This window comes from Falco peregrinus, chromosome 5 (genome assembly GCF_023634155.1).
Source record: "Falco peregrinus isolate bFalPer1 chromosome 5, bFalPer1.pri, whole genome shotgun sequence".
NCBI lineage: Eukaryota > Metazoa > Chordata > Aves > Falconiformes > Falconidae > Falco > Falco peregrinus.
Genome location: NC_073725.1, coordinates 29,322,329 through 29,466,507, shown reverse-complemented (window position 1 = coordinate 29,466,507; position 144,179 = coordinate 29,322,329).

The window sequence follows — 144,179 nt, the reverse complement described above, 5'->3', positions numbered from 1 at the left end:
GGCTTTTCATGGAAACAAAGAGAACATTTGCAGGTAATGATCTATTGCCTCAAGTGCTGGCATTAAAACATGGGATGTGGTGGGATGAGAGAGGGAGAAAACACTGCTGGTGGTTCTTAAAACATGTTTTCATGTATTTCATGGTATTTCCCCCTACTCATCGTCTTAAAGCTGTGCCACGTTGGTGAGAAGCTTTCCCAAAGAATTGCTGGATACAAGCAGCCGGAGGCACATGCACAGCATGGAAAACTCTGACCTGAGGAGTTTGCAGCTGATAAAATCCTCAAACACTAGAAGCCAGGTAAAGGGAGACAAATCAGGCTGCCCTGTTAGCTAAGGCTAGGCTGTGCCACCCACATTATGCGCACCGATTATGCAGAGGACACCCATGACATGCTTGCTCTCAGAGTCTGACTGATGCTTTCCTGTTCGGTTATTCTCTGAAACAGAATTAAAATTCAGTCAGGCTGAAAGGAGCCTTTTACTGTGTGTATGAGGGGAAATAATAACAACTGTGCAATTCATAAAAACCTTCTAGCTTGTATATACACATGCATGCCTTCACTGATAAATCCAAAATGAAGGTAAACATAGAAGGTGCATGAAGTTGTCTTTTCCAGGAGGGAGAGAAATCTGCGTGACAAGTTTATTGAAGCATTTTGCAGAAATCCAGGATACTCTTCAGCGTACACAGTAAGTTCTTATTAAAGGCCACATTTCACCATAAACAGCAATTTTGGATGACAATGTTGTGCATTCGTCATCAAACATTATTGTCGTTTGCAAACACCAAGAGAGATCCATCTGTCACTATTTTTTACAATGATATAAATAAGAATATTTAAGTAGATACACATTTTGTATATAAAAACTGATCAGTTTGAAGAAGGTAAGCCAGAGAATAAAGATAAGGTGAAACAGAAATTTAAGCCAGAAAACATAACATTTGTAAGTGAAGTTTAGGGCAAACAATAAATTATTTTCTGAATAAAGTCAATTCTGATAACAAATTTAACATACTTGTCACTTACTAATAAAGTCAGGGAAAATATTCTGTGGAAATTGCTTTGAAGTAAAATATGAAAACACCTGCTTTCCGAAGGAGGCTTTGCCTAGAAGCAGAGCATCCAAACCCATAGCAGTTTGAATAAGCTGCCATTGTGCTACCGAGGAGTTTTAGTTCCACTGTTTCAGCCCCCGTTCTCTTCTGTGGAACATGTTCTCCAGCCCTGAGACCTTGGAAGAGGAGAGAGGATGATACATCATGGGAAATACCTGGGGAAGCTGGCTCCCAATGGAAGAGGACACAGGTTTCAAGGCGCAACTCCTCCAGAGCATCCTTGCAATATTTCAAGACTAGCTTTATTTTATTTTGTTGCTGAAGTTGGTGTTTTCTGTGAGAAAATCTCTGAAGAGTTTCCCACTCTTTTTGACACTTTCTTTGAGAAAAAAAAAAGCCATTTTCTGTCCTGCTCTTTAGTCTGCTCTCTAATCAGAAGGCTTGACACTAAAAGCAGCTGAGCACTTCCAAAGTCATGCAGAGATCTCTTTTGTGCAATCAGTGGAAATAAGTATTGTTCATGGATGGCTTTCTTGCAAAGATCAGTCAATATATCGTTAGCATATACATGTTGATAATAAAAGTTTGAGGTGACATGAAGAAATAAGTTCCTCTGTGTTAGTCTGCTGCTGAGGAGTACTGGGTGCTTAACATATAAGTTAAGGCTTCACAAAACAGCTACTTAACTGTTACCTGAGTGATGATTCAGCATTTTGAGCGATGCCCTGAAAGCAAGCTGGAGCTGGTAGATCCTTTCATAGCTTCTCTTTCTCAAGACAGCTACTGCACAGGTTCCTCAGCTTTACCCCATATTCTCTCCCATGAACAGAATACGGAATTATAATTAAGACAAAGCACAGTTTACTTGTACAAAACAAGTTCACCTGCTCCCAGAAGCACAACCATGCAAAGGTGAAAGTGAAAAAAAGGATATTTTCAAGGCAGTGAGGATGTACTCTGTGTTTATGTGCTTTGGGGCCTGTGTTACAGCAGCAGTTCATGCTCCAAGCATGAAAGGGGTTACAAATTTGCTTGCTAAAGCAGCATGTGTTTGCCAATTAACTTCATCTAACTGTTCCAGAAGAAATGTACTGCCAAAATATTCAAAAGATCTCTTGATTTAGCTTAAGGCCATGTTTCTTACTTTAGAGAAGACTGCAAAACCTGTAGTTTTCATTACAATTAATAACACATCAGCTTCCATATGCAAAAAAAGTAATGAAACCTGGTTGTACATATTATTCTATTGGGTTTCTAAGCCTTGTCCATTATCCAGCCTGTGTATTAGATCTTCCTCAGATGACAGTGGTATTTAGACACAAAGGCAAGTTCTTACGTTACTGGACAAGTATCCCATCGACTGTGTAAAAGAGTATATTATAGTGCAGCAGTATCTGTGAAGCCTGCCCTCTGCTACCACCTCTTTGCATTGCCAGAAATGTCAGAGTGTGGTTTCCCCCAGAGAAAGAGTTACAGCTAGAACTGAGTTTGCTATAAAGGACCCTACTATTCCCCCACTGGTAGTACAGAGCAAGAAATACTACAGAATTAAGGCCCTGAGACAAGTTGCTCCCCCAATAGCAGAAAGATTGCCGTTACCTCCAAAGTCTAAATCTGCCTCTATCTTGACATAAAATTCCATTTCTTCTACTCTATCCTCAGAAGCATCAACTGGCATATTCTACTTTTTATTTCTAATTTTAGATGAGAGCTGCAAGGAACAAGACTTAAGCAAGCCCACTTCTCTACAGTTCCTAAAAAAAATAAAGGATATTACAGATAGAGAAGACTTACTGTTAACCTAACTGCACCTTGTTCATTCCTTCGCCAAAGTAACACTGTTCTCCAAAATATATTCTGAAGTACTTGACTCAATCGGATTTTAAAATGTTTAAAGCAGTACTATGAGCTTTATCTGGGAGTTTCTCCCAAAGACACTAAGGCTTTTAACTGGAACTTTTCCTCAAGGTTTGATTTTTATACAGTCAAGAAAGGGATCTTTATTGACAGGTGAAAGATGCTGCCTTCAAGATACTGGTTTTCTTAGCACAAAACTCACAATACCCAGTTCAGGACAGTAGATTATGAGCCACAATGAACCTCCTTTTATCTAAGGGCAGGTAAGAACCTCTTCCAAAACTTAACTTTCAGTTCTAGCATGGCAACGTAGGATGTTTTTTAAAAAGTCCTTTCACCCAATTTCTAGTTGCACATGGAATAATTAGGCAGAAGTTCAGTCTTTTTTCTTTTGACAGCTCTTCAAAATTTGATATTCAATAGGTAGCACACAACACCCTTGTTATGTGAGCCAGTTTGTTTTCCTATATAGATGCACCGGTACCCCAGGAACTTCTTTCCAAGATGTCAAATATTCCCAGTTTATTTCATCCAGTCCAAAACCCTTGCCTGAAATTATAATTTGTTCTCTTTTGATCCAAAGGATGCTGCCATAGTGGCATGTGCTGTGCTGTGCTTACAAGAACAGCCACCATAGGCAGAGCCACCCATAGATCGAGTAGTGATACACAGAGGGAAGCAAAATGAAGTGCAGGCAAAGTCAAAATTGTCATTTTACTGAAAGAGGCACTTGACATATTCAGCCCTACACAATAAACATGCTTAGATCACCATATTTACAGGTAAGTGAACAGCATGAATATATAGAGATGACTCAGAGTCTGGCAGCAGGAACACAACTTTTTTTAAAGACTATCTGCAATCTTTAAGGAAACAAAAAGGTTACCCACAAACATACTAGCTCCTAGTTCTGCAAAAATGCACGATGAACAATGAAATGGAAAAATGAACCAGAAGACAGGATTTCTGTGCAAAGAAATTTCTACTAAATCATTAAGTTTTAATTCGTGTAACTTTTCTTAAGCCTGCAAGTGCCATTTATACCTGAATAAAAATGATCCATATCAGCTTTGTTTGACGTAGGAGAAAAAAAAAAAAAAAGGAGAAAATCGAACACACTCTAAAAATACCCAAGAAGCTCTTTTCCCAAAGTTAGAGCATGTGCACAGCTTCATTACCATGCAAATAATCTGCCTAAAGAGCACTGAAGTTGGCTAACTTAAGGAAAGAAAAGAAGCATCTCTTTAATCCCATGGTTTATTTGGGTTTCGTACTCTGCTATATTACCACCGTACCTCAAAACGAGCCGTTCAGGGCTTCCTTATTACTTCCCACAAAGTGTTCTTGCTGTATCCATTACCTGGATCATCCTGCATCCTAAATCAAACCACCTTTTACTTCCAAATCTGTTGTTCTCAGCAGAGATCTTTTTCTGACATGGAAACTATTGTCAATGGCACATCTCAGGGATCAGGGGAGATGAAGGCTTGCAGATTAAAGCTGTACTGCTCTTGACAACATAAATCAGCCATGTGAGACCATATATTGCACTTGCTCACTCACGTGTTAGTGTGTGATGTTTCTGGCAGTCAGTAAACACATGATGTTTTTAATGGAGTTCCCAGAATTCAGCATAAAATGTGCAAACTGGTGAAGGCCCAAATCTTTAAAATACTTTTCTATTTTCCCCCCAATAATCTCAACAGAGAAGCATTTGCAAGCCAAAAGCTGAGCCTCCAGCTCTTTCCTTCACTTCCTGAAAGCTGGAGGTTTTGGCTGCTAGCTTTGGGATTAAAGAACTGATTAGACATTTTTACCACTGAAAATATCCATGTGTCATCTCTTATCCTCTAAAATCTTCCTGCTGAGGTACTGAGTACGTTTGTCAAAATTTGTTCCTCCACTGCTTTTCGCAAGTTGCAAAGACAGTTGCAAATCAGCTTTTTTGTTTGTTTGTTTTTTTGTATAAAAAGTTGTTGTTCCAGGGCAATTCAGGCCAAAAGTGGTTTCACTCCTAAAGCACTCATCCTAGGCTCATTAACAGTGATGTCCTTCCTGGGCAAAAAAATGTTGGCAGCTTTCATTGCTGCAGCAGTTGCATCCTGTACTAGCTATGGACAGTTTGTACGTTTTACTTACAGCAACCACAGTATGATGGAAACTGCAACATAAGTGCAATCGACACGCAGCTCCTTCCCTCTTTGTCCTGTATCCCATGTCTTGATTTGTTTGACCTTTGAGCTCGTTATATGCTTGCACACTCATTCTTTACTCCTCATTGTGGTTAACTTCCAGAGGATGACATAAAGGTCCTGCAGCCCAGCCCTGCCACACAGCAAGGCCAACTGCCCAAACTACTCCAGATCCCACAGGAACACTTTGCTGCCGCCCCCTCCCAGCTTGAGGTCTGCCATGGTGAAGCCTGAACAAAACATGCTAGCTCTGTACTGAACATGCTTCAAATCGATCAAGAAGTAGTACAAAGCTGTCTGAAGGGATCTTTTCCTTTTCATTGCAAGGAGCCTAACAGTGGAAAGACAACAGGGAGTAGGAACAGGAGAATCCTAATTAAAGCAGGTGTAGAAAACTGAGCAAAAGGTAGACAGGAAAGCCTTTCAGTTGTATCTTCCGTGGGGATGGGACTGTCTTCTTTCGTAACATGTTTGTACAGCACTTGCCATGGAGGTGATCCACCTGATGATGTGCAGGTGCTATTGAGTATGCAGTATACATCCCTTACTGCCAGTTCATAGGTGATGCAGTCTTGCTTCAGTGCCCCTCCACAGCTTTGCCTCTTCAGACTGAGACAGGGTTTTTTTTCTTCAGCATTGACAGAGTTCAAACTGAAAAAGACAAGAAAAACTAGCCAGAAAGGGAAAAAGGAAAATGTACAAAGATCTTAAGTGGTGCATTTGGCACCAGCTGTGGTTTATTGTGGCCAGTTGAGTGAGGGGTGAGGAGAATGTAAGACTACTCTGTCCTTTAGGTTTTTTTAACAAGTTGCTAGTTTAGGTGTTATGGCTTTGATAAGCACAGTTACACAAGTGAAGGTACTCTTCAGATTGCAATGAGTATGCCAAGCAGTGCAATGGTAACTGAGTGAAGCTGGTCATTCCTAGTGATGTGGGCTTATCCCCAACTCATCTGAACTAGTATTAATACTAAACCATAAAAACAGCATCCCCATCAAAAAATAGGGGGGGAAGGGGCACAACACGGGATGACACACCAAAAGAAAGAGAGAAAAACATTGGCACAGCATGGTGATAGGTCTATCTTGAAAAGAAAATTACTTCTTAATTAGGTGGGCAGGTGTAGGTGAAAGGTGGTAGGACGTCACTGATTCCTGACAGAAAGGAGGGGCCAAAAAGACTTCAAAATATGGTAAGTTTATTTTCTTCTGCACACTTAATATCTGAATGATTTCTAGCTTGTGGAGACATGTCAGAGGAATCCCTTTGAACTCCAGAGAGGAACCATTTCTGACTTCTCAGTTGTGCAACCTTGCTGCCCTTATTGTAACACACTAGCTAATTTCCCTCTGTGGTACGCATTTGTTGTTCACCTAGGGGTCAAAAAGTTATTCTTCCACTTAGATTTTAGTGGGTTTATTTTCTTCAGGTGGTTTGTTCAGTCTGACCTCCGCACTGAAGGCAGGCCAAATGCTGCTGATGAAGCCACTACTGAGAGCATGCACACACTTGCTAGTTCTGCCCTCCCTCCGTTCTCTAACATCACTTGTTTCTTTTGCTGACCAGCATAAAAAGTAAAGAAAGATTTTTCCATGTTGTATTTCTTTAGCTGAAAAATGAAAATCTTAGCTGTAGCAGTGAGAAATAGTTGGTCCTTATTTAAAACGGAGACTTGTTTTTCATTATACAAGAGGAAAAATCAACCTTTAACTCCATTTTCTGCTAATATTTGTATGAAGTATGTTGTTAGAAACAGTCTAAGGGGTCTTAGACTACAAAGTACTAACTGGTACTACAAAGACCTAGGTAATAGAAGTAAAGACATTTTCATATTTTCTAGGCTATTCCTGCCCTACATAGGATTGTACCTTTCTCCTCCCACCCCATATTTCATATTTGTCTTTCACCTCTCAGAGTCTTCTGTAGATAAACCATATTTCAAATACAAGCCTGTGTTTGAAATGTTTTAATCTATGTAGTCTCATCTTCATTTTCTTACATTCTGACTAAATCATAAAGCAATGAAATATTCTTATGCACAAGTCACAGCTAAATTGCTAAATGCAAAATTAATCTGTTTTATAGACATACGTTTTAGGAGTGTCAAAGCAGAAGCCGTGGTGAAGAACAAGCTAACAGGCAAATCAAAGTTACCATAAGCGGGCTTAAAAAAGCATGGAAATAATTTTAACCATAGTCCTTGTTAATTAGTTCAACAGTACCTTTGTTAAACTCATGCATCCCAGCTAACAACTTTAAACCTTCAAAATACCAACAGACATCAACGATATCACCATTTTGCCTTTTTTTTATGCATCACCATCAGAGCTACAGGAACCAAGCAGTATCACTAAAGGAGCCTTCAATCTGAGGCATTAAAACCCAAGCCCACAAGTACAGAGTGATAAGAGTTCCTTGCAAGTCAACCTCTAAACATTCATTCCCGGCTTCCTGGGGGGTTTAGAACAGACACAGCAGCTTAGACTTTCTGAGACCTCCAGTGGGTTGCATAAATGTGGGATTTATATCCATGTCATCCATTTAAAAAACCTCTCAGGGGCATCAGGAGATGCTGTAGGATTAGGAGAGGTGTTTCAATATGGGGGTTTATATGCAAAATGTTGAGAAAGATACAGTACAATGAATATATACATAATAAAACCTACTGAAATAACAAACATGCAAACCTGAGAAAAGTACACTTCTTCACGACACAGAGAAAGTAGGAGACAAAGGGAAAAAAGTATAAGGAAGATGAATACCCTTAGACATTCAATATAGAAAAGATATTGTCCTCATATACATCCTTATTTATCTTCCCTCTCCTGCAGTCTGTGTATTACCTCCTTACATATGGCAGTTTCTTTCCGTCATGGAGGCAATTCATTCCTGTCCTGTCAGGCTCACTTTTTCTTTCCTAGTGCCTCAAGACACTAGTTGCTGTCAAAGCAGTAACAAAAATAACCCAAGAGATTTTCTTCTGACAGCTCCTGAAGTGTAGAATCGTCACATCAGATATATATTGGGGGTCAGAAAGCCCAGCTTCTGTTATACGACCTCATACAGCCAGAGCTTTCTCTAAACCCTTGTCAAAAACATGTTTATGATCCCCAGACAGCCAGAAGAAACACCATTTGTTCTCTCAAGACGAGCTAACTTGCTTTCGATTATCTCCTTATTAAAGAAAAAGATTGTGTTTCATAAAGCAGTCCTAGATGTTGCAGAATTACTGCTTGAAACACAGCAATGGGAACAACACATTTTTATTTCAGTATTGGTACCCTATGCCTTATGAGTCATTGTAATGATTCCCTGTTGCTTTCTGTATCGGCCTTAAATAGGTTAGACATTTTCAGAGCTCTTAACTAAATTCACGCTGGAATTAAAAACACTTCTGCAGAAAAGCACACAATATAGCTAAGGAAGACCCTTAGCTGGCCTATTCTAATCCCTCTTATACCACATTTTATCCTCCCACCCTGTCCTGTAAACACCCTTCCCAAAACAAGTTGCTTCCATTACTTCAGGAATTTTGCTTCTAAGAAAAAGGGGAGGAAATTACCTCCAGAGCAACAAACAGCTCTGCAACCATCGAGGGCTGTAGCAGCATTTCTGACCCAAGAGTCTTGCATTGTTAAATTAGTCCCCTTGCCTCTCTCCTTATTTTAAAATATATTTGTACCTTTGCTATTAAGACATACCAAGTTCCACTTGAACATTTCCATTGACCAGTGGACACAGAAGACCATGAATTCCAAGATCTGTGGGAAGGAGGTACCCCCACAACAAAACAAACAAAAAACCCCAAATGACCACACTTGTCTCTGTTTTCATTCACCATGTCTCAGCTCTGTGGGTTTTTATCCCAAGTGCTTTTTCCTTGCGCAGACACTGACTACATCTTTGCAGAAGGTAGCATTGGATGCAACAAGTATTTTTTTCCCCCTCAAACACAAGAGAATTTAAACTTAGAGAGTTCAAGCTATGTTAGATGGGGGTTTGTTGTTTAAAAAAACCCAAACACCCACAAATTAAGCCAAAAAAAGGTAAAGTCCACACATTACTCTGATGTGTAGATATTCATAAATGAACATCTGCAGTGAATCTGCTTTTGGAAACAGAACACCAGGGACCAACTCAAACCAACATAATTGGAACCAGACTGATTTCTGGCTACCTGTTACCCAAACTACATGCATGCACTTTGCAGTTTGTAAATAAAATTCACTGCAGTTGTAAAATAAATCAATCTGAAAATACATGCATACATACACAATACTGGTTTAATATTACCAGTGAGAAATCTAGATGTCTCAAAATACCTTAAAACTCTGAGCCAAGACTAATTCCAGCAGTTTCAATATTTGAAACTTACTCACATTCATTCAACAACTTCTCTCTAATAGCATTTGCCACTGTGTGCCTCTGTATCGCTCGCATGCATGCATAGGTACAGAAAAAATATATAGAAACATTTTTGGATATTTAACTTGTAAGACAAGCATGATTTGCATAAGATAGCAACACAGAATAAAAAAAAATACTTCACAGGTGATTGATTACCTCGCTAAAACTAGTTAACAACATTTTGAGGTATAAATGGACATATGCTTATTTATTCGATATATACTGCTTGGAACAGCAGCAAACGTGTGCCTTTTTATGGGAGCTCAGGCCTGCATGTGGTCTGAAAAGCTGGCATCTGTTTTTTTCCAGTTGGCATTTTTCAGGCCATACTGTCTGGCACATCCCTCATTGCAAGTTGCCAAGAGAATGGTGGAAGGATGAATGAGATGCCCTAGCACCATATATTTTCTAAAGCAATACAGAAGAATGGCCTTAGGGATTTACAAGTTGTTATTCCATCACACAGTGGGTTCTTGCCACATTTTACGTGTTAACCAGCTTACCTCCTCCAAATCTGCTTTGTTAGGTTCTACTCACAGTGTTGAAAATGGAACAATAAATAGACTGTACATTGTGCCAGTATTTATTAATGGATGTTTTTACAATTTATGTCAGAAAGTAAAAACGTTGTCCAGCAAGCTGCTTATGTACAGAGAGAAAGAACACTGCACATTGAAAAGAGGACTGCATTAAGGAATAGAGGGCTTATGTGAGAATTCCTCTATTCCAGATATGTGCCAAATCTGCAGGGAAGGCAATAATTGCAGACATTGTTTTTTGGCACTGTGTGCCAGCTGTACGGGGTGAACCATGCGCTGCCAGGCACATTTGCGTGCTGCAGCAGTTCAGCTGTCCCTGACAGAGCTGCTTACCGGGGAGAGGCCAAAGCACTCCCTGCAAACACAAAGCATCACAAAAGGGTGAAGAAGGGCACAAAACTTTCCGGGTTTGTTTAACACAGAGCTAAGCCTTGAGCCGCCTCTGCCTTTCACATCACCCCTCCTTGCAAACTTTCTGTGCCGTGTGTGTATCTGCTTCTGAGAAAGGCAACGCAAGGATTCAGGTTGAGTTTCTTCACAAACCACATCTACTGACTGCAGTACCTATCGGAGTTTCCTCTTGTCTTTTCAATTTTTTAACTTCACTAAAACCTCGACTGCAGCATGAGATAGAGAGCAGTGCTGCTGGGATTACAAACTGTATTCCAGATGTTGCACTCCTTCCTTTCCCAAGGACATTCACTTGCTGTCCATCAGATTCTCTACTCAGTAAATAATTTAGGTGAAATTATCAAGTGACTTTTCAAAACACTGTTCTAAGTATCAGATGATGATATAACCCACCCAAAATCTTATAGAAGCAAAACATTTCCATTGTGAAGATTAGCTTTGATTTGGAAAGCCCCACTTTTTGTTGTTGTTGTTTGGGGTTTTTTGTTGTTTTTTTGTTTTTGTTTTTGTTTTACATTACAGTTTATTTGACCAAGGATTTCAGAACTGAGCTGCTTTCTCAGAAGTCACATTGATGTCAAGTCTTACATTGACCTGAATCTGAGGCCAGTTCTAGGGAAATGAATTAAAAGGAAAATTTATTCCAATACAAATGCAGCTTATGGTTTTACATCACCACAACCTACAAACTCATCTTCTTCTGTCAATGCTTAAGATTTCATATTAGTCCTCTAGTCTTTAGTTACTAAAATGGCCTTGAGTATTTTAAGAAAGACTAAATGATTGAATAAATTTCTATGAGAGAAGTACAAATAGATTAGAAAGGCATTTTACATACAACAATTTTTTGCTGATGATGTCTCATCCATTATCTCATAAAGATGGGTAAGGTGTTAATAAATAGCCTTCTCCACAATATATTCCTGACATCTTTAATCTTTTGTATTGGATTGGATTTGCCTGGCAAGTTTTTGGTAGTGAGGGAGCTACAAGGGTGGCTTCTGTGAGAAGTTGCCCTCATGCCCCATGGAGCCCGTGCCCGCCGGCTCCCAGATAAACCTGCCGCTGGCCAAGGCCGAGCCAATCATCAACTGTGGTAGCACCTCAGGGATAACATATTTAAGAAGAAGGAATAAAACTGCAGAACAGCAGCTGGAAGAGAGGAGTGACAAAACGTGAGAGCAACAGCTCTGCAGACACCAAGGTCAGTGAAGAAGGAAAACGTGCTCCAGGCACCAGAGCACAGATGCCCCTATAGCCTGTGGTGAAGACCATGGTGAGGCAGGCTGTCCCTTGCAGCCCATGGAGATCTGTGGTGGTGCAGATGTCCCCTGCAGCCTGTGGGCGACCACACAATAGAGCATGGGATGTCCCAAGGGGGCTGTGACCTGTGGACAGCCTGTGCTGGGGCAGTTGCTGGCAGGACTGGGGGCCCTGCGGGGAAAGGGGCCTGGGCAGGGCTGGGGACCCCGGCTGTGCCCCGGGGGGCTGTGCCCAAGGGGGCCCCACGCTGGGGCAGCTCACGGGGAGCTGTGTCCCCTGGGAGGGACCCCAGGCTGGGGCTGGGGCAGAGCAGGGTGTGAGGAGGGAGCGGCAGGGAGAAGGTGTGATGGACTGGCCATAACCCCCATTCCCTGTCCCCTGCCCACTCAGGGGGAGGAGGGAGAGAAACTGGGGGTGAAGTTGAGCCTGGGGAGAAGGGAAGGGCAAGGGGAATGTGTTTCAAGGTTTGCTTTTATTTTGTCATTACCCTGTTCTGATTTTTTGATTGGTAATAAATCAATTTCCCCAAGACAAGTGTGTTTTGCTCATAGCAGTAATTGGTGAGCTATCTCCGTGCCTTTATCTTGACCCACAAGTCTTTCATTATATTTTCTCTCCCTTGTACACCTGAGAAGGAGGAGTGATAGAGCAGTTTCGTGGGCACCTGGCACCCAGCCAAGGTCAAACCCACCACATTTACTTTTTAAAAAGATCCTCTTACCTCCAGTCTATTTGCCAAAATGGAGGTTTATTCAGTGATGAGGCTTCCTACACTGACATCAACATTAGCTGTTCCTCCAAAGGGATTTGACTGCAGTGACTGTTCTGGACTCTTGGATTCACTCAGCCCAGAAGCCACAATAACTGCTCACGAGCTGGGAAAATTGAGCAGTCCCACAAGAACAAAGCAATATAAAATAAAATGGACTTTCTCTTTCCTGCTATTCACAACATCCAAAACTCTCTGCATTTCCTTGTCTTAGTCTTCCTGCACATGAGAGGAAAAATTAGAATAATCAGAAAGAAAACTGTGATGGGTCCAAAACTTTGAATTTAGACATGCTGATTCATGTCTTGAAGGTCTGCCAACAGCTACCTAAATTAAAGATCTTGAGTAATCAAGCAGAAGTGCTTCAACTATTTTCACTCGTTTCACTGAAGAGACAACTTTACCTTTTGTTACTTCATCTTATGAGTCAATATATTTTTGTGCATGTCTGTTGAAGTCTTACTTCCACAAAGTCTCTTTCACTGAAGAACGATTGAGTTTGAACCCTGATTTACTGTAAAATTCAACCTTCAGCTGAGGTTAGAGCTTTGGGAAAGCTCTTTCATTACCATGACACAAACAGGCATTTTGCCTGTATAAAGTAGCTTCCCTCAGCAAAGAATTAAAACGCAATACAGTGGTGATCAAGTGAAAGACAACAGACGACAATTTGATCACCAAATGTTCCATCTTTATCCACCTTAATAACAGCGTAATAGATTAACTCAGTAACACTATGCTCAACCTTCCTTACTAAAAAAAAAATAAAAATCTATAGATATACAAGAAATCAGTTTACTCTGCCAAATCGTAACACTGGTCATGAACTCTGAAAGTGTACACAACATCAGATGAGAGTTGTGCAAGCTACTTGGCTCTGCTTCCAAAAGAATATCCAGGTCCTCACACTGGGGAATTTCTTTATAAGATTTAGGGGAAGACTGGACACATTTCCCTCTGGTACTTATTAGTGTCAATCGCCAACGTTTTCTCTTCATCCCTCAAGAAACAGAGCTCAGGAGCATGATACTTTTAGGCAGGGAGAAAAAGACAGAGCTCTGACCCGAAAGCCAGACATCCTCAACTTGCCAGTAGGGTGTTGTGGCCTCAGTTAAGAGATTAAAAAGAAAAATAGCACTGGATGTAAACCCCCAAGCCCTTTCTCCATTGTAATGCAACACATTTTGCAGGTGTATGTAAGTGGTTTAGTAGCAGCAAGTTTCAAGTAAGTCTGTTGGAGTTTAGGATCTGCAATGCTTTGGGCTTGCTGGTCATCTGTTTGTGAGCGGTGCAGCCTGTGCCTTGCACCGCACAGCTCTATGTGTACAGCAGCTCCTGTCAGCAAGCAGATAAAGGACAGGCATCCTAGGGGATATAGCTTCCATGCATTGCTTTGCTTCAAGAAAATAGGTGGCCAAGCGGCAGGATTGCTGTTGGTGCCACACGGTTTATGACCCCGATGTAAATTCAAGTATGTGGACAGGCACAGCAGGTTGAAACCAGTATATAACTAAGGCTGAGACTCATTTATAAACGTGTTATTCACAGGGCAGCCGGGTATTATATTCAGTTTGAAACAGCTTGTTCTAGATAACAGTCAAGTCTACTTACAGAATAAAATTGGATATACACAACGAAATAGCAGTATCAATACGAAACTTTGGAAGACCTTTATCCCACTGGGTTGTTTTCTTACATAAAGGTTTTCCAGTTACCACACTCTGTATTTTATGAGATTATTTCCAGGAAAGCAATATGTTTTTCTTTATTGTCAATAGGCAAAGCAGTTTGGGCTGAGCATCAAAACTTTTTGCTGTTGATTTTATATTTCTAATCTAGGATTTTTAGAAAAGATGTTATAGATATTAAATGTCAGTGTAATTCCCTAATAGCCAGGCTGTGTGAATAGGAATAATGGAGCTATTAACGTTTTACAAAATGGCCACCCAGGTCTATTTTGATGGACCAGGGACTATGTATGACTTCTGGGTGAGCATGTCAGCTCTATTTCTTACTGTAAATGCAATAAAATGTCACTAATGTCATACCTCATGAACAAAAAATGTCCAGTTAACTGCAGAAGCATGGAAGAGAACAGGGAGGGAAAATGGATTTTCTGACCAGACACGAAAATAAAAAGGATGGTAAAGAAAGAGAGAAGTAAGCAAATAAAGGCCATCTAAAAAGGCTTCATACGGTCTTCATAAAAAAAAAAAAAAAGAGGAACACTGTAACTGGCTGCATCTTAAATCTGTATTATAGAACAGTTTTTTTCTTGTACAACCAAAAATGGTGTAGTGTATTTTTCAGTATGCTTTGCATACTTATTGTTACTAAATTACATGTGTGCTTTTCTGCATATTTCTGTATCTACTTTGAGTTGGAAAGAGCTGGATCATAACAATCCAGCTTGTATAGTGTTTCCTTTACCCATCCCACCCTCCCTCACTGCATTAGCAGTGCTGATACTAGCTCAATTTTAGTAGTAGTGTCACCTATTGCTTTATGCTTACCCACTGGGTTAAGAAAGAAGTTTTTACGCATAGCAAGGTGACAGCGGCTATGCTCACCTACGGGAAATGAGCTAGGTGTCTCCAGACCAGAAAATAATCATAAGAACTTCACCTGAGCAGTCTACATCAGAAGTTAGCTAGGCAAACAAGCATTAAAGGAACTTCAGATGAAGCAAGCCAACATGAAGAAAATAGTATGAAGCACCCATGTGTCTACCCAAGAAGAAAGTAATTTGCACACTGATAACAGTTTTGGCTACAAAAACAATAGTTCCTCTCTAAATCCATAAACATAATTTCATAAAGGTCAGTCTCTTTTTCTGAAAGTCACAGTTCTCCATGAAGTCACCCTTTATCCAAACCTCTTTGTTAACTTGTCTCACAAATATTTAATTTGTTTCCTCAGTTGTGCTGCTGGTAACATGAAACAGTGGAGTCCAACTTGAGATTAAAAAGAATTCCAAACTAACTATGTATTTTCAAAAATCTCATTGTTCTTGTTCTAAACATTACCCCTACAATACTTATAAAATATCTCAATCACCTGAAGCTGTTCTCGGATAGCACTGATGAAACACACAGCTACCTTCACCATTAGAGTAAGACTGGCCAAACCCAACCCTTCTTACTTCTGTTCAGACTTCGATAACAGCATGAAAAGGATTTTTCTGTTCTTGAAGAAAAAAAAGACATAGAAAGTTGGCATATGCTTAGCAGGCACCAAGGCGCTGAGGGGGAAGAAGTCAACAATTTGTATAAACAAAAGCCACATCATGCTGAAATACTGTAAAATAACATCAGGCTCGAGTAAAACATTCATATGGCTAGAGCTAATTTCTTTCTTTCAACATTACCTTTATAATCCTTCACTGAGAAGAATTTTTTTACGCATGACAAATATGCATTCTAATCACTTGAGTTAGATTAGTTTTTCTTTTTCTAAAGTTAGATTTTTCTCTCCCTGAACCTTCAACTGTGACTGCAATGAGTTTCTTCAGAGAAAGAGAGATTACAAGAGAAAGAGAGAGATTACAAAAGAGCGCTTGCCATCTTCCATTATTAAGTCATACAATGAAAGAAAAATACTCTTTCAAAAAATAAGCAAAATAAGAATCCTGGGAGAAAGCCATCCCCTGAGCTGATGGAAGAAGTGACAAGGCTTGTAAGACCTGATATATACTTAACAGATAATGCCATGCACTGAGGGGGACAAGGAACAATTTGGGTGAAAAGGAATCATTTTGAATAGTCGCAAGGGGATTCAGACAAGACAGGCTACTAACAATCAGGCTTAAAACCCCCACAGATGAATTTAAGGGTCAAAAACAACAATATGTACAAAGAATCCTGCGGGGAAGGATCTTGAAAAGACAGCTCACTAGGACAAATGACCTCAAGTGAACTGGCAGGTCTTTTAGGACAACCGCTTCCCAGCATAAGAGAAGTCCCTCTGACTTTAGAAAAAGTAGCAAACATAGGAGGAGATTGGCTTTATCAAATAGGGACTGAGCTCCAGCACAAACTGACTACATACAGTAGTCGGAACCAAGGGCAGGAAGCAAAGAAATGTAGAGATATCTCCTGGCCCTGCTGGGATGGTATTAGAAAACTCAAAGCTCAGCATGAATTGAAACCAATGAGCAACAGGGGCAACAAGAAGCATTTATAAATCTGTATTAATAGCAGAATAAATAAGGAAGACATTGCCCTATTGCTCAGTGGGGCAGGTGATTGCATGGCAGCAGCCCTTCTCTTTGTATCTGCTTTCAACAATATCTCCCAGGACTTCATGCCTAGAGACAGAGCTGAAGAAAGAGAGCTACTAGCAGTAGAAACTAATCAAGTTTGAAATCTTTTTTAGAAATTCTTGACCAATACGTGCTCCCCAGTACCAGAAAGACATTGATAAACTGGGGAGAGTGCTGGTGCTGACTGCAAAGGCAGTCCAAAGGCTGAATCATTTGCCCTGTGAGAAGCAGCTGAGGAAGTGGGACTTTTCTGGGGAGACCTGATCGCAGCCCCACCTTGCCTGTGGGGAGATTAAGATGGCAGATCCAACATCTTTACAGAGGTACTCTGTGGGACACGAGGAGACTGATCCTGAATTGAAATGGGGGAGGTTTCAATGAGATAAAAGGGAAAAAAACCCCAAAACTGAAAGCTGAACATTGGAGCAGGTGGCACGGAGAGGTTGTAGAGTCTTCCTTGGAATTTTTCCAAGACCCAACTGCACAAAGTCCTGAAAAGCCAGTCTGAAATGAGCACTGATCCTGCTTTGAGTGGGAAGTTGTGTGGGATGACCTCTAAGGGCCCCTGCCAACCTAAATTTTGCTATTTTTAAGACTTGGTCCCAGACATAGGTGAAGTATGAGGAAAGATACACCCTACCACTGAACTTACCATGTGTGTATACTGACAGCTAAGTCTTCTAAACTGTAAGGTAAGTTGTAGTTAACTGACTTTATATAGATATTTAGGCCCACAAAGACATTGTTTGATGTTCAGCAGTAAGTTGCTTTTGAAGTTCCAGATGTTGCCTAATGTACCTAATGTAAATAACCAGAATTATGCAATTTACAGTCGGTGCATTATATTTATATAATATTTTATTATAGTTATATGGATTAATTTATACATCTTCCTATAAGTACATAAAAATACTGTGAAGTAGGTAACCAATGCTCCTAATAGTGGTGTAAAATTGGTAGAGTAAAACACCAAATAACTAGATCGTATTTTTACCTTCCCTTTTAAGATTTCATTAAGCATACTGGCACTTGAATTTCTCAAGATGACCAAGGCTTTAAGAACTCAGAGTCTTATTTTAAACCCTTGGGTTTGAAGAGATTGATCCAAACTTATTGACATACCCAGGCAGATCACAGCATCTCTTTTCCAAACACATAATGAAAATATATGAATAAACTTTTTAAAAGTGCTATCCTGGAGATTCAGGCCCAGGAGGCTGCATCCTTGTGGAAAAATGACCAACCTGCCTCCAAGGTATGATCACCCTTCACTGAGCATGTACCTTATATTTTTCTCAACTATACCTTTAAAGGTAAAGCAAGAGAATTTTGTGCCAATCAGTAACAAAAGTACGACTAGAGTCACTCAAGCTCCACCTAGAAGTAAAGAAATAACATAAAATTAAGTTAGGAAGGGGAAAGTTAGGGAAGACTCCATCAAAACTGTTGGGACTGGCCAATGGGCCAGACCTGTCTTCTCCTCCATAGGGATGCCTATTGGGCAAGAACTATACTATATTCTGTGTGTGCTCAATGATTAACTCTAGCTGGCTTCCTTTTGTGATTAGATTTTGTGTGTGTACTATTTCACATTTGTTCTTGCAGTCAGGGTACTATCAAGGACAATCTCAAACCTTAATCTGTCATGAATTTGTACAATACAAAATTCTCAGCTGAGATGTGGTTTGTGTGAGTTTTCAGAAACTTGAATAATTGATTTAATTAGTGAATCTGTCACCGTGAGTCCCTGCATAGGATGGGCGAGTCCCCCTTCGATGTGGTGGGCTGTCCATAGAGTCTCTGTAGTGAGCTCTGACGGGCTGGACCTTCCCTGGGATGTTGATGACTAATTGAACGTAACGGGTTGGGGGAAACCCCCCCTTAATGTGACAATTCTCATTCTTAAGAAATAAAATGGAACTGATACAAAACCAAGCATCTTTAGACACAAATTGGAAGAAAACAAATATCAACACTGATGTTGTTTATTGGGATTTAGGCTACTTAAAGCCTCACTGAAATTGTAATTTGTTAACTATGACTAAACCATGTTATAAATCCAGGAGGAAAACATGTTTGCCAAGCACAGCACACACTGTCAAAAAAAACCTTCATAGAAGTAAACAAATGGAGCAACAGAGCATAAATCTAAACCAATTAGAATACCTGCAATTATTAATAATGTAAAGGTAGTGATGGACCAGGGACTGCATACTTTGTCACGATCTGTAACTAACTGCTGCAAAGAAGATCAAGGAGCATCTCAGGCAGGGATGTACATTTAGATGGTAGGAGCAGCCTGTAAGGGGACCAAAGCGGCTGGCAGGGAAGAAGGACCAGTTGAAGGTAAGGGTAAGCATTGTGTCTAGGTCCTATTGCCATTTTTGCTGAAGCCCTTTGCAAGAGATAAAGTGATATCTAATAACTTTATATCCTGCAGAACTGAAGGTCTAAGACAGATCACTGGTCTCAATTTAAGACATTGACCTTAACTTTGAAGTTCAAAGGCTAGTTTAAGCTTTGGGATTCAGTTTGCTACAGAGGTTCTGTCCCAAGGGCAGATGTGGAGGAAGGCTGTTTCATGAAAACTCCCTTAACTAGGATTTCTATAGTAAGCACAGTACATTACATTGCATTAAATTCTCCAGGGCTATGCAGAAAGGTTTTTCCAAAAGGAAAAATGAAACGCATGGTATTCAACACAGCTATTCTCACATAGCAATCTAAAAACGTGTGTGCATAACACAACTGGCATATGCAGTTTATATAGCCACCCTCACTATAAACCAAGCTGTACATGTCTGAGTCCCATTGCTTACTGCAATTTTATTATTTTTTTTTAGGAGCAATTGGTCTCCTTGTAGGTTTAAGCATCTTCTAGCCCCCTCATCACATCTTCTCAGTTAATCCAAGAATACTAGCATTTGCTCAGAATTACAAGTAATTTTCTGAAATGATGGAAATATTCAACATGTGTATTTTGCATTATCTTTAAGACAACCAAGAATTTTCATAAGTAATTTCTTTGAAAATATATCTAGTTCAGAAATGTTGATTTCACAGAACTTTAAGCAATTTGAATATTCCAAAACTAAAAAGGTGTTTTACTACATATGGAGTTTTAAACCTGCAAGGCTATGAACCAGAAAGCGCTATGTGTAACATTTTGAAAACTACATGGATGTTTAGGAGCCTAAGGCTTGTTTTCTGTGCTTTAAATTTATTGTATATTAGGACATGAACTCAAAGTGCCAGCTTCCCGCATAGCCAGACATAGCAGACTAAGAACGCTAATTTGCAAGTTAGTCAGTTCCCATTTTTATGACTATTTTGCTTGAATAAAAGCCTTCTGTGTCGGAATACTTTGGCACACACATGGAGGGGAAGAAACAGAGATGGACCATGATGGGAAGAGAACAGATTGTGGAGGACAACACTGGAATTCAGGAAAAAGGATTAAGAAGGAAAAGGTGGGAGAGAAACAGGGCAAATGAGGCTCAGCACAAGCAGCAGAAAGATGTGTACAGAGAAATAAAAAAGACAGATACCATTAATACGTACAGGGAAGAATAAGTGCAACGGGAACACCAAAATGCTGTGCTAAAGAGTCTAATAGAAAATTCAGATAAAGCGTGTCTGCAAATTCTGAAACACAAGCCAGTAAATCCAGCAAGCCCAGCTATAAAGCTATGTATTTTTAAGGCGTGGAGGCAGCCCTCTACATTTCATTAAGATAAGCTGATTGAGCATGTATTTTGATGGAGCCCAATACAGACCCAGGAGCCCAGACTGCATTTCCTCTGATGCACTGAGGTCCTTTCTCACGGGGGATTCAGCCATGAAGGCCCTGCTGGGAGCTTCAGTGCATCAGGCAGGGCAGGGAGCATATCCCAGCTGCACTTCAAACAGACTGCAGCAATGCAGCGCACCTGCCATGGATGGAGTGACACCCTTCAGTCACAAGAGAGGAGCAGCAATACGTTTATTGGGATAAAACAACTATTTAACAAAGTTTGACAGTAAATGCGACACTGGTTTAACAAGACTTGATGGCAAAGCACGCTTGCTTGTTTACTGCACAGAGGACAGGGTCAGACAAAGCCATCAGGGAGACCCCCCCACTGAGCCCTGAGGTTCAGAAAGGACCCCCTTGCATTCTAACCCCTTCTCAGAAGGCAGTTCAGGTGTGGCTCCATCCACACTTGTCTCAGACTCGGTCAACGGTTGATATCTAACGGTTTATGTGTGCACAGTCAGTCCTTTATACCGCTTGGCTAAGATTTCAAAGTTCAGTGTGCTGTTAATCACTTACTGAGAATCTGTTGCCGCAAGGATCTCTCAGCCCTGAGCAGTGACCTTGGAGACACCCTTCCCTGCTCATGGGGAGATCCTGACGTGCAGCCCACTGCCGTGCAGGGGAGCCCAGCAGGGCTGTCCCCTACTTATGGGGTGAGATAACTGACTTACAGGCATATTTGCATGTCAACTACGGAACTTAGCGTCTTTCAAACTTGGCTTAAGTTGGACCTTGACCACCACTGCTCGGTGGGTGCATTGTTCAAATTATCCCTTGGCTATCATGGTATCATCCATATCCCCCAAATCCACCTTGAGTCAGACAGAGCCATCATGACTATACACATCCATTACGTCACTTGAGCATTGCCATGGAAACAAAGGTCAGGATGGGGGGTGGTACACTGCCACAGAACTACTTACTAATAACACCACCACACACGTTATTATCAGACTGCCCTTAATGCAAATATCTTGCTTCAGCCTGCTACACTGGCATTTTCAAAACAAAGCTTCTCATGACGTTGAAAAGTTACGTTACCTTGAATTACCATCCCAGCATGGGAAGAACAACAAATATCTCAAACTCCTCTGGTACAGACACCGAGATCTCATCAGCAACTAGGGGACTGCACCGTTACCCAGCCTGACTGCATACGTGCTCTGCCAGCAGTTTACTCCCCAATTCCAGTAACAGTTGCTTTCTTTTCACCTCCCTAGATTTTTTGTTTGTTTGTTTCCCAAGTCTGCCACACACCTTGTTGTCTCTTATATTCCCCACCTTGTTTTATTTAATCCTCCTCTTTTCACCTCCTTGATGTTCTTCCCTGTCCTCTTGATACTCTGTGCCTCTTGGGGCTGCATTACCCAGCTCATGGCTGGCAGTGAGTCCCAGGTGGGCAGCCCCTTCCAGGCACAGGAGCCCACACTTATCTCACTTGTGGGCTGCTGCAAGCCTGGGCAGGAAGAGCTGATTTGGGAAAATACACATTTGCAACTCCTGAACAGGATTTATTGCAACATGCAAAGAATAAGCTTGCCAAGTATTTTGTCAGAGGTTACTGCCTCTAAGCTTTTGTAAAGGTCTTAGGGTTTATTGTGCTTTTAAAAAGTTCACTTCTCCCCCTGTCCAAGCAGTACCTTATCTTAATCAAGCTAATAGAAGCATTTTCAAGATTGTCGGTACTTGAACATATGTACATATATACAACTCCCTAAAAATCTAGAAGTACAGTTATAAAAGGGAGGGAGTTATATATTTAGAAAGCTTTATTGATCACATCTGCTGGGTGAACACACCACACATGCCAATAATGAACTCCTAAAATCTTGTCCCAACATAAAACTTCGAGGGTAGGCTCATTGTCATTATTTTTAACAGGACATCTTTTTTAGATTCCTCAGTGGGTTTCAATTGCTTTTCCACCTGCAGCTGAGAGAGAATGAATCTGTGCCATGAGAGGAATAAACGGATGCAAGATCTCAGTTACTGGGGAATTCTGCCCAGGTTTTTCCTTTGCTAAGTGAGCTTCTGGACCAAAAAGCTGCTGTTGGACTTCTGCACAGGCTACATAGTGCTGCTAGCTCTGCAAGTTGAAAATTCAGTGAAGGTGATCTGAATTTAAACAAATTGAAGAATGCAATCTATAACAAAATATATGTACTCTTGATAATGACAGAAAACTCAAAAAAATGGTCTGGGACTAGAAATGCAGCATTGTGTTTCTTTGCTAACTTTTTTGTACCATGTAAATCTGCACCAAAACACAAGTTCTGATATCCTGGAAGGGAACAGGCTCCAGCTGCCTAATGGTCTAGTATGAAATTTGACCAGGTGGTTTTATACCAGTAAGTATAAACGTATCCCAGGTGGCGGTGGCCTGTGTTAATTATGTCTAAGGAGAAAGCAGGGCATATACCTCATCAGCATCTTCAACTGCAAGCAAGCAGCAGGCCAAGTCTTCCTGTGAAGCTGCCCAGATCAGTAGATGCCCAGGCTGGATGTGGCCTATTTAAGAGTTGAGCTAGAAGGTCTACGTGATTCACCACAGTCCAGGTTCTTCCAGACAAAGCACCCTGCTCTTCTGGAGGGCCAAGACACGTGGCATAGGGCTTTTTCATCAGCAAGTTAATCAGGACAGCGTTGCAGGCAGAAGCAGCATCTCTGGGACAAAACTTTAGTCTCCTTGATGCCAATCCTTCCATCTCAGGTAGCTGTGCCCTTGTTTTCCCATCTTCATTCAATCTTGAGACCTACTTCAGCCAGGGTATGTGGTTTAATCATAGGGTGAGAATAAACCACTGCCAGACAGCTGTGGAAGAGGCAGACATGCCAGAGGCAGCTCTTAGCACTGTGAAAAGGCAATAGGAAGACATTATGGGATATATGGTTCTGGTCAGCTGCATCCACATTTGAGTTAGTGTTTGAGAGAGAGCAAAACCATCCACCAGGGATACAGATATTCTATTTTATACAAGAGAAGTATTTAAGTCAGAGATACTTGAAACTGAAGACTGGTACTGGCAAAAGAACAAATTATTACAGTCTAGCTTTGTTTGTGAATTAAGTTTTAACAGTGAGAGCAGTGAAGCTCTTGTACAAGCTCCTAACTAGTATAGTATGTATAGACAATATGAGCAATGGGAGAATGGAGGTTCACGTAGTTAGGAAAAGAATTTATGTACTGCCATTCACTGGCCCGACAGCTCCAGTGTAGCTGATTTTATGTGTTTTCCAAGTTCATCTGTTGGTCACTGCTGCCAAACTGTGTCATTGACCACCTCCTTCCACCACCACCCAGCCAGCTCACCTCTATCCACCCCCATCAATCTGACCCTGCCAACTTCAGCTCCACTGCGTTGATGAGGTGGCATCTGCTTTCAGTGCTCTTCCTCTTGTGAAGAGAGCTGTTCAATCTCCCCAAGGTTCGGTGTTTACTGATGGCAAGAGTAGTACCAGTTAATTTTTTTGACAACACCCTCTGTTGTGAAATCATCTTTCTCTATTCATAGCATACTGCAGCGTTTGAGGAAATCCCAGAAACAGGCTGCCTTACTCCATTATAAAAAACATCTTTTTAGAAAACATCTGCAATTTGCTCAACTTAACTGAATCCTAGATGCTGAATCCTTTTTGTACTTCTGGTTTATTTTTCTGTTCGTGTACCTCCCTACACAGAAAACTGACAAAATTGTCTTTACTTTCTTTTACCTCCCTTTCCCATTTCTCTCCTATAACACTTTCCCCCAAACCAAATATTTCTCATCTGCTCTCTTTCCTATTTTTTCCAGTTTTTAAAATGCCTTTTATCTGTTTTCTTCTCTTTCTTTCTCCGTTCAATCTTTCATTCTCTTCTGGTTTAATGCCACCCCACCATCAAACAGTAACTTAACAACTCATTTCTAGTTCCTCTCTACCATCTCTCCTGTGTCTCTGCCCATCTCTCACAAATAGTGTTGTATCAACTCATTCATTTTAATGAAATATACACTTTATTATCCCTCCCCTGATTCCAGGTTAGGCTCTCTGAAGCCTGCCTTCTATCTCTTGCCCGCCACTGAAACAGTCTGTGGCAAAGACTTCCATCAAACCTCAAGCTGCAAGAGGTATAATCTTTCTTATTCCACCGTTTATCAGCACTCTCAACACCACCTGTACTTCTTTTAAGTTGTGGGAAGTTTTTTGATTATTTTTTTTTAAACATTGGCTTCCACATCAGTAAGATTAATAAATAACAGCTAATAGAACATTTTCCTGGTAAAATGATTTAAAATTCATTTGGATTTTCTTAACTAGCTATCAGGGGTTATTTCTCCTTTCCCAGTTACACAACTAAATGCATTGTACTCGGGTGCGATCCTCTGAAGTGCACCTCCATCCCAGCCGCAGACAGAATATTGGTCTAAAAGAAGAAAAAAAAAAGTAGGGCTGATCTTTGCTTATATTCTTATCTCTGAGAGCCAAGGGATTAATTCATAATACTTTTACCTATTTATGAATTCTCCAAGCAGTATGAAGAATCCTCTTATCTATACTTCATTAAAAGTATTCTCAAATTGCTTCAGTAAATAATTTTGGGCTTGTACATACTTCCAGCCTTCTCTATTAAGATGAAGTACATATGCTGCAATATAATCTGTAACCTTCTAAATAAACTGGTAGAACTAGCACAACTTTTAAAGCACACTGGTCACCAATACGCACTATCAGTGATGTAAGTTCCATTAAGCATTCAAACAGGATCCAACAGTAATACCTTTTAAATTATATGACTGACCAAATGCAAGCCATTAAATAGAGATTCTTAATTTAAATGTGCAGTTATTAATTTTTCTATAACTACATGAGGACTTAAAATAAATGCTAGGATTTTCACGAGCATGCGCACAGGTAAGATTAGGTCTGGTTTTGAATAAGCTATAGAACAATACTCCTTGTCTGTTTAAACCCACGGCTCAGGCCCAGCACAATCTTTCTCCTTTTTTCTTTCTATTGTAAAACTCCAGATGTCAAGTGATTTAGAAAAATTTCACTGTCTGCAATAGAAGAAAAAACAATACAGTGTGCTGGCAAAGCAACCCCACTGTGCAAAGTGCTTTCTCGTGTGATCTGTGAGCACAGCCCTAGGAAACATTATTAACAAACCGGAGTTCAACTGCAGAAGACGTGTTGGTGTTTTTGGTTTAGCATGCCAGGGAGTGAAATGGGAGGAAGACCCTCATTTATCACTGGTGTACGACCATGCCCGATTTGCTTGAACTAAAAGAGAGGTAGAAGTATCATATTTAAACTCATTTATGTTTGTGACAATTTTAAAATTTAATCAGGAGCAACCTCACTATGATTTGGATGGGAACAGTTTTGAAACTGTTTTCTTCACTCATAGAATTATGACCATCCCATCCCATTCTGGAAGAACATAAAAAAGGATCCCTATTACCATCGTGCTGAGCAAGACTTCTGTCAAACTATCACATTTTTTCACAGGATAGCTTAGATCAGAAAGGACTTCTAACGGTGATCTAATCCTACTCTCTGCCCAAAAGCTGACTTCACAGCTGTGTGAGGCTACTCAGGGCCCTGTCCAGCCAAGCTCTGAAGGGCTCTAAAGCTTCTCAAGATTTCTTGTTCCTCTGTTTGACCACTGTCATTGTGACATTTTTTTCCTTCAGAACCCACAACTTTCCTTGCAGCAATTTGCAACACTATTGTCAGTTCACTGTGTACCTCAGAAAAGCCTGTCTTCCATCTTCCCTAACAAGACTCCTACAGGTAGCTGAAGATCCCCTCAAACACCTTCCCTTCTCCAGGCTAAACCACCCCAACGGCCTTCATATCTCTAGGCATGCCATGTCCTCCAGCCAGTTCACCACCTTGGCAGCCCTCCACTGGTCTGCTCCAGTCTGTTAGTCCCTTAGTCCCTTGTACTGTGGAGGGGGCAAAAGCAGGCATGGTACCTTCCACACCCAAGTGCTGGAGAGAAGGTAACAGTCCCTTCCCCTCAGCCCCATGGCTACATCTTGGCTAATGCAGTCCCCTGCGCATTTAACACTGAATGAAGCGAGAGCATGCAGCAACTTCTCCTCCTCCAGATACATGCACGCAGACACCTGTGCTGTTGTACATATGGAATTATTCCCTCCCAGGCAGGTGCAGGACTTCCCACTTGCTTTTGCTGGGATTTCTGCCCCTCGCTCCCCCCCCCCCCCCCCCCCCGCCCCCCAGTCCTGTTGAGGTCCCTGTGGGTGGCAGCCCTCTGCAGGTCCCATAAGGATGCATTTTTCCCTGCTATTCATTAATCACTTGGGACATTTTTGCATTTAGCACGATTATACTGCATTATAACTTTGTACAGAAGTCAGAACAAAACAATTTTTCCATACCTAAAAAAGTTCTTGTTATTAATCATCTTGACAAAGCTATTAAGAATGTTTTTAATATTACTGGAAATCAGCATTCTCTGACAAAATCATTGTGACAGAAAAACATCAGCTCTTCTTTGGACTGAGTTAACACTATGTGCATAAGGAGGTATGCCCTGGTCTGGTCAAGCAGTAGTCCAAGTCCTTGGCAGGATTTGGAATAGAGACAAGCACCTGTCAGGGAACGGGTACATATTAGAAGGGCAACTGTGAAGCCTGGAGAAGTTTCCGAAGTAGCTCTGCTGGAGGATCTAGTGCTTACTTCTCCCTGTATTAACTGCAGATTCCTCTTGCCCACTCCTTTACCAGCAGGACTAGAGAAGGTGTTACAGCTCCCCTAGAACTGCTGAAATAGGACAGAGTAAGACAAGCCTAAAGAGGACAAGCCTTCTCTACTAAGTGCCCAATGATACTTTCCATGTATCTTGAAAGCGAGCTTCTTTCACATTTGTTGGTACACTAGAATAAAGTTATCAAAGATAAGCCTAATTTTTACAAGCTTTTTCAGTTTAAGCGAACATCTTCCATTTTATCTGGAAACTGCAAATGAGAGATCTTCGATTTTGTTTTGAAAGCAGTCAATTATACAGGTATGACCTAGGTGAAATAAGCTTTCCTTCAAGGTAAGTTCAGTGGGATTTAACCTGTGCTGATCTCATAAATACCATTACCTTCCCATAAACGAGCTGCAGCTACACATTTGCCAAAGTAGATAAGATTGGGTCTATACTGCCTCTCACAGAATGGAGGGAACTGCTTTTTTAGATGTAAAATAATTTTCCTATTTAGTTTGATAGGTACAGACAATAACTGGTATTCTCCAGTTTTTTTTCAAGCTTCCATACTCTCCGAGTAAGGTGCTACCTGCTCCACACCCACAGCTTTCTAAAGCCCTGCATACGTTACACAGCAGCAGAGATGGGGCCCCTGGAGAACATTTGCTTTTATCAAAATGCTCTGTTCTCTGCAAGGCTGATGAGGAGGGTGGGATCTGCATCAGCACTCTGCTATAGCAAGGATCTGTCACAAGCTTCAGATGTGGATCCAAATATCCCAAAACACAGAAGCACATTGTCCTCCTTTTGAGGCATTGGGGCTGCACTCCAACGATAAGGAGCTGTCATTCAAGCAGCGATCAATAAAATGCCTGATGTGTTTAATAGTTACTAACTTTTCTACCAGGCTAAACTACCAGCAGCACATTTCTTGCCAGTTAGAGGTCTAAAATAAGAAAACAAAACATCCAAATTGCCAGGCAACTTTCAACTAAAATAAAGGACTTCTCACATATATTCTCACTTGACAGACCATAAAAGAGAAAATAGGCCCACTAAAAAGTGATCGTAGGGAATTGGCGGCAAGGGTAAAGATGGCAGATTTGTTATTTTGCTCCAAACTTTCCAGAGGACAAAGAAGATGGAGCTTTGTTTTCTAGTCACAGAACATACTCCAGAGGACTGGAAGACAGGAAACCTGCAACTGCTATTGAATGAAAAAAGCTACAAAACTTATTGTGGCAAACAAATTATAGCCTGGTTAGTGTAGTTAAGGGAGGAGGGGGATAGGTGAAAAAAGGTTTTGAAGGACATCTTATGAAAACCTTCATGTGAATAATTTGATTCTAAATACCCAATATGGACCTGCAAGAGTCCTGCTTAAACTAACTGGCTTTCATTCTTCAGAGATAATACTACTGCAGCAGGAGCAGGGGAACTGCAGAGTTTCATACACTTACATTTTCAAAGAGTAATAAGGTTCCACACTGAAGATAATTGAATAAGGCAGAGAGTTATGGTACATAGGTTAAAATAATAGCTTTTGGATAGAAGATTATCTCAAAAATAGGAAACAGTGAAGAGGTAATAAGAGTTGTCGAAGAAAAGAGTTTACTAGTGAGGTACCTCAGAGGTCAGGTAGCTTTTAACTAATGCATGCAAACAATTTAGATAAGAGGAAATTTCACCTCTTCTGTGCCTGCCACAGTTGTTTTATCCACAGGGACTGAACAAGCACAGAATATACAATGGAGACCTGGGACATACAGAGAAGAGGTGAAGGCTGGTCTTAGTCTATTGACTAAAAATAGTAAATACCACACAACCTTGATTATACAAAGGTATACAAGGATGCCATGTGGTTCCAGACAACTGGGAGCACAGATAACCAGAGAGCTGAGCAGTCTGTGCTTGCGAGCCTTCAGTAAGCAGCTGGATGCTGGATTCCTTCCCTCTACTTTAACTTGCTAATTTAAAGCAGAAGCCTGAGGATTTCTTTAGGCAAGGCACAGAAAAATCTGAACTACACTTAAGCTCTTTTGCAGAGTTTTAAAAACGGGGAGCAAGTAATTCAGTGTCTCAGCAATGCAGATTTGACACTTGGACAAGGACAAGGATTCTGACCTGCATCCGAGAAGTGGAAGCAAGAGGAAAGGCTTCAGCACGTACATAAAGCTGACCGAGCTGTGTAAGCAGGTATTTTACAGCTGAAATTTGTACCAGGTAGTTACAGAAGAGAGACTACATACAATGATTTATTAGAGAAGCATTCATGCCTTCAGTTTCCTCCCTCACCAATCAAGGGATTGATTGAACCTGTCCACTCTGCCTACTAGCTCAGAGCTGGAGCATCTTCACACTCAGAATACCCCAGCCTGTGTATTAAAGTCCTTATTCAACAGACACCTGCTGGCTTCCATGGAAAGCTGGTCTAGGCAAGAACAACAATTTTCACAGAATATGGTCCTTCATATGAAGTACTTTAAGATTTTATTCAGTGTCAGACTTCAGTAGATTAATGTAATTGGCTTTTCTATAAAAAGAAAATAACAAACAAGTTCTATTTCCAAGTGTGACAGGTAAGATTATCATCTTTTATTTAGCTGTGGAAGGCCACATAGTACTTTTTTTTGAGAAGAACCATAAAAATACAGCCCTCTTGCTTAGTCTGTTCTTCAAGAAGTCAAGCAGTGACCTACCTCCTACACTTCAATAATTTCCTCATTTAGTGCCAATGAGGTTTTTGATGACTTTGATGAAAGGTTCCTTGGTTTAACAGGAAGTGGCACTTACTCTTTTCAAGCATTATGGATTCAAACTAATGTTCAAACTAATTAAAAACATTGTTTTATCCTCAGAATCTGTTCTAATAAATTGTCAGAAGAGGAGTTAGAAATAATTACTATGCTTAGGCAAAATTTGAAAGGCGTTATAAGTCAAAGTGACAGAAAGAGCAGCAGTTTCATAGCACTATGGGATTAAGGAAGATAAATAAAAATATCTTAACATAACTAAATCTACCATAGCTTCTTATGCTAGAAATAGCATAGTGGAGAGAAAATGTCTTCTCCAAATTGGAGAGTAATTGCAGGTATGAATTAGAATACTTTTCCATCAAGTCATGTTTAATTGATTTCCTCTAACAGAAACAAGGATATTTGAATATTTTTTCGAGTTTTTGTGAACTCTTCCAAACAAGAAAGAGTGTCAGTAAATCATTGGCAAGATCCTTAATAGAAGGACCATTCTCTAACAACTGCTGCCTCCTTAGAATGGGAATGCTTGGTTCAAAAAAATTAGGTTTATATCAATCAAGAACCACAGCAATGAGATGAAACCAGACAGCTGGCATCCCTTGTCCTCTCTAACACAAGGTATCTTGGCTACAGCATTCACAACGTGCATTTTGGCGATTTTGTATGTCATATATAGCAGTGTGACTCAACAAAAATCTATGAGAAAATGAGTGGGTAGAAGCAGTTTACTCATGGATTTTGTAAGCCAATATTACAATTTGCCTCAGAGGCAGTTCTGAAGGAACTTCTTCACTGAACACAGTTACAGCTGGAACAGGCTTCCCAGAGGTATGGAGTCTTCCTCACTGAAGATATTTAGAACACAGCTTGATGGGGCTCTGGATGAAATTATCTAAGACCCTGGATTTAAGAGAGGGTTGAACTGCACAGTCTCTATAGATGGCCTCCAACCTAGACTTTATGATTCTTATTTCATATGAACTCATTTTGAATCTTGTTACACAAGTTTCAAAATGTGTTCAGATTGTTTTAGCCAAATGCCACGCACCTCATATCGGATAAAATGCCTGAAATTAGTTAGAAGAATGAAATACAGGTTCATTTTGGGATGGGAGTTTTTATGAAGTATTGGATCCTGTTGAAGAACATGGGTTTGTTCTGAAGAATGCATAGGTTTATTGGAATAGCAAGGAAAACTGTTAGTTTAAGTCTGAGTCAGATTCAGGAGTATACTCTGATTCCACCTCACAGATTTAGTGTAAGCAGTGGCCTCACAGATCTGGCCACACGGAAAACCCTCACAGGCCCTGCATCTTCACTAGAAGACTCCTGTGTACTTCAGTATATCTTATCCGATGCCTTTTCTGAGCACAGAAAGATGAAAAGCAAAACAGACAAAAGATAACTGACAGCAAAACATTCATGCAAGGGTGATCATGTTGTCAGTGGTGTCACAGGAGAAGTTAAAGACTCTGCACGGCTAGAGCTCCTCTTTGCACTGATTACAAGCAGCCAGAGAAAGAAGTACAATCATCAATGTAAAACCATGATGATTCAGATAAAGAAAAACACATTCTCTGGGCTCACTCTTATTCTCAGAAACAAACTTGTTTCTATTTATTTTCCCTTCCCCATCCTTTCCTATTAATGTCTAAAAATAAGTATTTTTAAAATGCAACCAAATGAAGGACTCCTAGGGATAAGAAGTCTAGCTACAAACCCTGCAAATGCCAATTTTCCACATGAATCATATTTAAAAATTACTTCAGAAAAGATTGCACACTTCTCAAAAGGAATAACTATCACCCCATGCTATGTTCTGTAAACAGCACAAATGACATTATACATAATTATGCCTGTCAGGAAATTCTATGCAAGCCCACTCCACCAGAGCTTTTCAGACAGAAGGTGCAGTAGCCTCACTGTGATGTGCCAGAGCTCCTGAAGATATGGCTTCTAATTGCACAAGAGCGACACAGGCACAATTCTCATTTACCCTGGTGCAATCCAGCAAGGGGGCTAGGAGAACTAGGGCTACCACGTATGAAAAGTTTAACGGCTATGACACGTCCATCACCTCCCGAGTAAGCTGCCACAAAACCGTGATGGGCGAGTCCCCATAACACAAAGGCTGTTTGTACCAAGAAGCCAGCAAAAACCAGCCCTAGAGCCAGCAGTGCTGATCCACGATCAAGTTGAATAAATTTGTAGAAAACATCATCACATGGAGGGTATGTTAAGTTCCCTCTGTGAAGGTCCCTCTGTTCTGCAGCCAACATAGGTTATGAGGTGGCCTCTCATACAACCTGTAGGTCCTGAATCTCAATCAGGGGCTCTTTGGGCATAGCAACAGCCAGTGATATATTGGGCATCATACATGGTACAGATAGTAGCAGGTGCCTGATGACTTCCATGCACACACATAGGTCATGCCGCCATCATGGGTACCAAAACCAGGCAAGACAGTTGTACTACTCACACGAAGGTTGCTGTTTGCATCTGCTTCCAGGATTAGCCTGGCCACAAAGGCCGGCATTTTTGCCTCCTGCTCCTTTGAGCATTAAAGACTAGTTTGCACAGGAACATAAAAAGAGGCATGAACATGTTCAGATGAAATGTGTTCAAAGCTTTGAATAAATCTGTCAACAGCACAGTGCTGCATTCTGTAGAGACACCTGCACTAACTCTGAAGGAACGTCATGTTATTGTAGCCCTACTCTTACAGAAAAATACTTCCAACTTGCAATGCTGTCCAAGACATAACTAGAAAGCACTTTCAAACTGTCCCAGGATTGTCTTCAATCATCCTTAGTTCACTCTTGTAGTGTGGAAGGCTAATCTTGTTACTCTGTAGAATCTGGGCCTTAAAATAAGATGCCACAACGAAATAAAAAATCGAAAGAGGTCAAAACTGCAATATCTCAACATGACTAAAGCATATTGCAAACACTTCAAAGGAAAAATAAAGCAAACCTCATCATCTGTAACAGATCAGAAGAGTATTGGGCTCTGCCCCTTTCTTTTCAGCCCTTATACAGAATTAATCTATTTTACACATACAAAAACATACTTTCTAAAACACCAGAATTAACTTTCTACGTTTCATAGAGGAGCCTGTCATTTAAACTTGCCTGTACTTCTTCGTGTGCTATAAGAATCCCCTTGAACATAGAATAATTAGGTGCAATCCTTTCTGCTAATCTTGCACACCATTCAAAAACAAATTTGTGTGAGGGACATACATATGCACATAGGAACAAAGCCAGTTTCAGTTACAGCTTGCTGTATAAATCCTGTCTATCAGATATTTTCCCCGCCCCCCCCCATCAGAAGTAGCACCAGCAAAGTTTTCAGCGCTCAAGACAAAGGATTAAGGCAGACATTCTAGAACTGGGGATCTGCCATGGCATCTTTATATCTAATTGTTTCTCCAATAACTGTTCTTACATACAAATTGCCAATCTCCAGCTATTTTATTTGGCTAGTGTCATCACACAGCAGTATAATGGCTGACCTCCTCTATTTCCATAACAAGTTTGTAACTACAACACATAAATAAAAATAAAGAGGACCAAACCCCCTTCCTTTAACTGTTTAACAAGAGTCTGGGCTTAAATCTAGATATTTAACTATCGAAGTTACTCAGGTAGTCTTCAGGTACCTACAAACATTCCTACATACAGTCTTTGAACATACAAGATGTACTACGTTTTATTAGTGGTAAGCTCCACCAGTTGTCTTTTCACTGTTTCTGCATGGGACAGCACAAAATATCTGATCAAGGTCATGGCTGTTGTGTTTCTTTATTGTTTATTTGCAGTGGCATCACTTGGATTTGGCTAGAAAAATGTTACTGCATAGCAGCTCAGACCAGTGCCTTCAAATACTTCAGAAGATTGCAGTGAAATTTCTGAAAAGATGATCCAGTTTTATGTTCATTTAAATCAAGTTGCTCCAGTCTGTGGGTACCAGTAGCCCAGAAACTGAAGCAGTGACTGGGACGTAGCTGTTTGGATCAACAGAAAGGTGAGGAAAGGACTGATGAGAACAGGGTCTCCAATTGGATCTGCCATGCCTTGAACCTGTGCTAGAGCCTCATACCAGGCTTCAGAATGCCAGCAGACACCAGAAGTTCCACAGGATTTTGAACAGAGGCCAACACTTCGCACACTCCCGGGGATTCTGTGAGCTCTGCATGGCTTCACGCCCAACAGATGAGCTTTGCATAGGCTCCTGCTGTTACTGCACTCGAGCCACACTGCGTTTCTCACTCTTACAGGGATCACAGGAGATTTGTGGCCCTAATGTTGATACTGAGAGCACTGAACCACTCATAAATCCTACTCAGAGTAAAGGTGAGGTTATGCGGAGGTTTATAACATACTGTTGTTTTATAGGGAGGCAAAGTATATTCCTTTCAAAATCTGCTGTCCGTTAAGGTATTACAGAAACTAGAGGCTACTTTGTGCTAACTGCACCAGGTTAGGAAAACCCAGGGGCTTTTCCCAGAGGCGGGGGGTGGGGATGCAGAGTGAGAAGCAGAGGAGACCTCAATGCTGGGCAAACACTTTCCAGCAATACGTGGGACAGTGTTAGCAGCACTGTTTTGCTCACAAATCTGAAATTACTATTTCAAATTCAAGCCCCCAAACCTTTCTTTATGTAGCTGAGAACTTGTTTGTCATATAGTCAAACACAAGTCTGAGGTCTTGAGCCAGGTGCCCATTCTGCCACCTCACACTGCAGCCACAGGAGAGAATAGCAGCTGGAAAAAGCTATATTTTACCATCCTGCCTGTTATTTCTGCTTCACCTTGCTCCCCACCAGAAAGTGGCAGGATGCAGCACTTGTTGGTTTGTTTTTCCCACCTTTCTACCCTCATTTTAAGAGCTGAAAACTCTTCATGCAAAGTGCATTCATCAGTGGAAAAAGCACTGTGCAAGCCTCAGCAAGAAGCTCACCATACCCTGAAACTTCCACTTCACATAAAGTTATTTTGTACGAGTATCGAGAAGATCAATGCAGGAAAATGCAAGAACATCACCAGATCTTGCATCCAGCCCTGATGGCAACCAGCCATGGGATGATAACAGGTTTGGGGATCACTGACTCCTAATCATCTCTTTAAAGTGGGCTGCGCTATGGCCCACAGGTACAGACTTGTGGTGCTGCGCAGTCTGATGCTCAGGTAAGAATGAATTAAGTTTTGCAAGTATGATGCTTTATAGGCTGCAAATTTATCATCATCTTGTAGTTATTTCCTTTACCTTTAAGAAAAATTATTCTCAGTGATTTAATGGATATTAAAGCCAATTCTCTCCTTCCCCAAGTACCCATGTAATACCTGATATCTTTCACCTGACACACACCTGCAGCTGGTATTGCCCACACTCTAAGGTCTCCAACCTGACAGCCAGTATTTCCTTTCTGTCTGAATGGCCCCAGACTTGGCCTATCCTTAGGGAATAGTCTCACTTTGGACTAGCATTCAGCATTGCCTTTCAAACAGATAGCACCTGAGACCAGACACCTGTGTCTTGTACCAGCAGAGAAGAGGAATGCCACTGCAGGAAAGACCAGGTCAGTCTGAAGGCCAGAAGATCAGGACAGTACAGAGTATCTGTAGTTCTAAAAAAGATTTTAACTTATTTTCATAGTCAAAGTAACAGTTGTCTCAACTGATTCTAATCTTCCCCCTTGCTTTAAAGCCTGGTTTTTGTCAGTCATCCACGCATCAGTGACAGAAATACACCAATTCACTTGGCAATAGGGAACTGATGATTGATTGCTGTACAAACTGTGCTGATTTACATGATTTTACCATTGAGACTAAAGGTAATTTATTTTAGGTGGCTGGGAGGACGTGAGGTCCTTGTATCACACACTGAAGTTTGCTTTACCTGTCCTAAAAAGAGATTGAAATTATTCCATTTACATCGTTACTTTAAAATTGGGCCTCAGTTAGTTAAACCTTTCATTCTGACAAATTACTAAGCGATTTCTGAAAACTGGTCATTTTGATGACATACTATTCTTTCAGTCCACCCTGTACAGTGGCTTTTTCTGAACTAGAGATTTATATTTTCTACTTTAAGATAGGAAATACAAAAAAGGTAATTAAAATTAATTTCTTCAAGAAACATCTTTAAAAGTGTATGGAATCTACTTTACTGTCTTCAGTTTCCAGTTAAAACTGACTAGATTCTACAAAGGCTATGTTTACAAATGTGACAGATTTGAGTGAGAAGGGCAGGTTGCACACAAGTGAGATTAACCAAAACTCATAATAATACAGACTGAATGCTGCCTTGCTTAATATTTTCCTGCTGTGTTCTTTATGAACTTTCCATTCTGTTTGAAAGGATTCTTTTGGGATATAGGATTAGACGATTACAGGCATTCTTACAGAGGTTACCTAAACGTTACAGATAGACCCAAGACATAAGAGTAACCTCTGAGAGCCCATCAGGTTATGCCACGTTTTAGGGTACTGTCACCTGGACCTTGTTTTCCAGTTCATTCCTAAAGTGTTCAGACCTAGAAACCAGGAAGAACTCCCAAATGCAGCAAAATAACATCATATGGACACGTGCTACGCAAGTCATTTTTGCTGTGAAGCACACTACACCCAAAAGACAGCCTAGTCTTGTCAGAGTTGGAGAGATTAAAGGGCAGAGAACTGGGTACAGGACAGGTGTTATCAATGGGAGCAGGACAGCAGGTCTCTGCAGCTCATAGTCTGCCTGTCCCAGGCAGACAACTCCAAAGAAGAGAGAGCACCTGTGCCCAGCAAGATCCTGCTTCCAGACATTCCGAGCTAGCTGTCTGTTGTTTTACCAAGTCCAGAGCCAGGAAAAATGGGTCCCCTGGACCAGCAGCAAGGACAGACGAACATCAAAACCAGCAGAATTGCAGCAGCCTGCCTCACCTCAGGAACAGGGAACTAAGTGACACAGAATTACCAAAACCTCAAGAAGAAAAAGAGGAAAGGGAATATGGAATGCACTGAGCATAAACTGCAGTGAAAGGTGCTGCTATTTGAGTGAGTTTGTAAGCACAACACTACCCTTCAACTTTACATGCCTGCTGCTGTTCTCTGGAGTCAATTAGTCCTGACCCAGTGGCACAACATGACAAGGCATCTCACACGTATTTAAGTTTAAGAACAGAAATGGTTGTGACAATGAAGCTGCATTCTGTCTGGACAAATTGCCACAGTCATCATTCCACACTCGTCACTGTCTAATGTTTAATTACAACAGAGATCCTGCACATTTAATAGAAGTTCATAAAATCTTTTACATTTGGAATATTTTTCCCCTCAGTGATGTGGGCAAAGTCAGGGAAGAGACCTTGAGTGGCTTTTAGCAGCAGTCACACAGCAGCGCTGCATTCCCTGGCCGCTCAGTTAAGCACAGGCTACTGGGGCTGCCCAGGCGATGCAGCCAGCGTGGGTACCCCAGCGTGGGCAAGAGGGCAAAAGGGGCAAGTGCAGAGTTAATAGCAGGAGGGGAGCAGGCTGGGGGACCAAACACCAGCAGCTGGAGGTGCAGCTGCAGCTCTCACCTCCCAGAATAGGAACACTTCCAGGAAACCTTCCCACCCCCTGCTTTCACTCATGCAAAGGGAAACCCAGGGCAGCGACACAGCATCACAGGCTGTTCAGCCAGACACACTGGCAAGGGCAGGTGTGACAAGCTAACTGGCAAACACGCCTGCAGAAAGCCACACACTGCTCCAGGCTTTACACAGTTCCAGCTCTGAATAAGCTGGAGTCATACTCCCAAGGAGTGCAAACCTTCTCAAGTACAGTCCCACTGCTCACACTCACCTCCCACCTTCCCAGAGTTAGAGCAGCTGGAGGGGTGGCAGCTTTTAAACCTCACTGAGCTGGCTTTGACTGTCAGCATTTTCACATTTTCTGAAAGACTAACTCTGCTATTGCATTCCTGTTTATTGAAATTATATAGTGCTATTTAATTTTAAGACCAACTGCAAGCCTCTTGTCTTCGCTCAGTGCTCTCAGACTTCAAGCTTAGATATGAAACTTAGGGTGAAAGCATTTTGTTTTTAAAAGAACCAGGCTTTCTACCATGCAGTCACCAAGACTAATACAAAAGCAACCTCTCCTACCCTTGTGTGCACTTACCATGGGTGGCATGCCTAGCTCCCCAAAGCTCTGCAGGCTGCTCTCCTGCAACATGTTCTAGAAAGCCAGCTCGGTATCAAAGTGCAAAGCTGTCATTTTTATCCTTGGAGGCCCAGCACAGCTCTGTGGGTCCGTCTTGTACCTTCCACCTCTGGACTAGCACAGCTTCCTCCGCCTCCCTGTGAAGGGGCACGTCCATGGTACACAGGAACCACCAATAACTACTAGTGGCATGCCAATCATGCCAGCAAAACCAGCCACCACGGGCGGGGTCAGACCTCAATACAAACATAGGACCACTGCTAGCTACAACATAAGTCTAGAGTACCGCCAGAAAAGCCAGGCAGTAAGCCAGGACAGCAGAGAAGAGACCCAGCCATAAGTAAATTTATAGCACAGCTCAGAAAAAGGCTGAGCTCCCAGGTCTGACTGGGGGCCACAGGGCCCATGGGCAGGTGTGGGTGGTGGTTCCATGTGAAGCCTGGTGGGGCAATTAAGGCTTATTAGTACCCTCAGAGTTCTGTCAGCAGATTTGCTGATGTTTGTTCCTTCTGAAGAGCTCCACAATAAACACCAAAGAGAGTTTAACCACAGGAAAGCCTGCCTTGAGAAAGCTAGTGCTGGCAGTGCTGCTGGGGGCTGGCTCCCCTACATGCCTGTAAGCAGGTCCTTTCTGCAGGACTCATTTCAGTCCACTCAGTAGTTTCTGGAGTTGCTGCAAACCTTGCATAACCCCCCCTTGGGCCAAAGCTACTCTGAAATGAGCCTGTTTACTCCCTGCTTTCCACCCAGCAATCCTGTGCTCTTCCCACAAGCACTTTGCTGCTTGTCCTGCTGCACCCTGTTGACCCTTCAGCTTCAAGGGATAATTCTTTTTTTTTTTATTATTTGCTCCCCAGTTAAACAGATTTGCACCTTTCCCTTTTTCTGTGAGCCTCTGAGAAGCTTTACCTAAGCACTTTCTGCCTGCATTTCTGCAAAGATCCTCCCGGCTCCCTGTGTTGGGCTTTTTTGCCTTTTTTGGGTTTTTTTTTTGTTTGTTTGTTTGTTTTGTTTTGTTTTGTTTGCTTCCTGCAGGGATTCTGTTCTTTGGACTCCACAAAAATCTTGAATCATCTTTTCTGTCTTTTTTTCTCTGTGTCATTTTGGGAAAGTCGGCTCACATGTCATCTCTGCTAGTTCTGTCCTGGCTGTTTCCATCTGGATCAAGACTCCCCAGCCTTTGGCTAAATGCCATGCTTGCGGAAAGAGAAACGTTCGCGTGCCTTGTTTCCCTCTGGGGAGCGGCACAGCCCATACTCCATCACCCACTTGGCTGCCTCAGGCACAGTGACAGGGTGGCTGCCCCCTACTTACAGTTTTACTGTTTACAGTTTTACTGCCAAAGGTTAATGAACACATTGTTGTTCCAGGTCTAGAAAATACATGACTCCTGCAGTTTCAGCCCTTTCTCCCTTAAACAATTTCCCCAGGAATTCCAAAACCAGTAGCTGCTTGACAGGTGCTATCCTCTTTCATTTTTGTTTGCCTGTATCTTGGGCTACGATACTCCAGCATTATTTCAGCTTGTACAGCAAGGCTTTCTTTGCTACACTATAAACATCAAAGTTCTGTAAAATGTGTTGTAACCAACTTGTAGAGACTTTCTCTGCGGTAGATGGTGGGTACTTAGCCTTTTCCTACTCCTCAGCTCCATGCGTCAGCCAAAACTTTTTGCTAGCATTAAAAAAAGGTATTGCTACATGGTTTTCCTTAATACTTTGGAATACAGATTGCAGCATCCACCCTGGTGTTCAGGACCCTTGCATGAATGCTTGTTGCACCTCGAGGCCAGCAAACTGACCCTGAGGGCAGGCTGCTGCTCACAACCCTGGTGAGGCTCACTGTGAGTGCTGGCAGCAGGGTCACAGCACTGCCATAAAGCTGGCATACATTAGTAATGGTATATGCTGCAGGAGGGGGCAAGGCACAGAGGCTTTCAGGAGGCTGTGGAATGCTGTGTACTTTCTGCTGAAGAAGGCGGCTGGCCATTGGTGCACTCTGTAAGATAGACCTGACCAAGAGTTATCCTGTGTAGTCAACTATTGCTACTAAAAACAGTGTGGATCTAGCCATGGAAAAGCAGCACTGGGAGAACAACAGCCTTTTACTACTAGGAATGACTAAGCCTGAACTACTATTGGTATCCAAACATGCCCGATGACTGGGCTCTGCCCTAACAACAAACTTCCCTTTCTTTACTGGGAGATGTTCTTGTATGAACAGGTAACACAGAGAGTAGGAACAAGATCTTCCTCCTCTCAAATATGAGAACTACAGTTCCAGTTTTATGTTGAAACCTACTGCTGTTAAGCTTGGCCTTTCTTCAACCCCAACAGCATTTTGGTGATCTTCACGCTGTCCTGGATAGGATGTCAAATTTAATATGATTCCAGTCAGTATTTTAGGGACGTACACACAAGTCATACATAAGAAGACGCCAAGCTGCTGAGCTCAGCTTAGTCCAGCCAAAAGCCTGCTGTATCTGGACATATATAGAAGAGAGTATTAGGAACCTAAGTAACTGCTGCTAAAAATAGGTGACTGCTTGTGGTGATGTTAGATCAATATCGGAGATTAGTGCCACCTTCAGCTGGAAATGATTGTCTCTTCAACAGAAAGCAGCTGATGGTTGACATGGTCTTCACCTCTGTGGACTAATGAAGTTCACCTGAAAACTTTTCCGGGTTTATTTTACATTGTAATAGAAAAGGGGCTGTTGTTATGTCTCAGCTGGGAGCAGGTGCCTTCCATTAAGTGTGTAACAAGTTGTATATGTGCTCTTGTCTAAGAGGTCAGGAAAATGGTCAGACATTTGATGACTTAAAAGTGGTGTGGATTGTTTGCTTTTGGACTGAGAAATGTAAATTCCACTTCTCTTGAGAGTTAGGCACCAAAGTATGGGCTTTTTTTTTTATTTTTTTTTTAGTCTGGTCCTTGTTCCATAGCCCAGATATCAGAATCCCGCTGGGGAAAGGAGGCAGGTTTGAAAGACACAAGACTCCAATGTCCTTTCATTGCATTTCTTTGCAGGAGGTATTAATCAGACTTACATACTGCCAAAGTTGCTATTCAGCCTGAACTGAAAAGGACACTACATATGCTTTATTTATCCTGTTTCCCAGGGAGTAGTTTTATTCATAAACTTATATTATTTGTATATATATAATGTGCATAAGGTATTTGATTTCATGAGTTATATTCACTTTCATCCCTCCTAATAACTTCTGATTAAGAGACACTTTTGAAGCCAAAGAACTGAGCTGACTTTTTAAAAAAATATTCTCTCTCTAAAGACTAGGTGCTGCATGAACTTGGAGGCATATCTAATGATCACATGCAAGCAGGTGCAAGTAAGCTCACCCATGTTTTTAAACAAGTAGGAGTGAGGCAATAGGCAATCTTGTCAGACAGCAGTGAGTGGGAGGTAATATGTTGCAAGCTGGTTTGCTTGGTCTCAGCACTACACTGCCCATAACCATACTACTCCCAACTGGAAGCTCTGAGCACAATCTGAGCTTATGGCCATATAGAAAATATTGAAACAGCATGTAAAAAAGTCTCCCAAAGTGACTGTACAATAGAAATGTCGGAACTGGTTCCAGACAGGAGGATAATATGAAAGTTTCAATTTATTGCAGTAGACACAATTGATAAAGGCAGATCAACATTTATTACATCAAAGAAATGGGATGCAGTGAAAGCCATCTGTAAAAGGGAAGGGGGCCAGCTAAGACTATCCATTCCAGAAGACTAGCCCAGAGTCACAGCTAGTACTTCTAAACTGACAGGAGTGCCCAAAAGTGTATTCCACAGTCACATCCACATAAAAGAGCTCTCCAGGTTCTTCTGTAGTGACCCTGACATATCTCCCATGATATGGTATTGGGATTTCCAGATTATCGCATGCTCCTTTGCATTTGTGACTGTGCCATATTTAAGCAGCAAGTGTTGCCTTGAACTCATCTGCTTGAGACACAGCCCAGTATGATCCAAATGATGGACATCACCTCCTACAGACCTCCAGTCTCCTCTCTGGACTTGCTGCATTGTTGTGTTGCTGTTCACTGTTTCCACCAGTGAGCTACATAAAGTCCACAGCATGAAATCCGTGAGCAATGCACATGCTCTGAGGGATGTCCTATCCAAACCAGGAGGTGGTGAAAAGAGTACTCTGTGACCTCCACACAGGAAGGAGTAAGGCAAAGGAGGGTGGTGACTATCCTAGGGTGGAGACTGCTTCCTTCCCAGTTGGTTCCTCCTCTATCACAAGCCATCCTTGCCTTTGCAATCAATGTCTGAGCTAATCACAGGCCAGGGAGGAGGTAAGCAGTCAATTTCTGGAGTCATGTGCACTGGGAAACCTCTAGTGCCCCTAAAGACAAAGCTTTTCTTTCCTAAAGACATTCCCAGGTGAATAGTCAGCATCCTGTGTGCAGGTCTCTGCACCTGCTACTCAGATATACCTCTGATCCTGTGTTGTCTCTGTGATGGCGATTCATTTGCTCTTTTCCCTTTGCACAGCTATGGGCCAGCAGCAGAACTGAAGTATCACAAAGCCAGTGCTGTTCATTGACCTGCTATCAGTTGCACCTCACCTGCAGAGGCAAGGGCACTGTCTCAGCCAGAACTGTCTCACTGCATTGCCCACGGAAGCAAAGGCATAGACCATACTTGACAGGATGTATGGGCATGCCACACACGGGAACAAAACAGCACACATACAAAGTGAGGAGACGTGTAGGTTAAGCAACACAAAGAATAGAACCCAAACATAATTAAAACTATATTTGGAGGCCACACTGTTCCCTCCCTGAACGCTTCCATGAACATCATTCCTGGTCATCCGTTCTGCTGCATCTTTTCCCCTCCTCTTGGCAGCAAAATGCTGCCAGCTGCAGCATCAAAGCTGGCAACCTTAAGTGATGGTTTCCAAAAGAGGTCCACCTTTTTCCAGGAAGGGTTGATGTGTCTTTCTTTGCTTTTCCGGGGAACCATCAAAGTCGGCAGGAATGCTGTGCCTGTGTGGCTATAGCACTAGTGTCACCCCTTTGTCAAAGGAGTTCCCATTCCTGGAGCCTTTGGTTGTGGAAAGTGACTTGAAGTCTAGAGCCTGCAACAGAGTCTACCAGCACCTCCAAGGGGCAAGGGCTATAGGGGATCAGGGACTGTGGAAAGGAATCACTTTTTCAGCTCTCTGGCTTTTCACCAGTGGGACAGCAAATGTCCTTCAGTGAGCAGTGTGAGAGTTGTTTGGCTCAATCACAAAGTTTGCTACAGCTGCAGACAGCCTGCTTCTCACAGCTGTTGCTCACACGAATCTTGTCTTGGAATCCTGCTCTCAAACTTAACTGTTCAGTGGCTAGTATATCTGCAGATGGCTGCGTCATGCAGGTCTATGTATTGCTTCTCTGGTGCCCTTTACATTGTTGATAATTAGGTTCATTTAACAAGTGCAAAATTCATGAAACACCCAGAAAGAACTATTTGTGTGGTGAGGAAAGATAAAAAGGGACCTTCATTTCACATAAATATTGTTAAATCCTGCTTATATGTCCATGAACATCTTTCTCTTCATATTTAAACTTTATAGTGGAGTACAAGGTACAGGGTTTCTTTTCATATTCAAAGTTTACAGCAGAGCTTCAAATACATATTAATGTAGAAACTGTAATGTATTCTGAGTTAAGCTGTCATAAAATCTAGGGCTTTTCACATCATCACTTTTGAAGGTCGGTGCCACAGAGAAAAAGAAGCATCTGTATTGGATCACCATGAAGGTTTGTAATACATTGCAATAAATACTGCAATGTATTTCATTTTTATACGTTTTTGATGAAGAGGCAAAAGTGCATCTTCAACAGTTGCTTTTCAAAAATTGCTCATCTGTTTGGAACGGCTGTAAAAGAGATTGAAGCTAAATATTATTCATGGATACATTACGGCTCCTCACTGAGACCACAGCTGAAATGAGAAGAGGTTTCCAATGATATTTCATTTGGAGTATTGATTTTTCTGAGCTCGTCCCACAAAGCTATTGCATGCATGTTCCAGGCAAGTATGAGAAGATGTAGATTATCCTAGCCAGCTTTCTTTCCTGAGTTTGTTTTTCTTCCCCAGCTTGGTTATAAGCATTTTGCTAATGTTGTGCTTTGATTCTCCTAGAACCCCCAACAAGGGTGAAGACTGCTCCTTTGCAGACTGTTGAAAACAAAACTAACACTTGTTGTTCAGAGAGTGCCTACATCAATTCTGTGGTGGCGTGGCATACTTTTGCCCCTCACTGCACAACAACGAAATGTAGCGGTTATTTAACTGTGAAACAACACTTTGTCAACAACTGAGATTGCTGGGTGCAGAAACCTGGAAGAGTCCAATCCAAAGCATGAGCGGAAGAAATGGCTGCAGTTCCCTGCCTCTACCTGCAGCCTCATACAGGCTGAACAGTCACTGAAGAATCGTAGAATTATAGAGTCATTTAGGTTGCCTTTACATTAGATTTATTTGGGCACCTTGGAGCCTACTTAGTATTGAGTGATGCTTGAAGTCAATGCCCTGGGGCGTGTGCTGGCACAAAGCACAGACTACCATGGGCAACATCCTTGAAGGACTGAAGAGCAGGGAAGAGGTTGTAGACATGGTAGTAGAGTACTCCATCTGGGCAAATTTGGTCTGTCAAGAAGTCTGGCCCTGATTTTTTATTTGCAACAGATTCTTCAGGAGTTAAGCTACTGAAACTACTTTAGAGTTACCTGAGGACTGGACTGTGTCCGAAACTCCCCTATCATCTCCTCAAATGATCTCATCATGTCACCACAAGGCACAGCTACAAAGGAGCAAGGGCTTGTATTGCAGTTACTGCTCATGAGGAACCGAAGCCAGTCTGACTCCTGGCAGTGTAGTCAGCTCCTGGGGTGATGGAAATTCCTGTTTATTCTGCATTCCCATGTGCCCAGTGGCTGCTGGTAAGAAGATAACTGCAGTTTTTCAGTAGTTTCTAAAATGAAAAAGCCCGGGAAAGGAAGAAGAAGAAGTGGCAGTGGCTTCAAGTTACTCCTGTCTGCTGGGCACCAGGGTACTTGGAGGCCAGTGTGGGCACTGGCGTGTTGGTGGGCATCTTCCATGGGCTGTTACCCATCTGGGTGCAGCTCAGTATATACTGCCAATGAGGACCAAGGGATTCCCCGCGGACTTGTGCCACCCCACTCTGTCTTGCCTTACGAGGGTTTGCACAGAACTGTCGATGGCCTACAGGCTGCATTCATGATGCAGGACACCAGCACGTGAAGCCTCAATCAGAAAGCGAATGGTCTTTATGGGGAAATTCTCTTTCACTGCTGCAAACCTGACACAAGAAACAGCATGCAACAGTCCTTTTCCTTTTTGGATAAGCAGACCAGAATCAGTTGAGCTTTCCCCTATCAGAAATACTGTTTTTTCCATTCCATGATGACTTATTTATGCCACTGTACGTTGAATCCTGCTGGAATGGCCTATTAACTACAGAATATCAATACATTGCACATATTCCAGAAGAAACTGCATTAACAATAACATAAAGTAGTTAGGAGTTTATGAGCTCATGGATCTGTATGATCCTTTATTAAAATGTTGCAGGTGAACATGAAGGATGTTATATTTGGATCTACCTTAGCTGAATGAAGTGAAAACAGCAAAAAGGCAGGGTTGGTATAGTTCGGTGAAGTACTGGGGTGGTTTCTTAAAGATTTCACATTATGATGTGAAAAACACACGAACACCCACCCCCCCAAATACTAATTAAACTTTGCATTTCTACGTTTGTTTTGATCCACACTTCAGGATTTTCCAAAAAAAGTCTCATATTGTGAATGCATAGATAGTGACCAAGCTCTGCAAGTATCTCAAATTTTGTGTGCTTGTATCACTATTAAAACAGTTGGATATGATTTTTTTTTTTCTTTTCAAATCCAACAGAAAAAAGGTTTTGTGAAGAAATTCTTTGTGGAAACAGGGGAGTTTTAGTTAACTTCTCTGGCCCAAACTGACCACTTGCATGATGCCCTTGCTTGCCAAAATGGAGTGGACAAGAGTGCCAAAACAGCTCACTGAACCAAAATTTATTATTTGGAAATAGCATATTATTTGTGATGAGTAAGACCAAGGTTTGAGCCTTGATGATTTCATATCTGAGCTTACTACATTTAAGGTATGTCAGCCACCAAATTAATATCTTGCCTTCTGTGGCTTTCCACAAAACCTTTGAAAGACATAGGCTTGATCCCATGTAAAAAGTAAAAAACCTTTTTAAATCCAACCAACAAAATGTCAGAAACCAGATGGTTTTTTTCACTCCATATCTACTTCATTCAAATTTTAGGGGGGTGGGGGCGTGGGGGGTGTAAAAGGGGCACTTCCAGCCAAAAAAAAGAAAAGAAAAGAAATGAAGGAAAAAAAACCAAAACACTCTTTGTTAGCTACCCTAACAGAAGGAGCTCCTAAATCGTCATTCAGTTATAAAGGATAACTAAGAGCAATTTTTCTGTTTTGTTTTCAGTAAAGTTTTGTTTAAAATTGTATAGAAAGCAGAGGCAGAAGCTGAGACAATCAGCAGGTAAATATTGAGCAAATTTATCTGAAAGTCTGTATCTTCTCCCATTGATAGCAGCCATAAAGCTTTCAGTAGTGTAAAAGTCTAGAAAAACATTCCCTGAAACTATGGCCAAATGGATCTATTTTTCAGTCAAACTGTATACCATATGGGGGCCATAAACTGCCACAGGGTCACATTTAACAGGGGAACCAAGCTAAATAAAATAAGAACCAAGCATGTAACTTTGTCTCCAACTTTTCCCACCCTAATATGAATCTTAGTGATTTGAAAACTGAGTTGCTTTTGCTTTATATATAAATAAATCACTGGCTTTGACACTCAGTGATTTTAGCTGGAGGCAAAATGAAATCTTTTGAATACTGTTTGTTGTTGCACTCTTTCTGACAGAAGCCCAAAGTTCAGCAATGATGGAGTTTAAGAGAGACGCTTTCTTCAGAGATCTATAACGAACAAACAGGTAGAACATATTTTGAGTTCAAAGAAAACGTTCAAACCCATACAGACAGGGTAGGTGTTAGGTGGGAGCTTTTAATCTGTTAATGTCCGTTGGCACATTCCCATTGCGGTGACACAGCTTCTGGGTGGGCTTGCCACTTGTGTCGCTAAGATAGGTGTTGTTTTTTCCATGTGGTGATCACAGATGACTAATGACTTTTTATATTAGATTCATTAATATTTTGCACTTTCTTATGTTACTGTGTTTGGACAGAAGAAACAGAGTACCCTCAGGTTTTGTGTTTGTTTTTTCCTTTCAGCTTGACAGCCTTACTATTGAAAAATAATAATAGTTTTCTTCAAGACCAAGAAAAAGGCTTCTGTGGTGCCTTAAATTAAATTCAAGGCATCATTTATCTAGTTTTACTGAGCACATCTTTCTAAGGCTTATGGTGCACATTTGGTGCAACAATTTAATGCAAGTTTTAGGAAAAAATGAAACTCTGGACTCACAGTTTTTTACATGCCCACACATCTGTGAGGTCTGTAATTATTGGCTGACCTGCTTCAAAGTGGCAAATTCTAGTGGTGGGTGTTTCATTCTGAAAAGTCTTTGACTGGCAAATCCTTCAGTTCTCTTACTGCTTTGTCAACCCTCCCAGCTGCTCAAAATCATGATCTGAAGTGATCACAAATAATCAAACCCTTGTTCTCTCTTAAGAAACTAGAACGATCCTGTCCCTTCACATTGCTTGAAAAAATAAGCCAAAAATCTTGTGAAACATAGAAGACTCACCAAACTTCATTGCCCAGTAAATGGTGATGGTTATTGTAGCATCTTGTGTTCCTCATCTAAATAGGTTTATCGTAATTGTTGCACAGTACTAGCATCAGTACCAACACAGTCTGAATACCGATGTTTCTGCAGAGGCTGTTAGTCAAAAAGACATTAAAATTTACTAGGAGCAGTGCAACCATTTCTTTCTCTTTCTTATGAAATATTTCAAATCCATTTTCACATCATCCTGAAGATTTTTCTTAGATGAAACTCCCAGTAAAAGCTGTAATTTCCTTTCAGGAGAATTCAAGAACCACAGACAGGCCCAGAACAATAATCATTGCTGCAATGTGGATGGAGAGCAGAAAAAAAGGCAGCTCATGCCAGGTATAGATGATACTTTTCTTTGAGAAGGCTTTCTGTGGAAAAGGGAAGTATACTAGATCCAATTTGCCCGGATTACAGTAAAGTGTTTGGGGGAATTGCTGGAGTAGAGGAGTTGGGTATAACGGGAGATGACTGGCACTGTGGTAAATAAGGAACCTTCAAACCAAAGGGAAGCTGTTAGGACAACATCTCAGGTCTTAGGATGTGCTGTGTTCAGCTTTTCTTTAATGACCTTTACACAAAGAAAAGACTTTTAACTCTACTAATAAAACGTGCAGATGTTGCAGCCCTGGAAGACGCTACCAAGTAGAGAGAACCAAATGACCATTGGGAGCATAGTGAGAAATGAGACAACACAGCAGTACCCGCAGCTGTAACACTGTACAATGCTATCAAAGAAAATCCTCTTATGTGCTGGAAGTTAATCAGCTGGAATTAATATAGAAAGAGGAAAATCTCCTTGCAGATAGCCAGCTTGGAAAAAAAAGAGACACCAATCCAATGTGGTCATTAAAGAAACAACTAATATTTATCAGGCAAAGATAGAGGGCATTAGTGCTTCCCTATAAAACCCTGTTAAGAGTTTATCTAGAATTCAAAACAACTCTAATCACAAAGGCTCAGGAGAGATGAATTCAGAAGGAAGATCTACACAGTGGCTACTAGGAGGGCAAGGGGAGTGAAGTACCTGTCCAGCAGAGTGAGAACAGAGGTTTCTGCCTTGCCAATGGAACATAAATCTGCATTGAAAAGGAATAGTTTGGGTACCCAAGTTTTGAAAGCTTGGGCTACTCAGCCTTTCTGTTTCAGATGGATGTACATTGCCTTTTTTTCCTCCAGGGTGGTCCTATATTACTCTCTGAAAAAAAATCTTTAAAAAAAAAAATCAAACCAAAACCTAATCAACTCCTCCTTATGATTTTGTGAAGCGCAAGCAAGAACATCATCCTGTGTGGTTAGTACTTCAGTGAGCATTTCAGTCAGGCTGAGCTGTAAAGCCCATTTTACAGAGTGCATATGTGTTCACAGTGCAGCACCTCATGGTACAGACTTGCTACAAGCAGAATGCATTAGAAAAATACTCATAAATATTTCATATGTTCCTTAATCAATGTTTTTCCTACCTTTTCAAATTCAAGGAAATGTCACTTCTTTGCAGCTTGTTGTCCAACACTGTTGTGACACAAGTTCTCATTAACTGATTCCTTTTTACAGTAGGAATACCTTGAAGTCTTCGTCCATTTAGTTCCTAAACTTGGAAAAAGCAAGTTTTCTTCTTAATGAGCACAAAAGCTTTCCAATTCCTTAATTACTGAGTTATGTCTAAGGAAAATGTCTTTTTTCTACCACTAGAATCCAACCACTCTGACAGCATAACTCTGACAGCATATATCCAATAACATTTTTAACTTCATTTGCTGCAAAATTGACCTGATAATATATCAGAAAACCAAAACAGTTTTCATCCCTCGCTTCAGAAAAAGTTGTACGTTTAAAGATGTACATGTTCAAATACAACAGTATAGAAGAGGATGGTGAAAGTATTTCTTAAAAAAAAATAACTCCTGTCCCTGTTTCTCTCTTCCACGGCATATATGCACATTTTCCTACACCTCATTTCTTACCTTTAATCTGCAGGGTTGTAGATACTTTGCATAAAAAGAACCAAGAATGGTCTTCCTGATCTTAATTTCTTGTACCCACTGTATCTTGAAAAAAATTTCCTTCCTTTGTGTCTGCAAAGACAAGCTTCCAAAGCAGCCTCACAGAGTACCAAACGACAATGATGCGTGGCAAACATTCCCCAAGATTAATTATAGACTGATGGAAATGAAGGGAGAAAAGTAGAAGCCATTAAATCAATAGAATGCCTTTGAAAGAATCAATGGAATGAATACACCTGCTTGCGAGACAGCTCAATGCATCATCTTGCCTTCTGATAATATGCAAGACCATTTTCATCCCCCAGTCTTGAATTTTCTTAATGAGTTAACAAGGAGCTCTGTTAAATTAGATCCTATTATACAAGATAAAGACCTTAACAAGATTTGGTTTTAAATGATTCACTATCCATCATCTTACTAGTCAAAATTCAGCCTCAGAAAACATCATAGGTAACATCCCTCAAAAAGGAAAACTCGCAGTGCCTGCCTTGCTTTTCCCATCACCCTTCTAACATGGCTTGCAGTCCGTTGACCAAGCGCAATGCATTCAGACACAATGGTGATGACTAACTGAATGCTGAATTATCCATTCCTTTTGCTTGGTCTAGTCCCACACCATGTTTATTCCTAAAACACGGAGGAAGATCAAATGGCCTCTGGCAGGCTTAGTTCTAGGTCCTCTGGACCTACAGACAATAGCAGCTCATTTTAACTGGCTGCAGGTTTATATCTAACACCGTATCAAACTCTAGTAAATAAAGGAGATTTGTCCTCATGTGGGAAAGACACACATCGTAATTAAGACCTTAGAAAATGCATCTTAATTTCTTACATCGTAGAGTCATGCAGCACTCTTAAAGAAATAAATGATGCTATAATGGAAGGTACTGAATTAGTCCTTACGTGACCTCATGTTATTATAAGCTTTTGTATGACCCCAACAAATGGTTTACCTCTCTGTGCCTGTTTTGTAAAACAGGAATAAAAATGCTTCCCCCTACTCACCTTTTGTCTGTCTTCCCTGGAGTGTGAGTTAGTAGGGTATGAATTTTCTCCTTTGAGTATATACAGGGCCTGGCACAGCAGGACCCTTCTGCACTGTGCTATCTGAATAAAATGCTTGATAACATTTCATGAACACTAACGTTTTCAGGATATCCTTGATACTTTGAAAAGGCTCCTGCTACATTCTCATTCCTAAGCAATAACATGAGCCCAGTCATTCTAACGCTTAAAACTACTCCTGGAGAGGATGTGCAAAATTAAAGCTTATGAAAAAATACCTCCAGACTCACATACACTTATGTATGCCTTACATATGTAACATGTCACTCTTGTGTATCTCCCTTAGTTACTGGTTAGTACAGTAGCCCTGGGAACCCACCAAGAGGGCAAACTTTACTGGGACCCTGGCATTATAGGGTGCCATAATTAGAAAAATCCACTTAGGAGAAACCTTTCCTCTCAAAAAAATATTCCAAGACCTGAGAGGTCCTAAGTTAGAGCTACATCCATTAGTTGCAGGATGGGGTACCAGGTATTTCTGAACTTGTGGCCCAAAAAGCTGTGCATGTTTGCATCAAAATTAAGTCTCTAAAGGCATGGGTAGGAGGATTAGTTCTTTCCCTGACTGATAAAGGTGTCATCAGCCTCAGATCTGGCATGGCCACAGAGCTGTTGGTGTTTTGTTCTCCTCCTGTGGCAAATGAAGCAGCTGATATAATGTAAGGTTTTGGGATAGGCAGTTTTGTTTTGTTCTATAGTCTTGCAGAGCCCAACCTGAGTCATTCCAAGTAAATGGAGGGACTCCCAGTGGCATCCTGCTGGCTCTGTCTTCTGCCCATGCTGCCTTGAGAGGCACTGGAAGGAGTGGTTGAGCTTGATTTTGCTCTCAGCCTAGATGGGTGTTCCATCGGCAAGGTCCAGGGATCTGCTTCCTCCTCCTTACTGCAAGGATTAAATCACAGCTTGGGTTTTCCAACCCACAGTGCATTTCACCAAAAAGCTCAGTCTTTGTTAGTCCTGCAGGAAAGCTCCCCAAGGCTGAAGTGGGCTGCTGGGAGCACGTGGGACCCCGCATATTAGAGTGCATCTGATAGACCCATACTCTGCATGTTCCCCTCAAGGCTCCTATCTGGAAATGAGGCAACAGCACACAGATGAATTCTTAGCTTTGCAAAATCTCTGTGGGAGCAGGAACAGATGCAAAGTAAGACTCTAATGCATCCAAGTTCATGAACATGCACTTACCACTACCAACCATTACTTTTGGGGAAGCGCTGAGTAATGTGTTCTGTTGTCTGTGTGATCTTGAGGGAGCTTCAACGTAATGCTAAAATCTGACGTATGATTTACTAAATGGGAACTTAGGAAATTAGATAGGGAGGAGAGAGAGGAAAAAGAATGAGCTGTGTTTCTGTATCTGCGTTTTTCTATCTGTTGATCTTTCATTTCAGTGGAGAACTTAGAAACTCATTTCCCAGGAAATATTCTGACTCTCATTTTCATTTCACATTTCATTTTTGCACTGGCCATCCCACTAGGTTCTCCATCCCAAATGTACTTGCAGACTCTTGCTACTGCAAGGGGAGCTACCACCTCCCCTGTACTACAGGGAGCTTTTACACCAGGCCGTCGGCCAGAGCAGGGCTGCTATGCCTAACTCATTCCTGACAGGCATTTGTGTAACCTCTCCTTAAGCTTGTCTAGCCATGGAGGCTCCCAGCACCCTTTAACAATTATTCCATTGTTTCATTTGCTGTTGGCTCAGCCATGAAAGCCACTGATAACCTGACACTTGTCTGTGTGGTTGCAGCTTGCCCCAAATATCACTGTTCCTTTCTTCTTGAGGGATACGCTCAAAGCTATGTACATGTTCTGTACTATCTGTCCCTTCTTGCTGCCTATATTGTAGGGAACCTTCAGCAACTGTCTGTTGCAAAAAGTCCTTTTGTATCCTTCCTCTGGTCTCCTGAAGGAACCTCTGCAATTCTTCCCTTCTTCAGCTCTTCAACTACTACAATAGTGGGACTTCTTTTACCAACCTCTCTGCACCTGCTTCTGTTTCTACACTTAAATTTTCAGAATTCACCCCTTACTCCTTCAGTTTCTTTCTGAAGAGGAGTAGTTATCTCCATTTTCTCCTGTATATTCAATAACAATCTCTTTGGAACAACTTCACTAAAGATTAATGTCTTGTTTTCTCATGTTTGTCCATCATGTATATTGTCTTGCAGATGTATAGGCTGTATGATAGTTTCCACTCCCCAAGTAGACTTTCTGTTTATTTTTTTCTTTTTCTAACTTACCTTAACTCTAAGTTAAAAGAAGAGCTTATACAATCAAGTGATGTGGCTCTAAGCTGTCTGTCAAACCATTTTTCAGCTGATGACAAACCAAACTTAGAAGACTCTGCCCTGAAATTCAGGAATGTCAGACAAGAATGTGATTTTTCAGCTTTTTTAAGCATTCTTGTGCCACTTTAGACAGCCCTTTCCATAACACCATTGAGCTTGGACATCCTGGACCTGAAGTAGCATACTTATGTTCATAATCCTCTGAAAACCATTTAAACTTGTAACAATTGAATTGTGGTCTTTTACCCATCATAACAACTTTTAATGTGTCCCATTTAGTAAACACAGACATTAGCACTGAGATTTCATCTCCAAAAGCCATAGTTTTCTACTGATGCTGCTTCTAGATAGCAAAAAAATTGTTTAAAAACCTATCAATCTTGTTTCATCAAACAAACTTTTGATACAGGTTGGGGTTTTTTTTAAACCTTGCTTCATACATATTTCTACCAGGAATTACTCTCTTGCTCTCTTCTTCAAACATTCCTTCTTTTACCACAATTAGATTTTCTCCAAAGCCTTTGTTGCTGCTTGCTAGCATACAAGTTGCACACCAGGGTTCACTTTATAAATTATAAAGATTTCACCAGTTTTTAAGCTGATGTTCCAGTTCTCACATGTAAGTCTTTGGATCAATGTCACAAAAAGCCCTCCTGTTCCTTGTTGTCCAAGACTGCATCATTAATTTAGTTTTAGATGCATTCAGTCTTTCTCTACTGTCTTTTCTAGAAGATGGGCTGGCTTCTTCCAAATATCTGTCTAAACACCGGACATTGTTTAAAACTGATTTTTTTCCTTATCCTGCACAATTTTTCTTCCTGCTTCTTCTAAGGAAACTCCAATTCATTATTTAGACTTTCCTTTGAGTGTGTGGTCTTGTTCCATTTCTGTATGCTCACAGGAGTTTTACTGCTGGCTTATCCAACACATTAACATTTCTTCTTCCCTCCCCTCAAAACATATGGACTGTTTTGGTTGGCTTCCTTAGTCTGCCACATCTGCATTTGTTTTTTATGTACAAAAAAAGTCTTTCTGAGAATCCTTTTCTCAGGCTGGGACCCTGATTTCTTTATCATTTGATCTGATATTAGAAACTGCACAAGATGTCTGGTCTTGCATGTTTGACATCCTTTTCCAATGTGTTAGGATGCATAATAAGTTTTCCCTCTTTTTCTGGTTTCCTCTGTCAAATAGGTATCATTCAGAATTTTTCAATCACAATTTCAGATAAATTTTCATTCTTTCCTAGGACTGTATATGCTTTACCTCCCCTTAGCACACTGCAGTAATTACTCTGCTCCTGACATCCTACTCAAGTTACCCACTGCTGTCACTGCTCCGGACTGCCTGACTCATTTCCACTTTACTGATTTCTTCTTACTTTTTGGTTTAAATAGCACAATTTAGCACTTTGTAATCAAAGACAACGCTAAGTCCAGAAGTCTATAAATATGAGGCATCCCTAAATAAATAACATATAAACCAACTTATCAATGAAACAATCCATTGCAAGGAAGGGACAGTGTGTGCCACCATCAGTTGTATTAAGCCACTATTAGCAGCAATTCTCCTATTAGAGGAGGTCTATTAGAGGGCCAGGATAAAAAATGAAAGCAACAATAGGGACCATACACACAGTGTTAAATTTCTTTCAGTGTTAATAACCTGCGCTGTCATAAAATTTTAAACTGGATTTTAAAGGGTATAGTTCATTCTGTAAACTAGACTGCCCTTCTAGCATTTTACCTTTAAACCACCAAACTAAAATACTCCTAGAAAAGACAGTTCTTTGAAGAAAGAACTATTATTCATTGTAATGCATAATCAAGGTTATTTTCTCTAAAAATTAAGTACTGGTCACCAAATTTTAAATACTTTAAATGGAGACCTGTAAAGAGCTCATATATTTAAACATCTGTGTTTTCACGGGTCCATTAAATACTAGTTAAACTGAAATAAAAGCATTTAGCTTCCACTTATGAGCAGGGTTAGAAACAGCAATTAAAAGAAGAAAATCTCGGGAGGTGGGGGGGTAAGAAAAAGAAAAAGAAGTTGCATTGATAGCTCTGACACAAACAACACCAAAACCAAGCATGTATTTTCTGAAAGACTATTTCTGGAAGGTTTCTCCCATGTTTTCCAAGTGTTTCTAGTTTTAAACTTTTCCTTCAGCCAGGCTGCAGCCAGAATTTGGATAGCTAGAAAATAACATAGGTTAGATTGTCAGCCGTGTATTTCATTCATGTAAAATTTGGAGTGCATACCAAGCTGCTGTACACAGCAGGAGTCTCTGCTTGCACGGAGTAAATGGACAGTCTTTCTAAAGGAGTTTAGCAGGAAAATAAAATGTCGCAGTCTTCACATTATTTTCCTTCCATTCTTGAGACCTGTGCCTTCATTGCACCTTCTATTCTTTTAAATTTCTGTGTCGAATAGAATCTGGATCACAGCCTGTGAATTGTGTTGGGTCTTTTGTCTTTCCATTCAAGGTGAATCAAGCTCCATCCAGATTGGTCATGGAAACAATCTAGGCCTGTCTATTAATCTGCTTCAAATACGTGGCCTGGAAATAGTGCTGGGGAAAGTGATCTATTAATTGTATTGATCCTCTTTTGGCCCAGATGGGTACTGTTTGCTCTACAGGTTTTGTTAGCACAAAGTCCTACATGCCAGCATTAGACTTTAGGATGGAGGTTCCACAGCATTCACATTTTGTGCTTCACATCCATCCCTTGTTCAGGCAGAAATTGTGTTTGGCTTTCCCCAAAAGCAGTTGCAGTTCAAAATCTCTCATGCTTATTCATAAAGTCCAAACCTAAAGACAGTGTATGTGCCATGGCTTTATGCCTAGTAGCTATCAACATTTCAATACCACTCTCAGCTGTGCCTTGCATTTCCCACACAGATGCTTCTCCTCGGTGACTTCTAGCAAAACTTAATTGTCTTTCTTGACAAGAGTTTAACTGTGATGTTCCCTAGCTGGGTAACCCCCCCGGGAGAACGCAGGCATACACAGTCACCTGCTTTATCCTAGATGTTTATCATTCACCCCATGTATGTGGTCTGAAGTCCCAGGTACAACGGTATGGAAATGCTGTGGACTCTTCACAGGTAGGAAAGCAGCCATTCCCCAGAGGGTTCAGGATCTTACCGCTCAGCTGGGCTGCAACACATCCAAAAGTCTGTCAACTGATTAAATATCATTTTTCTGGACATATGAAGAGGACGCAGGTGGGAAAAATTAGATAGCCCTAGAGTTCCCCCCTTCCTCTCCTCAGATGGTGATGACTTTCACTAAAATACTCTTTTATACATATATGCACTTCAAAGAGAAAATAAAAGAATGGATTCTTCCTTGCACCCTCCACAAGCAAACTGGAAAAGAGAACCTAAGCAAGTTTTGTGTCTAAAAGCAGCTAAGTCATCGCATAGAAACACCCGTCCAGGCAGCCTGGGAGCATCCCCAAGAGACCAGTTTTCAAGGCATCTCCTTTTAAATGCAGAAGGGAAAGGAAAGGAGAAATAATGAAAAGGAAGAGGTAAACACAACATGCACTTGAAAGTCATTGTACAAAGTGCTAAGAAAGGAAGTCAATGAAGGTGCCTTGATGAGCAACAAGGACAAGAGTGAAGGGCAAGTATCGAGATTCCGAGGCCTCATGTGACCCAAAGGCTGTAGGTGCCTTATTAGCCCCAGAGGGGCAGTAACTCCTCTTCTGGGGCATCAGAGACACTTTCCAACAACACAAGTCTCTGCTCTGAGGTTCCGTTGTGTTAGGGCAGAGTAAGCTTTTGCAGTGTTAAAATCTATTGGTTTTCATATCACTAACATCATAGATTATGAAAAACTGGGCTAGGAACAACCTACAGAAGATTTGCCTATCTCCCAGTATACAGTTACACTACATAGCACATAAATTATTCTCTGATTCATCACAACTTTGGAAAATATAAGCTGCTTATCTGTGCAATAAGCTTGATTCCGGCCATTTTAATCATATAATTGCTTTTCTCCTTCACCAAGGAAAGCATGGTTCTGAAATATATCACAGTTTGTTGTATTTTATATTAATCCCACTAGGATAATTTGCAGTTCACAGAGAGCAAATACACATACCTGCACTGTGTCATACACAGCTTGATTCTGTCCCTTAAGCACACTGGCTTCACCGACTTCAGTGGAGAGAACAGAATCAAGCTCAATTTATACATATATAAATAAGCATATGTAAACACACACTATATATATATAATTTATTTTAACTGCAAAACTACTTGTTGTTGTTGGTGGTGGTGGTCTTTTTTTAACTATAAAGTAGAGAGAAATCTGCATCACCTACATTTTGTATCACAGTGAAAATGTTTTCTGAGTATAGAAGTGTGTAGTAAGGGACATTAAAACATAATAACACAGTAGGCCAACTTACACCAATTGCTTCACAGCTGGACTATTGTCATTCAAGTACAAGTACTAAGTTAAAGGGCAATAAATAGTATATTAGGTCTATTACTGCAGGCACTTTAGTTACAGTAATATCTACTGGGATTACTTGCATTGTTATTAAAACAGACGACAGTAACAGTGTGCAAAGCAGGAACATGAACAGTTTACTTCTGAATGAAGCATTTTTCCACATCTTTTACTCACTAGGATTTCAGATGAGTGCGCAAATAAGAAGGCAGAGAAAACGTTGAAGAACCAGAGATGAGAGGTCACAGAGGCTCCACAATGATTATCACAAAATGCAACCCCAGGACACAGCAGCTGCTGCTGGAGGGCAGGTAGGAAAGAGACAGGGGGGATAAACACTTAGAGACAGAGGTGGAAAGATGAAAGAACACTAACACCTTTTGCAAAAGAATTTTGCAATCAAATTGTGAATTTTCAGATGTGATGAAGGTCCTTCAGAGTATCCCCTAGGAAACGCCAACCTTGATAATGGCACGGTAGCCATTGGTGGTTTTGATAAGTGTATCAAAGATGATATTTAATTTTTATTTGATTTTGAAACATATGAGAGGGGACATACAGGAAGAGAGGGTCAAGCCTGCCTGCAGCTTCTGAAGAAGGGGACTCCTCACAGAGCATGGAGCTGGTTAAATCCAGTGCTGTCATTTCTGTACAAGTCTCTTGCTGTTTTTTAACAGTACTTGTGACCACAATGGCATACAGATATTCTTTAGCAGTCTCTTTTCAAAAGCAGTAAGAGAAACAAACCCAAAGGCTAGATCTTAGCTTTTGGGCTTGCCAGCATCACAGCTACAACAGACAGAAAGCTTCTGTAAGTGAGGGAGGCCCGAAGTTTCAGTTAGCTGAACTTTATTTGTTGCTAGTAACCTGTGGCTATAATATTATGCATGGATTACAACTTAAATTTTCATTTGTCTATCTGCAAAAGATTGATGAAAGTTGTCATCGATAAAGAAGAAAAATTGTTCTCATTCCAGATAAGTGTACAGCAAATCTTGAGATTTCCTGAGAAATGTTATCATTTTATCACCATTTAAGATTATATATGTATATAAACTGAAGAAATAGGCTATGGAATATGGTAGAATCTCAAGCTGAAGCACAAGGAAAATAATTGGAATTTGCTCGATGACCCAGAACAACTGGTCAAATAGCATTGAAAATCACATATTTGAGTTTTATCTTTTTTTAAAAAAGATGGCAATACACAATAGCCAAGAAGGATTTAAAGAAATACTGACCTACCTTGTGCTTAGAAAAGCAAATTTTAGACCAAGTCCAAACTACAGCTAACATAAATTTTGTAACAAAATAAAAGCACAGCTACCATATCTGTGCAGAAGCCACAAAATTTACTGTCTCTCCTCACCCAGACATTTGTCACCAGAGACATCCCTCACTCCACATTGTTATCATCCCCAGGGAACCTATGCGCTGAGAAAGCAAGGATCTGTGGTGTCTCTTCCTTGCAGCGGGGCACGTGTTGTCACCAGCATCTGACAAGCCTGCAGATGATTACCAGGAATGAGAAGGTACATCTGGAGAATAAAATCCCCAGCAGACAAGAGACCGTCACCCTAAGCCGCAGGGCGAGCAGCGCTCAGCACAGCTCTGTGAGGATGGAGGGGCTGCTTCAGCCACGCTGCCGAGAGTGGCAGCCGGTGCTACTGAACAGCACATGGAGCGGGCTGGTGCTTATGGTCCGCAATAGGTTGTGGGCATTTCAAGACTGCCTTTCATCCATCCTCAGCATAAACGCTTACCTCTGAAGTCGCAGTCAAGTAGAAATTCTGGAGGGAGTAAACAATAGAAAACAACAGGAAGCACTTCCAGCAGTAAAACAACTTCATTGAAGTGTTTTATATTTGTGAGTGCAGACTGGGTTTTAGAGGTCTTTACAACTCATCCTATGATATAAAAAGCAAAAGGAGCATCCCGTCCTCCTTGACTTGAACAATATTTCGGTTCTGTTTTATTCTCTCAGTAAACAGCTGCTTAATCCAATCAGCCCTGGCTGATTAAATCCACTTCTATAGGGCAAAAATTTTCACAAATCTAAAAATAACCTTCACCTGACACTTACAGGCTCAGTAGTGTGTCTTAGGATATTCTGTTTTCAAGGAAGGTATTCGGCATTAGATTAATCCGTTATTAACCCATAACTGTCTGCTGTGTAGAAACATACATGCTTTAACCAGCAATGTCTGTAATACAGCTATAGGGAAAATTCCACATGTGCGAAATTCAATTTGTAACCCTTAACAGTAGGCTAAAATCAAAATGACTTGACTTTTTTTTTTTCCCAAGCTAAAATATATCAGCTGGCCGCATGAGAAAGTGATTGAAAAGATGAGGGAAATACTGAAAAATAAAGCAGTAAGAATAAAGTTCCCAGTATCTGAAGATAGTTGGTCTTTATATATGATGTCATGGATGAGGCATCTGTTTTCTTTTAAGCATTGGGAAACTGTTTATCAGCCACTTGCAGGGATTCCTTGCTGTTATGAAATGGCTTTTGTAAGTCCAAATATTAGAAACAGTAACCAACAGGGCTATGGCAGTCTGCAATCTTGCTTTATATGCTGCCTTCAAGCTGGGATCCTAAGAAGCCACTGACCTTCGCAGGCCACAGGCAGAAAGCTCAGATGTTCAGCTCACACGCTACAAAGCAAGCAGCACAGGGAAACAAGCTCTCAGAGTTTCCTACAAAACAAAGAACACACTTCAAGGGTGGATTTTTAGTGCTCTGAGGTCAGCTCACCGGAGGTTTCGTGATGAGAGCATAAGATAGAACCATAGAAAGGTTTGGGTTAGAAGGGACCTTAAAGATCAGCTAGTTCCAACCCCCCTGCCACGGGCAGGGACACCTCCCACCAGCCCAGGCTGCTCCCAGCCCCGTCCAGCCTGGCCTTGGGCACTGCTGGGGACGGGGCATCCACCCTCCCTGGACAACTTATTCAAGTGCCTCACCACCCTCACAGGAGAGAATTTCTTCCTTGTATCTACTCTAAAACTCCCCTCTTTCAGTTTAAAGCCATCCCCCCTGTCCTATCACTACAGGTGCTTGTAAAAAGCCCCTCTCCAGGTTTCTTGTCGGCCCCTTTAGGTACTGGCAGGCTGCTGTAAGGTCTCCCCGGAGCCTTCTCTTCCCCAGGCTGAACAGCCCCAACCCTCTCAGCCTGTCCCCACAGCAGAGGGGCTCCAGCCCTCTGAGCATCTGTGTGCCCCTCCTCCGGGCTCGCTCAAACAGGCCCGTGTCCTTCTTATGCTGGGGGCCACAGAGCTGGACACAGCACCACAGGGGGGTCTCACGAGAGCAGAGGGGAAGAATCGCCTCCCTCAACCTGCTGGTCGTGCTGCTTTTGTTGCGGCCCAGGATAAGGTTGGGCTTTCTGGGCTACAAGGGCACTTTGCCAGGTCATGTTTAGCTTCTTGTCCACCAACACCCCCAAAGTCTTCCTTCTCAGGACTGCTCTCAATCCATCCTCCACCCAGCCTGTACTTGTGCTTGGGACTGCCCTGACCATGTGCAGGACCTTGCACTTGGCCTCGTTGAACTTCATGAGATTCACATGTGCCCACCTCAATCCTGAGAAGGTCAACAAAAGGTATATCAAACCAACAAAAGGTAGCTGATGAAATACTGTGACTTTCTTTCAACAGTGGCTTTTCAAATTAGGTTTCTAATGAGATGTGTAGATGGCAATGCATTCATCTCTTGTCAGAATGAGGCAACTTCTTCAGTTGCTGCTAATTGCTTCCAGCAGTAATGTCTAGCACAGTATTGCAAAAGCACAGAAAATCTGGGATTTTCAAGAAAAGGAACTATTTCCCTGCTTAAAATGAAAGGAGGTGTTAGTTTATATATAACCTTTTTGCATTAAAAAAAATAAAATCCAACAAATAATAGTCAGCAGGGGAAAAGATTATCTACTTACCTTGAGACTGTTATTACTGCTTACAACAAAAGACCAAGTCCCGAAACGTTTGTTCACTCTTTTTTTTCATCCTCGCTCAGACAAAGCTGCTTTTTAACACTAATGATCTGAAAGATCCTGTTACCTTTGCAGTGAATATTTCCCTTTCATAGCTCCTCATTTGCCCCTGTAATAGATCACGGAGTTAGCATCTTTGCCTATCTGCATGCATGGCTATGGATATGAAAAACCAGTGAGAGTGGAGACAGACAACTCACTTGTGTAGAGCAATGACAAGAACCACCATTTGCTGCTAATGGCAATGGGTAAATAATTACTTGACATAATCAGCAATTATTCACAATTCAAAGGGACCAGACTGAAATCAAGTGGAAGGGAGAGGTCTTTATAGAAGTGTCCGCAGCTAAATGGTTTGTTTATAGGAGACTTTAAATTGTTGGTGTCACAACATATTTGTTTTTTAAATGGAAAATACAGATGCTTGGAGATCATTATCACCGTATGAGAATGCATTGGTTTGTAATGAAATTATGTTTTATAAAAATGACATTTTGATTGAGTTGAGCCATTAGGCCTCAGATATCTGACTGTTCAAAATACCTTTTAAAAAGTATAACATTTAATAAGAGAACAATACTATTTTGATTAATTGAAATTCAACACTTCAATTTAAAAAGGCACTTTGTATCATTTTTTTTTTGTTCAAAATGTCTGAACTTCTGAACCAATATTCCCATTTTCTGCCAGTATTCCTTGTGAGAGAACAGCAACCACACGCATCACCTACCTGACTGATGTCAACAGAAGAAGACATTAGCACCTTCTAAAGTCAGGTGGGTCACTGATTCAGACTCCACTACGCTTATGGCTTAAGGACAAGCTTGAGTAATTTTATTCCTGCAAGTACACAAATGTGATTTTGCTTGACAATATGCAAGTCAGCTTGCTGCAATACTAATGAGTTTACATGTAACTATTTTCCTTGTAAAATTCTTCATGATGATGTATTAATTTGTTAAACATGTGAAGGGTACAAGACAAATGTGACAGTACTTTAGGCAACTTAAACCACGTTAGTTCAAAGCCCTGTGAATAATATTTTCATATGCTAGTTTAAAATTTGCCCTTTTTTATTATACATGGACAGCATTCTTCTTCCTATTTACAATTTCTTTGGCATAGGAAGCTAGATCGCAAGAGGGACACTAGAAAACTTTTTATTTGTTTGTGTTTTCTTTTTTTTAAAAAAAAAGCTAACTGGAGACAGGTTAGTTTTTACAGCCATATGAATGTAGAGCACTGATTTACAGGCGTCATCTACTGTACTCTATCTTTCAAATCAACTTTGTCACTTCCTTTAAATTTACACTTCAATTCATACTATTACCCACTTTGCTGAAGCCAATACGGCCTTGCAAAGTTGTTCCTGTTAAGATGAAAAATAGATTATAGAAGTCAGGTATATCATTTTGTGTAATTTTGTTTATTTACAGAAAATAAGCACAAAGTGCAGGTTCCTCAAGCAGAGTTGGAAAAACAAACAGCAGGCAGTTCAGCAGCTCAGATAAACCTACACCTGCCTCTCCAGCAAGCTCCATGGCTTGAGAAGACTCTTTCTCTGTTTCCCCTCAGGATTATTCCCTTGTTTCCTTCCTTGGTGGCCCCTGCCATGAGCACTGCTAGCATTCAAAGTGTCCTAGGTCTGCAAAGCCCTTGGTTTGCTGCAGTTTAGCTTTGTGAGAGGCAGCTGCTGCTCAGAATTCCTCAATTTATTATTCACTCATTTATTTTTCAGAAATTTTCAAAATCAAGAACGCGCTTGTCCTCCTTTTTGCTGGCTTGTAGGGCAAGGGGGATGGCATTTAAAACCTCTGTCGCTATTGATGTAGTGGTGTTTCTACTGTGGTGGGACCTGGTTCTGCTCTGCAGTTCCCTCCACAGCCTTTTCTGTCTTTTTTTGTAGTTCCTAGTTTGAAAATTGAAATTAAGGACTGTGACAGACATCTGCTCTATGTGGTCTTTATTCTAACCGATTAGCATTACTTCACAGGAAGTATTAACTACAGCAGCCTACCTCTAGAAAAATATTTCCACACAGCAGAAAACAAAACTTGAAAGGCTGGTAAAAACACCACCACCACCACAACCAAATGACCCAAACCACACCAAACCAAAACCAGACCCCAGCAACCTAACCCGAACCCAACCCCCTACACAACTTCTATTAATTCAAAGTGTTTATTTGATGCACCACAGGCAGAAAAAATGGCTAAAAGAAACTCAGAGACAAAGGTTCAGTAAAAGACAGATAAAGTGGGAGACAAGATGAAGTAGGCAGACAGGAGATGTGGAATTTAACCAAATAAGAGCTGCAGAAAACAGAGCTTTAGTGCAAAGATGTGCAGAAAGCCAGAGTACATGGACAAAGATCTGGAACTAGTAGTAAGAGAATTAAAAAAAAAGTCCAGCGATGAAGAGAGGAAAGAAGAAAGAGGATAGCAGCAGAAGTGTGATAAGGGAATGAAAACTTCTGAAAGCAATGGAAGAGATGCGCATGAACTGAAAGACTAAATAAGAATTGAACTTGTAAGAGAGGCAAAGGAATAAAAAACTCCAGGTAGCAAAAGCACAAAGCTTGCTGAAGTGGGAGAGGCGAGTACTTGACTATTGATGTGAGCTTATGAAACCAGGTAAGGAGAAAACATTGAAAGGTAGGTGAGAAAGCAAAAGCAACATAAACAAGGGTAAACAAAATGATAGAAGAAATGAATAGATTTGATGTTTTCTGGAATATGAGACATCCCTCAGCTTATCTCTAGACTGAAAGGCAATACACTTGTTTACTGTGAGTCACAAGGGCACTGCACAGATCCTACTGTGGGCAAAAAAAAGAAAAAAAGAGAAACCCTGCATGACTTTCTGTAAATGGTACTTGCATGCCTGATATCTGCAGCAGTTCCTCTGAGACTTATAGTATATACATAAGAAGTTATCAAAAAGAAGGAAAATTGAAATGATCCATACTGTTTAGAATAACTTTCCTTTCTAGACTAGAGAGATTGTCTCAGCCTTCCTTGTTATTTTATTATTTTACATAGTCTACTGCAGCGTTATTGCTGCTTTCCATGATCAAGAAAAAGAGAAAAACATGAAGGTGTAACTCACAGAAGCATTTACACAACTGAAACCTCCTGCAAGCTGTTCACAGAGTCAGTTTAGATATCATTTTGAATAAGTGAACACAATTTGCACAGGAAACATACCCCTTATAGACACGGGGGCTCTCGCACAACAGCCTGTCTGGAAAATCTGGGACTTCAGTTTGGTTTTATAGGAATATATTTTGCATCTCAAAGAGAAATAAACATTCCTGTAGTAAGGATTAAACGATTGTTCCTTTTTTAAAATGTTATTTGTATAAAAGACACTATTGTCTTTTACTACAAGAGATGATGATGCCCAGCCACCGGACACATTATGCCCTCTTTTACCCATAGCCTGCTCACAAGCCTGACAGAAGCAAAATGGAACAAAAATAAACCAAAAAAGAAACTCTGTCCTTACCAGAACCAACTCCAGTTGCTGAATGACTAAACATGAGGAGCAGTCTCAGCTGGAGAGAGCAAGTTAAATTAAGGAAAGCAAGCACAGGTGCTTTTCAGTAGGTGAGGAAAATTCTTCAGGTATGTAGCCCAAAGATGGTGTTAAATTTTGTTTCCAAAAAAAGAATGTTCCCAGACTGTGAATGGCTCTTAGGTGTAGCGAGATGCCTGGAGGAAATAAAAATGTTTTGCTTTAAAGTCCTTTCCTGAAGAGAAGCGTTTACCCTTAGCAATTAAGAATCAGCAGCAGACAACTATTCCTGTAATGTCTTTGGGTGGTTTTATAACACACCCTGGAGAAAGGCCTGGATATATTAAAATATAGAGATATGCAGTAATAGCAGTATGGCATCACTATTATTGCAGCCATAGAATAAAAACAATGAGAGTGATTCTCTTTCAATTTTTAGTTCCCATAGCTAGATCTATTGTTTTGCATTTATCCATGCTGGCAAACTGTTGGGAAGGTTCCTTCCTCAGGAAGCTGTGGGGCAAAGTGGGCTGAGCTTCGGGTGGGAATGGATGAGACCTCACCTGAAACCTGAGCCGGAGGAGCATGGACCAGGCTCTGCAGGATTCTGTTGTTAAAACAGTCTCCCAAAGAAGTAAAATGGGCATAACGTAATCTAAGAGCAGTAAATATGTTCTTACATGGCTCGACCCCAACAGCACGCAAGGGAGAAGAAAGCAGGTGAATGACACGGGTGAGATGCGCTGCATGCTTCTGTCCTGGTTTGCCTGCTTTGTACCAGCAAATGCAAAAAGTGACAGCACTCTGCTGGAAACCAGCACCAGCATTGCTGTGATTAGATTTTAATGGACTTTGATCTTAATTTCCGTAGAAAAACTATGCTGGTTTATTTAAACTAAAAAAAGAGAACAGCTACTGACTCTGAACTTGCCCTCGCTGAGCCAGCGCCCAGTGCAGTGTAAGAAGTTACGTTGCCCTGCTGCGAGGATCTGCAGTGCGGGTCCACAAGCAGAGCGCGTGCCCACCTCGTTGCTCGCAGTGCATTTTCCTGCGAAATGACACAAATTGGCAGTTTAAGCTGCACTGTGATTTGCAGAGGCCCAATCACAAGCACATGTTCCCTCCTGCTGGCTCTACTGTTGAGACAGGCATGGTTGGAATAGAGAAAGACAGGCACTGGGGATGGGGAAAGATCCTCATCCTCAGCAAGATAAGTAATTGATGGAAAGTCAGATCCCAGCAAACTCTGGGGCTTTCTTCCACAAAACCTGGGGGGAAAAAAAAACCAAACCAAACCGTACCAACAATCCTATGCTTACTTGGTTATGGATAGCTTCAGTTCTAGTTTCTTAGATGAGAAAACATCAGAGGCTTTCCTCTGCTTGCAAAAAGCTATTAGCCTTTTCCTGGCAGCTGCCGCCTCCAAGGTGGAGGAAAGCTCATGCTTTTTTATACATTGCAGGCTCCAGGTCCATAGTCTTTAAAGATTTCAAAGTCCCTGAAACTGAAGTGCAACAGTGCTATGACACAAGTAGCAGAAAAATGAGGTGGCAAAGTTTTAGATCTAACTTCTTTGTATTTGCAATGCGAGAAAACAAAAAAAAACCCTTCAGAAACCTAAAACCTGTTCTTCAGCAAAAATGATGCATTTGCTGTTCTCATACAGCAGGCAAAATGTTATCTGAAGTGCATGAAAGAGATCTGTTCCAAAGCACTCCAACCTCCTAGTAAAAAAACCCTGACTTTACACAGTGTCACTTCTTTCTTGTTTTGTTCTTTGCACAACTCTCAGAAAACATTTGATCTTTCGGATAAGCTGGATGTCCTGGTTCTCTATGAATGCTGGAAAGTGTGTTTATACCCAAATTTCTTATGTTCCTCAGCATGTTTTCCTGTGCCATGTGTTTTATGCTGACTTGTCTCCAAGTCTTTCTTCATTATTTGCATTCAGAGTGGTTACTTTGAGTCAAAGCTTAGCAGGGTAGTTTTGCATGGTTTATATTTCTCCATCACCCAAGCCTGTGTATAACACTTTTATTTGAAAAAAGCAAGGCAATAATTATTTAGCAAATTAGTCTGTGCAGCCCTGGCATCAGCAATTATGGCGAAACTGCCAGACACTAACAAAATAGTAAAAGAAGACATTTTCCTTCTAAAATTCCAAACCAAATTATAGTGTGCAGCAAGTAATCAAACCCCAGTTTATTTTATTAAAAAGCTTACTGTGACTTGGAAGTAAAATTAAATTATCATGTGCCTTTCTGGCAAGAAATAACGGTCTTTGAACTATCTGACTACAGATTATTTTCTGCAGCCTTTACGTTCCCTTTCTTCTTCTCTTTCCCCCTGAATGAAATCAAGTGATGTCTTACAGCAGTGGCAACGGCAGCTTTGGCTGTTTCTAAATTTGCAAGTTTCTAAATTTAACAATGTGTTCTGGATGGGATGGGCTATTACACTTCTGCATGTCTTACTAATAAAGATGAGTATTTTCTGAGCAATCTGTCTCTGTCTGTAAAGGATAAAGCTAAGCTTTCTCTTACTTGTTCTCCATGGACAACCAAGAATGAACAGACTGATGTTTAGGGAAGGTTGTTCTCAAGAAGCGAAAGCCCTCTGTTTCTCCCCAATTTATGTGGGTCCCCTGCTGACCTCTCTATTTTGCTGGCGCCACTGCATGAACCTGCCCTGTTCATTTACCTGCCGTGGGTGAGAAAGTTTTCCCTGAAATATTGCATGGTGGGATTGGTAGCTTCATCCTTTGTGTGAACAAGCAACACACTTTTGGCCTGAAAAGCTGCGGGTCAGTTGACCTGCTACACTCCCCAAGCTGTTCAGCCACACCTGCAGCAAATGCCTTCTGTCAGATGGTGTCAAACATGTCTCCTCCACCTGCCTTAGTTTTCTTACCCAAAAAAATGGTCAAATAAGACTACCAATCTTTGGAGACATGGAAAACAAAGGGAATTTTCTGGCCAGCTGGATTTTCTCCACACTGGCCTGGCTGTCTGGAACTGGGGTGGCCGAGAAGGATGTCTGTGCTGTGCCACTGTGGGAATGCTCTGACCGCCTTCCCAGAAATGGCTTCAAGCCCATACTTCTGGGCAAGGTTTAAGAGTTAGAAAACACTCTGGATTTCTGGTTTGAGTCTAGATGGATTATTGGTGAAAACACATGGTTGTTCAGGGATGGGGTGAAAGAATCGGAAAATCAGTTTATATTTGGCAGCTGGAGTTGCATCTGCCAGGGCTAAGGCACAGCCTCAGGCTGGCAGGTACTGAACTCCCAGCTCTGGAGCACATTTCTGAGTTCCATCTTTCTCAATTTAGATTTAACAAATTACTCGATACTTTGGCTACTGTGCAGCAGGAAGGGAGCTTAGATAAAGGATCTGAGAAAGTAGTTTTCTTCAGATTTTCAGATCAGCTTTCCAGGGTTCTCCCAACCACTGCCGTGTTGTCTGCAGTTTCTGCATGTTTCTTCTCAGAAATGCCCCCAGGAAAAGTACCAAATAAATGCACATAGCTTTTATATTGATTTATTGTGATTTTTTTAAAATTTATTTTTGTTCCCCAAAGAAATAACACTTCGCTGCCTGACATTCAGTCCTGTGCTTCTGAACATCAGAAGTTGTGCTTCAGCCTCCCAGCTTCAGCAGCTGAAAATAAAAACGGATGGGAAGGTGACTGCAGGTGCAGTAACAAAAATGTAGCTCCACTTTCTCCTCTGGCGATGTCTTATTTCTCTATCATTCTTTGTATTCCTTCTAATTCCTTTTTGCATTATTCTTTGCACATCTGAAAAAATAGGGGGAGAATTGTGATTGCTTAATGTCATCCCCAGGTTCTTAGCAGTAACTGCGAAATGCGGAACCCAGCAGCACCAGTTCTGGTGGTGCGTGAGCAGACCCCTCCTTGCTAAACCCACCTGTTTCAAGCAGCTTTCCCCCTCATCAGTTTTCTTGTTGCTTCTGGCCTAGATCCAGCGAGAGGCACACATGGAGCCAGACTAGTCATTCTGTCTTTTTCCAGGTGTGATGCTGAAAGGTCTCCTCAGTAAGAAACAGTCAGATTGTTGCTACTTAATTTGGAATAGCAGGGAAAAAGGGAAAAAAAGAAAAGAAAAAAAAAATGCTGAGGCGGGTACTTGTAGTGTAAAGCAACCCTGACCCCCAAAGACTTTCTACAAAAGCTGCTGCTGTGAAGTTTGCCTGACATGATTGTGGAGAAGACTGCAAATTTCCCTCTTTGAGAAACTTCCACATCATCCAAGAAACAGAACAGGTGAAAAACAAGCCATCCTCTTCCCTTCGGGCTACCAGTTGTCAGTCTTGAAGCTGTGACATAGCACTGAATAGATATTTTTTAGAAAGTTCTCAGTGCTCCTGAAAGTACTGTAGGATTTCTGCCACAGGGTACTTCTGTGTTTAGCTCACTGTCAGAAATTCCTGGTCACCAGCCCTCTGAAAACTGCAGCTTCCGGATGAACCTGTCAGGCAAAGGAAGGCTGATGGCTACCAGCGGGCATAGCTGCTGAAAGGCAAAGGAAGACCTTGAATATCTGAGAGGTTAATGGGTGTGCTAACCATCATAAAAAGCATTTTAACCTCGCACAGAGTAGGATAGGTGAAACAGCAGGAACATTATCCAGAGCTTTAGAGCAGGTTGAACAGAAGCTGAGCCACAGGATCCGTGGGTTTCTGGGGCTGGGGCTGCAATGCGGAAGCTTTGCTTTTGAGTTTTGTCTGTCGGGAGGAAACAAACAAGTGACACACCACTAGCAGGAAAAGCCAGGGAAACAAGGAGGAAATCTGAGATGCACTGGTACGATGGTGCTGAGAGGGAGCCAGAAAACTGAGCCAGCTTGAGTGCTGGAAAAAGAATTCTCCTCTTAATTATTTTTATCATGTTCAGGGAAACAAAAATTTGTCTATCTTCCCTAAAAAGAAGGATTGCATGTGAGCAGCACTTGACTACATCATGAGTTTCTCTTGCTAACAGAAACAGGTCAGCAAGACCCTGAATATTGGCTAATCATTCACCCTAAAGTGCAGGTTGTATTAATGAGGAAGGTGCTCTGTGAAATCTCATTGTGTTATGTTGTGTTACATTGTGTTTTCTATCCTAAAAGTTCCCAGGGAACACATTGACCCTATTATAATGAATTAATACACCCAATAATATGTCTGCTTTGCTTAGTGTTTGCAGACCCTTAGAGCCATCCATAGACTTTCTAAACATCTGTGATTGGGAGATAAAAGTAAAGAAGGTATGCTTGTGACCAGCAGCTAGCAAATATATTTCCAGGTGTATTTCAATAATACTTCCCAAAAACTTCTTAACTCACAAGCAGAGTGGCAGAGGTAGCTTTACCAGATATTTCAGGTTTTTGATATGTATGTTTGTGGTTTAGCACAGCACTTCCTTTTTATGCCATTACAGAAGCTTCTCAGGCAAGTCTTGCCCTACACTTTGGACACAAAGCATCAGAACACGTGTGAAGATGACTTCACATGGCTCAGAGAAGTTGACATCACCGCGTCCTTCCAAAAGCAAAGGCAACAAAAGTTAATGATATTTATCTCCTGCTTTCACACAGAAATATCCCAGCAGACTGCAGAGATTACATATAGAGGGACTATTTCACCCATCACTGAAATTCATTCACCTCTGTATCATCTCTGAGCTTTGCAATGCTCCCATTATGTGCATTAATGGACCAATAAAACATTCCTTGGTATGCTTTAACACTATGGAATATTTCTTCCTATGGTAGGTCTCAACTGAGTGAAATGATTCATCTTGCTATTTCTTTTGGATGTTTCAAGATGTTTATTTTTATTTTTGACACATTTCAGGGTAAGCTGCTCAGGCAGATATCTCGGCTTGTGAGCATCCTGAAGATAACAGCTTGGTTCTTTTATTCCATGAAATAGTCAGGTCACTAACAGCTGTGCATCCCAATGATCACAAAGAAAATGCTTTCTTACAAAGTATCTCTCAGAATATTTTAAAAATAACACTGAGATTACTCCACAATCCAGATATATTTGAACTTGGTTTGTTATACCATCTTTTTAGTCATCCCCTTGACAGAGGACTTAAACATTTAGTTGTATCAGTGGTCTCTGCAGAAAAGTAGGAAATCATATTGAGCTGATCCAGTTCCTGTAATGTACATGTTTTTAAGTTCAAGCAGATGAACAATTCTGCTTAAGTCAAAGAACCCACTCATGCTTAATTTTCAGCATGTGTTTTAGAAGCTTTGAGCGGGACTATAATCTTCAGACACTTTTTTTCACTGTCAGCTTTTCCCCTCTGGTGTTGAGTTATAAAGCAGCTAGGGGTTAGCTCTTTGTACCGAGGTTGGCTTCTGCTGCCCTTACAGACTCTGAGCAACACTTTGTCTGCTGAGGAATTCATAGAAATTGGTGAAGGCAAGGGACAGTCTACCTTGAAACTCTTCAATTATCAGTTTCAAAGCTTTCCAGGCTTGTAAACAGGCTGCTGAGAAAACACTAACCCTTGCGTGCAAGAATAAATTTTCTTTAGACAGAATTTTTGTATGGCATGGGCTGGGAATATGAACATAACCGCCTTCATAATTTTTAATGTCTCTTAAACCTACGTATTGAAAATACTGAGAGAATCTAGGAGGAATCCCTTCATTTTCAGTATCTGTCTTCTTGATACTTAATATAGCAAGTAGTGAGCTATAATGAAAGACAACTGCAAGTACTCAGTAACCTGAAGGTTTCAGGGCACTTGACAGGACCCAGCTGGTGTTAGGCTATGGATTAAGGCACATGTTGGCAGCTGTTACTTGCTTCTCTGTCCTTTGCTTGCGGTGCTGCCTGTGAGGTACACAGTGGATCACAGTGGATCTTCCTTTGCTTTCTCAGCGTTGTATCTACTTTGCATTCCTGAAACATTACAGCTCCTCTGTCCCTTTAAAGGCCCATTACTGAATCGCAGATTTCCATGTTCCTTTTGCTTTGGTTTCCTCTCTGACACATCTTGGATCTCCTTTACTTGCCCCAGTGATTTTAATTTACTCTTTTAATTAGTGTATTTGCTCTGCCATCCCTTACTTCTCTGTACAGAACATCAGCTAATCTAAATCAGCGTAGCTGTCCTGATCCCAAAATGCTTTTTCTGGAATATTGATGCCTGATAGGTGGCTGTGGACCATATACAGTGGTTCACATTGCTCTGGGAAAAGAGTGCAGCATCCAGTTTGTTCATGGAAGCTCGGCTTCCAGAAGCTGCTGTGACCAGTGTGACCAGAAACAGGCAGGACATAGCAGCCCTGAGGCTTTCTTTCAACCCCTCTCAGCCTTCCCCCGCCTTCTCTCAGTATTCTAACCTTCGTCTTTGTTGTCGTTTCTCGGTTTTGAGCACAGAATCGTAGGGCATGGGGCTGTTCAGGTCTGAAGGGGTCCCCTGCCCAAAGCAGGGACAGCTTCAGGCCAGATCAGGTCTCCCAGGGCTCTTTCCACTTTAGTCTTAAAAACCACCAAGGATGGAGCCCATGCAATACCTCTTGGCATCACCTTCCGCTGCTTAACTGACTTAATAACATCTTTCTAGATCATTTTTCTGGTGTGTTGTCAGGACGTTGGTGTGCTTTACTACCATTTTATTCCCTTGCTTGGTATTTACACGCCAACCTTTGTGTATCAGCTGAGGGATATATTCCAAGCAGTACTTGACTTCTGCTGGAATTGAAATCAAAGGAAAAATCAAAGGGGTTGAGGCTGCATCCATTGTAAAGAAAGGAAACACAGCCTGGACCTGAATCAGCTTCTGCTATTACCTAGATAGGTACCCAAAATATGTCTCAATTTGCTCTGCATAATTTGTTAGCCTGTTGGAATTGCTGGTGTTCCCTTTTCATTTAAAAACAATAAAACCCACAATTTGCAAACTGCACAGATTCAGTTTTAAGAAGACATTAATAAATATTTTTCTACATCTAGTGATGAATAAAAATATTCCTAAGCTTGGACCAGCATTTATTTAATTAAATATTTATTACCTTGTACTATTTCTAGTCTAGAGCAGAGAAGTGGAAAAAAGGGAGAGCATTTTATAGTCATGAGACTTGTCAACATTTCTTAAGGAACATTCTGATAAAAACTGAAACAAAAAGGAAACATCATATCAATAATGGCACGGATGACCTTAACTTTTTGGATGTTGAGGCTGCCTTCCATGAGGTAATATTTTTTCAGTGATCATCTGAATTTGCAAAGAGAAATAAAACAGTAAGGCTATGCAAGTTGGATAGAGGACAGATTTTTTTTGAAAGAGATCATGTTTTAACACTTTCAGCTGTGTACAACAGCTGACTGCCTCTGGAGTTATCTCACTGGATCTTAACGAGTAGTGGTGTAATGTACTATTGTATCAAAGTGATGAAGAAGCGTATCAGTCTCTCACTGGAAGTGTGTAACTTCACAGTACTCAAATTTATTTCAGTCTGACTGTAGGAAAACAAATGCTTCAGAATGTGGCTTCAGAAGGATTTTCTGAAATACAGTGAGACAGATTTTGCCACTTCTACTTACTTTAAGCAGTACCATGAATGAAGGTGGCAGGAAATACCCATGTAGTACAGCTGTATTAAGTAATTGTTTATCTGATTTCTGGCATTATTCTTCACATTCTCCTCTCCTCTCTCAGGCTTTTATAGTAAATGATTTTAAGTGATTTGCAAACATCCAACCTCATCTTCATGACTTTCAGAGTTGCTATCTCTTTGCTGTAGCTGTGGTAATTAATTGAACCTCTGAATTACAAGGCTGGATAGCAGTATTTCAGATCTCCTTTTAATTACCAATAGTCTGGCTGCTTCTGAAGGCATTTTATTGACAAAAAGTGGCATTCTAGCAGCTGATCATCTTATTGCCCCATTCCCCTCTTTTTGCCTACAGAGCTAAATGGAGTCCCTTTTGGATTCTAGGAGTCTAGTGAATTTTTAGATAAATAAATAAATAAATAAGTAAGTAAGTAAATAAATAAATAAATAAATAGCCCAGATTATTCCAGAGAAGTGCTGGTATTTTCATCCTGATAAAAAATCCTATTGAAATTTATTAGAACAAAGCTCTGTCTCTTATCCTGCAGCACATCTCTCTAATCTGACATGGTTTCTCATTCTGTGAGGTTGCAGGTACTCTTAAAATACCCTTGAGTTTTGTGCAAGCTGATTGTTTTATCAGTACTTGAGATAGTAGCCTTTTCTGTTTTCCTTCAGTGGGCTTTGCCTCAAGCCCTGGAACAAAGACCAATATTACCTCTATGCATTGCAAACACAGTGTCAGTTTACAAGGCCAAACACATTATTTGTAGTAAGTGTACAGGACAGCTAATTATTGGATCAGAAAAAAAATCCCCCCTTAAAAAGAAAATGCTTTGGAAAAAGATGGACATAGGCTGTGCACATGACTGTGGCAGGATTCCACGTGCCCCTTGTCAAGTCCTCGAGCTGTTCCAGCACAGGACCCCACATCCCACCTCCCCTTGCCACTGCTGAGGATCAGCAGCAGGGAGGGCAGCGAGTCCCTGTGACACCCATGGTACATGGACGCAAAATCAGGCCCTGGGGAGCGCAGCTTGCCTGTGCACATGCCTCATGGAAGGATCAGCTATGCCTGTGTCATTCCCAGCATGTCCTTCTAGCCTCTTCCTGAAGACCTCCAGGAGCAGCGACTCCAACATTTCTCCGCCAAATCTAATCCATTAGAAACTTCCTTTCTGATATCTAATGTAAATCTTCCTTGCAGCAGTGTAGGCATTACTATTTTGTCCCATTCATAAAGGGAGGTGAAGTCTACCTCCAAAGCTCAGTCCACAGAGGAAGATGAGATAATCTAAGGACAGCTCCCCTAAAGGGGTATCTAAGTGACTACAAATACACCATAACCTGTGTCCATCAGCTGCCCAGAGAAAGTTTCTGCTCCTTTGCACTCAGTCTCTTCCTGTTTAGTAGAGGTGAATGAGCTTCATTTACTTTTTCAAGGCTTCACAAGCCTTGGGTAAGCAAGTCTGAAATGTTAAAACTATATTCAGGAGGTAAACTCTCAGAAATATCAGATAGCACGTGGGATGAATAGTTCCTATATAGTTCTAAAGAATACAAAGGGACTGTCAGTGTACTAAGCTTTTAAAATAAATAATTACAAAAAATTAGGTCCAAATAAAAAGATATGTATGTGTGTGTGTGTGTATATATATATATATGCAATTTTTGATCTTGCAGTTGGAGGCAGCCATGTTTTACATAGCCCAGAAAGCTGCTGTCTGTGTCTTCTTGTGAGACTACGTATTAGTGATTTCCAAACTTGAAGCTGCATTCCTGTGAATGTACATAAATGCAGTTGCATGTAAGAAAGCTTGGAAAACCACTGTCACAAGAAAAAAGTCTGCATTAAAAGTATTCAAAAAGTGAATCTGACAAAGGCAGTATGTAAAACTAGGAACCCTTTTACTTACAACCTGTTTCATCCTTAAAGAATGAAGCATCACAGTAGAGAAGCTTTATGGGAAGCAGTTTTAAGTTGGCATTCATGTTTTACTATCTGGAAATCAATTTCAACCTTAGACAATGGAGCTTCCAGTTTTAGTGTCTGCTTCTGAGAGAGATATGGGATCCTGACACACGAGTTGGGCCTGCAGGGACTCATGCACCTGGTTAACTTCATGTTTTGCCATGATGCCCAACAGCATCAGTGAGATGGTACTTCGTGTACAAGTTCTAGAAAGGTTGGCACCATGCTGAACATCTCTTGTGAGGAGCTAAGCCTCTTCCAGCCCAAAATGAAGGGCGACCGGTTCACTGATCTCATTTTTTATATACATACATAGCTAAAGAACAAGTCTTGAGGCTTGCTGAGAAAGCATGGAGTTGGACAAGTTTATTGCTGTGGATTCATAGGCACAAGCTGAGTAGTTGAAATTTCCAGATTTGCTCAACAGTTCTGCTAAAACTACTTTATTCCCTAAAGCATGCAGCTTTTAGTCTGTTTTTTCAGCAAAGCACAACTATTGATTATGAGATAGCACATACACAAAAATACTACGAAAAAAACCACAACAAACCTGCAATAAAAAAAAAAAAAAAAAAAAAAGTCTGTCAGTTTAAGTTTACCAGAGGAATTCTGAAGCCCTCATTAGCTGAGCTCCACACACAGAGGTTAATTCAACTTGACCCATTGACTGACAGAGTGATAAATGGATTTAAGATTCAGTTCCGTTATGTGCTTTCTTCTGTGGTGAATCCGGCATAGGAAGCCTCTGCGCTCCCACCTTTGTCTCCTGTGGAAGTGACTTCTCCCTGTTTTTGGACTGCACGTCTCTGTCCCTTCAGCTGAATGACACCTGCCAGAGGGACCGCTAGATCACCGGGTTAGGAGTAACCCTGCAAATCATAGCTTTTACTCCACTTGCATCGTTGCACTGATGCCTCGGTGTGGAGCCTAGGTCTCCAGGCACCACAAAAGCCCATCTTCAGGGAGGGTGCAAAACAGCTCTGGAACCTTCAGACCTTCTTATGGCAGCTTCATGGGGGGAAATTGGAAGCATCCCCCTCTGCCACCCCCCCAGAGTGCCGTCAGACTGGACAGTTGATCCCATCCTGAAGTTTGACCCTTTGCAATAGTATAGTCCTGCTCCCCCCTCCTCCTATCCACCAGGATAGGTTCTTGCCTTCCCTACCCTGTCCTCCATCCCCAGATCCCACCGGCTGGATCCCAGCACCTTTGCTCTGACCATTTTCTCCCTGCCCAGCAGATCCATGCAGCCAACCAGCCTGGCAGGCTCATCCTCTGCTGGGCTGGATCTCGGCCACAGTGGGGATGGTGCCCTGAGGCTGTGCTTCCATGGACATTTGCCAGGGAAACACCCCTGGCTTCTGCATTTCTTTTGATAAGAGCAGGTTCCCTTCTCCTGTGTCTTGCATGATGTGCTGGGCCCTGCTGTGCGCTGGGCATCACAAGGAACATAACAACAAACAATCTAGAGAGAGAAACCCCCTCCATTTTCTTTACAGTTATTTTAGCCAGAGCACTTCACTGCTATTGCTCCTCTCACCATCCTGCAAACAGCTGAGCCATGGGACAGAAAATACCAAAGCCACCTAACAGCTGCTAAAGAGAAATGTCACAGGAGCCACAGCCTCAGACTGATGCTGAACAGTAGGTTGTGGTACGTTTTTTCTTAATTTTTTTTTTCTTTGTGTTATGACATCTCATTTTGGAAAACTTTTCTTTACTTAGAACTATCAAGGATTAGTCATCAATCTAATTGGGAAGAGCTGGGCGGTACCTTTTGATAAAGCTGTGACAATAAGACGACAATTGTGCCCTTGAGTTTTCTGTTAGTACCTATGCTGTGTTGGTTAATGAACTGTTTAAATCAGCCAGTGACTCTTATTCTTGCTCATTAGATGCCTTATGGGTTTATCAGCCTAACAGCTTTTTTTCTTCTCCCTTCAGGTTTTGAGAGTTCAGTCCTGACCTTTGACTAGATGACTGCTACAGGACGTATCCTACAGTCCTACCTTTTGTCATATTAACTGACAATTCAGCAGATAGCCCCATGCTATCATGAGTACAAATGATTTGGATGTGAGGTTCACAGAAAGGGAGCGAGGATGTGGGATTTAGGAGGAGACCTAACGTGCTGCCTCTTCTCTCACTAGCAAGCATCTTTCCCTGAACATAGTGCAAACAACATTGGCAGGATGGGGAAGACTATGTCTCTAACAATATTAATCATGACGTAGTATACTGTCCATCTTAAATTGTCATCATGGAATTGCAGCCAGATAATATGCAATTAGTCATTAGTGCTACAGAATACATTATCAGGGCTTCTCCATGCCTGCAAGTTAGGAAAATAACTGGCTGACCCTCAGAGAACGAGCAAACATTTCCCTGACACCTTTTTCTTCATTCCACATCTCCCCTCCCACTCGCTCTCATTTCTTCCCTCTGATTGCTCTGATGTCCTTTCTGGTGGGGTACCAGTAACAGCAAGGGTGCTAACCTACTTTCCTTCCAAATGTTAGTCACCGAGCATCGCCACGGTGCCAGGAGTTAAAGCAGAACGAGAGGGAGCACCTCGCAGATCCTCTGTGGTTTTGCTTTGCTCTTTTCATTTGTGCTCAGAGACAAGCGAAAACTAAGAGTAGGAAGGGGATGGAGGAGAAGAGATTATTCAGAGAAAACAGAAAAGAGCAACCAGCTGAAAATGTTGGCACAAACTGTTCAAACCTGGCACTGCTTTGTGTGTTGTGTGGATTACTCAGGGTGTTCCTGAGCACCTCTGAGGTGGACAGGATGCAGTGACAGCAAAGAGACTGGGGCCCAAACCCCAGCCCCAGTGAATGGATGAAAAATGGACTCTACAGCTACAAGCTCACATGACTGACACCTGACAGAGGGAATTATTCTTTTATAGCTATAGCTGTTGTTTTCTTCATTTAAGAATGTCCTTTAGGAAGCATAAAGCAGTAGAGATTGCAAGCTGCAAATAACCATGTCTTTATGTTAATGTCTAGCATTCCTTCTCATTTCTTTAAAAAGCAGAGAATACCTGTAGTCTATTTAGTGAAATTTGCTCGTTTAAAATGGAAAAATCAAAGGCTGTCTCTCTTTTGCATATTGTCACAAGGCAGCTATGTTTAGGAATATAAACCAAAAAAGTTTAAAAGAGGTCATTCGACAGAAATCAAACACTTCATATTGCTTTTAAATATGGGGGCTACACCAGCCAAGCTTTGGAATGAAATGTCCTTGTGACACAGGTCAGAGCTATCGGTCACTAAAACATTACCCTCCATCTGCATTTTTTTGACAATGTAAGGTACTATTTTAGATCTGATGTACCCAGTCCTCTTTTGCACTTGCACACGTGCAGAAGCTATTTTCTAGATAATTCTTACATTCCAGTTATCCTGTACTGAAAAGACGTCTGAAAAAATGACAAGTTGGCAGGTCTGTTTTGTGAGAATATGTGTTTCCTTCCTGTGGAGGTATGAATGGCCTACATCTAAAATAGCCAATATGGGAAGGAAAAAAAATATCCTTTCTCTTAACTTTAAGGTTTAGAAGAAATACTTATTCCTCTCCCTAAATTCAAAGAAAGGAATAGCTCCAGCCTTGCACTTTGGGCAGTCAGAGCATCCGCTTACCTTACTTTTTATTTTGTATATAGCAGAAAGGCCTGATCTGTTATTAAACCCAGCTGAATGCACGAGCTTTACTTCACATAATCCTTCACTGTCTTTCCTCTGTTGCGATTGCTGTGAGATAGGTTCTACAGCACTAGCCAAAAGGAGTGTTTTCTTAAGAAAAAGGCCGAGAACCACCTAATCTCTCTGAAAATTGTTCTGAGAACTCATTTATTTAGCTCAGGAATCTTCTGTCAGATGCCAATAACAGCCACAAAGACTTGAATCACATTATGTGAAAGGACTTTCTCTCAATAAAATTAAGGTTTGAGGCCCTCTCTGGTACGTTGTTCCTGCCTGCAGCTCTTTGAATTTTAAATACACTTTTGCTGGTTGCTTTTGGAGATGTCGTTTCCCTGGCACAGATCACAGAAGTCCTTGAGAATATGGGCTCACTACTATCTTTCTATTTAGGAAAACAGGAAGGGCACATTAAAAAAGAGACACGGAAACCAGGTGTATCTATTTATGCACAAGATTATTAAGAACACAGGATGGGCCCCTGGAGTTTACCCACTGCACAGCCACGGCTAAGCACCATCCACTTTACACAGGAGCAGGTTTCTAGTGCCTCAGTACAGCAGAAAACGGCATGGTGCAGAGCTGCTAACACTGACTTGTTCACGTTACCTATGATGGCACCATGCAGAGAAAATTGTTTGGTCCTTAGCACCTCTCAGAAGGGCTTGATAACTCTAGCAGCTTAAGAGCATCTGTTTCCACAGGCAATACGGACTTTGGTATCCAGGCTTCTCTGCGCTGAGAGGGACAGACCATGTGTTTAGCCTCTCTGCAAAGGCTGCCCCTCCTTCCCTATTTGATTAGCTCATTTGTGAAGAAGAACTGGTTTGTCAGGCCCTATATTGATGTTGAGCTAGTTGGTTTTGTACTGGGACATCAGCTCTGCTTCTGCTTTCTTAGAGGAGCCAGAGTCACCATCTGTCACATCTCTGCACAGTGAATTCTCCACTGCTAACAGCCTGGTTAATGCTGACTGTAAAGCTCACATCATTGATGTTTCGATAGACAACCCTCATCTTGGACCCCTGCCTGAGCAGGTGTAACCTGAATACTTCTTAGGACAGTATTTGTGCTCCAAAGAGCCAATCCACAGCTCCTGCTGATGTTGGAGCTTGACACCAAGCCTGAACCTGCCACTCATAACCTTCAAGTCACTTGCTCCATGGCATACTCTGCACACCTCCTCAGAGCCCCTTTTGAGTTCAGTATCAATGGTACTCTACCACCTTTACAACCTTTACACCTCCAAAACAAGTTTCACCTCCAGTGATGAAACCTAGCTGGTAGACTTATGATAGAAACAATATTGTCATCTGGATAAATGAAGCTGACCAGAGATGCTAATTTTCCATCTTCAGAGGGGATGGTGGCAGAAAATTCTCTCTCTTGGACTCTCTGATCTTGGGTTTCTATCACGACCTTCAAGCCAATCTCAGGATTTTTCAGTACCTCTGCTGGCTGCCCACACAGAGGAAACCCATCCTGTTCAGAAAGGAAGGCTCTATTAGGCTGCACGATGCAAGCAAAGGCCCAACAAGAACAGGAGCCATTGGATGGACTCATGTCCTTTTTCTAAAGAAAACATTTGTGTTGGCTGCTGTCCTAAGAACTGTCACAGTGATTGCTGCAGGAGCACACCATATGGGTTTATGGTCTACTTCTCTTCAAGTGGAAATACTGTGTGCACTCCTTTGAAAAGGTTTGGGAGTTGGTGTTTTGACAGAACACCTCGGAAAAACACTATGTCATGAAACATAGTGCAAAATAAAAACAATATACTAGTTAATGGTTCTTTTATTTTACATTTTCTTTCCTTCTTGAGAAGCAATGTAGTTTCAAAGTAACTTATGTATAAATCTCTTTAAAAAATCCCTGTTTGATAACACTCCATTTCCTCTCCTTTGCCTTTCTCTTGTTGCTTCCTGCACTCCTTTATGGGGTTTAGTGAGTGAGATGTGAGTTACATTGACAGAACAAACATGATAAATTCCTGCTACCCTATGAAATTTGTTCAGTAGAGCTCCTCTGCTGCTGCGAATCTTAATGCTGTTCTCAGGCAGCATTTTCAATCCATCAGATGCTGTACAGCTGCATATGTGCACCACAGCGGGAAGATTTATGCGTTCCTATTTTTAGGATTTCATGTTTTGGCACCTCCATGCTGTTCACTTGCCCAAAATGTATTCTGCTAATTAAACCTTAAGACCTAAATTATAATGTACTTAGGGATGTTCAGCCAATGAAGCAATGAGACTGTCTGAACATTTCTTGATTGCATGAATTTATATATGAAATAGCTTTCTTGTGAAGTAAAGATACTATAATGCCATATTTGTAATTTTGAAAGGAAAACATATATTGCTTTTTACCAATCTTTCAATACAGAGTTATGGTATGTTTTGTTATTTCAGTATTTTTAAAATACGTACACACTTGACTACAATGATAAAATAGTTTTTATCTTGAAAACACTCTGGATGAGGACTTTTGGAACAGTCACACCATCTTGGGGAACCTTCTTTGTAGAAGTTAAACAACAGCTGAAAATATGAATGTTAAAGGAAAGCAGCAGGTTTTACACCGAAATGGTATTGGCAACCACTGGCAACTGTTATGTCTGTAAGCAGAGCTCCAGCTTGCTTATGTTCAAATTCATCTCGCATTTTGGCACATTGGATATTTTGTAATTAGCCTTATTTAGCAGTCTGTCTTAGCACACGCAACCTTTAACTCTTTCGCCATCCCTAGCAAAGAGTGCTATCTACCTTAACATTGTACAAGAAAATCACTTAATAATCATCTCAGGCAGTCTCATTTCACATAGAAGCTGAGCTCTCTATTATTTAGTACACATTGATTAATAATATAACACAACATTGATTTTCATCCACAGTTGGCCACCAATTTTCTTGACTGAAAGTGTTAAGTCAACTGTTAAGTGAAAATGAAATTGTTTGAAAATGTTTAAAACTTTTACATTAAGGTGGTGCTATTACAAAGCTTGGGGGTTGTTTTTTTTGGTTTTTTGGGTTTTTTTTACTGGAGAATATCTTTAGGGCTCATGAAAAATTAAAATGAGAAATAGAGGAGAAATCCTTGATGAAGATGGAAAAAAACAGTGTTAGAAACTTCAGTAAAGCAGTGAGAAATGAAGCCAACCAAACTCATGACATCTGTGATGCCCAAGTTCAGGACTAATGAAGGACTTAGTTAAATTTCTCATCTTTTTAGGATTATGTAAAATGAATGAAGAAATAGAATGTAACAGAAAATCCTTTTCAGAAGCAAGTCTTACCAACAGCCTGGAATTTCCAGGCATTGAAGTGAGATGAGGGTATCAGAAAAGTTAAGATGGAGAAGGCTAAAAAGACCCATTTGTGGCATGTTAATACAGAAAGCAATGCAGCCCAAATCCGACCTCTCCAGTGAAAACACTGGGAAACCTGGCCACCAGTCTTTGTCCTTCTCCATTTAATGGGAAAACAGCCAGTTCTGTAGTCCCATCTCCTTTGCCTATGGGACAATATAGAAGGTGCTTGTTAAATCTTCACTTTGAGAGAAAAGTAGACATCAGAGACTAGAAAAACTCAGTGGTGTGAGAAGGGAAATAGTTGTAAAGAATCATGAAAACACTACCTTGGCTAAGTGAACCAGAATTATCACCAAAACTGCTGTCTTTATTTCTGTTTTACTGCCAAGCCCTGAAACTAGATCTCTTACCATTCTCCCTTCTGGCCTCCAGCACAAAAAAGATTTAAAGAAAATTCATTGAGGAAGATGTGCTCTTCCCTTCGGTCCTGAGAAGTTTAAGTAAAAATTATACACTGCATTTTTGAGCTTTACTGCCTTTTCTAGAAATCCCAGGGCTGCCACAGCCCAAGGGTAGTGACAGCAGTGTGAATTCATAGAGATGTTTAACTAATAAGGTAAAAGTGTCATGAAAGCCTTCCCTAAATTCCAGTTACTCTTCCTGGTTTTGGAATAGGCCTTTCTGAACAGAAAGAAGGATGTGTAGCCCTCAGCAAGGGCATCCTCATGAAGACACTCACTCTTGTCCTCCCTCTGACTCCCCACTCTGGTTTCCAAGGTACTGCCATTAGGATCACCGCATCACGCATTTCTTATTGTAAGGTACTGCCTGGTTGATTTCTACTTTTAGAAGCAGGGACAATGAGACCATTTTTAAGCAACCTATTTTTCTAATTTACTTGGTAGGAAGTGGGGTGTTTTCCCTTCTGGAAGTACATTTCCATGCACTGGGACCTTAGGAGCTGGAAGGGGCTCTAAGGCTAGGTTATGCAATGGTACTATGCTCTGCTTAAAGATGACCCACTTGCTTCAGTTTGGGAACAACAGTGGAAAAATGGGTTAAAAAGTCTGTACTGTTCTTCAGCACTGGATCTTAAAGAAACACATGATGCAGCAGTTGTGTCAGATGCTCATATATTTACATCATTGTCTTCCAAAGAGATGGAACATCCATCTATTTGACTGCAATGAGATTTAGTAGACTGGGCATTACAATGAATATGGCAACTAGCTATTGGTTAATTCTGGTTAGGTAGGATAAATCCTACCCATGTCTCTATTCCCCTTCAGCAAAATAAGATTATCTCTATATGTCACGGAGCTGATGTTGTGTTACTTGATGTCAGAGAGAGAAAATGCTAGATGCATGGTGAATACTTCTAGTATTATCAGTCGATTTTTATGTGTGCTACATAGTGAAAGTTTTTTTAACACAGAATTTCAGATTAGATTATATCTTAATGTTCCTTTCTGTCCTTAAAAATGTGTAAATCCATTTGACTAAAGTGACACTTTTCAGGAAAAAGGGCACCTGAGAACTGTGTTCCACAGTCCTGTCTACCAATAGACTGTTCCTTCCTAAATTCAAAAGTTCAGGGTATCACTGCAACAGCTAATGTCCACACAGGAGCTCTACTATAAAAGCTAGAAGATTATTACTGCACATTAACATGGATATTTTACCAAAACAATGTATTTATGGGTAAGAATATTTATGGCAAGGTAAGCTATGGACAACAAATCTGTAGACCTGTCGCTGAAACCTTGAGGACCACTAATCAAAGTCGGCAGAGAGGACCAGGGTATAAAGAATATACTTTCTGAGAGTCCCCCAGCTAGAAAGTAGACAGGGTTTTTTGTGCTCTAACCTTCAGCTTGTCTAGAGGTGACAGGAGGACAGTTGTTATTAGCTATAGAAGACTCTCTGCGAATTGGTTTGTTGGTGCTTTCTCTTTTCTGGCTTTACATCAATGACACATAATATCTCCAGTGGCCCAGGCAAATCCTTTGATCATTATTGCATTCCAGAATATATGCACCACGTGCATAAATTGTCAACAATTATTTAAGCACAATATCCTGCACTGTACAATGAAAACACTGACTACATGCAGAAGATGGCAAATCATCACAGTCTCTTTGAAATATTGTATTAAATAACCCTATGATGCCTTATTTCTATTCAAAGTCAGACTGGTTGCTTCAGGGCATAATTGGGTGGTTCATTCTTCAGTGCTGGCAGTTATTTTACAGATTCATAAAACTGACTTTATCTCTGTAGTCTCTGTAATGCATAGGTACTGGTGGGATTATGTTTTGTGAGAATTCTCATATTAATGACATAGACACTGAAATTTTTACTAAATCAGAGCATGTCTTGTTTGTTTGGTGGAGATCAGAGTTTGAAGAAAGTTTGTACTGTGACAGTTTTCAAATCTGTTTGAAAACTGAGGAAAATTTGTGTGAATTCATTACAAACATTAAATTCTTTGATAACTGTATCCGACTACTTTCATTTGAAGTGGAGTAATTTTATACATTATTGCTATTAACTACATATGGCTGGCTGGCACCAACAACTGAACAGAGAAAGGAAATAAAACCATGAAGTTCAAGCTAATGTAATTTAGTTCTAAAAAGATAAAAAATATGTATTTGGGTTATTTGCATACACTTATGTATAAAATGTAATGCAATTACCATGGACAACATGCCCTATGACAGTCTGCTACTAAAAGCCATATTTTTTAGACTGCTCCATGATACATGCACACCTGCTTTAATTCTTTCAGAATTATCAAATAATTTTCAAGTTATAAATGCATTTTACAAATATAAATATACATCTGTATTAAAGATAGAGAAATTTCATGTGACATAGTAAAAAAAGAATACCAAGTTTTAAATCAATTTTAAACCTGGCAAAAAAAGTCAGCTATATTATTTTTAAAGTTACTCACTGCTTTGAGCAAACACGAGCATGGGACTTTGCTCTTTCTAATATATTTCTCCAACAGCCTTCAAAGCATGGCAAGAATTGCTTTTAAACAAAGGATCCCTGTAGTGTGAACAGCAGTTATCTCCATGTAATTAGAAATACATGCCTTTATAGTTCACTAAAACAATTAAAGCATGGTAAACATTGGGGACAAATGTACATTAATATACATTCCTATTAAAAAGAAAAATTAATGTTGACTGCATTGCTGCTTTCATGCTTCTTGCATAGCTATATCTCGAGATTTAAAATCCTTTATGTTACAGATAGTTGCAACAGCTGATACTTTCATCTCACAAGACCTACTTGACTTCTCATTTCAATCATCTCAGATCATTGCAACTTATGAAGACAAATTCATGTTTGGGCTTTCTGTTGGTTAAAATGCTTCATTAATTATGTCTATATAATATATAATAACAAAGCAGAGGTTTGATGGAGCAGCTCTAAAATGCAGTTTAGGAGCCTTGCAAGGAATGTAAATGCAATCAGAGCTCTCATGGACTTTGGGAGCGGGGCAGAGGAACTTTGGGAATAAGATGTGATTTCACCATTACAATGTGACACAAGCACACATACTTGGTGGCTGGTGCTAATGGCAGTGACAGAAGATACAGCTTTCTCAGTCTCTCTTGGTACCTCTCTACTGAGATTTGATAGTAGGTGACACCAGAAGACCCCCCCCAGAGATTCCTAATGGTTTCTATTGGTTCTTTTGCTATTTGAACTTTGGTGATGCTGGAGCAGGAATGCAAAAAAGTCTCTCCATTTTAGAAGAATAGATGATTTTCTGAAAAAAAATGTCCTCAGCTTGACTGTGAACAAAAACCTGAAATCTTGAACTGGTCACAAGCTGATAATCAGAAAATGTGTGTGAATTTAATAATCACACATATTCAGTTTGTGAAACTGACTGCTCAGAAGCCAAAATGGGACTCTGCTTTTATATTTCTGAGTCAGAGGTTTGTCAGAACTACATTTTCCTCACAAACAGATCTACTTGTCACATCAGCGTTTTCCAAAAATTCCAAATTTCCTGCATTCTAACTAATTTTTGTTGTGGCAGGAGAGACCTCAAAGCCGAGGGCCTTCAACATAAAATGCTATAGATTAGTCTAAGCCACATGAACCAGGTTCACTTTCATGGGTTTTGCTAAAGCTGCTTCCCCAACCCCATTTCTTTGACCTAATATTCCTTTAATATCCCTTTCCAGCTTTCCCTTTCCTACCACAGGCGGTTGTATCCACAGTGAAGATTTTTCCACATACTGCATCAGAGTCCTTCCTGCGTGAAGAGGTTAGCCCACGCTGTTCATCAGCATTTATCTACCACTTCTGACCTTTTCCAATAGGTGGTGAAAGAGGAATACACCAGGTGTTGGCAGCAAAGGCAGGCTGCACCTCGTTAGGTTTATTGGATGGTTCCCGCAGAAATAATTTAGCAAAGTAAAAGTTTGTGGTACCTGAGTGATGCAAAGTCAACATAACTGCAAGAGAACTGACATTACTGTAGCAAATGCACCTTGATGAATATCTAAAATTGTGGATTTGAAGTGTGCTGTATACCGTGATAATACAGGAATGGGAATAAGATTGTTTTGTGACCTCCCTGAATAGTCATTGTCTTCAGGCACCATGGGTGGTTATTCTTTTTTAATCCGATATATACCAATGAATATATTTCAGGTTAATTTTTCTGGTGCCACCCAATTTGTCCCACAAAATCCAAAACACACTCTCAGATGGACTAGCTGTGCTTTGTGAATCAAATTCTCACCGGTGGGTTTTGACTGAGGAGATTACAGCATCACAGCCATTCGCTTGGCTGTTAACAACTCTTAATCAACCCCTTAATACCACTTGATGACATTAACTTTGATTCCAGGCAAAGCAAGTTAATCTCTCTGTAAGAGAGAACCTCTCACTCAGCTAGCTGAAAATATATCTATAAGCCATGAAAATAGTGTGTCAAGATTCCAATATCATGGGAAAGCATTATGGATGAGGAAATAACCCTTACCAGACATGTCAGGAAGTGATTTGCTCTCAGTAATGCAGAGGGATTGCAGTGTAGAAAGAAATAAGGTGCTTAGAAACTTCAGTAGGAAAGACTTTTTTTTCTTTTTTATCAAGAGAAAGGTGTGCATACCCTTGTGAGTTGAATTCATTTTGGCACAGGGTGGAGAAGGTGGGAGGGAAATTCAGTGCATGCCATGCAGAGCTGCAGACTGTTGTTGTTCCATAAAGGGGTTGTACATAGTGCAATGAAGAATTTCAGAGGGTGTTTGACTGGACTAGGGGTGACAGGGGAGTAGAAGAGGATTACAATTTATATCTGCTGAACCCCCTTCTAGTTAGGCTGGGTGTATGGAATGTAGCTGTGTTAGCTGCTGTGCCTGAGAGTAAAGAGGCCATCAGCATCCCTGAGACAAATACCACAAATGTCCCCATAGGAAACCCAGTCCTTGTCCACCTGTCTGTCCAGCCAAGGGCTGAATGGTGTGTGCTCATGATGGGGTCTTCATGTGGCTTGGAAGCTGCTGCTGGTATACATGTTTAAGCCCACTACTGCTGAGATGTAATACCAGGCTTTCAAAGATTTACAGTGTGCTGTGTGAAAGTTGGTCTGAGAACTTCATTTGGAAAGGGATGTTTTTGGAATCTCTTGCAGTATTTCAGATCAGTTGTCAAATATTACTACTAGATCTCCATGAATTTTCATGGTGCCTCCATTTCTCGGGGAAAGGTAAGAAAACCCTAAGCCTTAAATCTTCTTGCAGCTTTCTCTGTATCAAAATATCAACATGACACAGAGCTCTTGCAGGTATCTATGAAGATGCGCCGTCATTAATGAATTTGAACCATTGTGAAGCAGGTTAGCCTTCTACAGCATTGAGTGCAGTTTCTTTGGGCACCATAAGAATAGAATGCCTTTGCTAAATCTCACCTGCAGATAAGGTGATTTTTATTGGAAGGTCATCACTGCCATATTTTAAGTATAAGAGTTAAAAGTTTAAAGGAGAAACAATAACCAGCAGAGTCTGGAAGAAGTCCAGATAGGAGATTGCACCTGATGTAGCCCTAAAATATTTCAGTCAGGAGTAGATAATGGTGGATGATATACTATAGCTAAACACCTTTGTTTTCCTGCCATAGGAAGAAGATGTAGCTTTAACGACCCATTTGGCAAACTTGATTTCTTTTCTCAAATTCTTCTTCTGAAACTTCCTTGAACATTCCTACCAACCTTCTACAAGTAGTTCCTTGTTTTTAAACAAGATGCATAAACTTGGGAATGCAAAAGGATGTTTCTTTCTGAACTGAACTGGTTAAAATGTTTCATGCAGACTGAAATTATTTATTTTTATTTTCAGACAAACTCAAAAAGACTGCAAAAAATCAAACCTGTTAATGAATGAAAATAAACTCCATGAACGTTTCAGTTATTCACCTGCCAGAGTGGTAGAAAGTTTCTCTTGTAGTGATGAGGTTGGGATAGTGTCTAGAAGAGAAAACAGGAAGGGAAATAGAGAGCAGATCAAATAAGTACGATACTGAAAGAAAAATCAAGAAAATACTTCTGCTTCTAACAGAAGGCTGCAGGAACTGGGTTGGCTCTAGAAAGGATGAGATGATAAAAGTGGGAGACTTACAAGGTTTTAAACTGTCAAGGTCTGTTGTATGGTTAATTAGATCAGCCTCAAAATGCAACTGGAAAGACTCCTTGTAATCCCCTCTTTCAGCAGCAAACAAAAAACCAAGCCAGACTTTAAAAAAATGTACAGATCCCACTTTGACGTATATGTGTATATATCTTGAGGTTTTTCTCTGATAATTAGTTATTGCTGGAACCTGGATTTTAAAAGACCTTTATATTTTGATATTTTATTGAGATTCCAGAATTCTTAAAACCAGGCCCATAATCTCCCCTGTTAGTCAAACAGGGTACACAAATACTTTCAACATTATGTACGTTTCTGTTTGCTAACAGGCAGGTCCTAGACTGCTAAAATAGGAGCATTTTAAATTTTTAAGTTAAACACTGATAACCGTGTATTCCTGATGAGCCATTCATAAGAGTTCAGCGTTACAGTTAATCAAAATCTATGGAAAAGCATAATTCACAGAATGTAAACAGCCTTTTAAACAAGGTCAAATCTTAAGTTTCTGAAAAAGCTTTTGGTTTTGTCTTTAAATTGAAAAAAAAGTACAGACAAAACCCTCTTGGGTGAAGTTTAATTAGAGGTGATGTGAAGCCAAGTGCAAATATACCTTCTGAGATTAAAATTTCTGCATCTCTGCACAGGACGGGTACCCAGTGCCATGTTTAAAATGCAGATTAGCAAATCTTCCATTAGGCATTCAATCTGGCATTCAATTTGAAGTAGTGCAACTTCTGCAATTAACTGTAATGAAACAGGTTTGGACTTTCGTTTTGTTGGTATAAGCAAAATCAAATCTGAATCCTACCCTTTATCCATGTTAAACATTCTCCTTGGATGGGGCTGCAGCTGGAAGTGCAATTGGCTGGGAATTCCCTAATATTCAGTTTAACACCTGGGCTGTCTAAGTGTCTTGTTATTGTGATTGGCTTTTGAAGAGGGATAGTATCTTCTGAATTCTGCCTCTGCAGTTTTGTCAGAGGACAATATTATAATGGCTGATGGGGAAAATGAGTGAAGAGGAACAAAAACTACTTTCCCAGCATCTGACTGTAATCTGGGCAGTTTTTAACACTTTAAGCACGGGATTACTTAGAGTGGTGCAGGACTCAGAGTGACGCGCCCCTGGGAGCCCTGCAAGCAGGCCGGGCACAGGCCAGCCTTGGTGCCGGAGCCCGCAGCTGGGTCAGCATGGTGCCCCGACTGAGGCACGGGTCCTGGGGAGCCACCAGTGTGTCCCCAGGAGCCAGCTGGCCAGGGTGCAGGCATGCTGTGGCGCACACCCGCTCCGGCCCTGCTGCTGGGGAAAGCTGGCGCCTGTGGAGCTGCCTGGAGAACCAGCTCTGGCTGAGCTGCTGCTTATAGATCCTCCAGCAACATCCCAGCCATCTGAACTGTTTGACGCCGTCAGACCCCGATGCTTAAGAAACAGGGGCAAGTCACAACATCTTCCAGTGCACTGCCCCCCAGTCTTTGAATAGTTTTCGCTGGATCCTGCTGCAAATAAAGCAACTTCAGCTGGGCTTATCTTCACACAGATGCCTCAAAGGTGGAATGCAGTGTGGTTGGATCAAGCCACTAACACATCTCAGTCTGGGTGGGGTATGGGCTGGGAGCAAAACCAATGTGACCACTAAAGGAGGTTAAAATGGTCCCTTGGTAATGCAGGATCATTTTTGAAGGAATTAAGCACACGAGGAGGGGCAGCAACGTGCAAAGATGACCTCCAGCAAACTGTTTCCAAATTAAGACAGTAGTTAACAGAATTAGCAATATAAATAAAAAAGATTTTATTCCTCTCAAACTCTCATGCTGATTACTCTTTTATAGTGTTTTAATGCTTAGGACTGAAATAAAAAGGAAGACGATTCGTTTATAAAAGTGTTAGGATCAGCAGTGACATTACGACCAGTCATCACAAACTGCCATCGCTTGTTGGTTGTCCTGACATTGCCAGTTGTGTTTAAACAGATAAGAATTAGCAATCCTGCACTAAACAGAACAGTAAATAGCAGGACTGTCTTCAGAGATTTAGCACCAAGCCACAGACTGTTAATGGGAGAATGGAAGCTGTGAGAGGGAGTGAGTCCTGTTCCAACTGCTAATTAATCCAACATATAAATCCTCAAAGAGAGATCTCGTGCCCAACAAAACAAGGCTCTTGTTTTCATGGAAGGTGCTTCTCTAATAGCAAAAGAGAAAATAATAATAATTAGCCAGTTGACTTGGAAAGCTAATTGTGGAAAGTACAGAGTGTTATGTGTAAATACATTGCCAAATGGAGAGCCTGCTTTATTTATTGGAGTGCTCAAAGCAACAAACTAGAGACTTTGCATATTAGATTGCAATTTGCATATTTACTAAAATGCATTGCCTTTTTTCTACTGCCTACCCTCCCTTCCCTCAGAAGCAAACCTGTGGCAGAGCAGCCACATTTCTCTGAGCCAGTTTCATCTGCTGACATCAATGAATTTACACCACAGATGAATGTGGCTGTTTGTGCCTCATCCTGGTAATGATGGCAGCTGTTAGGTTTGACCGTGAACTCAAGAATCTCATCATCTGTCAAGGTCTTTCTGTTCCCAACAGGGTTTTTGTCAAAAGGATTATGCTGGGAGAAGAGTGCTGTGGTGTGCACAACAGGTCTCAACCTCCTGCTCCAATCCAGCCAGCACATGGGCAAAGCTTTCCCTTGCGTTTTCTTGCTGGGCGTCCTACGATCCCAGGCAGAAAGGGAAGAAGCTGGATGGAAAAAACACCCTCACCAGAAAGAAGGCAGCTTCAAAAAAAAGTTTTAGATTTGTTTGAGGGAGGAAACCTGATGACTTCAGGTTAACAACAAAAGAAGACCCTAGGCAGGGCACAGGGTGAATTTAATAACAGTGTGCGTGTGCATCTTTCTGGGTCCGTACATGTCTACACACATCCATGACTAACATTGCTTCTGGTGTTTGGATTATTTTTCTTTGTGATGTCCATTCAATTTTCCCCCAATTCCTTTCCTAAGAATTTGTTCTGATCTGCCTTGCCTAGGACTGTCAATTAAGAGGAGATGCCAAGGCATAGCATGTTAAGTGTGCTAATGCCCTGCAAACACATGGGATGAAGCAGAGAAAGAGAGATGCACTAAAGCATTATCTCTTCCCTAGAGTCACAGAGTAATCTTGTTGCCAATCCTATGTGCTGTATCAGGGTTTTAAAGACATGCAATGCATCGCTAAGGATGGCACACAACTTTTTTTCAATAGGAACAAACACCTTATTTTTAGGTGATCGTGTTCTTTTTTCTCTGACTGTTCTGATGCAACTCAACTGGAAATAAAAAAGGGAGATATTTTAACCTAATTGCTAGGAAAATTTGGCAGTGCAGTATGGACAAGGAGAATTTGCTTGATCAGCAGAACATAATTTGGAGACTTAAATGCATTCACTCAGTTGAAACACTGAATGTGCAAGTGAAATGTTTCACGTGCTGCTGTTTTCTTACCCTGCCAGTAGCCTGCTGCTTCTTCTTGAGTGTTTACCTGGGGCTGATCAACCAGTTTTGTTTCTGAATGCTAACTCTTTCAGCATGATCTTTTACCTTAGCTTTTAAGAGCTACTACCAACTGGGTAAAAAATACATATTTGCCAAAATACACCTGTACTAACTGCAGTTACTGAAGAAGTAACTGCCAAAATCTTGCCTCTTTTGTAGTCTTACTAGGAGCTTTAAGATGTCTAGATGACATGACAAACTTCCTCAGTTCTATGGAAAATGGTTAAATTCTTGCCTTATGAAAATGGGACACTGTAAACCTACCCAAGGCAACACAGCAACATGAGTAAGTGCAGGCAGGCACGAGGCACTGCCAGAGAACTGTGCACACGTGTAGCTGCGCTGCCGTTAAGTTTGACCACACAAACTCATGCCTCAAAGAACTCACCATCAAAATGAGAGAACAAGTTATAAACAAACAGGATTTGGATCTTACAGTGAGCTTTAGGAGTGAATAACATAACTTTCTTTAAGAATTTCTCCCATTTTGCCTTCTTTGTAGTCTGTTCAGAACCGGTGGTGTCTCACAGGCACAAAACCAGGACAGCACAGCTCCTTCTGCATATCAAATTTATACTACCACATTCCAGACAAGATAATCTTCTGTCATGGAGCAGTTTTTATGTTGTGCTGATTCATGAACAGAGTTAAAGAAAGGGCTGTGTCAGCGGGCACGCCTGGATTTGCAACACACATTTTACCTCCTTGTGGTTTATAACACTGTCACACATAATTGAGACCTTTATAAATTCTTCTACAAACAGGCTTCCTGGGCTACAAGAAAAGAAGATGTTGCAAGGTAGCCAGAAATGTGTATGATAAAAGCCTGGGATCTATCTCCTAGCACAGCACAGTCCATCTCACTGTCTGAACACATTTTAAACATACTTGGACCTAGCACTGAAAACTCAATCTGCCTAAAGACCTTCAGCAGCTGTCACTGCCTTGCACTTCACAGGGCGCCACGTCCACCCACAGAGATGTCAAACACTATAAAAACTTACAAAGAGCAACAAAGCTCTAAAAAAAATTATCAAAATAGACCTTTATTTCTTTAAAAAAAAAAAAAAAAAAAAAAGGGAAGGTATTGTCATTGATTTTGTTTGTTCAAACAATGTCCAAATCAGGGAATGTGCATTCGGCATGTTAGGTTAGATGCTATTCTCTTTGCTCAGTTCAGCATGCAGAATTTCAGGGTTTGAGAGAGAGCAGGTGGGATAAGATCAGCCAGTATCATAGCAGCCATTCCTAGAATGTTTCCTGGAGCTTCTCATGTGAATGTAGTGCATTGCAGTTTAAAAATGTGGCTAAAAAAAATATTCATAAATGGCAGGCTTGAGCAGTAGCTTATCTGTTTGCACTCTGTAATAATGATGTTTATGCACAGGGCTAAGAACAGGGAATGCTGCTGCAGTTTCCTCTTTTCCCCATCAGTTACTGTTTCCCTCCAGCACTCCAACGTGTTTGTGATGAAGCCCACCCGCAAACTGGTCGGGCTATCTCCCCGTTCAGGGTATCCCGGTGCCTAGGCAGCTAGGAGGACAGAAGTCTAGCATCTCTGTATCAGGCTCTGTGGCACTGATTTCTTTGATTCTGCCACTTCCAGAAACACTCTCCACTGGATCTGAAAGGAAAACCTCCAGCTCTTCTAGTCCTCCATGTCCTGGCCCAGAAATTTGAATAAGGGATTTACAGTGAACTCTTCCCAATCCCTTGGTGTTTCCTGCCTCACTTTTCTTAAAAATGTTTTCTGTCAGACACATAAATCTTCTCCCAGCTTATTCGGGCAGCTCCTTGGGGGCTTACTGCAGAAAGAAACAACTCAGTCACTCCTTCAGGTCTTTGAACTTCCCTCTTGTGTGACCTGCCATCTCCCAGTTTATCCAAGGGCTGCAAGGCAAGCGTTCAGCTGCAGCTCGCAAAGGGTGTTATTTCCCTGTTAAACTTATAGAAGCTGGACAGCATTGGATCTGTGTTCTCCTAATCATTAACCTGGAATACATGGCAGATACGATGAACTGAAATGGCTTTTAAAGCAGAACTGTGCTTTTGCACCCTAATTTTTTTTTTTTTTTTTTTTTTTTTTTTTAAGAAAATAACAAAGGAAATGAAATTCTTTTGGTCAGCTGAAAAAGGATTTCTTGGAATTTTATTTTTTTTTCATGACTGTTATTATATTATGTTATTATAGTTTTTTTCATGAAACATGGCCAAAAGCTGGGAAAAAACTACTTGTGCAACATATAAATTAATTTCCTCATTTCCTTCTGGCCCTTCTACTGCTTTCTGTTTCTATCGCTACCTACATATTTCAACTCATATGAGCTAACTTTGAAGGAATGATACGATGTGAGCCAGGAATGTGCTCTTGCAGCAAAGGCGGCTGGTGCCATTCTGGGTTGCATTAGGCAAAGCATTACCAGCAGGTCAAGGGAGGGGATCCGTCCCCTATGCTCAACACTGGTGAGGCCACATCGGGAGTGCTGCGTCCAGATATAGGCTCCCCAGTACAAGAGAGACATGGATCTACTGGAAAGAGTCCAGTGAACAGCCATGAAGACGATGAAGGGACCAGAGCATCTTTCATTATGAACAATGACTGAGAGAGCTGGGATTGTTCAGCCTGGAGAAGACAATGCTCAGGAGGGATCTTAGTAATGTATACAAATACCTGAAGTAAGGCTGCAAAGAAGATGGAGCCAGTGGCAGGACCAGAGGCAATGGGCACAAACTGAAACACAAGCTCTCTGAATGTCGGGAAACTGTTTTACTGTGAGGGTGACCAAGCACGGCATAGGTTGCCCAGGGATGTTGTGGAGTCTCCATCCTTGGAGATATTAAAAAGCTGTCTGGACATGGTCCTGGGAAAAAGCTGTAGGTGACTGTCATGATTTAACCCTGGCTGGCAACTAAGAACCACATGGCTGCTCGCTCACACCCTCACAGTGGGATGGAGAGAGGATTGCAAGGGTAAAAGTGAGAAGACTCGTGGGTTGAAACAGAGACAGTTTAATGGGTTAAGAAAAAGACACGCACACAAGCAAAGCCAAACCAGGCATTCATTCACTGCTTCCCATGGGCAGGCAGGGGCTCCACCATCCCTAGGAGTGCAGGGCTCCAGCACCTGTCACGGTTACTTGGGAAGACAAAATGCCTTAACTCTGAACATCCACCCCCTTCCTTCTTCCTCCAGCTTTATATGCTGATTATGACATCATATGGTATGGAATATCCCTTGGGTCATCTGGGGTCAGCTGTCCTGGCTGTGTTCCCTCCCAACTTCTTGTGTGCACCCCCCAGCTGCTCCCTTGTGATCTGGGTGAGAGGCAGAAAAGGCTCTGGGTAAGCACTGCTCAACGGTAACAAAAACATCCCTGAATTAACACCACTGTTTCCAGCACAAATCCAAGCATAGCCCCAAACTAGCTACTATGAAGAAAAATAACTCTATCCCAAACAAAACCAGCACAGTGACCCTATCTGAGCAGTGGAGTTAGACTAGATGACCTTCAGTGGTCTCTTCCAACCTGAAACCTCCTGTGACTCTGCAACACAGGTGGTTGCAAGAGTTAGATGTTGGATGCAATGAACACAGATACCTGCCAGCTCCACGATCCTATTCTGAGACAGGCAATTCAATTTTAGCACCCTTTTTACCAGTCTAAGTGGACCTACAGAACCTTTCTGCAGTGGTGAAAAAAACCAGTTTCTTCAATGAACATCCACATTCTTAGACACAGCTTAGTGCTGATGGCATGGTTTGATGAGCTCATGTTACAGGCAGACCTGAGGAAATACAGATTTTGCAAACATCTGTGTGGGTGGTACTCAGAAGAGTACCCCTACAAGAAGGAGGCTTTGACACTTCTTTTTCATTTTGTCTTATACGAGGAGAAGCAATAGCATGACATAGTATGGCGGCAGTGAAATGCTCGAGGCAGCAGGCTGCAAGGCAGGAAAGGATGAAATCTTAACTTTTCCTCTCTGTGTGTCAGTATAGGTGGGCTAGGAAAAGTATTCTCCAGAGAGGCATATCTGAGATGTCACTGCACCTAACCTACGTTCACACAGGTTGATGCCAAAAGGCACAGTCCTCTTGCTCTTTTCTTTCCTAGGCATATACTACTGCCTCCTCCCTTGAGTCAGATCTGCAGATGGTGTGGTTGGAGGGTAAACTCAAAAGATCATTGATCTCATGAGTAAATGACTGATTTTTTTTTTTCTTTTTGGCAAGCTCATTCTCTGCTTGATTAATTACCTGACCTCATTTAGCCAATGGCAGTGTGATTACTGGAGCCAATGAATAAAGAAGCAATAGGGAGTAGAGTGGGACCACACCTTCTGTGAGCTATAATTAGACCAGACTATAAATAGATTCATTAGATGTAGGGTGAAATCTCAGAAGAAAGGGAACTGCAGGGGAGGACTCGTGATTTACAGACTACCTGCCCAGGGCTTTGGTTGGGCTGGTGCAGCTGTGAGCTGGTTCTCACATGGGGTGACCTGCATTACCTTGGCAGCTGAGGCTGCAGGTGAAGGCAGAGGGACATCAGGAGTGAGAGGCACATGCTGAGGGAGAAAAGGGAGGTGGAAATGCAAAGGACAGACAGATAGGTCTGAACCATGTCTATTTTATGTCTGGTTTGCTACATTTGGGAAGCATTTATAGTAATACCATACATTGGAAAAAAGTTTCTGTTTTCTAATGTGATACAGATATCTGAACCAAATAACTATGCTCATTGGTGTTGAGGTGAATGCTCACGCTAAAGTAAGGCAACAAACTGTGTATGTGCAGCTATAGGGAAAAAATAAGTAGGACAAAAGACTTTGGTTTTGCTTGAAAAGCAGTGATGCTTTTACATGCTTCATGCACGTCAGAGAACTGTATTAGCTGCAGTATCATGGACCATAACTACAATAGCTGGTGAACTGGGGGTGGCTGGAAGGAGGTTAGGGCAACAAAACCAGCTGGGAGCACAAAATCTGAGGAAGCTTGTACCGAGTCCTGTCAGCCTGGGAGGTCTGGCAGTCACAAAGCGTGAATTGCAGCAGGCTAGGCAATGGCCTTACTAAAGGAAAGGTCTGTGAAATAATGTTAGTCATAATTTAAGATAGTGTGTATTGTTCCATTTACCTGCCTTTTATCTGCTTTTCCTCTTTTAACAAAACGTTGCTTAAGTGAAGTCATTTATGCTTGCGAGGGGGGGCGGAAATCATTCCATGGAGCATTGGGAGGTTTAGCCTAATTTCCCAGCTTTATGGCCAGACAAAGACCAGTGCTTTAGCAGCATTGCCTCACTTGGTCCTCTTGCTACCAGTGAAGTCCCAACAAAAACAGGTTACACAACCCAACCTGAACTGATACAGTCTACTGTCATGTTTCAAAACAATTTAACTACTGGTGCTTAAATTAGCAGATAAAGTAAAAAGCACCTTGTGACTCTGTTAAGTGTAACAGGGTCCTGCCTATCTCATAGCACAGGCTTCTGAACACCTCTAATCAGAGAGTAACTTAATGCAACAGTGGTATGCTTTGGATCAATGCAGCCTGTTGAGTTTTCAAGAAGTTTAATAGTTTAGTAGAAATATGAGTTTAATAGAAATGTTTCTATTAAAAGAAAAGGAGAGCAAGAAAAATCAGAGACTTCATTCCAGTGCTATATGTGCCTGCCAGCTTGTTCTATTGAATTTTATGTGCTTTATAATCATATTTTATACAGTGGTAATTGAGAAGAAAAAAATGTAATATTTTTCTTTGACATCTTGTAGACATTTTGTTTTACTAAATTAACTCCTTACCACAGTGTGGAGAGACTAACTAGACAGTTGTTCAAATATTGCTCTCTTTTTCAAAATAATAAGCCAGCCTTAGCTTCTGCTTTGGACTAAAAAGGGAGCTATCAGGAAAGAAACCAAACTATAATCATAAAGGCTTCAGCTACATCTGTCTTCCCCACCCTGCATTAGACTGGCATCCCTCCCTCTGGCACAGCCCTAGAAACGCTGGTGGAAGTGCATGCCTGTTGCCTACAACTGGTTTTACTATGTCATTGTCTCAGGGCTGTCAGAGCGGAGTTAAAAAGCGGTCCGAACACTGTGTTTCCACTAGTGCTCGTATTGATGGAGTCACAGTAGACTTGCATTGGTAGGGTACTTTTAAGGAGAAATAAAGGGCAGTTTAGACAAGCCCTAAGGGTCACATTATGCAAATTATATGTGCTCATTAACCTTTCACATAGCTGAAAACATTTGTTACCTGGTTACCTATTACCCTTTCTCCTTCCTCCCTGTCCCAAAACTTGCAACCCACCCTGACACTTCTCATCAAAGATTTAATTTCAGGGAACTACTGCCACTGGCCCTCTGATCATTAAGATTTTATTACTCTCAGAACATATAGCGTGATACATTTCCTGGTAGACTGCTAAGTAATGCTTTCCATAATTAAAAATCCATAAATAATTAAAACCGTCATTATATTTGTCAACATAAATGAACAAACTATGTCCTGTGAACAGCATTCTGAATAGATACAAGCTTAAAACACAGTGATGTGTTCAATAGCTGCATTTAGGAATAAATCTTCCTCTCCTCTCTTAAAACAGATTTATATTAATTTATCCAAATAATGGGGAACATGGTGATTCTCAGCAGATATCATTGTCATCAATAAAAATTAATTTTTATTTGTATTAAAGCTGGAAGGAAAAAACCCAGTACGAGACTGGGGACCCATAGGGATTAGCATTCTATGAACAAAACATGAGAGGATGGACAACTAGTCCCGAAGAGTTTGCATACAGGATAAATAATAACCACAAAGTCTTGGAGAAGATGCAAATGTGAAGGGCAATGAGCAATTTACAACCTTTCAAAATAAAGTCACGTTAAATTCATGGTTTGGGAATACGTGTAATAAAAAGGGTAGATGTTATCAGTCAAGAGCTGAGAGGGCCTTTCAGAAGTTACATAAAATGAAGGGACTAAAAACACCATTTTAAAAAATAGGAGGATCAAAAAAGAACATTTTTGGGGTAATATTTGAAAACCATGCCAATTTTTTTCACCTAGAACTGATAAAATCATATGGATAATCCTGTATATGGAAGAATAAAACAATATGGGAGAAACCTTGAACAGAATTTAGAGGATTTGTGATGAGCTCCACTTAACTTTGAGCATCCACATCAAAGATGTTTGGAAAACATATCTAATTTTCAGGGTTTACCTGCAAAGTACTGAATCAAGTTATGAAGCAGATCAGAAGCAGTTGATCTGAAGTTTATTCAGCCCTTTCTGAGATGTTTTCCTGGCCTTTTCTTTTACTGTTTTATTATTTTTTAGTACACAATCAAAATATTCCTATCACCATTGGCTTTTTCTTCAATTTATTATATGCTACTCCACCTGGTCTTCAACATCATCCTAAAGAAAATAAAACACTTAATCTCTCTAAACTTTCTGAAAATCTTACACATCTTCAATTTTAACTTACTTCCCACTTTTCCTTCAGAGGAAAAAATCACCTCTTTCTCCGATTTTCCACCTTCTTTCTTCTGTGAGAGGCTTTTCATCCTATATTCCTCCTTTCAGCAAAACCCAGAACTATCCAGCAACTTTCTGGTTTTTGTACTTGTATGAATCACCCACGGCATTTCATGAGCAGACAGAGCACTGCTCAGGTCTGCTTGACCCACAAGCGGTACAGAACACTCTGGAAGCCACTGAGCACTGGTAGGAAGCGTTTCCAAGGCTTGTCTAGACCTGATGAAGTGCTGCTGCTGTGAGAGAAGAGCTCAAGCAGGAATGTTTAAAGCACTCTTTTACAAAAGAGTTTTCCTTAAATTAAACAAAATGAAAGTAACTGATTTTGTGTTCCACATGCTTACAGCTCTTAAACCCTCTTTCCTCTGACTTGTTAACTTCAGACCTTTGCTTTCTTACTTTTGGTGGAGAGTTAGAAGGCCTTTACATAAAAGGAAATGGAATCAATGTTTGAAATATGAAACAAGGAAAAAATTCTGGAAGTCATAAAGCAAAATGTAAAATTTAGCAATAACAAAAATATCAAACATTTTACTGGGGAATGTAGATACACAGAGAAACTTTAACCAAAACTCCCTTTCCTTTTGTACAGATGCCTTCAGAGGTCTATGTTGTCTTCACAGCAAGACATCAATATCCATGAAGAACAAGTGAACCATCTCAGAACTTTTGGTTGCCCACAACAGTCACCTTTACTAAATCTTGTAAGAACCATTTAGTGGGATGAAAGGGAAAAGTGAGGCTTAAGAGCCAGAAAGACAGAGAAAAAAACTCAGCAGGAATGTCAGTCCTGCCTGACTTCTGCAATGTCATGGGGTAGTATAGTATCAGCTGGTATAGGCTGATACTGCTCCTCTGTCAGTTTTGTTGAATCAATACATTGATTTAAATTGACTGAGAGCATGGTTCAAGCATATTTGATTCTTCTCTTGTTTTAGTGTTGAAACAACTGAAAACCACTCTGTATTTTCATTTTATGAACAAAAGCCATTATCAGGAAAATCTCTTCTTCTATTGAGAGTTAAAATATCATTTGTGTATGATTTATTTCAGTTATATATGCAACAATAGGACACTTATGGAACAGGAATTTGCACACAGTGAATTATTTTCCCACAAGGACAGCTGTTTAATTTGGGGGGGAAATATAATGGCAGGGAGGTGCTGAATGAAAGAATCTATTAATTTTAAAGTGACAGCTGTTGTATAATTGTAATTTTTGTGGGGTTTTGGTTATTGAGAAGCTGGAACAGTTCAAGATAAAGTTATATTTTTGACATCGCTTCCTGTGTAGATCTGCCCACTAAGATTAAATAAGATCTGATGAAAATAAAATTAAATTATAACAATAACATCTGGATAGAATTAAGATATTTCTCTTTAAGATACTTTTTTTCTTCTCAGTCTTCATTTTATGTGCATTTTGACTTTAAGGTTTTATTTCCTATGAGAGGCAAAGTGATCTGGGGATTGGTCAGTAAAAGATTATTTAATATGTCTCTGCTCTGAAATTCTACATTCTCTTTCACATCTTTACTGCCTTTCACTTACCCTGTATTAGAAATGCAGTCTTTTTTTCTTCCACTGGATTCAGGAAAGGCTTAACAAAAGACTAAAATCTTGCTGTTGGAAAAGTTTTGTTGATTGATTTGCATATCAAAATACAGCCTTCATACTACATGTAACTTTCAGGTCTTCTCACCTAGCCATTGAGGTTATCAAAATAGCTTTATTTATATATTGGAGGGAAAAACACATAAATTTAGAAGGGCACAATCAGCTGATTACAATATTAGATTTCAATAAACATTGATTTCCTACAAGGACCTGGGGAACACAGCCATGCAGAGACATTTGAAACTAGCACCAACCCAAAACAGTACATAAGAATAAAGCAAACAGCAGCTTAGATATATTTTGCACAGATGCAAAACCAGACTATCGGAACCTAAACTCTCACATCCACCCTCTCAGATTTAACTCCAGGCAGATCTGACCGTGCTGGGACGTGCCCCTATGTTGAGCATTCACTGGGTGGCATGGGTTTTCCCAGTAGCTGTGTGGATACACCTTTCAGCCATAGCTGACCTGGTTGCCTGGCTTCTGTTCGGATGCGTTCCCTTAAAGAGATGTGCTTGGATAACCATGTCCTCTGCCTGTGCCCATGAGACCCTGGTCTTGCCTGGGTGCTGAGGCACACCAACAATTTTGCCTGGGTGGAGCTGCTTTATTTCAGGAGGGAGCAGCAGGAAATGCTATCCAGACTTAAACCATTTTAATTTTGTCTTTACCTAGCCAAGACAGAGAATGCTTCTGAACTTGAGTAGAAAGTTTTCTGGACAGGCACTGGAAGGCTTCAGCTAAAGCCTGAGTTCATTGCAAAAGTTGGGCATCCTTGGAAGGATGATATACCGTGTTAGCCATCACCAGCCACCTACTGGGGTACTAGGAACTTTCTGATTCCACATACATAATGCCCTGAAGGCTTTACTTCAATTATCTCCACTTCATGTTTGGGAATACCAAAGCATAAGGATTTAAGCGAGTCGTCTGATGCCACACACAATTCAGCAGTTAGGAGAGGTCGTAACATAGGAATTTCTGATTTCTGCACTTTTCAGCATGAGATAATGTTACTTTGCAACTGAATGCCATGTATCAGTCCTCTATAGGAAAGAATGAACATAAACCAATCCCCCAACATTTACTTTTTCTGGTGGCAACAAAGAAGTCAGTTACATTTTGGAAATGCAAGGCTTTTCTTTATCGTCAGCCCTCAGTCAGAGCTTCAATTATGTTCATTTGTCACTAACAAAACTCTACTTGAATGAATAATTCACAATAGATAATGCATTTATTGAACTTCGTCTGTTTCCCTACTTCTAGGCTTTTTAAAACAGTTGTAAAAAAGTTTCAAGAGAAGTTTCTGGACCTAAAAACACTTAACTTGAAATACATGAGTAATCTCATTGACTTCAATAGGATTACTCAGGTGTTTATAATGAAACACATATATAAGCATTACCAGCTTACTGGAGCCTTCTTTTGAACTTTGTAATATGAAATTAAAAAAAATAATTTTTCACCAACATTTGAGTTTAAGATTAACTTTTAAAGAATATTGCATCTAGCAAAGGTTTAATGCACAAGTAATCACAGATAATGAATATGAACAGTCTTGTGCATGCTGTTTTTTCAGAATTGAGGTTCAAATGTGAATAAATGAATATTTATTGACATATTGTTTCTTCTGTCCAGATTTCTAATACACATCTCCCCAGAACTATCACTGCAGAATTGGCAGGAAAGATCATTTGTAGTTACAGATGGTCAAATCCTTTTCTTTAATATCTAGCACAGAAAGAAAAGGCCACTTTTTAAGAGCCATGTTGTCTTCTGGTTGGTACCTCATTTGGGTTGATTTTCCTCAAGTTCATACACCGTAGTCTGTAAGAACCTTATGGAAATACATAAACAGTGAAGAATAATGCAGTAACCCAGAGAAACAAGGAAAAGGATCCATTGTTTCCATTGTGATTATGAAATAAAGTTTTTTACCTCTCCTTACAGTGTTACAGCAAATTACCTGCAGGATTTTTACTTTTTAATATTTTGCCCAGTATCATATTCTTACCACTCCAGTAAATTAAGACAGGTTGCAGTTTTGCCCACAATATGTCTTACTGTATATTCAGTCAAAAATAGACTGTTGCAGATGAAGTAGAAATACACTACATGTCACATTCCTGCCAGCTTTGTGCAAGAGGAGCAGAAATCAGACAAAACATCAGTGGTTCCACAAATTCAGTTTAAATGACATATTGTGTTTCTGTGTCTTTAGGGAAAGAAGAAACTTGGTTTCACTTTTTTTAAAGCACACCTAGTGGAAAACTCTTTACGTTTTTGTAAAGCTATAGGAAGACTAGATCTAATCATGTTTTGCTTTACCTGCCTTTTTTTTTTTTTTTTTTTTTTTTTATGAGGAGTTGAAGTCATTCCTCAATCTTTAAGGAAGTTTCCCTAAGGATGTCAGGTTTTGAAATGTGTTGATATGGCTTATGCTCCATTAAAGCATCACATTTTGAGGGAAGGGAGAAAAAAAAATTACACATGTATTTGAACAACATGCATCAGCCCACACTGTGATGAGAAGCCATAAATATATTCCAGTTGAGTTAGATCCTTGATATTCCTTGCATAAGGAAAAAAGGAGGACATTTTCTAGCAGATGTTTGACTGCAATAGCAACGAATACCTCTGTAGTACAGGGATGCTGAATGACACACACCTGTGGTCTGACATCTCTACCAGCACTCCTGAGACTTTTTCAAGTCTGTCATACCACAAAGCATTAAAGTTGTGAAGTTGTTCTTACACTATATGCTTTGCGCTCTACAGTTTACAGCCTGGACTTCATCAGTCGGATAAAATGACTGAAATGACAGCAGTCCAAGCTGAGCAGAAATACTCATTCAAGAAGAGTTTTGCCTCCTTCTGTTTCATCTTATTATAAAGTGGTTTCAACAGCTGGGGCTACACACAAGGTACATTGGCAGCCTGGAAGCCATTAGGCCAGACCCTCTGGAATATTTATTTCGAACATCTGGAAACTAAACTGATTCTGCTGTAGGCAGCTAAGTTTCCTTTGCTATTAACCCATGAAGCAGTCCTTGAGCCTGCTGGGCAGCTTGACTGCTAGAAGCAATCAGGAATCCAAGACAGGGCTCTCCTGTGCTGTTTCAGAAGCGAACATGACCCTTGAACGGCCACTGTTAATCTGACAGACAATCCAAGTAGAAAGTCAACCTTTTAAAATGTAACTGTCCCTAAATACTTGGGAAAAATGTATTTAAAGCCTGTTCTCTGTAATGACAGTTTTAGTTGTTTAACACTATCTTTTATAGTAACATAATACACCCACCTTTGCCTTCCCTCTTCCTCACTCCTTGTTACTGGGTTCCAGATACTTCACTTTTCATATGTAGATCTTTGAATGGAAACTTTTTGGCAAAATTGTAGGTGAATTAGAGAAACTTTTCTTGAGTTGCAGATCTTAAAAATAGGTTTCGAAAAGCACTGGTGCTTTTGTGTCACTTCTGTGAAATAGCATGCCTTAAAAGTTTGCTCCTTTCAGGAGAGGAACTCTGAAAAGCCATGATTTTTAGGAAAAATCGCAGTGACAGGCTTTCAGCTCTAGCAATTCAAGGCTCTTTTCCCTATGAAAAATGACAATGAATGCCTTTAAAAGATTTAAATTGAAAAAGAGATTAACCTTGATGCTGGATGCACCGAAAGCATCAAGAGAACCTTAATCATGGACTTTCTGGACACAAAAAGGAAACTTGGGGGTGGGGGGGGGTGGGGGGGTGTTATATGTTCTCTGAAATATACATTTTGCAGATTACCATCGCTTAGACATACCAGTTTTCCTCATGTTTCAGAGTGTAACAAGAAAAGCTTGAGTTTGTTTATATAAAAAAACCAAACCTGATTATTTAATGAGGCTCTCAAGTCTATTTTGCATTATACAGAATTTTATACCGGGGTTCTTTGCTAAACTGGCTGCAGATATTGATAGATTTGCATCATTTTTTTTACATCTGAGGACTAAGCTTTTGCAGCCAGTCACTAGACACTTTGGGGTAGAGTCACTGCAAGCCCCAAAGAAAAGGCAAAAGCCAGACTATTCCTTCCACTCCTGTCCATCACCAAGAGGAGGACTGTATTAGCCCTGAAGCTCCTAAATTTGAAATTACATTGAAAGCTGGCATAGCAGTAGAACTTCAAATAGCTATTGACATTTTGCCTTTATTTATGATGGTAGTAGCTTCAAGTTTTGAGGCAAGCTGCCATGTAAGCAATAATTCAGACCTATTCCCCTCGAGGAGCTCTGGGTGTGATTTAACTGGATTGCAGATTTAACTGGATTATTTTCTTTTATTATTATTATTTCTAAACAATAACTGAAGTAGCCAAACAAGAAAAGACTTGTGAAATAATTCATTGTAAAATGTCAGACCTATTCCTTCCCTTAGCTTTCATACCTTTTTGAGAGCAAATCTTTGTTGAAAGATTTTTACATGATATGTGAATGGATTATGCAAGAGAGACAGTATACATTCTCAGTTCTGCATCAAAATGGGACTTGAATCTCATTTCCCAGTTTCAATACTTGCATTTGAATGAGGGTCTGACAGTAGTGGAAAACCCTGTTTTGTTAAATTTCAGAGGAAACAATGTAAAACCACCTTTCATGAAAAGTTGCTGTCGAAAATACATTTAATGATATCAGAAAGGCTAAATAACAGGTATAGCACTAGATGTCAGATTTCAGTGAATCTGTAACGTAATTTTTGTAGCAGTCGCTCTGATTTAGAATATCTGAGCATCTGCCCCATGGTTTCGTTGTATTGTAATAATAAATATTTGTCATTTTCTCACAAGAGACTCCTTCCTTTGAGATTGTCTGCCACCTTACAGGCATATTAGCTTGCTAGCATTAAGGCCATCATTTTACATAACAAAAACCTGGGGACTTTACTAATGCCAGGTCTTTTTTTCTTTGCCAGACAAGATAATTTTGAACTATACCCTAGGGCTGATTCTGATCTCATCTTTCCCAGTGGAGTTACCTGGTAGTTTCTGGTATCAACAGCATTATAGTAGAACAGACCTTCCTTAGCTTTCAAAGCCCTCTAGAGTCCAGCTAGCATGGAAACCCCATCCTAAATTCCTGCAAAAATATCAAGTGAAAGGTTTATCTGTGCTATGGCTCATTTATATTTTTAGATTTAAAATGCCACTATCTTTTCACAGGATGACACTGAGAGGGTTCTTCAGTGGAGCCTGAAGAAAACTTCTAGGTTTTGTGATTTCAGCGTAAATCATGACAAAAATATGTCTACACGTTCTTTGTGGTAGATAGGTCAGGCAAACTAGATGAATTTGAAGTAAACATACAGGAAGCATCAGACCAAGCAGAGAAGCTGTGTTCATAAGTCACCCAGACTCGATGGCATTCACCTGGGAGCTCAGAGGTCACTCAGATGTGAAATTGCAGAACTGCTGACCAAAATACTCAAACTACCACTTCAAACACCCTCCATGACAGAGGCCAGGCTGACTGCCAGCACAGCTCTCATACACCACCACTGTGTTTCTAGAAGGTACCCAGGAAACCGCAGGCTGGCCAGTCCTGGGCAGGTGGTAGAGCCTGTAATGAGAAGTGAATTCCTCGATCCCATAAATGAACAAGGTCTTTTGGGAAAGAGACAACAGGGCTTCTGGGGAGTCTGGGGTCACTGATTTTTGTGGAGGTCTCAACAGTATGTGGGTAAAATTGCTTTGCTGGGTCGTATCTTGGGCTTTTCAAAAAGCCTGTGGCAAGTTTCTATGCTAAAGGCTACTGAAGAGGCAAGGTTGCAGTGGAATTGAAGGAAGGGTTCCTTTATGAACTGAAAGCAGATTAAATGGTTAGAAGCAAGAAGTCAGGCTTACTGGTCACTTTCCAGGACGGATGGAAATCAGGAGTAGGGTTCCAGAAGAACTGTTGCTGGGACCAAAATTCTGCTGCATCTCTATCATTGTGCATCGATGACCTGGTGAAGGGAGTACACAGTGACATCTCTGTGTTTGTGAATGGTGCTAACTTCCTTTGGTTAGCTGAATAGAGTGTCAATGGCATAGATCTGGGTGAAAGGACAAAAATTTGAGCTTCAATGTAGCTACATGTAAAGTTGTACCTACCAGGAACAATAATTAAACCATGCCTACATGAAGCTGAACTTGGAAATGGCAATCGCCACTTAGGAAATAGATTTTGGATTCATCATTTTCTGCCTTCTGAAACTATTACTTCAATGTGCAGTGGCAGACAAAAAAAAAAGCCAAATGAATTATTTGCCATTGTCTGTAAAAGTAACCACCCAGACCCTGAGTACTACTATGTAGTGCTCTTGTATGTGCTTGTAAGATGTAACAGAGTTAGACAATGTACAGAGACAGGCGACTAAAGTGAGTAACGGAGTGGGGTAGCCAGCTTACATGAACAAACTAAAAAGGCTGGGTCTTTCGACTCTAGACAGCAGAAGTCTGAGGGGGTATATGTTAGAGGTGTACCACATCATGAAGGTGGTAGAGAAGGTTAAAGCAGAACTGTTATTCACAGAATCCCACAACACTGCATGCAGGGGCCCAGCTTTTAATAGGTAAAAGGAAGAACATTTTTCCATGTCAGTTAGTGGAACATGCTGCCAGACGAGGCAGTGGAAGGAGGCAGCATCAGGAGACACAAATGAGGATAAGATGGACTCACACACAGCTGATTCATCCATGAGCAGACCCCAAAGGGACCAGCTGAAGCTGTAACTAACAACAACCCCTCTGCAACATCCTGGATATTTGGGGTAGGTGGAGGACATGGACTACAAGAAGTGACCAAGTCTGTGTAGTTTTCTTTTAAGCACCACCCCTTATTAACCACTTTTTGCTGAATTCTCTGCCCCTTAAAACACTTTGCAGTCCTCCCTGGGACTTCAGGGAGAGATAGAAATAAAGTGGTTAGATGCTGCAATAGATGGAATAAAGGGAAGAGGTGAGAATCAAGGAGTAAAAAGTAATAAAATAATCCAGGAAGCTAGAGAGCACACCACCAAGCAGGTACCCTGAGAGCATCTACTTTTCTTTGAAGACACTGAGGGAACAAGTAGGTGCTGACTAGTGGTGCCTTCTTCCCCAGGACGTGAGAGGGACTTGGAACAGAAACCAGTCCAACAGTCCCCAGCATCCTGCTGACAAGTTCAGAAGGAGGTTGATGAGAGCTTGCAGTTTGGTGGATGAGGATGGATGAAGACAGTGTAAAGAAAAAAGTGAGGGGAGAAGTGCAGCCAAGAGTTCCATATGAGGCTCTGGAGGAGCTGTGAGAGGGATTTTGATACGAAACACTAGACATACATGTGTACATGCAGAAGCTGCACAAGTCAAGGGACTCTGCAAACGTGCATGGTGTAATATATATACTATACTTCATATAGTATTTTCCAGCTTATGTCCCCATAACCAAGAAATTAGCCTTGATATTCCATCCCTCATTAATCAGACTGCCTAAAAAACCCCTGCTAGAGTTAAGCTGGATGTGTTCTGAACAACATGACAGGGTCCTAAGTGCATCACCCATCTCTCATGTGCCCCTATCAGCCTCTGACCAACTTTCTCCATAATGCTCCTCTGCAACCTCTTCCTCTGCCAAGCATGACACAGCTCTATGACCTTGGACCAGACTGCTGTGACAAGAGCTAAGGGGTAAAAAAGAGCTGTCAGAAGCCCTCGTCTGGAGCATCCACTTATGCATCATCTGTGCTGTGGTTTGGAAATGTCATTTAAGCTGACTCTTGCTCAAGCTATAGTGTAGATATGCTATGCCTGGCTTTGCACCTCACTAATCCCAGCCTTGCCTTACTGCCCTCACTTCTGGCTTGTTCGGAGACTTCCCCCATCACTCAGACTTGCCTGGCAATCACTGGTCTGCTGGCTGCATGTGCTCATCACATCTGCTCTGCTCTTCTTGCTCGAGTACTGCAAGCCGGTGCCCATTGCTACTGAGGACACTGCATCTGCTTGCCTTGTTATGACCCTTGGCTACCTTACTGGCCTTGCAGAGCCAGCTGCTCTTGCTGCTCCCTGGCAAGCCACACTTGCTTGCAGTGGTCACTGCATTTACCTTCTTTTAATTGCAGAGTGCAGAGTGGAAATTTGTGACCGACGTCAATAGGAACATCATTCTTTTGTTCTTGTAGGTCCTTACAGAACCACATTTTTAACTCGGCACACCATTAACTTTGTTCTTCCCATATTTCAGTTACCCAGGTTAAAAGCAACACAGTTAAAAGGCTGTATGAATTACTTCAGAATAAGACAGACTGAAATGCTGCAGCTAAAGACTCAAGCTTTGTCTATGCTTCAAAGTGGAGGAAGCATCCAGACGGGACTATGTGTAGCTGTGCATCCTTAGGGCTTTTTTTTCTTCCATTGATGTTCATCTGAACAGCCACTAGCTACACCTCTCCAGTTCCCATTCTCAGTTAGCTATTCCTGGGATCCTGAAACTTTGATACGTGGAGAGCTTGTTTCAGAATCTTTATATCGATAACAGTAAGAAAATAAGGGTTCTCTCTGAAGTTTATCAATGCAACAGACTGACCCAAAGTAAGGAACTGTAATTGGCTTTGTGTGATGTTGAAAAGAAAAAGGAATAAACAGTATTTTTTTGATCAGTGGATTATGTCTGGCACTTTTTGGCAGACCACCTGGAGGGAATATTATAAAATGGCATTGTCCTGGAAAGTGCAAGAGACATAGTGACCTTGGGTCCCTTTCTGTCAAGCCTGAAAAATACTCTTCATTGTTGCCAGTGAATGCTGAGAACAATATGAACAGAGAGAATATCACTTGCAAGATGGTGTCAAACTGCATCAAGCAAAATAACCTGAAGAAATACCTTTATGTTACATTATCACATCTTTCAGCTTGCATTGCCTTTTGTATTTAGAAACAGAGGGTTTATTTTTCTTCTCAGAGTGAGTAAAATAAAAACCCCACCACTGACAGCCCTTTGTGCTGAAGGTTACATTATTAACGAGTATTGGGAAAGGGAGGAACTTTATACATATACACTATCATTGCAGTTAAAAGAAAGTACGCAACATAGTGTTTGAAGATAGACAAAGTGGGATAATTGATTTCTTTAGGATCTTTAAAAATACATGTATATGCACGGAACCAGATCCAACCTGAATTACTGGTAGTGTTAATTTAGAAGAATTCCGTAGAAATCCTGTGAAGTTATGGTAGCTCCACAACATTTATACCTCAGATCACAGTATGAATGAGTGTAAGTACGAACATGAGTAGGAAACTAGTGAAAAAACACTACTCCTTATTTTGAATCTGTAAAGACCTTGTAAGAACGTAGCAGCTACAAAACTATAAAGGAGGGAAACCTTTTTCAGAAGTTACAGATTTAAATTCAGGGTGAGTCATAGAGCCCCAGCCTTTCACTTGTGGTCTGTGCAGCAACAGCCTTCCCTCAAAGGTACCTGTGCTCATACAGAAATGGAGGTTCATCAGTAGTTTCTGGGTGCAGAGGGGAATGCAGTCACACCCTTTACATGCTGCCCTGCATTCAGGCAGCCAAGGCAGAAGGTTGGTTTGGGAACCCATATTAGGGTATTCACCACTCGTGGCATGACGCTGTCCAAATATTTTTTGATACAGCTCACAGGCACAGTTCCTTGTACATATTCTTTACATGAGATATACCCGACTTGCTCTTAGTTGCATGCTAGCTATAATACCCACTTCCAGTGGCGGGTGCATATCTAAAAATATTTCAATGTGGGAAGTAGACACAGGAATTTTTTTAAGAACTCATAGTACAAAAAAAATTGCCAACTTGAAAACTAGTTAATTACATTGTCACCATGGTGGCACTACCTACTCCTTCCTCCCTTCTACACCCAACCATTTGTGAAACCTACTCATTGGGTTATCTGTTACATTTAGAATATTAGAGATCCAGGATAAAGCAATCTTTTATCATATCTCTTGACAGCACTTAGCTCAATGGGATCTAACGTGGAATAGAACTGCAAGACGCTGCTGTACCACAAACTATAAATAATTAATCATAAAGCTAAAAGAGAACCATTAACATTTTCTTCTCCAACCTCAGCTGTGTTAAAAAAAAAAAGTGGGGGACAGATTCCATCACACCATAGAGAGAAGGGAAGGCTGGGAAGGTTGTTATGAACTTCAGATTTTTTGAAATAATCCTTTTGGGCATCAGAGCTCATAAATTGGGGACATGCAGCCTAATCTCTCTACCTACTAATATTCTCTAAAGAACATTTTGATTTGCTTTTACCTTTAAAAATGGTTATTCAGGCCATTCCTTGGTGATCTCTTCTAAGTCTCACTAGTAAGAAGACTCTCCTGATGTTCGGCCCAAATTTTGCCCTTCTTTAATTTAATTTCTTCTATTTCTAAACCCTTGAGTCCCTCCATATAATTCTTCTCAATAGCTGTCATTCCTTTCCAGGTGAATTATTAGGTGGCATTGTTTGAACCTCTCTCATGATTTTTTTATCCTTATACCTTTCTTTCCCCACTTCTCTGCAATCATCTGTATTGCTACCCCTTCTAAATGAGCACTGACCGAAAAAACCACGTTGTTTGCCCTGTGAAGGACACTGCAAAGGCATGCAATATTTTATGAATATTGTAAATTCTCTCTTTTTTCTGACTGGTACAATAGGAGTCCCTGGGTGAGAATGACAGGCTTTCTGGGAGGAACTGACCTAAATGCAGGCGACTGTAACAAACACCTGCCATTTTCAGCAGTATTTAAATGGCAGCGCTAGTAGGAAAGAAGTGTCTCAGACATCCATTTTAGATGGGGTTAAACAAAAGAATACCCCACAACCCAACACTCAAGCTGACTAGAGCGTTATCAAACAAAGTCAATCCTGAACACTGAAACCCTCCTTCTTAGCAAACGTCATTAGTAAGTCTCAAGTGCCTTACACCAGTCCCATACTATAGGCACTTATCTCTTATTTCATCTCCATCTTTAGTCTGCAGTACTGCACTTCATTTTAAGACTTAATTGTGAATGTAACATTTCTCGTAGAGTTATTATACACAGAAAAAGTCCTGCATTGCATCTGTCATAGTCTACTCATTTGGTAATTCTGTCAAGAAGTAACAGTAAGAATTTCTTTGTGTAAGCTGTGCTTACTCCTAATGCCTCTGCTATCTTCCAAATGGTTAGAAACTGTTATTCATTTCAGTATTTTAAAAGGGATTGAAGATAGACTTTCCTGACAGTAATTACCATGATCTTTCTCTTTTTGAAGGCTGACACCACATTTCTTTTCTGTTATCTACCAGTACTTTCAGCCCGGTTTCATTTACAAGAGCACCGTAGCAAAAGAATTACAAAGAGTGAGATTTAAGTGACGAATTCCTGGTGCAGGAGGAGCTGCTGGAGCTGTGCTGGGGCGGGAAGGTAAGTTCATCTGCCACACCATGAAAGAATCTCTCTCATGTATGCAAAAGTAGAAACTGATGTAAAAGGATGTGCATGCACACAGAGCCTTTTCATCTGACTCTTAATGACCAGTTACCGTAAGCTGCCTTGTCAGCTTATTTATAGAGCCCAGTTATGGTTTCTCAGAGATGAAAAATTTAAGTTGCATGGTGCAGAGGAAGTGCTGAAAGTCATTCAAAGCGCTATCCAGTTATCCCAGGATGCATGATAATCACAGGATTTCACCTCTTGCTCCTTTTCAGTTTCTGGTCCATAGATGATAACATGCCTTTTCTGTGGAGCAATTCTGGTGGCAGGTCTGGTTCTAACCTGCAGTTTTGTTGAACTCACTCACTGCTTTCTCCCTTTGCTGTCACACGTTTTTTTTTCCACCCTCTCTTCCAGCAGAACAGAATGCTGTTGTCCCATCATTAGACACCTGTCCCTACAACCGCATGCTCTGACAGATCAGTCAGTGATCTACACTTCGGGCTTTCTGGGTCAGCACAATTCTGTCTTGAATTGCCCATAAGCCAACCTCTCTCCTTCTGTATCTTGTCTTTAATTCACTCGATTCACCCTTGCCTCCAGGTCTAGCCCTAAAACTTCATTTCTGACTATTTTGCTATATGATGCTTCGCAAAAGAGTAGCTTCTACCACATGATCACTGAAGGACAACACCTACTTTGGGATGTCTGTATCCAGTTACAGTATCTTTACTGTCTATTCTTTTGGTCACCACAACCACTGTTTCAATAATCTTTTTTTATTATTATTTTTCACTTTTAAAGAAAATGGAGAAATCCTCCCTTATCCTCAGCTCTTCTTCTTTGGTCATTGGTTGGTTGGCTTTTGAGTTTTTGCCTTGCGTAGACTTATTCCCCTGATTAGCCCCACCACTGAAAATTGTGATCAGAGGTCTTCCTCAAATATTCAGCTGGCAGACCTCTGCACAACTTACCATGCACTATACCTGACTGACCAGCAAGCTACCAACTGCAGCGAAGTCACCAGCACAGAGAGAGAGAAAAAAAAATTCCCAACCACAGAAAAAGGAGATTTATTTTTTTTAATAAAAGATAAGCAAATTCAAACTACGCTTTTTCTATTGTGTTTGCTAACCCTTCTATACATCAACTGTCTGGCCATTGGTTTCTCTGCGTTGCAGTTACCTGAATTGTCCTTACAAATAATCACAAGTCACTTCTGCCTAATGCTGACTTTTTTTCTGCTTCCTTTGTGCAGCAGAAATCATGTCACTCTGCTTCCATGGATACTGATACTCAACCTATTTCTGGATTTATGGAACACTACCCTGTGAATCCAAACAATGGCAAGAGCAGTCTGTTTCGGTTCCCACTGAAATAAATGAGATTATTTCTTTGGCATTCAATGGGCATTAGATTAGACCTTTACTGAATGGTAGAACATTCTTATAATTCAGAACAACTCAATGAGAGATACTGTTTTTCAAGTGTAAACTCTCAACAGTTTTCCCTGAAGGAAAATCTAGGACATGTAAGGACATTTGTTGGTTGGTTTTGGTGTTTTTTTCCCCTAGTCAATGCTGATAAATTCATAAAGAACTTCAGACTCCTTCAGGGAGAAAAGATTCAAATTAAAAATGAAAAGTTACATGGAGTTGTGTGCATTCAAAGCTTGTATTAATTTTAAATAGGTAATAAGTACTTATAAAATTCAAAATACCTGGGAAAAAAAGGACAAGTAAGTATTTGAGAGCAATTGATTAAAACTAGTTGCAATTACAGGGACCCATCCACCCATGTAAAGGATGGAGGATACGAAAGAAGCAGCCTTATATCATTGTCATTCTATCAACTACTTACAGCTTAATAGTATGGAAAAAATAAATGAAGAGAAAGTGGAGATGAGAAGAGCAGAAGTGTGGGAGGAAAATGAAGGCAAACAGAGCACGGTTTCTACCTGCTCTGAGTGCCAGATGGGTCATTTATGGCTTTAAAGTTCAGGTTCAAAACATCTAGGGACAAATTCATTTCTATTCTCAGCTCTCCAGAGAGAAATGGAGTTGAAGCAGGGATACAATTGTCCTCCAGACCCCTGGGAATTAAAATCCGGATCCCAGCAGGAATGGGTAAGGCTTCCATAATTTTGGAGGGGATAAACAGACTTCTGAGCAGTTTGCTGCTCTTGGGCCTTCCAGTTCCTGGCCTGAACTCCCTGCTGGGCACTGTCAGCACACAGACCCCTGCAGAGGGACCATCTACCAAGGATGACAACCAGCCAAGGTAAGAGCAGCAATGCCCTGGTTCCCAGGTGAGGCCAAGCAGCACCACCAAGAGACAAGGGCTTGGCTGGGGCAGCTGGTCGGCAGGACCTCACTGGTGTGGTGCGCTTCCTCGCCTAGGACCCTTGCCAAAGCCTAATGCCCAGCCTCAATCACATATTGAAGAAAAACGGCCTGTCGTCCACTGCGGATGAATATCCTGGCTGTTCTTGTGGGCACATTACCCCTAGCCCCAATAAGGAACAAACAGTTTTAAAAGCTTAGTCCTGCAAGCTCCAACCAAGTAGTAGCATTCTTCTGCTGTCTTTGGTAGAAATTAGTGAGTGTGCACTGCTATCAGTCCCTCTTTCCTCATTGCTAGTACAGCATGGTATGCATGTCTTGTGGTTATTCTCCTTTGTTTTAGTCTGGATGTTGCATCAACCAGATGAATTCACTCTAATGACATATAATATATAATCAGCTCTAAATTTGGACCCAGATTACTGAGGTTGAGGCATATCAGAATTCAGAAGGATATTTAGTATAAAATGATCTAGAAACTGAAGATGTTGAATGTAAAAGTTAAGCTCTGTCTATTGTCCCAACAAAGATTTGGTCCTAAGATAGCTGGAAGTTCTATAGGGAGGAATAGAAAGCTTCAGTTGACAGTAGCAAATTTACCATTGCTGCCAATACTGAAATACAGATCATTCTGAATTAAGCTAGCAGTGATATATGGCACAGTAAATTTGCTTGTTATGACTCTAGGACTAAGATAGTGTGATTTCTCTTTAGGCAATTTTCCCAAAACTTTGTAATTCAAAAACTTGGGGGTTTTGGTTTTTTTTTTTTTGTTTTTTTTGTTTGTTTGTTGTTTTTTTTTTAAGATTTAGGTTTGCTTGACGTAGGACTTTGCATACAGGATCACAAAGACGGGTGACCAGAAAAAAGGCAGACTGGTCCCAAGTTCAGTAATACACACCACTGTGCAAGAGCAGAGTAGTGAAGGAACCAAATATATATGTTCAAACATAATTTGGGCTTGTGCTAAACACAAATAAGGACACCGCAAATAGTCTCTGGAGTGTGAGAATCAGTAACGTGTCCCAGTGTGAAAGTCAGCTATGCCATACCCTCGTGTGCTGCTGGCTAGGAAACCCTTGTACCTCTAGCTGTAAACTGGTACAACAGGTCAGAATCAGGCAGACAGATTTAACACTTGAGCGTTTGGACTAACATCATGGCAGCAATAACATGCATTCCAGCTGCAACTGCGAGGTCCTAACACAAGAAGAAAGTGAGTAAATCAGCTTAATTTTCAGGACTGCCAGCTCCTGACTTATATGGATGCTGGAGAGGAACATGTAACTTAGGTTGGGTATTAACAGATTGGGTTTGGGTAGAGCTCTAATAACTTTAATTAGGTATGTGTTTGAGAGCAAATAGTTAAGTGCATTGATTAATGTTTCCCTTCTCTCAATGTCAGACCAGCATGGTCTGTTCCTGAGTAAACCTGAACATTTCAAAACAAAAGCAGGAATGATTCTATGATATTGCCCCTTCTGTTCACTCCCTCAGTCTAGCCTACGTTAAAAGCCAGTCCCTAGGAAACTGGAAGACTCCCAAACCCCCACCAGAAGGTAATTTAAATGTGGGGTTCTAGATTATGTGTAAAATCAATTTTTCCCCTTGAGAAATATCAGACTGAATGCAAGACTGAGATGAAGCACCTTAAATATACTCTCTTGTACTCAAGACTTTACTTTCAGCTTATACTTAAACACTGGGAATGATAGAGGTCAATATCAGATTTCTGCAGGTCTTTCAGTCAAGAAATGCTTGACTGTTCTTTGAGATGGGCAGCAATAAGGGATTTCAATGTTCAGTGGAATTATTCAGGGCACACAGGAAACACCTCAGGGCCATAAGGGGTCAGAATCCCCCCACTATGCACAGAGTGTGTTTGTTCCAGCAGGTCCTTCCCTTTGATCTTGTTCTCCTGTGCTTGAACAAGCAAGGTAGAACTGGTTTAGAAACTGCTTAAGGATAAAAAAAACATTGAGAAAACCTTGTCTAAACTTGAAACTTTTCATTTTACAATCTCATTGGATGCTGGTAACTGTGGGAGTTCAGGGAGTCACCTACAAAGCTGCGGGCCGTGGAAATTCCCTAGACTTGCTTAGTGAAGGCCATGTTCTTCTCACACAGTAACAAACGATAACGTCATTGAACAACCAGAGTCTAGAAAGCTTCTGATACAAACCAAAGTTAAAACATACTTGGTTTCCATTCAGAGTGGATTAAAATAAAAATAAGCACTGACATTTTCCACATCCCAGAAATCCTACTTCTTAGCCAGCTGTAACCTCAAGGTAAAAGGTTATGATCCCAGGTGTAAAGAATATGACCAGAGACAGAAACATTTTATTTTCAGATTTCTCAAAGGCTCAAGAATATATTGTGGTGCTTGAAGTCATACACTAATGCCTCTCCCCCGCCTGCTCCTTCCTGAGGGAATACCAGCTCACAGCTACCTAGGAAGGCTCCTTACTGTGACCAAGCACCTTCCAGTGCCACATCTTCTTGGTGAACAAAGCACACTGCATCTGTTAAGACCCCCTAGGTTTATATTGGGTAGCAAACATTTACAGAGTATACATAGATCAGTTACTCTCACAAACATGAATTATAAGCAAAGCTGGATTTTAGCTCTTACAGTCTTTTAGAGCAATCTAGATTTTGTCCCTCCAGGTGAGATTAGCAAAGAGTATTGGCTCAAATTGCTATTTTTTTTTTTATAATTGAAATACCTTTCTTTGAGTTTCTTCAGGATAATCACACCAAACTCCTTCTTCATCCTCTGCTGCAATACAGACTACCCCTAATCTCCCCCAGCTGCCTTTTATTGAGCTACACCTCCCGTTTCCTTCCCCGCCTCCCCTTGCAGAACAAATCTCAAGGGTTTATACTAAATCTGCCAGTGAAATCTCATGATTTCTCCCTGCTTTTGGTGGTGTTTTTTTCAGGACTCGACTGCAAGAAATGAAGATAAATTCTCCTCCCTTGCTTTCTAGGATTAGATTTCCCTGTACTTGTGAGCTTCCCTAAGTGAACTTTTGCATTGGCTTTCTTGATTAACACATTCTTGCTTAACCTCTAGCTTTCTGACAAGTTATAACATTTCCAAGAGTTTTAGCAAAATCTTTATAAGCTTGATCAGAATTAAAAGAAAAAAGAAATTAAACCCCTGCTTTTTTATCCTACACTTTTTTTCTTGATAATCTGGTTGCAGCTGCACTGTACAGACAAGTGGACCGGCAGCAGTGAAATGCACAGTATATTATGCCAGGCAATGTCATGGGAATGAGTGCTGGAGACAGGAGAAGGCAGGATTGATTTTGCTACCAGGGAAACTGTGGCATGGAAGAGGATCTCAGTAACCCAGAAGGGTTCTCTAGTAATTTGCAAACCTTTAAAGTGATACTAGGATTTCCTGACTGTCTTCTGGGGTATTGTGTCTTGAAAGATGGTGAGAATTAACAGCTAATCACTGCCAAAAAAGGATGTCCTTTACCCTATTCCCACTCCCACTTCTCCACACTCCTAGCTTTGCCAGTGCTCATTTTATTCTCTTTGACAGCCTCTTTAATTCACTAACTCCAAGGGGGGAGAAAAAACACTGAATATTTTCTCTTACAACAGTGAGTCAAAGTGGCTCGCAGAAGATCTGATGAGCCCTAGAGATGGAAAGGGGAGGGGACAGTGTAGGGAAGGACAAAGGTAGGAGCACTGGGAAGGGAAGGAAAGGGTGAGGACAGAAAAAAACATCATTTGGTGTCGGCAAATTTAAGATTGGTGCAGCTGTCTGTGGAAGCAGAATTGTCTTATGGGGTGGCTAAATAAATGCTGTCTATTTTTCTCTGTGAAGATTAGAGCTATATACTATGATACATGATGGCAGAAGCACAGAGATGGGAAAGTGCTATAACTCTATCAAACACCTAGTGAAAAAATTTCCCTTAATAAGCTTCACTGGAAAGGCAGAGAGCAGAACTCGTCAGCAAAATCCAAAGAGAAGCGCTGTCACACAGATCTTGGGTAGACCTGTGTTTACACAGAGAACACACCTGAATCCTCTGGGGGTAGTGCAATTCAAATATTAAAGAAAATTATCAGAAGACCTCAGAATGAGGCATAAATCAGGTGGCTGGACCTCCTCCCAGGCCCAGGGAGTGTGACGCCCTGTTAGGAAGCTGGTTGCTGTCCCTTTCCTCCCATTTCTCAGGCTTTTCTCCTGATGATATTTCAGGACCGTTCTTTTCAGTGCAGGAATGAGTAAGTACACCAGAGCAGCAACCAGTTCAGCTCAACCCTCAGTCTCTGAGTGCCTCATCCCCTTGTGTCCGTGCTCCCGGGGAGTGGCAGCAGGCATGGGAGGGCACTGTCCTTGCAGTGGGACTTGCTTCATGATGGGCTTCACATCTGTGTTGTTTACAAAAAGACTTGTAGATGGAAGAAGCAGTTGTTTAACCACCTTACTAGGTAGACAATATGATCACAAATTGCACTTTTTCACCTATATGTTATGTAAGCATAACTCCAGCCCAGAAAAATCAAGGAAGCCCAAATAAAAGTGTAAAAAAATTGTTGGGCAAGTTTTGATGTAATTTTTATTTTTATTTTTTTGCCATGGGAAATACAAATACAGTCAGACAATCTCTGTTTTTTAATTAAAAAAGATTGATCAAAATTTTCTATTAGATACAAAAGGAAATTAAAGTATGCGTTAGACTTTTGGATTAAACGGTAAGTCCCATTTTACATACTTGCAAAGGAAAAACACAGAAATTCCAAATGCTATTGCTTGGTGTATTAGTTTCTTGATTATTTCAGAAAAAATTGCTACACCTCCCAAAAGCTATTATTTAATACATGGGAAACACTGCTTCTCACTGGAGATTACATTCTAGAAACCATTAAAATTATAAAAAACAATTAATATTTTAAAAAATATTTCATTTAGCCAAGGTCCCCAGTTCGAAACCGCAAGATCAGAAGGTCAGATTACTTAATAGCTGACCAAGCTTTTGCAGTTCTGAGGAGTTACATTAACTTTAGGGTAAGCAATTATTCCTTCAAAAAATGAATCCCTGAGATGTTGATTATCTTCTATTTGTATATGTCGTAATATAAAAGGATCACAATCATTCTGTCAAAGCTATGGTTACATGATAACCATATAATATGAATATTGACGATAATGGGAATGATTGAGCTGGTAACTCATGGGACGTTATGACACCTCCTCTCCCTGAACTGCTTCTAATATGCCAGTCATCTTTTTTGGGGAGAGAGAAGTCAAATTGCTCTCCTGCGAGTAAATCTGCAGCAGCCAGGTGGAGGTGTAGAAAGTGAATTCTTAGGTATAGTGGGCACCCCTTCTACAGGGAAGCCTCTTTGGTATCTATAGCAGCTTGGCTCAAGTTATATTTTGGTACCTGCAAATGTCAAGCCAACCTGAGGTGCTGATGTGTCCTCCAGAGCTGTTCTTTCTCTGGACTGAAGGACAGATTCCTAGATTCCTGGGTTTGGTTATTTAGTGAGGTAACAGGAAAGGGAAGTCAGACAAGACTTTGTCATAAATGTTATGCAGCCTTTGAATGCAGTTTTAAAATTATTGCCTGTGGATGCTGTTGCAGAGAGCTTGACTGCAATCTTACACCAGCACAAATAATTCATTAGAAATCCACACTGTACTGGTGCAAAGAAAAGACTTTAGTCCAATATGAGTGGTGCTCATCTTCTGTAGCTGCCTTTTCCACCTAGCCCTATGAAAACCTAACATGGAAGAAAGATACAGATGTAACCCATGTTCACCCTTCGACCCAAATGCAATTTCTTCGCAAGGCTGCACTGTGCATTGCCATCACTACCTAGCCTAGATCCGAGCCAAAGAAGTTTTTCCTCTCCTCAACTTCTGAACAAAACCAGACCTCAACTACAAATAAGTTGGCCTTTGTGTTACTATTGTGCTGAAATATGGGTAGCTATATTTGCATATCAGAAGCTTTTCTGAGTGGAATGACCTTGTAAAAACCTCAGAAGAGGCAGAGTGATGAAGATCTGGGAGATTTCTACAAGAAACATTTTGCTTCAACATAAAATATGAATCAAGCTCCAACTTAGATATCAGCTTGCAGAGCTGTTCAGCCTCACTTGATGTTTAACATCTAGATTTAATGAATGTCTCTGGCAATGTGGGCTACAAGTCAGGAAATTTATAACCATTTTGGAAGCAAGAGACTGGAGGTTATTATATTTCTAAGATGAGAAGGAAAAGATCATAATAAAACATTAAGCTTTTCGTTGTGAGACAAGGGAGCAGGTGTAACTAGGAACAGACAAATCTTTAGTTCATAAGCATTAACTCCCATATCGGAACAAGATTTAGAAGTCTAATTGTGGGACAGAGAAACAGTACAACCTCACATGCTAGTTACTCTACTCCATTAAAAGTAAGTTAGATGTTGCTATTTTCAGAGCCCAACACAGTGAGATGCTGAAAATTGTGGTTAGACTAAAATGTTTAGAGTAACTGCTGGAGCCAGGGATCTGATGAAGGATGAAACTTCAGTCTAAACCCACATGTGTTATGAGGTTCTACAGATCAAGTCTAAGCCAAATATGATATTTTAGCGATATATTTGGGGGTGACAAGTTCTTCTGGAAGAACCTGTTGACAGTTCAGGTCACTCACAAAGATATTTGCTAAACTCCAAATCGGAAAGCCAAAACCTGTATGCAATTTCAAGTAAGAAAACCACTTCTTTACTATACTTCCTGCAGGGAAGCCAGACACTCTTTCAAGGTCTGGTTACTAAGGATTAAGTTGCATGGTTATATCTAAGTAATTTCACTTTTACTATAGTGAGGTGTCATACTGTGCCTATAGAGCACCCTCAAGCCCATGAAAGACTGGAAGGGGATAGAGCTTTATCTTATGTTTATTAGGCTGTGCGGTAGGATGACAATCAGAAAACGGTATGGATTTATGGGAAAATATATCACCATTTTCTGTGTTGCAGAGGAAAATCTCACCTTTTCATTCTAGCTGCTCCTCTAAGTTGTATTCTTCTAGAACTTTCCATGTTCATTTTGGCTAGCTTGCCTTGGGATTCCTGACTGCACTTTAAATGTTGCAGGCATCATTACATTTGCCCTTCTTTAAGACTGCAAACTTTGCCTCTCTGAAGTGTAATAACAGTTAAAGAGATGGTGTTCAATGTGTCCTTATGCAGATACCAGAGCAAGAGTTTGCTTTTCAGGAACATCAGCAGTCCAATCAAATCAGAATCCTTCAAACTAGGTTTAATAAAAAGACAAGCATACCACCATTTACATATAAATGAACTTTATATGAAGAGTTTAAGATTTTCAGGGAGCCTTAATACAACTGATTTAGAGTTTTGCTTAACCCTAAAAAGGGTGACACTGACCCCAAAAAATCATCAGACCATATAAAGTATTTGTCTAGTTGAACTGTCCTGAAAAACGTCTGTCACAGGATTTGAAAAACAGCATTTAAACTAATATTAAAAAAGAGCTTATCACATAGAAAAACTTCTTGAAAAGTGAAGTTATGGGGCTTTAATTATCATACTGAAACAACTGAAGAAGCATCATTTGCTTGTGCAACATTCATTATTGTGATGCAGGTAAACCAAAATGCATTAAGAATGGGGTGCTTAAATCTTGCTTCCTTACATTTCCAAGTACTATTAAATCAGGAAGGGATTTCTTGCTTCCATTTTGGCAGTTTATATAGGCTGACACATCACATCCATTATTTTAACACAGTTTTTGTGTGTGTGAATTATAACTACTCTGACTGACTGGCTGCTCTGTAGTAATGGATGTAGACAAAGGCTGCCTAAGGTAGAGTACTTTATTAGGTCACTTAATACACCAGCAGCACCTTGTTCCTGGGCTAATCATTGGACTGAACCTTTACTTTGCATTTAAATGTGGGCATGGACAGAAAAATGACTCAGGAAAATGACATTTCAGTCACCTACTTTTATTTTCTTCCCATGACTTACACATTGCATTTACTCAGTTTGTAAGTCATAACTTGATTTCCCAGCTGTCAAAACACCATGCTCAACCTGACATCAAAAAACAATCCAGCTGTGGTCTCTCTCCATCTGCACATCACTAACACCAGCCATAATTCTGAAGCTGCAATTAAGCTGGTGATGTGGCTTTAGGGGTTTTTTGTTTGGTTTGGTTTATTTTGGGTGATGCACAAAGCAGAAGAACATCTATCTTGCTCTCCCCCAGGACCTACTAGTTGTATTAGTTTGAATGTCTGTAGCTGTCCCATAATTCATATGATAAAGGGTTCTTTCTGGTTTTTGGAACAATCATTTCATGGCTTTCCTTTCTGAAAGGGTTTAGAAGAAAAGTCAGACAGACCTTTCTGTCTGAAGGGAAGGGAAAAAAGTTATTTAAGCTAAATGATAATGTTTGTGAAAAAGCAAATGTTGACAAACTGGACATGGATAAATTTAGACAAGGAATTTCCCCACAGGATTACCTGGCACCAGGAGATGAAGCAGGAGGGAAAGCCTTTCAAAAGGTTCTCTGCGCAGTTATCCAAGTAATTTTGTGATGGGGTGCCTCTGATATTGGGTTGAACTTAACCCAGAAGGGTTAAATTCTGAAAAATGTGCCCTAAGAAGTGGGTTGATACAGGCAAGTTCTCAGCAAAACTCTGACCTTTCTTTGGTATAATCCTGCTGAAGCAGTGCATGCCGTCAGACTGCATATAGTCCCAAACAGTGGAGTATGCCTCAGTAAACATCGAATAGAAATTAATCACCTTAGAAATTTTGCTGGTGGTTTGGGGTTTTTTTGTTAGTTGTGTTCTGGTTTGGTGTGTTGTTGGTTTTTTTTCTTTTTCTTTCAATGAACTTGTAGAAGGCACAGAGGACATTCTAAACTTGCAGCAACTCCCATTTAAAAAAGTAAAAATTCACCAGTAGTTGCCGTCTCCCAACATCTGAACTACCGCAGTTACTTTGTATTCTCAAAGTGTTAAGGAAAGCACTGTAGATACCTCTGCATTTCATATGTATTGGTAAATTATGACCTTTTAATGGCAATCACTTATACCAAAACTACACATATTGGCCCAGAGGGCTGCTTACTTGAAAGAAATGAGCGGATTTTGACTTAATGCCTCAGACCAATAAATTAATTTTCACAATTTTATTCCAGAGAGGAAAATGAACCACAATATATTTAAGTTTAAATGAAATGTTTTGGAACTATGTTCTTAAATGTGTAAAGCTTACCCTACCACAGCAGCATTTCCTACAGAAAGGCAAGTGTTGTTATCTGGAAGCTTCAATGTTTATCTCTCTGTTCAAATATTACACAAGATTTATAGTCCCTGTGTTTTATATCAGGCTGCTAATCAGAAAGCTGAAATCAATATTTCAGATTGTTAAGTACCTTTAGAGAACAGCTTTACAGCGATAAAGGTAGCACAGCAGAACGGCCTGATCCTGCAGTTTCACCTGAACACCACACAGAAGTTGGAAACTGTGATGCGAGAACTGCAAACTAAGTGTTGGAGCCTTCAAGAACGGCTTCAGTACAGAGCTTTTTAGGGTGGAATGATGAAATGACACCTTGTGGGCTGTGAATAGAGGCAATGTCACCTCATATAAAATGTAAATTTGTCATTTCCCCTCTCTGTGTTACTATTAGGGCATGCATAGATATGCATTAATGCAAGACCCACCAGAGAGGTTTGGAAGTCCATTTCTAGGACAAGAAAAAGGTCCCAGGTCTGCATTACAGGGTGATGGGAGAAATGTTAACATCATTCAAAATATTGGACAAGGCATTTGCTGGCCTCCACAGAAAAGGACATGCAAAAGGAATTATATATATAAACTATATCTTTTATAATTTTATTACATTCCCCAGCAAATAGTCACACCAATTTTGAGATTTTTCCATGTCATTTCCAGGGGAGTTACCCATTTTTAATCATTTTATCTTGTCTAAAACCCCATCTTGGAGAATGATTTGCTTTAGGGGGGGAAAGACCCCATCAGGTACTTGCCAGTTATGAAATTTCACCTGCAGAAGGAGAATCCTTTTTTTGACCCACTCTATCAAGGAGTTTACTCTCCTTTCCTACTCACACTGAAGTAAAGTGCCTTGCTGTTTGTTTCACCACGACCAAAACTGGGTAACCACAAGATGAGGAGTCTAAAGCAATTCTCCTTTCAAATTCACGCATCCCAGTAATTATCAGTTTTTCCTTTGAACAAAATGTGCAGTCAGGAAAGAGTTATACCTGTAGCCTAGTCACAACTCCTAGCACCCTCTCCTTGAAATAGTTACAGGAGTTATTTGCTTAATTCAGACCTGCTCCAAAGAGAACAGAAAGATTCAAAAAAACGGCTCAGACCAGCACGGACTTTCTGCATGAAGGAGAATTCATTCCTGGATGAGGAAAGGAGAGTTTGCTCCTTTTTTGTTAGTTCATTCTGTCTTTTCCAGAAGGAAGGGCGGAGCCGGGGGAAAGGCATGTTAAAATTACAATCTCCAGAGAAGACTGCAGTATCCCTTTGGCAGTTTGTCTAAAGGGCTCAGCCTTTCACTTTTGTTGCTGGGAGGACTCCAGGCCAGACGCTGAAGCTGGGAGTGAAGTCAGCTCCACCAGCTAGAACATAAACACAGATTTTCCAGAGGGGAATGCAACAAGGTCCTCAGTTTTATTTACAGGCAAAGATATTGTGGAAGAACTAACAGGGGGATTAATGCAAAAAGCTCAAGGAAATTGCTTAAAATTAAACATGACTTTTAATTTACCACAAAATCATTTCCTTCTAAGACATTCTTAATTTTTGTCAATAGGTACTTCAGTAGCACCCAGAGACTACCTGCAAGATTAGTCCTGTGGCTGTAGGTACAACACACATACATAGTTAAAATAATTCCTGTCTCAAATAACTAAACAGAAAACAGTGAAAGGAGATACTACCCCCATTAGACAGCTGCGAGCTGAGGCACACAGAAATTCAAGACTAGCTTCATCCCTACGACCTTAGGCTCCAGGTTTAGTGAGGACAGAATGGCAACCACCACACCTCCAACTCAACTACGTCCTGGTGGAACCTTTCTCCCATTGCTGCAGACGTAGCCTAGCACACATGGTGTGTCAAACCCCACCAAATTTAGTCTGCAGGACAGCCTAGGGATCAGCTCAGCATTGCAACTGTGAGGCAAGCACAATATCTTTGGATGCTTCTTCTCTTATGGAGAAGTTTCCAGCCTGGTGTGATGTGGCTATTTATTTCTTTAAGCATAATTTAATGTATCAAATTTGAACTCATTAAAACATTTTAAGCTTCTTAAAACAAGCCACTTAGAGATGACAATTGTTTTTTAACATTAATAGTTATAATGCTATGAAAAATACAATAACCCAGAAATCCTAGATAAAACTGGCAACTTAATCTCATAAAAATTAGTCTAATAACTGTTTTTTTTCAAACCAGAATTTTCTGAAGAATTGACGTTAATTATACTACCAAACAAAACCACTGTGTAATTAGTAACTAAAAGCTTTCAGAATTGACATCTACCTCCAAGTAAAACATTTTTCACCTGTCTTATTATGTGTGGGAGAATGTAAGATGGATGAAAAAGCCGCTTTTCACTTTTTTCTTATTTCTCAAACGTAATTGTTGTCATGTGTTAAGAAGACAGTTATTGGAGGGTGATCCTCAACTGCTCTTTTAAGCAGGGCTATTAAGAGAGAATATTGCTGTGCTGACACAGCAAGTTTTTTATTTTTTCCACAGGATGATTATTACTGGTAATACTAGAGTACCTATTCAAGGATCTTATTGTCCTACGGATTAAATGGCATCAGAGCAAAAATTTCTGCTCCCAGTGGGCTTAGAGTTTAAGGAGAAGACAAGACACAATGGAGAGATCTGAATGACCCACTTTTTGGGTCTTAACAAAGTCCTACTTTACTTCCAAAAGCAGAAAATCCTCTGTCTTAACCGTGGCTATGGCTCAGCTGACTGAGCCAATACTGGGAGCTTTATCTCAATACGAAAGGATGTTTGAAAGACAGAGAGAAGGGAACCAGCCCGAGTACTCTTTACAAATGAGATGTAGTGAATGCTTTTTACAATAGACAAGTGGGAGCCAAGTGTCTGTCACAGCACTGAAGACAGTGTCACAGCGTAAGGAAACACTGTCTGCAGCTGCATTCTGCATGCCATGTCCGCAGGGCAAATACACATTTGTCAGAGTTTAGAGAAAAGTAACCTACAGTAGCTGAGGCCTGAAACTAAGGGTGCTGGGATGAGAAATTTGAGTTGCTTACATGAATAGGAAAGGCAGCATTTGAACAAGGAGAATTTGTGAGATGTTGTTCCCTAAAAGTGCCACTCCAAGGAGTGATCTGTGCTGAAGACGATGTCTAACACCAGGCTGAACAGTGGGCACTACAATGGTGGTGGTGTTAGCAAAAAAATAGAAATTTTCTTTTTACTGTTGAGATTGCTTGCAAACAGCTACAGAGGCAAACTGAGATTTTGCCCTGGATGAAAGCCTGGTCTGGGGAAGGCAAGGTGCAGAAGCCACCAGTGCTGAGGCAACAGGTGAAATTTTACTTGTGGCGCAGAACATGCAAGGAAATGGGGCAGAAGGAGAGAAGGGGGACAAGGACAAGGAAGCTCAGGATCCCCCAGAATTCTGCAGGGGGAGAGGAAGATGCTCAAAATAACTCCACCAGAGTGCACAATAAGAATGAGTGACCTGCCACCAGAAAAATGATGAGTGTGAGGCTGAAGGTGGTTCTGACATGTCCTGGGCTGGCAGTGATCTAATCGCTGGAGCATCCTTTCACCCACGCAGGCTAGGATGTCATCTCAGGATGGATGAACTATTGGTGTCTGTGAAGGAGAGGTGTGAAAAATGATGCTCGGTTGCTGTCATTCATCCAGTGTCTTGGTGGTTCCTGAAATCAAGACAAGTGCAGTAGGGACCTTCTATTACATTTGTAACAGGTGATATGCCTAATAAGCATAGCTAAAGTACTTTATTGGAATTTTGTTCCCACGAGGGTAACTATCAGAGTGCTGTCTTTCATACTATACTTACCACCCATGATAATTTGCTTGGGCTTTTAATCAAGAATACTTCCTTGAACTCACTGCAGCCATGCCAGTATACATAAAGCTCTTAGAAATAAAGTCAAAATTTTAATGGTTTTGTATGACTTGTTAACTTAGGATTTTTTTTTTTTATTTAAGCCACTAGTAACACTTTAATCAGCATCCACGAGAAGATAATCAGACTCCTTTCAATAAAACATGTGCTTCAGAGTATTGAGTGCCATCACACACCGATATTACAGGGCCTGAAGAAATCATTGCAGAGAACGCATTAAGCTATGTGTGCATGAAGTGACTGCCACAGACATTGCCCTGTAGTATCAGGCCGTGTGGTGTCTATCAATCTACATCCCAAAGACAATCTTTTCTGTGCCTCCCACAGTCTGCCTCATATCAATTTTGTGGGAGTGTGATATCAATGAGGCATTGTCATTCCACTGTTTTCTAAATTCGCTTTGTGACTGCCCCCATGAACAAGCAGCAAGTTCAAAATAACAGTAACTGGGGCAGAAATTCAGTTCTTAAAAAAGGCAGAAATAAGGTAAAATCAATTAGCCTGTACAGGTGGCTGAAACAGAAAAATGAGGCTTCATGACACATTTTAAACTAATGTAATTTACATTTGCAGCTACTTGAAAGAGATCCATTTGGGGGCTTTGGCAGATTTGTGTACAAAACACAGGCATCTGCATTTTTTTTCTTCCAAAATGCTGTATTGGTAATATCCCTGTGGATATCCAGATGTTTCTGTTTCCTAAAATCAGGTCAGTAAAGAAAAAAAATCCATAATATTTTCAATAAATATTAGAAAAACCCTGAACACAAACATTAAAAACAAACAAACTACAAGAATAACAGTATTTTTTTCTAATTACACACTCCCACCACCCTCCAACCCCCCCCACCCCCCACCCCTGTAAAGGATCATTTTGGAGCAAGAATCATTACTGAAAATTTTCAAGTAGATCTAATGCTCTAGATTTATTTTCAGATATAACATTAATCTTTTGAGAAATCGAAGATAGAGGTTTGGGTCTAGTTTGCAAGTGTTATTAATCAAGAATAGTTCCACTGAACTGAATAGGAAAAGCTACTATGAAAAAACTTTGAATAAAATCAGAATTTTAATTCCCTTTATTTGATTCGTTAACTAAGGTTCAATCATTTTTAGACTGAAGCCACTAGTGAAATTTTTATCAGCACCCAGGGGAAATAGTCAAACTCTTTTCCATAAAGAAGGTCTTTCAGGGTATAGAGTATCTTTATGAACTTCCCGTCTTGGCTTGCTCACAATCTGCCTACAGTATATTGCCTGGAGAGTTTAAATCTGATTGTATTATTCTTTATGGAATTATATGTCTCCAGCTGGAATCTACAGAGACAGGGGGAGGGAGAAGAAGCTTTTGCGTGCATGCACAAGTGTGGCTGAGTATCCTTCTCACCACCGGACTGCACAAAGGGAGCAGGATGAGCAGCTCGGTGATCGTACAATGTGACAATTGTTACACACTCAACAGTGTTCTTGCACAGGACTGAGGTCTGGAAATCTTCTTTTCCCTCTTTGAATGAAAGAATATTACCAGGACATGAGCCCTAGTCCCTGATTCCTGCTAAGCACCATCATTAGATCCTGAAGTTTTGCTTTAGACAGGGATGGGAAGAGGGAAGCTGGCAAGCAAGCCTCACCGGGGCACTTGCCCAGGGCACTGGCAGCTAGCTGGGTGCTGACCTCCTGGCAGCATGTGGACTGGCCCAGGACAACATTCCATGGACCTTGCCCCACTTCCCAGCACCATCAAGCAATTTTTAGACTTTCAGTTACACAACTTCTACACGGAAAAGAGGTGTAAGTCACCGCATCAATCCCATTGCTGAAGCAAGACTTTTTTGTGTGGTTTGCTCCCAAGTTTTCCTCTGGTCTGGCTTTAAATGAGTCAAAACAGAAGCACGTGTTTCCCCAGGAAACAATTCTGCAGTGTGAATGACCATCAATATTAGGGAAGTTTTCCTCATATTTTCCTCTGTTCTTAGAATTATTATTCCCGTGTTTGTTCACCTTGCTCACCCCTTCCCATGTAAACGGTCTGCTTGTTATTTTAATGTTACAAATAGCACAAAGTAAGTGAAGATCTTAAATTATGGGAAAACCATTTGGATTATCCATTTGTTCCCTAAACTGCCCAAAGGATTTCTATTTTGTCCCTGCAGCCCCTTGATCTTAATGTTTCCTTCACTTTAACATCCGGATATTATATATATTTTTCATCCGCTTCAGAATTAGACAGACCAGAAGTGATACCTTTGCCAATTCATCTTCACTTACACTTTCCTCATTCAGCCTGTCAGACACTACTGCAAAGGGAGACAAAGCTGGAACATGACAAATAGGCACTGTGATTGTTTTCAACATGCCACAGAAAACTAGGACAAAATATCTTAATGTTTTCCTCTTTTCCCTCATCCTTCTTTCAGTGGAGATTTGCTGTCATTTATAAAGGTCACTGGCCTATGAAGCATCTGAGAAGGCAAAAACTTTTCCTTCCCCTTGAAGTACACATTCAAGCAGCAGCAGCAGTAACATAAACCTGTATTGTAGGAGGGGTGGCTGCAGCCACAGCTGGTCACGATCAGTTAAATACAGATCTTGAAGCTGATGATGGCTTTGACCACTTTTGCTGCAATGATCCCAGAATATTTTTAAATGAGGTCATTTAACCCTGTGCAAAAGGGCAAGATAAAAATCAATAGATTACTATGTCTCATGCTGTACATGTCTTGTATATGTGTTTTGCAAGTATGGCCTATCACCACACTCTTCCTCTCCACTAAACAAACCTCAGTCCTCACAAAGCTATTGGAAGTTTTATGACTCTATGTTCCAGAGGTAAAATATTTTCATCTGGAAAGGCTGTGATAGTTGCTTATAAATAGGTACTATTCACGTCACTTACATCTCCATCGCAGCACACAGGCCAAATATCTTAAGGAGAACTATCTCTTCACATGCATTGCTTTTCCTCTCCATCAAAATTCCTGATGGAGAAATAATCAAAGCAGTATAAAAGACAGAATCATGAAGCAACCAAAGTATGGTTACCATGAAGTATTATAAAAGCTTTTTCCCATAAAAAATATTTCAACTTCTAATCAAAATAATTTAGCTTTAAAATTTCTGCACTTTTCCTTCCTTATGAAAAATGGCCAAGGAAAAAAAAAAAAAAGATAAAGTGTTTTGACCTGTTGTATTTGCAAGTGGCTGAGAATGCTGTCACTGTACTAGCACTATACCAGGAAAGCACTTCCTCAAATTTAAGTGCTTATCTTTAAGCAGCTGAGTAACCCCATTTAACTCAGGGAGACGTACAAGTGCTCAAAGCTAAACATCCATTTACAGAGAACAGAATATTCAGTATCCTGTGCCCACTTGAGAGAATGAACAGAAAGAGTATTCAAACACTTTTTTCAAAATGTGTTTTTCTCTTCATTATACTTCCTAGTCTTTAAGTTGGTTAAACAATATGGTAGGACTTGAATTGACTTTGTTGATTTACTCTTGGTGGAAAAAAGGGTATTTTCAAATTATGAGGCAATGAAGCATTTCACAAACTTGCGAGGCAGCACTTTAGAGGAACTGATCTGCAGGAAGGTAGGATCCAGGGAGAAAGGCAAGTAAACTCCCTGAAAGTGAGAGGCACCACATATGATGTTCATCAGGAATGAGCAATGTGAAACAGGAGGTGTGCAGCAGAACGAGTGCTTCTCCTGGATCAGCATGCATGGAACGCAAGAGCCGTACCTACCTTATAGTGCCTTAGGGAACTATAGAGAGACCAGGCTGTTTAAGCCTGTACTCCCAAAAATAGGAGTGCAAGGTTCTCGTCTTAGCAGTTGCTCATGAAAAGTTGCTCCTATAAAGTCTCCACCAGATTTAGGGTGCTGTGAAAAATTTGAGTCCTCCTGCCCCTTGCTTTAAGGAGAGGCTACCAGCCTGGAGCTCAGGCTCTGGCTCACCGACAATAGGGCAGGACTTGTTAAAACACAACAGCAGCTCCTTCTCACCTCACCTCACCTCCTCCTGAAAAAAACAGAACCCTTACACACTGCTCCAGACGTTCTCACTGAAACCTTTCTATGGTTTTCTCTTCAGAAACTCTGCTGCCTTCCTTCCCTTTGTGCCACAGAGGCATCCAGCTGTGCTGTTCCCTTTGGGAACAGGCCCGACCCACAGGAAGACGTAGCAGTAACCAGTCACCCTGGAGATCAACACAAGGGTTTGGTGACTCTAGTGTGTATCAACAGGAAAACCCTGCAGACGGAAAAGGGAGGCATGGGGTGCCCCATGTTACAGGCACTTGCGCACATGACCTCACTGGCAGGGAAAGAAGTTGATCCCGAGTTCTTCTCAAAGTCCGTCTGCATCATCCCACAGCCAAATATGCAAAGAAAGAGAACTGTTCTCAACCCCATGAGCATGATACATGTGCTTAACTAGAGGTTTAGTTTAAATTCTGCTCAGGTACACAACTCTTTGCAGGAATGGGGACTTTATGAGAGATTTTTTATAACCCTCATAAGGAGTAGGGGTAGCATTCGTTACTGAAACAGATTCCCCCCACCTCATTTTTATTGTGGATTCTAACTGTTCTCGAAACAGCAAGGTCAGGTCTACCTCAACCTCTCTTTGACGATCCCAGAATTTCTAATGTTTTAGAATTTGGCATTACAAAGATAAACTGACATCATTTCAACAAAGACATTATGGTTTCAAATTTTAACAAGTGGTAATTTTCTGAACAATAAAATAGCTTGGTGAGGTTTAAAACACCACCACCACAGGCAAAGCACACTATTCTAGCTGCATTTGATACCTTCACACCTTGCCTGAATTTATCTAGAGGAGACTGGCAAAAAACTATGGGTCTGAATGTACTTGACACACATCATCATTCACAGTATTGTAGGAAAAGATAATTTAAGGCAATTTAAACCTGCAACACTCGAGTTTATCTGAGGATCTTCTTAACCTACCCAGCAGCTCTTTGGATGACGTACAGCAAGTGGGATATAAAATTGTGACTTTAATTGGAAGGGCTTTTTTTTTTTTGAGGGGGTGTGTATAAGTGAATGGAAGATTCACTATCTGTGATAGCAATAGGTTTAAAGCCAGTATAGGGTGGTTGCTGGAATTTTCACTGTTGAATGGACATTGTTGTGACCGGCATTAAAACAACATCCCCAAAATCAATTTATTTTAGTGTTCTCTTAGTCATTAACACCACTTGTAATCTAGCAGGCAATGACAAGAAAAAACACTGGTCCTTGGCTTACGCAGTTCAGTTCTGAAAAGCAGTGAGTCAGCGCTACTAGAAAAATATTGTTGAAAATACATTGGTGAAAAATTCAGACCAACCGTGGTATTTTAGGAAAAAAACAGTATTTGTTTTTTTTTGTTTTCAGCATGCTCTCCCCCTGCAGCTGACATCAGGATGCAAACCCGCGCTGGGGTCTTCACAGCAGTGTTAGTGCTTTTTCACAGAGCCCCACCAGCATCGTTGAGGTCACATATCCACTGCAAGCTGTAGTGTGGCACCTGAAAGTGCTACATATGTCTTGAACGTACAGACCAACTAAAACCACATGGGGACCACTGAGGTCTCACTAATGAATTTTTTTCTCCATTTGTCCTTGTAATAGCTTGAAGAAAAGACGTGAGTTAATTGGATGGCTCACATTGCAGAGATTTCACACAAGTACTATGTTTCTATTTTGCAGACAAAAACTTAAGTTCTTGTCCCATGTAGGTGCGGATTAGTGATATGTAGGTGCTAAAACTCCTTTGCAAATCTCACTCAGAGTGGTTCCGGCCCAGATCTTCAAAGGAGTGTAATGGCAGAGAGAGATGTCTTTGTAGCCATAAATTCAAGCTTACGCCAAGCTCAAATCCGTGGATCTAACTGCACTGTCAGCTGGAGCTGCGTTACTTTGGGTGCTGCATGACTAGGTTCATATCTTACAAGAATTAGTAACAAAAGAAGGAAATTCAACTGTTTTTTCTCCTAGAACATTTCTGAACACTGTACAGGACTACCTTCCTCTCACACAGCTTCCTTTCCTGCTGCTGCCATCTTTGGGAACACGGATAACAGGAAGGGAGAAGGAATGAGACTAGCCCTCCATAAATTTAGTGTTTCTTCATGCTGTTTTGTTTTCGGTTTTCTATAGAGTGCAATTTTTTGTAAATTTTTTGTCAAGCTTTTTCCAGTGAAATAGATAACACAACTTAACTTGCTGCAGCAACTCTAGTTTTCTTGAAATATCATAATTTCTGTTATAAATATGCTTCCTTATGAGAGGAAAATGTAATTCTTTTGCTAATATGCATGAAAAGAACATTTGAGAAATGGAAACAATATGGTACTGTTTGACTTGGAATTTTACTCCCCAGCTGTTAATAACCTGCCTATGTCTGTGGTGGAATTCTGAGTTTGCTGTTCCTGTGCTTACAACAAATAGCAACAGTTTCTGAAACTAGGAATTGGACCAAAGAAAAAAAAAGAAGACCAAAACACATAAACTAAACCCTTAAAGTCCATATTCTGTATTTAAATTTGTTCCCTAGAGCAGCCAGAAGTAAAAAAAATCACATGTGCATCTTATTGCATTTTTTCAAGTATTATTTTTTTGAGGAAGCAAATGTTTATGATAGCCTTTTTGAAATTACATATGAAATAACATATACATATGTTAAATAAACAATATCCATGTTTAGTAATTTTATATTACCATCAGGTTTTCCCAAAGTCATACGTATGTGATGGACCAAAAGACTGTCTTACTTTGAAAGACAGTTACAATGCGACATTGTCCCAGATTTTCAGTTTGTCATAATTTGTAAAATATACAGCAACTGAATACTATATGAATTATATCTAATGCCTGGGCATTCTTGATGGTCATTTTGATATACACATTTTGGGTACAATTTTCTAAAGTGTTTAAGTGACTGAAAAATGAAGGTTTAATTTTAAAAAAAAGTACATACCAGTTGGAATCTGATTAGACCTACTAATGTCTACTTTTCTAAATTCCCATGCCAAATAGAAATTAAGGTTCTTGAATATTTTTTTTTCTGATTAGATTTTCCTTCAGGCAAGTAAAAATAAATTGCCTCCTGACAAGATTATGTAATTGAATTCACCACACAGCCTCTCTCCAAGCACCGCTACATGGTTGTTTCATCACAAGAAAATTGGCTTTGCTGAACATCCTGAATATTGGTGAACTTAAAAGCCTCAATGAAACGCATAAGACAAAGAATCAGGACACCATCAGTACCTACTCACCTTATATTCTTTTCTTCTCTCACTATCAACAGAGGCATTTCGCGGGGGTGACCAGCAGCGCACACACTTGTGGAGAAAGGTAGGTATATGAACGTCTTTAATAGAACTTGAACTTTTGCTCCAAACTTACATCAAATTCATGTGTATTGATTTTATGGTATAAGCTGTCTCCCTAGCACAGGGAAGTCCCATAACCTGTCTGAAAAAGCTAGATTTATCACTACAAATAATTAGTTTAGCTTCTCCCTTAATTACTTTTATTTTTCCTCTACTTTGCTAAAATGACATGTCCCCAACACTAATGAATCACATACATACATTATGTTAGAGGTTTGGTTTTTAGTTGTTGTTGCAAGCACGTGACAGTGCTTTCAGTCCCCTGGAAATTGGTATATTGGTCATATAAATCTTCCAGCTAGGTAATAATGCAGTGCACTCCATAATGTTCCTTTACATGCCATGTTGCTTACCTGCACTGCTTATCAGCAGTGGCATGTTTCCTGGAAAAAAAAGTGCTGTTGTATAGGCAGTTCTTCCTTAGCATGATTCCTAACTGGGAGACAGTAAAGCTCTTGTTTGGCTGTGCTAAGAGGAGGGAAGAGGCAAGCTCTTTGAAGTACTCCAGATCTCTGAATGAGTTAAATCCTGTGCAGAGATTCAGAACATAGATGATGCATGAACCATGTCCTGTCAAAACATTATTTTGATAATTGAAGTAGATCTTAAGTGATGCATACCTCAGCGTTGACTATTTATACAGCAGAAGATGCGCTATTTACCCATGGGCCAGTCCAAGCACGGGGCTGTGCATCCATAGGTGAAGCTGTGCAAAGACAGTAGGTCTGATCCTATTGTACAGGAAACTTAAATACTACCCCTGTGCTTTAGATTTGGAGACAGAAAGGAAGTAAAAGAGGAGTTGGTTTCATGCCACAGAGAAAAAAAACAAAACCAAAACCAACAGAAAAAGAGCACTTCCCCATCTCCTTGGGAAGTGGTCCCCTGTTCCTGAGTGTGGACTGGAGGTTGTGTGGGCACTATGCTTGTGGTTAGCCCTTCCAAAAGGGAAACAGGGTATGACATATCTGCCCTTCCTGGGACAAGTATAAGAAGTGTAGGAAAGCAATGGAAACTGACTGCATTTTGCAAAAGCACGTACTTTTTGTGGTGCATTGGTGCAGGAGAATTTAAGAGCTAATGAGCAGAATTGTTACAATTGTAAGACACAGCTGAAGAGATGACAAGGAGCATGAATAAATTTTCTCCCTAACAGATACAGAAGAAATCAGTAGACTCACAATTTAATGTTTATAAAAAGGATGTATTCAACTTTCCAAGTATACATTTTCCACACTATAAATTTTTTTTGTGATTCAGATTTTTAAATTTTCAAAGAGTTGCAGTTGAAAGTGATCTCTGCAGGTTATCTAGTCCAATTCTCCCCTTGCTCAAAGCAGGGCCAACTAGAGCAGCCTGCTCAGGACTTTGTCCAGTTGGGGTTTGAGTATCTCCAAGGATGGAGAGGATGCCACGACCTCTCTGGCAAACCTGTGCCAGCATGTGAATTATGTTTGTGAATCTTAGCCTGAACAGGAAATGGAATGGAAATAGAAGCAGAATTTCTTCCATTTTCCATGTCTCATCTGAGCAAAATAAGATACAAATAATTATATTTTAATTTATATAATATAAAATATATATATTATATATAATATCAATATATTTTAATTCTATTTTAACAGCTCTTTTCCAGTTTTAAAGTGATTCCAGTTTTAAAGTAATTTCAAACAAATCTCCTATTTGTAACAGGAAAAAACAAACAACATTTTGTCAGCTTCTTTTAGGTATGTAGTGAAAGCCTGGTCTTAAATAGCATAAATTTGGTGCCAGTCCTTCCTCAGAACGCCCCTGCAGATGCTGACCTCGCTAGCAGAAGCATATGATAGAAGCACCAGCATCTTCCCACTGATTTCAGTGGGCTTTAGTGCTAAAACAGATCTCTGATCTTTTAAGCAGGCATGAATTTGTCTTGCTTATATTTGACTGAGATTAAGCAATTATGAGGAAACATTTTTAATATTAAATTAGTTAAATGCTTAATTATGGAACTGCTGAAAGAAGAATGCTCAGCTTCATTGCACTTCAATGGCTTGTAAATTGGCAAGTAGCTGTAAATTAAGTCCTGGATTTCTTTAGGTTAATCAAATCAGATTTAATGATGTCTTTGAATTCCACAGATTAAAGGTATGAAAGTGTGCATCATAGCATGGGGGAGAACCATAGTCATAGTTGTTAATTTCTATTTTATTCTCTTTTGTTCTCCATTCTTTTCCCATAGACCTGCAAAAAAGGATAGAAGGGCAGTATTTCTGGGAAGTGTGTGTTCTAGTGATGCTAAAGCCCTGATCTTCACAAAAGAATCCCTGATAAGGTCATCACTACTTCTCTCTGAGCATTCATTGCAAAGGCCTTCCATTTTGCTTTTCTCTTCACCTTCCTTTTTGTAGACTTCCCATCCCTGATGCCATTGTATTGCCTAGCATGCCAAGCATGGAAGCTGATATTTTGGTTCATTTACTTGCCAAATTTTCCATATAGGGGACAATATAATAAATCAGTAAACATATTTGTTAAACATCAGTATTTCATCTGGAAAAAAGGGGGAATTAAAAAAAATAATCATTTCTAAAGATCTGTTCAAAAGACAACAACAGGGAGACAGATGACATGATTCAAGTATAAAAGGATTAGTAAATATCTGATCTATAGTCGGAAAGCAACAGCATTTTAGGAATGAAAGAGTGAAACCACGTGTCTAACAACAGTGTGTTTTCTATTGTTTATCAACGTGAATGTGAAAGAGCAAAAGGGAATAGGAAAACCTCAGCGCAGATTTAAGTCATGAATTCAAACCTTGCTCTGAAGGTCAAATGCAGCTGACTCAGCCTCCAGCAGCTGGTAAGAAAGGCTGTGGAGCTAATGTCAGGTGGATGCAATGCCAGCCACTTGCTCCCTCCCCATCCTCCCTTCTAGACACATCACTTTGGTTTTAATATGTTAACCAAGAGGGACACCTACCTCAAGAAAAGTTGATTCACCTTTTTTGTTTGTGAACATAACTGTTGTTGCTAATCTAGTTATCAACTGATATTTCCTTCTGTTAGGGTACTCCCTAATAATTAAAGTCCAGTACAAGTTTTCCACTCAAATTTGGTTATACTTAAGCATCTTTATTATCCACCAAAACAAACGTGTATGTTTTGACTCAAGCCTAGATCTTCATGAAAACATATCAGTGTCAAGAAAGTGTTTTCTTTCCACCTTCAAAATTCATATATGTTTGCTCTGATTCTGTGAAAAGCAAGATATTTCATAATCTTTCCTCTAAACTTCTGCAGTGTTTCATTCATGTGAAAGCTAGTTTTACTGTGAGCAGGAAACAATCATTTTTCCATGGGAGGAAGGAAAGGACTTTGTGGTAAAATAAATAAATAAAAATGGCTCTAACTCTCTGCAGATAATAGCAGCTTTTCACTTGGGAAAAAATTTACAAAAACAATGCATTAGGATGATTTGTGACTGCTTCCCCCTCAAAAGGCTGGGTTAACATCTGCCAGCTTGCTTTGGTATGTCAAAAGACCCTGGAAAGCCAGCTGAAGCTCTGAAGAGTCCAAGCAGGCAGAATACTTACAGCACTCCAGATAGTGGAAATTTAGTGTTCTGGCATTCCAAATTTAGAGCAGTTCTTTGTTGTTGGACAGCACATTCCTTCTAGCATATGTTTCCTGGCCTGAATATTCCACAGAGAAATGGCTGACAGTACAGTCATCCATGAAGAGTAAAAACTGAAATTAAGCCCACCTCTTTTATAAATGGTGAATAGGCTTCCTGGTCCTCTCTTGTTTGTATAGAATGTAGACAAATTTGGCCCTTAACGCGCTCCAGAGAAAACCCATCAGAGTTGTTAAAAAATAATGAGTTGTTCTGCTGTGTACAAATGTTACTGGGCGATATGGTCCCAGCCTTGGACAGGCTGGTTAAACAGTCACATTCCAGGTCTCAATATTTAATACCTGACATTATGTATAACCACCTGTACCTGAAGGTTACCAGGCCATTAAGGTCCTAATTCCCACCCTTTTTGCAATAGTGACAAAGCAATAGAGATCTAGTCTCACTGCCCTGGTGGTCCTGAGTGTTCTCAGAAAAAAAAGCAGGAGACTTAAAGCTTACATTAATTATCCTCAGCTGGGATTTAGCCATATGCACAAAATAAATAAATAAAATGGTTTGGTTTAAGTGTAAAAAAATGCACAAAATTAAAAACAAACAAACAAACAAACAACAACCCTACCCTTCAACCAGCTCTCATCATTATTCATAGCCATAAGCAAGAGTTCGTTAGGTGCTCCCTAGGTAGCCTTTCATCTGCTTTGTAGCTGTATGTCCTAGCCCAGAAGCATGAGTACTCACTGTTGGGTAGCCCTTCATGCGTTGCAGTCCTGCGATTGCTCAGACGAGGCACACCTCTAATCAAAACTGGGCTGCACAGGTGGTTTCTCTGCAGTAGTGTGAGATAAATTTATCACCGACTAAAAGAACATTTTTGGTGAGCTGCAATCACACCGAAGGAATCACCTCCTGCCTGACATTTGGCCAGCAAACTTTGGTAGTGGGGTTTTTGTTTGGTGTTAAAGGCAAGGCATTTATCCCAGTGTGACAAAGATTTCCCTCTCTCTTTTTTGCTTTATTATGTTTAAAAAGAGATGAATTGGGAAAACATTTGTCTTGTGTAGACTGTGCAGGAATATTAAGTAGCCTGTGCCTGTCAGCAGCTTTCTTAACCATGCTTGGTTTACTGTCACACACCATTCTGGTGGAGACCATTTCACAGCACTGTAACATGGCATCTGTATTTTTCATTATCAGCAAGAGGGTCTAAGCTGTTTTCCTTTACCTCCCTTTCTCCCTTCAGTTTTTACAGTTGTGGTTACAACAGAATAAGCAAAATGTAAATTACCAGTTAAAAGCCCAGCCAGAAGAGAAGGAAAGCTGTGGGAGGTACGGAATACTGCTTGGGTTGTGCCCAAACAGTACATTACTATGGGCTGTTTGCCATCTTTCAGCCACCTAGGTGTTGTCATGGCTTCTTAGAAATATAGAATAATTCAGGTTGAAAGGGACCTTCGGAGCTGATCTAGTTAGACCTCCTGCTCAAAGACAGGCTACACTTAAATAATCCCAGACTGCTAAGAGCTTTATCCATTAGGATCTCGAAAGCCAATGCTGACACCACTCATTTTCCTAATGCAAATCCCTGCCTAAAATGTGACCCAGATTCCTTTTGCACCTCAGCTACTGAACTGGAACCAGCCAGTCTATTATATATAAACTATATATAATCTATTATATATAAGTCTATTTTGTTCTCTATTTCTCTGCTAAAAAGCAGGCCCCTTTCTGGAGACAGCCACTGTGGGAAGACAGGATGGTTTTATGGCAAAGCGAATGAGCTATGAGAAAGTCTTCCAAGATCTGCTGCAGTAATTTTCAAAGTAAGCCCCTTCCCCTCTTTACACAACATTCCTCTGGTTCAGCAGCATGGATGTTACACGCTCTGGGTCCTTCTCAAACAGTGTGAGGTGAAGCAGTCATAGGAGACAATATGAAGGAGACAATATCTGCTTTTTATCTTTGCTTGGAATGGCTGATCAAGTCTCCAGCTCTAGTAATGAAACAAGTATTGCCACTCCCTTTCCTGAGCTTCTGTGGTGCTGATTAGTGATCTGAGACAAGCGTCTCACAGAGAAAGCAGAAGCTGCCAATGCGGTTCTTCCAAAGGTGTCAACCAGGCTTAGGCTGAAATTTCTTTTCAGGAACAAATGATAACTGCCTAGGTGCTTGCATAGGATCAAACACTGGCATCTGAGATGAGGTGCTGTGTCCTACTGAAACGCTAACAGCAAACAAATAAAAAGGTTAAACTTGTTACTGCACAAAGACTGTTGCCATTAAACATACAACTCGTCGGCTGGACTCTGTGTAACCCACGGCTGTGCACTGTCCGGGAAGTGTAGGCTTTTCTGTCCCCAAGGTTTACAACAGCAGCCTTTGAGATGCCAACCAGCTTCTGGGCTGAACAACCTTCCCACGACCGCCAGCCAGCCTTGCCCTTGCCCCGCTGCGTAAGAAGGTTAGTGTGTCACTAAAGGCACTGCTGATACCAACAACTGTTGTTTCTCATAAATAGCATAAGCCAGATGTGAACTGTTAGACGGCATTTGAGATTCAGGTTCAAAAAGCTTTTGAGCTTCTTTTCATGCTGAAGGCAGAAATTGAAGATATTAATTGCACTGCTTATAGCTTCAGCCTCTTCATCTGAATGAGATGCTTTGTGATTTCCATAAACCCCAGGAGTATGACGCTTGAAGCTGAAATATATTTCCTGACAGATTAACAAATAGGGCAGACTTTTTTCTTATTATAGCTATTGGAATTGGAAACACTATCACATAGAGGTGCCAAAAAAGACTCTTTTTACACATAATGGTATTGTTTCCAGAAATGCTTTGAAAGATTTCCTCCTTTAATATTCCTCCTTTTTGTCCCACACAGGGAAGTTAGTTACTTTTTTTAACTGATTATATGTTGCATAAAACTCAGTGTAAGTCTTGAAACCACTGAGGATAGTTTGTATAATGAAAAAGGCTTCATTCTACCATTGTTCAATACTGAGATAAATCAGAAGTAATTTTACTACAGTCCTGGTGTCTGATAGGCGCAAGAAAGATCAGAATTGCGGCCAGGTGTTTTTTCAAGAAAAGTATTCTGGGAGATACTGACATTACTGTATTTTGGTTGTACACTAATGATTAATGGTAGAATCATATGCCATCTGTTCATGCTAATTATATGAAGTGTTCGTAATAAAACCTAAAACTCGGCGTGTTTGTTAAACTCCTGAAATTCAGACCATTACTGTGGAAGATTTATTAAGCCCTATGAATTCTATACTGGAAATTGGGATCCTGCCATGAAAGAATCTGAAACAAGATGACACATTGTTCGTTGAGTCAAAGGAGTTTTAACGTGAGCAGTATTCTTGGGTTTGTGAGTTGATTTTGTTTTGGGTTTCTGAGTATGAGTAAAACTCAACGCAAAACTCAGAGGAGAGGAAGCAAGGGTGAACTTTTGCAGAAGAGAAACAAAAAGAGCATCCTGGTAAGTCTCTTGATGACTTACTGTCAATTATCAGTGGCTTTACTCAAAGCAGGGTATGAATGGGTATGCCAGTGCACGGGTATGTGACAGGGTGTGTCAGAACAAAAGATGAAAGCTGTCAACTGTCCTTTACCCTTTTCCTGCAACAGCATCTGACCGTGAATCTCTCTTCCCAGAGGTGCAGCCCTTTCCTCCTGTTATGGCAACGCAGAGAGCCTGTCAGTGCCTGTCAGCCAGAGGGAGAAGAGGCTCCCAGCACAGTCACTGTATCGGGCAAGACAAGGGTCCCCTAAATATAAGAGTGCAAATTTGTCAGGAAGAGGAGGACTGGGTTAAGTGACATAACACTTGAATTATGAACAGCAC